We start from the raw sequence: 144,179 nt of genomic DNA, 5'->3' as shown, positions 1-144,179 counted from the left end.
CACTTAATGCATTTATTTTGATTTTTCGTTTTCAAACTACAACAATTGGACATCACATGACCAGGTTTTTTTACAGACATAACGGAGACGCTTTGATGGTTTGGATAAAGTTTTATTATGACTGTCTTAAGATTTTTACTTATCGGAGCTGGATTTTTAGTAGAATCCTCAACTTTAGTGGGTTGGAAAGATATTGATTTTTGCTGAGATGAGAATTTTTTTTTTTTTGAAAAGTGGTTTGTGTTAAGGAAAGAGAAGCTGCTTCCTGTAGGGTTAACTTATTTTCATCAAAATAAGTCTTGAGGTCGTCACTTGTACATAATTTAAATTCCTCAATCAAATATAATTGTCTTAGTTTGTCGAAACTGTTTCCAATATGCATAAATATTACATCATAGATCAAAAGAAATCGCTCACGAGAAAGAGGTTGACACAAGTCTGGCTACGTTGCTTGCAATAACTTCGAAACATTTGACGATAAGGTTCCGGGACTAACTCGTAGATATTGAGTATATCTGCTTTCACCTTATAATAATTGATACAATCTGCTAGCGAAAGAGCAGCATAAGCTTCTTGTGCTTTGTCAGTTAGAACACACTAACATTAATGACCATTGTTTGATGAGCCATGGTTTGGGCAACTCTCAAAATGTTGGAAATATTTATCAACTTCATTTTCATTAAATGGCGGTGCTTTAATATATCGATTGAGTTCAGAGTTGTCATCTAGCCTTGGTCAATCAACGTTGAGTGTAATTTCCATTTCTTTCAGTCTAATTTCTTTCTGGGTTTCGATGTGGGCATGTTGAAGCTCGATTTTTTTAGTTTAATTCAATTCCTAATTATCTTTACCACTGAACTCCGATTGACTAGTGAATTCAGAGTTTCAGGTCTGAAATCAACAGTAAACTAATTTTCTTTATCCGTTCAACACCACGTTATGACATTTGTTTCCTCATAACATTAATCATCCGTTCCATTGAGTCAATGTCATAATCGGTCTCAAAAGGATATTACAGTATCATTCCTTTTAGCATGGATACTACATATTACTGCAATATGTTTCAGGGCAGTATAAACACTTTTTCTATTTTAGAGAACAAAGAAACGAGAAAAAATAATCTTTCAAAGCTGAGTTTCCCATATTACAGTATGGTAATTAAATAATCGAAAATATTTAAAAAATTCTGGATCGTTAAAACATATTTTAGAAAGTCAAAACATTTATATGTATAATAAATATATTATCATAAATGGTTTTGAATTTTTTTAAATCGATTTTGTGCAAATGGTTACGTAAAATCTGTATAAGTTAATATTAATTTGGTAAAAACCTTTAAACGTTCATCTGGTATATCAAAGTATAGATATTTCTTGGAATCATTAAAAAGGAATGCTAGAGACATGATAAAAAGAGCTTGCTATAAAATAGATATTACTAATTATTAAACTTAAAGCAGAGCTGAACGAGATGGAGTCAGTAATAGTACTACGACCAACAGTTTAGGTTAAATTAAATTCTGTTTTATTACGAACACTTAGAAAGCTAGTATTGCAAACTCCTCGTGGCTTATGTCATAATATGAAGTATTTATTAACTCAAAGCCAACTTCCAAAGTTATAGAATGTTGTTCAAAAAAACGCAAATACAGCAATTATTGTAGAATATCTTATGGATAATGCTTGATGACTTAGAAACTAAGAAATGCCACTTTTTTCAACCAGATGACCTTGTGAATGTGGATCAAGTAGTTTATCTTAATCATGTTGATTAAGAGTAGTGTGATGTCATGGAAAAGTGACTGTTTTTGGAAAGAGTATGTAACAGCTCTCTAAAATGCAAAATAATTCGTACACTTGGATTATAAAGATGTATTCATATCGATTATTTAGAATTTCCAAGATGACGATATCCATTCATGCTGCCGTTGCCGACCTCAAACAGCTGAACAATATTATTCCACATAAATACATTCTGGCCAAGTCGCTAGATGCGGTGCCTATGGATTTCTGGGCAATTAAACTGTTGAATGAGTTTTGGAAAATCATATTCCTCGTATGTTGAATGATCTATAGAAAGCATATAGGGAGGAATGATGCGTTTTTAATGTGATAACCTTACAATGGAGTCTTAAAATGGAAAGTACACTGGAAGACAACAGCACAGTTGTCAAATAGAACGTGACCAAACATGGTTACATGGACTAACAATTTGGTAAGGTTCCAAACGCATTTTCATATAATGTACGTCATCTCTCTAGTTAACACTAAGGATAACTTTATATCATTTTAATGTAATAGTTCTGTTCTGGGGTAGTTTGACACTAAGTGTCTATTGGTTTTAAAAAATTACCTTCTATTAATTATTTATGTTTAAATTCTTTGTGTTATTTATCATTCATATAATCATTGAAAGTTAATGTGTTAAGACTTTGTATGACATACTTTAGCTTTTCTTTAATTTCGCGCAAAGTTACACCAGGACTATCTGTGCTAATCATCTAATTTAGCAGTGTAAGACTAGAGGGAAGGCATCTAGTGGTCACCGCCAACTGTTGGGCTACTCTTTTCCCAACGAAAATTAGGATTTATCTTCACTCCATAACACCCCCACTCCTGAAATGGCGTTAATGTATAGTGTGACAGGAATTCGAACCCGCAGATTACGAGTCGAATGCCTTAACCACCTGGCCATGCTGGGCCAGTTTAAGATATATAGTTAGATCTAGACTGTGATTGTGAGTTTAACCATAAAGAGGGTGTAGTGGCAAACTGTAAAGTAAATGAAGTTGTCAGAGTGTATTGTAATAATATAGTAGAGAAGAAATAACTTGTCTTGTTAATTGTGTTCTAAAGTAGTTGAATCAGATTGTGAAATTGACGAAAAGTGTTATTTAAGCTCGTATCCAGATACGACTATGGTAAACAATAGCGTAACAAACATTTGTACATAAATTTGATTTGTTTTAATATATTATTAAAAAAAACAGTTTATTTGAAATTTATCGCCAGCAAACAGTAGACACTTACTGTAAAGAATCCGGCCAATACGTAAGGGATCATTTGAAATAAATGTCTATGATTACAGATTTTCATTGACCTTCTCCTTGGATAGCAAGGAAATTTTGGGATTTCTGATAACTCAAAAGTGATTTTTTTAAAATAACACATTCAAACTATTTCTCGAGAAATTCATGGTCAGTTTACCAGTTTAACTGTTACTTCAATGTTCAGACTATTAGATATTTTTAGTCATAATAACTTCAAGTGGGTAACTTGCATATAATAAACACTTAGAGAATAAAAATGCCCTGTATTAAGGAAAATGAAAATTAAATATGCGTATGTATAAGAACTACTTCATAAAGGAAAGAAATTAAAATATTACGTAGTAGAAAACTAATAAATCTAAGAGTAAATTATATATTTAAAAACGGCTGGTATGGGTAGAGAAAGCACTAATTTTTTTATGGATTGAAATTTAGAGTGTGCAGATTTCATAAACAATAATCTGTGCCAGAATCCTCATGTATAATAGCACTTACATAATTTCAATAAAATATGTAATTACTGATTTGGTTGTAAATGAATAAATGCAGTTTGTTACGGTAAATTTACTGCAAACACAACGAGTGTGGTGATCGAGTTGTGAAATATATTTCCTCCTATATTACACATTTCATAAATGTGAAAAAGACTAAGGAAAATTTTCTTTAAATAGTATCCAATATGACAAAATATGTTTAACACTTCGCACTTTACCACTGTTATATACAGGGCTAAATCTTATGTAAAACTAAATATTATGAAACTTCTGTTGCTAAGTGTAGCGTTATATGTTTATTTTAGTACCTACACTTGTTTTAGTGTAGTTCTCTATTTGGCTATAACGTATATTGTTGGCAGCGTATTGCGAAAGTCCCGCCTGTTCTCGAAATTTGTAAAAGATTCTTGAGAGTAACAAGGAATTTTTTTTATATACGAAAACGCGCTAGAACATTGTTGAAATTTCTACATATAAAAAAGCGACTATTATTACTGGACAGCTACAGTAATTGCGCTAAAGGTTTCGGAAGCTCTAACTATAATTAACCCCTATTAATCGGAAAAAATACAGAATTGGATCAGGAACCTTCATAGATTTTGAACATTACAAATCATTCAACTTCAGTGAATTAACTTTGGGTGTTAGTATTTCTACGAGGACATTGAAAATCTTCATCAGTAAAAGTCAGCTTATAAGCGGCGTTCAGCCAATCAAACCAAGTACCTTAAACAAGGTGCAAAAATGTAAACTCGGAATTAATTTTCTGGTACTGGGCTTCGATCGTCGATAAAATATTCAGTTCTAAACCAGATACAAGATCAGTATTCTCCGTCAGTTTGTAAAATATTGTATATATGAGCAATCACTTTTAATAACTATTAGCAATAACTGTTATTGTAAATTTTATTTTTTGTTTGTACATGTATATTAAATATATATTTATATTAAAGAAAGACTGTGGACATCAATCTTGTTGGCAAATACCATAAATTTGATACAATACATATTAACATTTAATTAACTTCTAAATCCAAATTTCCAGTTATTTGAAATAGTAATACGTTAACATACATTAAATAATAAATCGGAGACTTGTCCAAAATAAATGATACGTAACGTAATAAATTGGTAGCTCGTTTCCGAGACAAAATTCCAAATAAATTCAAATCATAATACGATTTATATTATCAGTGCCGAGAAGATTTGATTATTACGATTATTTTGTAATCTTTAAGCCATACTGTTAAATGTGTATTGCGAAATTCTCGCCTATTCCCTAAATTTATAGAAGATTCTCAGGTGTAAGAATAAAGTTTTACGGAAGCACTAGCATATTTTTGGACACTGCAGCAACGCCATTGTTTCGCGAGTACTATACCTAAACACAAGCATCAGATAAAATGTTCACAACACTTGTTGAGAACATCCAACACTGGTAGTCAGTTGACCTTAGCCCAAAAGGACCAGTTGATTGACTTTGGGGGCCACTCGAAGACTGCCAGTCTACAGAAATTCAAGGCTAAAGTTGAGTGTTGGCGTTGGGGTTCTCAACCACTAGGATCCTCTCTTCCCCTTCACGGGTCGCCATGCACAGTAAATACGCGAGTGGATGTTCAGATCCCAGAGGAGGTAAACTAAAAGTACAGAACCTTCTCTGGGAGGCCCCCCTCACCACATAGAGAAATCCACCTCAAGGAGTTAAATATTGGACCAACATCAGCCAACTTCGAATAATTTAATACTCTTTCACTACTCAAATGATCTATAAAACATTAGCTAAAGTTCATAAAAAATCTAAGTTATTTTAAAACCGTAGGATAAAAGTTGACTGGTACAATGGATTTATCAATTTTTAGGTTTTACAACTTTTTTTTTACAATTTCAGAATTTAAAATGACATCTTTTACATTGATATTTCCCCATACATTAAGTGCTCTGGTTGAGGCATAATACCTGTATCTTCCATTGTAAAAACTGTATATAACAATTTAATAAATTAACCATTTCATAAGCTTTCTAGATCAGCTCTCCTCTATCATTTTTAAGAGATCCAATTCTCATCATAACGTTTTATTTACCCATAATACACCTAAAGAATTCCTTATTTTTATTTGTCCAGTTATACAAAAAAAGTTATTTATTAAACGTATTTTGTTAATTCTATAATATGCAATTATGAAATTGTGTAACTGTTTCGTAGGTCATATCACATATACTCGAAAGAAAGTCCTGTAGTCCACTTCTTTATTGCTTTGTATTTAATATTCAGTTAGTTATGTTCAAAAAGGTTTTAACATTATACACTATATTGTAATATTTGACAAAACAGTATAAAGTATCTATAAATGCTTTTAGTCTATAATAAAACATTAGAACAAAACTATAAGCATTATTGCATTAAAAATAGATGCCATAATATAGTAAGTAAAACCTTGGAATAAAAATTACAACAATAACATACAAATTGGTTTTATCAATTTGTGATAATGTTAATGGTTTAAGCTAAACGAGAAAGGAAAATTAGTATAAACTGCAATTATTCAATATATTAAAAACATTAAAAGTTTAAAGTTTGTACATCAATAACATTCTATATACTTTTTTTCTTAGAAACATAAGATTCTGATCAGCAAAAATGTTAACTGCATTCTGAAGCTTTAATTACTGAATTAGCTTTTAATGAACTTTATCCACCTTTGAAGAGCCTTTGAATTTAAAATTTCTTGTCTGTAGGTTAAAGCGGCTCGATTACTTACAGTCAAGGATGTATTTTTATTTTTACAAAATCTGATTCCTTCTCTGTAATGATGAATAAGTGCAGTTTTACTAGGAAAAAGATATATTTTGAAGCCTGGAAGATGTTTCAAAATGCAGTGAATTCCACCCATTTTAACCGTTTGGGGTCGAAGGATGTACTTCGAACGATCGCAATATGGCCATATCTTACTTTCATGCAACAGTTTGGTCTGGGTTATTAGATTGAGATTACTATTTTTATTTATGTTTATGGAATGATATTCAACACAAAAAAAAGTTTGTCGGAAAACATAACTACCCCACAGGAAGTGTGATTTGTTTGCGAGACGTTTGTCTACATCCTGCACTATTTTTTGCAAAGTTGTTTTATATTTTTTCTGTGGAACAATAAATTCATCCAAATCAACTATAACCAGTAAGTCATAGCTCATATGTCTGTATATGCAGTCTTGAATGGCAACCATTTGTCCCATTGCCCATATTGATCTCAGATCTTCCGGAAGATCCCAGGAATTTAGGGTAATGGAAATACCGTTTTTACGAAGCTGGGTTAGAAAAAAAAGTGTTGCATTTGTTATTCCAGCATTATAGAAAGAGAAATGTGATACTCCAATTGCCTGATAAAACGCTATGAATTCAGCGAGAGTTTGACTGATGTTTAAGTTTCCATATAGAGGTCGCATACATAGTGCTGTCGTATTAGTAAAATATACTTTGGTATCATAGGTGAATTTGCGAATAGGAATCCAAATGTTATTAATAATATTTTTGAATCTTAGAGTTACATAAAGAGAAGGCTTATCAAACAAAGGTTGACAGTAAAAGAGAATACCTGAAGCATATTTGTGATGATGTTCCTTTAATATTTCGAAGGTGGTGTTGGCTGCATACTCTTCTGATTGTGTGTCATTACTAAATACACAATTTATAGATGAAAGATTCTTGCTTTTTCGGACTCCAGCTGCCATCACAACCACGGAAGGTTTCTCAAGCCTATCTCTATCATCCCAGTATGCAGAGTATATATAAACATCTGTTGCAACTCTTTTCCAATTATCCATGTTACTGTGGGCGTCAATGAAAGAATCAATAACGCTAGTTAAAGGATTTGAAACCGGAACAGCATGACCAACTTGGGTCGAGTAACGGGCGTGTTCAGTCAAAGTATGACTAATTTCATTATGTTGAAGAAATATTACAGCTCCACCAGTAAACACAATAGCAAGAAACGATTTCCATCTGACAGAGATTTTATGGCTCATGGATTTGTAGAAAGTCGATTTCTATAAAACATGTGAAACAAAACATTACTATAACTGTATTATTATTACAAATGTTTAATTTTATTTTACATATAATGCGCGCGCACCCACACACACACACATTATATAAATGTATAAAAGGTATCAACATACCACTTATCCTATAAGCTAATAACATTCTCTTTAATACAAAAATAATGGCATAAAACTTTTCTAAACTCGATACATACACAGCATTATTGTAATGATAAAATTAACACAGCAGATTTCGTATATTTATTATCGTTTAAAACTACAAATGTTCTTGTTGTAAAAGGAATGTTAAAAACATCGCTACGTAGTTCTTCCTCCCTCACGAAATGTTACTCTTCCAATCTAATTCTTTGACCTTTACTGCAAATACATCATGGCCACTGTCATGATGCGAGAAATGATCCATAAAAATACCGAAATCACCTCTTCTATCTATTTTCGCCTATTTTACTCGACGCAAATCGAACCTATCAATATATCGCTCACTAACAGCTGAAGATTATACTTAAGTAAATGTATCCACTGTTAGTCAAGTTTCATCCAAATATAAAAATGCCATAATGCCGCTTAATAACACCATTCAAGTTACATAAGGACGAATTTTTATTTAAGTTTATTATAAAAAATATTAAGCTGTTGGATATACAACAGCTTAAGCTTAATGCGAGTGCTAAATTTAATTACTTTTGGAAGCAATAGTTCATCGCAAGTTTGTTTCCGTTACTGTGTACAAATCATAAGGTTTTGAAGTTCAATTGTGATTTGAAGTTTGCGTTATTACGTTATATTTCTAGAACTTTAAGATTTTATGTTGTTTTCATTGAGTATTATTACACCATAATATCTCAAAATGTGTAGAAAGTTATAGGCCTCAGTTAGTCTATAAATAAATGTGCAAGATGTAGTTTAAATGAGATGAAGTTAGTTAGTCAACAATATAAAGCTTTGGGTACAACTGTGGTGCTTAACTGTGTAATATACGTTTGTATACGTTTGACTTGTTTTAATATATTATTTTAAAAACATGTGGATTGTGGACTTTTTCTTTATTGTTGAAATTTATTGTCAGCATCTCAGACAACAATTAGCATTTAAGATATGATTAAAATTGTATATCTATACGAGATTTAAAAGCAAATAGAATAATATTCAACCTCAATTTTATTTAATTCGCTATCTGAGTAGATATTAAGAATTTTTAACTCCACGTTTTTGGAAAAAAAATGCGATTGATTTTACATAATATTTCAACATGCACCCAATAAATTTCAAAATATTTAAAATTTATTATTTTTTTTTATCACGCTTCTCTCCAGTAGCTCAGCGGTAAAAACAGATTTGGATAGTCCATTGTGTAACCGTTTCTTTAATAACAAACATTACCATGCAAGGAATGATAGATTCATAAAAGCAGCAATATTTGATAATTAAACGTACTTGGTAAAAATAACATGTAGTATATGTCAATATGAATAAAGTTAATATTTCTTAATTTACACATAGATTTCATCTACTAGTGAGTCTGAAGTAAGTTTACTGAATTATTACACTCAAAACTGGGGTTCATTTCTTTATGATAAACACGTCTTGGATAATTATTGTGTAGCTTAGCACTAAAACAATAACAACATACAAATTTTGGCATTTATGATCTTTAGGTAACATTAAGTACCAAATAAAATACGAAAAAAGTTTTATTTTTCCTCCAGTTATTTACCAAAAAATTAATGATAACCATTAAAACTCTAACAGTGTCAGTATGTCGTCACCAAAATTATTTGAGAGCTCACGTTTGGCAGCTAAGTCTACATTTTGGTACTTACTTGACACAGTTATGTGTCTCTTTAAAGTCAAGTATCATAAGTATTTTTAAAAGGCATTTAGATGCAAAAAAGTTGATCACTGTAAATAATTTCAAAATTTTAGTCTCGCCAAATTCATTTTTGTATCAAAATTTATTAAAATTATGTTTAATATTCGTTAAACCCAATTATATATACTTTATAGTTAGGTATTCACAAATTTTGACAATTCTATGCGGTCAGGTGTAGGTAACTTGTTGGCGATATATTTCAACAACAAATAGACATTACAAAATCCACTTGTTTTAAAATATATTGATTCTTACATCTAGTCTACAAGTGTAAGAAAAAAACTACAGCAATACAAGTTGTAAAGGACTTTCTGTAGCATAATTGTAATTATCATAACTCGCCAGGAAGACTAACAGGTAAGTTTAAAAACCATCATTAGTCACCTGCAGTTGGTCTATCCAGTCCTGGTTTCAAGTTATTTGAAGTTATGGCCATTTTCAGAAAGTAAAGTAATAAAAGTTTTAAAATACTTGTAGCAAAATTTTAATTATAACTCGCCAGGATGACTAACAGGTAGTTCAAACACCAGCGTTAGTTACCTGAAGTTGGCCTTTTCAGTCCTGGTTTCAAGTTATTTGACGTTACGGCCATTTTCTAATTTCAAGTCGAACTAGATGTACTTTGATTCCTAAAAGGGAATCACGTTAAAAAAGGTCTAATATATACATTAAAAACTTAAATACAATTAAAAAGATTAATGGTCTTTAAAAAAGTAAAAGCATTTCTAAGGTGGACAGCGTTATCATCGCCAATAACACTGTCTAAAGTTACGGATAAACTTTGGGGCACAACATGTTTAAAACGGTGCTGTCGTTGAGAGTCATAACGACAGCAAGACAGTAGAATGTGGCTTATTGTGACCTAAGTGTTACACAGACAGCATATTGGTGCATCAGTCCCAGATAAAAAACAATGAGTTAAAAAAACTGAACAATGGGTAGTCTAGTTAGAACTTTCTTCCTTACAGAAGCAAGGCGGCCAAAGTTCAATACAGAGTTTTATTTGGAAAAGCTTGTTTTCGTACTGCTCACTCCAAGTCGACTGTCAACTGGCACAGAGACGGGCCTTGAATACAGGACCATAGTTCATGTATAGAACAGGCACAGCAGTGAAAGTGCCAGAGCAGACAGATTTAGCTGCAGTGTCAGCGAGCTCGTTCCCACGAATACCAACGCGGCCCGGTATCCAGAAAAACTGGAGAGAAATAGATGTTAAAGATAAATGGCCCAGTCGATTTTGAATATTGGCGAGAATATGGTGTGAACTAAGGAGAAGCATTTCTAGGGCCAGTAGAGAACTGAGCGAGTCAGTATAAATAGTGCAGATTGAGTACTGCTTAGGTTCTATGTGATCCAGGGCAAGAGAAATGGCATACAGTTCAGCAGTAAACACAGAAGCTGGAGAGGAAATTCTGCACACAACCACTCAACCATAACAAAGCCCATACAGTCACCTGATTTCGAACCATCTGTATAAAAAGGAATGGAATGATGAATCGAGAGATGTTCAGCCAATAATAGATAGTATTTCCAATCAGGAGTGTTTGCTTTTCTCAGATGACTTGAAAGATAGATCACATTTGGGGTCTATAAGAAGCCATGGTTGCATGGGCTGACCAGTGGATACAGCAGTGTTATCCAAGGAAAGACCCAATTCATCCAACTGAACCTGGATACGAAGGCCTAAAGGAGCAATGGCAGATAATCTGTTCTGAAAAGTATGGCCCAACAAGGAAGGAAAACACAACACCAGGTGGGATGCTTTGGTAAGGAACGAAGTTTCAAAGCATATAGTAAAGACAGTTGCAAATGGAGGAGGTAAAAAGAAAGTTCATGTACAACTCAACATATCTCATGTTCGGCGACTGACATCAAATGTGAAAGTCGTCGACATAGATCCTGTTTGCAACAGTAAGAGGGAGTTGATCAGTGATGGAATTAATCTTTATACCGAAAAGTGTAATACTCAAAACAAGGGACTCCAAGTTCCTTTAGAAAAGAACAGGAAAGTGTCGAACCCACACGAACTTAGAATTGCCTGCCCACTAAAAAAATTTAATTAAAATGGGCAAATGGACACGTAACCCATACATATGTGTAGATCTTGCAAAATGCAATACCTCAATGTTGTATCATAAGTTTTCTAAATGTCAGAGTATTCATACAAGATGTTGTTGTTTGGGAAAGGCTTCTCTGATTGACGTTTCAAGTCGAATCAGGTGGTCAATGGTGGAGCGTTGTCGTCAGAGCCCTACTTGGTGGGCGATAGGAGGTTGTTTGATACGAGGAACCAAACGTGACGAGCATTAACCATCCTCTCTAAGAACTTACAGAAACAGCTCGTCAAAGTAATTGGATAGTAGTTTGAAGGAATCTTGGGATCCCTCCCAGACCTAGAGAAAAATAGGACAATAACCTGGAGCCAAGCATCAGACAAAACATTTTCCTGCCAGATCCGAAAAACAATCAGAAGAATAGCAAGAGAAACAGAAGATAGGTGATGCAGCATTTCATAGCGTACATCATCAGGTCCGACTGATGTACTGCCACTGATGAAGGGCCAGTTTGAGTTTCACCAGTGTAAAGGGATGATTGTAGCCATAAAGACAATCAGCTCGAAAGAAAAGAGGTGATTGCTCTGCTCGAGTTTTGACAAATAAAAAGGTGGAAAAAGAAGCAAAAGTGCTAGATACCTGGCAAAAGTTTTCACCTAAAGTATTGGCAATGCTCCGGGTATCAGCTATTTCCTGGCCATCAGACAGCAAGATCGAGAGGGGGATAGGATTATACTGCCCAGTGACCTTTCGAATTTTGTCCCATATGACTTTGGAACTCGTGGTAGAAGATATTGCTGGTTGTGAACTTAATCCAAGATTTCTTCTGGATTTGACATCTTACCCACCAAACCTGTGCATGAGCCTGCTGGAAAGCAATGCGGTGCAAGTGTGGGATACCTGTGAAAAGTATCCCAGGCCCGTTTTTGAGTATTCCATGCCATGTGGCAGGCAGAATTCCACTATGGACGAGGATATCGTGAAAAACGTGTCGAGGTTTTAGGAATACATTGAGCAGCTGCTTTTATAAGAGTCAGTTACTGCTGCTACACAGTCGTCTATTGATGGCTTACAAATGATGGCAAGATCAATTACTATGAGAGCAATGAAATAGGGCCGGTTTGCTTGATCCAACCTCCACCAGGACACGCGGGTCGGAAGACAACAAACATGGCCAATCTCTCTCAAAATTATAGGGAAATAATTATTGCCTCGTGGATTATTGTCAACCCTCCATGAAAAGTGGAAGAATAGAAGGAGCAAATTGAGGGATCAATAGCAGTAAAGGACCGACTAGGTGCATGAAAATAAGTAAAAGAACCACTATTGAAAAGAGAAAGGTTGCGATCAAAGAGCATACGCTCTACAGAGGGACCTTTCCCATCAATTTCAGCACTTCCCTAGAGGGGATGATGTCTGTTAACATCCCTCAGAACTAAGAAGGGAGATGGCAACTGTTCAATGAAAGCATCATGGTCTGATTCAACACAGGTCTCTCGAAGTGACAGGTAGAGAGAACAAACAGTGATGGTATGACCCAAGGAAACACGGATGGCTACGGCTTCCAAAGGTGTGTTGAGTGGCAAAGACAGGGTGAGCACATGCTGATAAGCCAACAGCGCCACCCCTCCATGCACTCGTCCATCACACAGCCTATCATTTCTGTACAAAGACCGTCGAAAGGGGACTGCATTGGCAGGTTTCAGAAATGTTTCATGCAAGGAAAGACATACAGAATGATAGGAAGCAACGAGTGTTTTGATGTCATCCAGATTAGAACGTAAACCTCGACAGTTCCATTGTATCAAGGTGGCCACTTTTATTCATGTGTAGACGAATTGGGTGGAGAGCCCTTCTGTTTACGACCTTGTCTTTTTTCTTTACTGTTTTTATACGAGGGAAGTATATCCACCTCCATGGATCCTGCCCTGGGTCAATTGGGCAGGTCTTTGCTGTTGGAAGAGGATTCCAGCGACTGAGGATATGAACGAATGATCGTTTTGAATCTTGAGGTGGGAGATAAAGACGTGCCCGAGGAAATGCCCGTAACCAAAATCAAAGGAAGTGGATCTTGGGATTTGCTGAAATGTATATTAGGGACAGAGATGGGTGTTGAAATTGATTCATCAACTTTTTAAACCATGGGGGTCAAAAACTTCATTTGGATTGAGAATGATTCTTTTGAAGGTACAGAGAAATCTGTCTGCACTCCCACTGTAGTAGTGGTACGAAGTGCAGCAGCATAGTCCGAGATGAAGTGGTGGACAGCAACTACCGAGTCTCAGGGTAAGTAATGTTTTGAATCGTTTTCAAACGCTGCACTTCTTTTTCTTCCAACCATTTATGGCAAGAACGAAAGTACGACGGGTGAAAGCCATTTCAACTGACGCAACGATAGCCCGTTTCACACTCATAAGCGTCGTGGTCCCTGCCACTGCAATGAACACATGACAAGGAACCATGATATGACGTCTTCGAGTGACTAAACCACTGACACTGGAAGCATCCGAGAGTTAAATATTTGGACATAAGTTATGGGATGATCTGATATATAATTGGAATTGAGAAGTTTAATACAAAATCCATTAATGGTCAATCCCAGTTGTTACCCTAAAGTCATAGCAAATACTGTCTGTGTTAACAGCTGTCAAATGTATTTGGGATATCCCAACAAACAAACTCGAAAGGCTGATTTTAAAACTAGCCAGCAACCATGGAAGGTCATTTCACTGTCTGTAGCCAGTTGTAGAAAGTCAGTTTCACAAGTACCCTTAAAAAGTTCTTAAAATTCATAAAGTAGAAATGAAATGAAACCACCCTAGTATTTCTACAATATACTACTCCTAATCTCCATCCATACAAAAGATATGAAATAATTCAAGACAGTAAATAGAATAATATTAAATAGCCCTACGTTAATAACTCACATGTAGTTCATACTTCCAACACACTCTCTTATGATCTGCTATCTTAGTGAGGATGTCATCATCATCATCACTTCGATCAAGCTTTTGAATAATTTGGACGCTATCAGAGGTTTTATAAGTAACAGTACTACAGGGTGTTCGGAAAGTCACTGTGCAGTTTTGTAATCAGTATTCATTCAGTCTATTTCAAGCCAGAAACTGATAGGGGTGTTTAGAAACAAAATAAGAAGGATCCAAGCCTGTATTGATGCCAACGGGGTTCACTTCAACATTGTTTATAATTGTCATTCATATTTACCTCCTGTATTCTATATTAAGACATGTCTGTTAATAAATATACAAGTGAACAGTGACTTTCCGAACACCCTGTATTTCATGGTAATTTGTTTTGTGTGATCCATTTTAATTTTTTATAAATATTGATTATTCTAGATTAATTTCTGCACATAGTTCTGTAGATTTAGTTTCAGTGTTTCAACTCACATTAATGCTCTTTGTCGTAATCAGTTTTTTGTTTTCTTTGTACAGTACTGTGCAAAAATGTTAGGAACAAGACAAAACTTAGACTTCAGGCTACTTTAAAAGAACAATGAAAGGAAAATCATAGGTGAAGCATACAAATTTTATTAATCTCAATATTTAGTACAATAGACACGATGTTGAAGTGCTTGAGTTCAGAAATTAATGTCTTGTGTGCCCCCTTTCGCTTTAATAAGTGGAAACAGCTTTTCAGGAATTATTGCAAATATTTAATCAAAGTGTCCATTATAATTTTACTTCAAATTTCTCTCCCACACAGTTTCCTTACAATAACTTGATTTATCGAGTCTCAGATCTGCTCAACCGAGTTGAAATCGGAGATTTATGGAAACCATTGCATCATTTGAATGACTCCAGCAGCTTCTTTCTTAGCTAAGTAATTTCTGCATAGTTTAGATGAATATGGTGGGTCATAATTCACTAGATATACCATGATGGATAAATATCTGATGGTACTTGTACTGGTCCATTATTCCATCTACTTTTGAAAACGTCTCCTGCCGCCTCAGCAGAAAAACACCCCCAAACTATCACACTGCCTCCCCCCATGCTTCATGGTAATCGCTATGCACTGAGGTAAGTATCTTTCATCTTTATTCTGATAGATGTACAATCTATGCTTTGTACCAAATATTGGCTATCTAACCAATATAAAAGCCAGTGCGAGTCACATCACGCTTGATTTCTCGAAGGAGAAGAAGTCACGAAGGCCAAAATGCATTTATCTAGATAAATTAGTTGATTATTGTCTGCCAATTACGATTTTAGTGACGGGGAAGAAGAGTTTAGTGAAACCATATTACGTGTATCGATACGCATCGATACGTGGCATAGGATCATCTAGCCTGGAGCCGAGTACATAACAGTTATCAGGAAAGTAAAAATATCAATTCAATTTTAAACTTCAGTCGTTTCTCATGCCATGCCATCGAGTTTGTTGACTTGCATTCAAACTTTTACTGAACTACTTTATGAATTTATGCCACTAAGTTTGGTATTAAAATTGAATATTATAAATTAGCTAATTTCTTAATATAATATAACTGACTTTTACCTATAATTATTCTATGAATACACCATGAATTCATTTGATAAATGATCTTAATTTTGATGGCTCAAAAGGAACTTACAGATGTTTGACTGCCTTAACTGCATTTTTCTACCTCTTTGTTGGTGAAGTTCGATTTTGCAGCAGTAATTTATTTCAGTTATTAATTGTGAGGTTATGGTATACTATGGGGTGGGGTGTTATACTTTCTCCATCATTTTTGACGAATTACATGCTAGTTCATAAAACAATTATTGGTAAAAATTAGATTAGTAACTTCCAATACACAAAACGTTTGTGCATGTTTCTAATAATACATTCCAACAATAGATTTTACATTATTACCAACAAAAGTATAACCAAATATTGCTGTCAGTAAATTTGTTATTATGAACAAAAGTACACAAGGCTATCTGTGCTCTGCTTGCCTCAAGTATCAAAAACCCTGTTTCTAGCAGTACAAGTCTGCAAGCATACCACTTTGCCGCTGGGGGCTGTTTAGTTTATGTACTGAAGGTTAAAATGACTAATACAGAAAACGGAGCATGAAATATTTTGATTTCTTAATTTAGTCTTCACTGATTTGTTGTTTGTTTGTTTGGTGTTTACTGGCGAAATATCAGTAAACCATCCTGATCTAAATAATTGTAAAAGCCTTTGAACATTTTATGAGGAGATCCACAAGCTTGCAGTATGGACATACAATATTCATACATCCAAGGTAATGGCAGTTCGGCAAGACACCTTGTCAGAGCAGACGGTAATGTGGTATTCTGTTTAGCACACTTGTCTCTGTATTGTTGACACCAATAACTAATGGAAAATGTAATCAATGAAAATGAGAAAAAGTAGAAATAACTGTTTGTTCAAAAAGTAATACAGTTATAATGGTAACCGTTTCAAAAAGTAGTTAAGAGAATAAATGTTCTTTTAATAAGGTTTTCCAAAGTAAAGTACACAAAAAATAATATTGTAGAAGTAGTTTGTATGTCAAACTGGTTTAAGATAAGATGAAAAGAAGAGATGTGTGGTTGGCTACTTCTTAGATATTGAAGAAAATACACGATATCATGTAGCATTACTACACAATAAACATTAACAGAGAATATAGAGAAAAAATACACTAACAAAGGCAATGTTTAAGAGTAGGGGGCAGGACTAAAAAGGGAGTATCTGAAAATTTAAGCTATTACAGATTTCTGAAAGTTATTTAACATTTATATGATGTTTTGTAGTAATTTCAATTAAATAACACAATAATAACTAGATACAGTAATTTTGGTACACAAGTCTTCACCACGAAAGAGGTAGAGAGAACAAAATGTTGGTGCAACCTAAGGAAACACAGATGGCTACAGCTTCTCAGAATGTATCGAGTGGCACAGACAAGGTAGGCATGTGCTGCTCAACCGACAGTTCCATCTCTTCACGTACTCTTCATCACACAAACATTACTGAAACCTGCCAGTACAGTCATATTTTGGCGGTTTTAAGGAATGTCTTCTAATAATCGATCAAGACCTTAATGTCATCCAGATACAGAGCAGAAATCTCGACCAAAGTGGTAATTTTTTCTTTTACAAAAGTGGAGAATCTTTCGATTTATGACCACATCATTATTCTTTAACAGAAGGAAGTCTATTGACAACCATGGATCCTATCTTGGGTGGAGCAGGCATGCTTCTTTCAGTAACACAATTCCAATGACTGAAAGCATGAATGAATAACTGTTCTACAAATTGAAGCCAAATAAGATGGACTCAAGCAGACACTTGAAGTAAGGCTAAACGAAATTGACCAAAGAAATGATGGGAATAGACAGGAGAAGACAAGAGCTTGTCAACTCATTTACACAGAGAGGGAAAAAGACATTCCAACTACAACACTAACAGTATAGACAACGCGAGCACACAAAAACAAATTATTTGAAAACACCTCGAAAATACTTTGTGTTAATGTCATTTGTTGTTTTTAAAGATACATTTATCTTCCTGGTCGCACCTTGACGGGCGCAATCGGAAGATAAGCACTCAATATAAAACTCAACTACTCAATAAATCATTAAGATAAATACAAGTCACCATTTAAAAGACAAAAACAAGGCCAAGGTTAAGCAATAATACAATACATACTAATAAACAAATAGCACACCACGATTGTACAAGCATCTAATGACAATATTCAATTAATCCCTTAAATCAGACGACATATGAGCTGCTTGCAAGGTAAGGGACATATTAATGTTTCTGAAAGAAGGAAAGACAGCAAACAGATCATAAAGCAATAGACTAATTAGCCTATCCAGCTGTATTGGAAAGCTTCCAAACAGAATCTTCAGTTCCATACTTTTGGCCTATCTTAAATTGACATCACAATTGTCAGAAATACAAAACAGATTTTGACGAAAACAAAAAGACAAATCACAGACCATCTGGTAAGAATTATAGAAACCATAGTAAACAGCTTTAAATGAAACCTATACACTGTTTTTGCTTTTTCGATGTTGAGAAACGTTTCAGCAGAGTATGGCACATATGTCCAAGATGAAACCACTGTGAGAAATTATTCATTAAGTTTACAAATTTCTATGCAACAAAAAGTGAGCACCTTCTCTTTATCCTACATACGTCATGTAACATATGGCCACCTACAAGTAAGCAACCTGACAAACACACACACATATATATATATACGTTAGTTTTATTTTAAAAATTTTTGTTTGTGTAAAAAGTAAGATTATTGATATATATTTTTCAATTAGTACCTATGGACATCATTGTAAAAACAAGACTATATATCCATAATTAATGAGAAAGAGTGAAATACTAGCTAGAAAAAATTAAAACATTCTGTTTCTACATCCATGGAAATTAATTGAAAAGGACCACTCTCATGTGCGATACTATACAAATAATGCACATACAGTGGTTGCATGATGTTAAAACGGATGCTCTTAGCTACTGGACCAAACAATATTGGAATTGGAGCATAATTTTGGGCTATATCTACTACATTCAAGTATAAAATCAATAGCTAAGAAGGAAGGTAGAAGTCCAGGGTGCACCTGATCCTCTCTAACCACATGGCCACACAACAATTGGTTTGGTTTGTTTGAATTTCGCGCAAAGCTACACGAGGACTATATGCGCTAGCCGTCCTTAATTTAGCAGTGTAAGACTAGAGGGAAGGCAGCTAGTCATTACCACCCACTGCCAACTCTTGGGTTATTCTTTTACCAATGAATAGTTGGATTGACCATGACTTTATAAAGCCCTCACGGCATGTGTGGTGTGATGGGGATTCGAACCCGCGACCCTCAGATTACGAGTCGAGTGCATTAACCACCTGGCCATGCCGCACCTACAAAACAACAATCAGAGCCATAGTGTAAACAGAGATTATAGGTTGCTTATTATAATTTATCTCATACAAGCCTCCGATTTTTTATGTTACGTACGTTACATACAATTTCAAATAGTCGGAAATTGTAATTTTAATTTACAAGTTAATTAACCCTTTCGGCGCTGAATAAAAAAAAAATTAATATATATTTTTGATACTTCAACTAATTACAGTATCAGTACTAAAAGCATGATATCTCAGCAATAACTCAACAAAAGTCCCTGAAATGTTCAGTGATTGCACCCAATACTATATATGTTAAATTCAATACATAAGGATAACAGGAATAAAGGAAGGCACCCTGATACACAACGAAGTGCCATGTAAGGCACAATAACTTATTATAAATTGTATACAATTTGTGCAGCAGCCCGTCGATAGTCTTTGTGATTATGATGTATCTCGTGGCATGATAAAAAGCACATGTGGAGATTGCACTGTTTGCAGAAATAATTAGTCTGCTTTCTTTTCCATCAGCTGTGTATCTATCGCTGCAAACAGTACAATCAGGTTTGTGTTTTTTTGTCGTCATATTGTCCAATACTATGTCTTTCCACCAAGCTCTGACTTTTATCAGTCTCTTTTGTCACTCTCTTCATCGTTAAAAATAATATTGATTACTTCTTTAGTGGTATAAGCTTTTCCTTTCAGCATTGTAACAACGTTGCAAGTATCAACAGAATATGCAAGGAAGGAGTCTTCTAAAACAATGAACAGTATGATATACACAGGCTAGAAAACAAAGAAATGACGGTTTAAAGAAATCTCTGGTTTAAATACCTGCTGGGAATCCCAAGTAATAAAGGAATACACGTGGTTCTAGCCTCAAGTGGGTCTACAGGCCTGTGTGACTATGATAATTAGCCACGAGGGTATGTTGTTTACAACTTTTCGACGAAGATCACCTGGTGCGCTGAGCTTTCAAGTCGACTGCGGTCGCCAACCGCGCCAAAAGGGTTAAATGTCGATATGTATTAAATTTACGGAACCTGCCAACGAGACTGATACACAGAATTTTCTTTCTTAAGACAAATATATCTCAGTATACAAACAACAGAACAGTTTCTACCTGGAACTTATTTTATGAATGATCCAGGGTCCACGAGATCGAAATTTACTTTTTTGTTCATACATAAATACATTTCACAAGACGAGAATGCTCTATTCTCAGCTGGCTTCACAACGCTTACAAACTAATTTTTACCGACGTAGAAACAATAACGTCAGAAATTAATTCACTGAAGTTTGTCTGCTAGAAACCGCGTTTCGATATTCATGATGGGCAGAGCACAGATAACCCTTTGTGTTGCTTTGTGCTTAATAACAAACGACAATGAATGGAGTAGTGTTTGCAATCTATAAAAGTTCCTTGTCACATTTTGTAGTTTTCGATTAAGTAGCGTATCACAATTGTAGCTTCCGAGATTTACTGATCATAGCGACCAAAAATATTCTATTTTGTCTCTCGGCGTGTCGGTTTATATACTTTAAGACGAGATTCTCGAATGTTTAACAATATTTGAAATTATTCTAGTGTTTTTCATAAACCATATACTGCCGATTCTCGATCTCGAGAATCTTCTATAAATTTATTGAACAGACGGGACTTGCGGAATACACATACAAGAATACACGTCACATGCAAACAAAAACATAGGTATTAAGATAAATGTATAACAGTAAATCAGTTACGTTACTGTTAGTTTTTTTTTTAGCTACACTGTGCTATTTGTGCTCTGCCCACCACGGGTATCGAAACCCGAATTTTAGCGTTGTAAGTCAGCAGATATACTGCTGAGCCACTGGGGGGCCCGTTACGTTACTGACAGTGTCTTGGACTAAGACTGAAAACAATTTTGTCCTTCAAATTTAAAGGAAAAACAACAATGGATAATTTCAATCTAATTCAAAAGCTCTGCCATCAAGTTTTATGGAATGACAACAGTGTTATTAAATCTACTGTACTCGAAATTTTCTGATTTTTTGTCCTAAGGACTGAGTTCAGTGGTTGAAATATTTCTTTAACAAGTAAAAAAGTATTTATTCCGAGGGTGGACGATTTTGACATGTTTGCAATGTCTAATTCAGCATTACATCCTGAATCTGGAAGAGACAAGTTTCAAACGACTATTCGTATGAGCTTTAATTATAAGCAATAATTATCACTAATGAAATATCACTAATTTTACAAAATAATAAGCAATTAAAATTTTCAAATAAATGGAAAATTGCATAAATTATAAGCCAACATACTTGTATACTGAAAACAAGTTAAAATTTCACCAAATAGTACGAAATGTGTTTAGTTTTAAATCGAATATTAGCAACTAAGCCATTTTCTATTATTAAAATGGCAAAAGTTATAGGTGATATTTATTAAAACTAATGTTTTCCTAATTTTGCTTTTTCATTTTCAAGAATTTTTGAAATTTGTTTGATAAGCTATTGTTACAAACTAAACATTTTGTATTTTAGTAGTACTGGAGACAGTTTAAGGATGTTGTACAATTCATTTTTTAGTGAATGATTTTTATTACAAATTTTGGTCTATTGGGTATATTCCTGTCATGATCAAAATTTAGAACAAAATCAAAATCCATCTTTTCATTAAACGTGGAATCCATGTCCTTTCACTGTTATGGAGTTTAGTGTTAGTATTTAAACAATTTATTTGTAGTTATACTAGAATAGAAAACAAACAAAAACGGCAAAGAAATAATAAAACGTTACTTGTAAAAATAAAACAAGAATACAATAAAAAAAATTCTGAAATGATAAAAAACATGAATGTTCAACTAAAGTAGACGTACACTACTGTGCAAATGAAAAAGTTAGATTTTAAGCTCTTTTAAAGAGTGTTTTCTTATAGCATAGTTACATCGAACTATCTGCTGTTTTCACCGAGGAGAATCGAAATCCTGATTTTAGCGTTATAAATCCGTAGATTTCAAAGCACAGAAGATAAATCACAGATAAAACATCAAAATTTTCTTAATCTTCAGATTTAGCAAAACAAACTCGGTAAAAGTGATTGAGTTCAGCAAACAGTTAATATTCTGCGTGCCTTTTTTGCTTTAACAAATGCAGAGTCTGTCTTTCAGGAATTGTTGAAACATATTTGATCAAGTTCCTTTTAGGATTTTACTCCAAATGTCTAACACATTCTGGTAAAGTTTTTCTAGAAGTAACGTTTGGTTTGTCAAACTTCTTGATTTATAAAATTGCAGATCTTCTTAACTGGGTTGAGATCAGAGCACTCTGAGGACTATTGCATCATTTGAATTACTCCAGAAGCTTATACATAGGTTGGATGAGTGTTTGGAGTTATCTTCTTAGTAGAGTCATTTACCAGTAATACACATACCGCTGAGAGAGAAGTATTTGATGGTACTTGGGCTGTTCCCTTATTCCATTTATTTTGCAAATGTATCCTGTTGCCTCAGCAGATAAACATCCCAAACTACCACACTACCTCTTCCATGCTTCATGGTAGGTGCTATGCATTGAGGTAGGTACCTTTTGCCTTTCTTCCTCTCGACAAACAGCATACACTTAACGAAATATCGCAAACTTGAACTTTTCCGTCCACAACACCCTTTTCCAATAATCAGGACTCCAGTTTTTATAGTTTCCAGCAAAGATCAATCTATTGACAATATTTAGAGATTGGAGTAAAGAAGTTTAACTGCTATACGACAAAATATTATATTCTTGTAGAGTTCTCTTGATACTATAGATTTAAACACCTTTCTGTCCCTTCGTACATGGTCGTTTATCTTGGCTTTTTTTTTTGTGTGTTTTTCTTATAGCAAAGCCACAAAGGGCTATCTGCTCAGCCCCCCCGAGGGGAATCGAACCCCTGATTTTAGAGTTGTAAATCCGGAGACATACCGCTGTACTAGCGGGGGGCGTTTATCTTTGCAGTCTTCTTTCTGTCCCAAAGGCTGCATAGACGGAGAAACTTAGTATTACTGAATTTAGGTGTTATACCACTTTATTTCCTACTTTTAAATTTACTTGTATCAGTCTCATGATCTAGGTTGTACTTGACAGTGCTTGGGGAACATTTCAAATCTGCAGCAATTTGTGGAGAGTCCAATCAACATCACACGAATCTTATGTGCATTCTCTGCTCTACTGACAATTCTTTATGATTTCTTGGACCCTGCCACGGCAATAGAGCTTAATATATAGTGTTAAACACTGTTTGTATGAAGGTGTAATTCTGGCATGCAATTAAATTTATTTCTTCTAGGATATATTGGACCATATGATAGCCCCTTTCTATCTTTTGTTATACATATTTTAAAAACTACATGAAGTACCATGACAGTTATTTAAGACCCTAAATTTGATCAGTATGTTAATTCAAGCAGAGCCCTTATGGCATATCCTTGATACGATATATGGGAATTCTAAAGAATGATAAGTGTTCTCACCCTAGCTCATTCACTTGTACATAGAGATCAGTAAAGCATTACCATAGTGTTGAAATTTATATTCTGTAATGGCAAGGAAGAATCAGCCCTATAAAATGGAAAGAATGACAAAATATTCTCTTGTCCTAACACTTTTGCACAGTACTGTAAGGCAGAGTTTGAAATGTGAAAGATCATGTTTGATGCAAAAATGTTAGGAGACTGCTGACCGATATTGCCATTAATAGTCTTCTGTGTTCCCAAAATATTTCAGTAAATTTGCAGCCTGTCTCACAAACTTGTGAAAAGATTGTAAAAACCACAAATTGTGCAGTTAGAGGACAGACTCAAATGGAGTTAAATCTGTAACTGAACATCAAGCAGATAAAATCTTTTAGAAGTTTTTATCGGTAAATAATTAACATTAGCGACAATTTTAAGGGAAGCAGTCTGTAAGGTTTCAATGTAAATTATACAGTGCAGCAGTAATTTAATATATTTCTGTCGTTAGAAAAATTGCATTCTTTTGAAAAATGCAGATGATTATTTTCCATAGTTTTTAATTTGACAACGTTTTCTAAAAGTTTATTGTAATATTTATTACTCCTTTAGTGTGGTTAGTTTTATTTGCTAATACCAGATACTTCAAAACAAAACAAAATAATCCAAAGCTTTCTTAATTCCACAAAACTGCAAAAAAATAATTTGTAGATGGGTTTTATGCGCACAAATTCCCTACCAAGATACTTTCCTGTACTTGAATCTGTTTTGGGCCTCTTTTGTAAAAAGTTAGCGAGGACATTGCATTTTGCCGAATACATGTTTCTGTTCTGACCACTACTACACCATTTCTTTGCCAACAGCTAACCCTCCAACCCAGCCCCACTAGTTCCACTAATAATTGTTTTGTTACACAGACCTCCAGATTGTAGAAGGAAAGAAACGTAGGTCGATACTGTAGAAACGAGTTTCTAAACAAATGAGCTAATACACGTTCATGTACACCAATCTCTAACTTCCTACTGTGAGAACCAGTGCACACTTATACCACCTCTTTCAGGACTTCATCCGCATACAAGTTCCGTGCCAGTAGCAAAGAGGTATGTCTACGAATTTAACCTAGAAATCAGATTTCGATGCCCGTTGTGGGCAGAGAACAGGTAGCTCTTTAGTAGCTTTGCGCTTAATTTATAAATAAATAAGTTTCGCATTTTCTAGGTTCAATTATAAAATTTCGTAATGAATCTTATTTTACGTCAATAACAGTACACACACAGCCTGCATTTGCATGCATATCTGACTGTCTAGTATCGTAACGTTAATAAAAATATTCAATAAAATTATCTGATTATTACATATTTCAGTCTGCATGACTGAAAACATTTATAATAAAATATAACACTGGGCACAGCATAGATTTGATATTATATTGAAGCTATTTTGTGTAATTTTTATCTATTGTTTTGCCTACTCATAAATAGCCTGATTTGATCCACTCAAAATATCTGGATCTACTCTTACCTAAAAAAACAAATAAAACTTTCTCTTAAATGTATTGCAAGGTTTCTTATTACTCTTATTTCCATGAAATTCCACAAGCTGTCTAGCATTTTACTGTCAAAATTGAAACATTATTTCACTAGTAGTAATGAAAATAGCAGATGCGCTGTACATTTCTATAACATGTGCAAGGTTAGTAATCACAGTTAATTGGTTGTTTAGTGTTCATTGGTGGAAAGCAAATGGGCTATCTGCGCCAAACAACCGGTATAAAGGTAAAATCATTAAATATGTAAAAATGAATCATTATAAAACAAAACGTAGTCCAATTTTTAAAAAAATCTTAGAGTTAAAAAGAACAATGATACTTAAAAATTCAAAAATACAACAGGTATGTTGGATAATGGATAAGTCTCGACCCACATTATGAAGCAATTTATATTAAAAAGTATCAGACCTCGTTTCATTTCTAGAAGTGGGTCAGTGATATCTCTACAAACTAGAATCAACAATTATTTTCCCATGGTGACACACTGCTTATAATGTTAATACTAGTATTGAATTTGTCAACTCGCAATGGCTGAAACATCTGTCATCTGATGTTAGTACAAGCGTAAATAGCACCTTTGTGCTCTCCAGTCTTTGTGTTATGGATTCTGGAGAATCTTTTGCCATAGAACTTTGTGGATTTCTAGCAGTAATCCAGGTTTTAAACTGCAGCTTGGGGATTACTAGCGATGGTACAGCACACTTTCCTGTACTTATACCTGTCACACAACTACCACAGGTTATGAGCATCTCTGTTGTACTCCTCAATCTGAGCTGATAAAGTTTCGTCATGCAATGCGGCAGGAGTGCTTATATTAGATCAGACTCATCGATTTACTTTTCCCAGTGCTCCTGAAGTAGTAAATTAGGCATCCATTTATTTAAAAAAAAATCCCACTGCATGGTCTCGTGTCAGGATATTGCTATGGATTTATTATTATATATTTAACATCGATATTTGTTTCATTTAACCTGTTCAGTACTGTAGACGAGATAACTCATCTGAGCCGATCGGTAACAGTGCCACGGACGAGTTAATTCTTTCTCAATAATACTTAACTTCAATGTCAGCACCATACATGCATTTGACCTACTTACAAATTGTTTCACTTTCGATCCAAAATGACGTCACGAAAAAGTTACAAAATGAAGAAGCATTAGAGTTGTATTGTAGCAGCTGAAATACTTGGCAGTGAACAGGTTAAATATGTATTTAGACACGCATGCAACTGATATTGTTAAATCTGTATAGCGAAATTCCCGCCTAGTTACCAAAATGGTAGAAAATTCTCAAGTATAAGATTCAACAATATACTATGCAAGTACTAGTTACTGCCAGTATTGTTGCCTTTGCTGAAATTTCTAGAAACTTTAATCTGAAGCTTATAAAATTAGCCAATATAACGCGCCAAGAGACCGTACATGTTATCGGTTTGCTACGACAGGTATGCCATAAATCTCAGAAGCAATCTGTGGTGCTACCCACATATCAATACATTGATTGAATTGTATGTAATTCTAGTTACCTAAAAAAACAGCTTCTTTACAGTAACTATACAGTTGAATGGAAAGTGTTAACGGCTGCATTCATCACGATGTAAGAGTCAACAAGAATTAACGCTTATTAATCGGGAAACTACAGATATTTGACCAGGAACGTTTATAGGTTTCAAACATTACAAACCATTTAACTTTAGCAGATAAGCATCGAAGGTTAGTGTTTATATGAAGACATAACTTCAGCGGTGAAAAACTGAAAAACTCGTTTGTAGTCAGCGAAGAGGCCGCTACCTCCCTGATAAATGAGTTGTGCCTATATCAACTCAATTCTAACTCGCTCGTCGTGAACCCTCGATAGGATATCAAGGAAGTTCCAGATCGGTTAGAAGACTCAATATTGTTTGCAAGTTTATAAAACTTTTCTATACAAGTTATTATTTATAATAACCATTATTACAAATTGTTTTATTGTTTGTATATTAAAATATATTTGTATTAAGAAAGAATATTCTGTGCATCACTTTTTTCACAGTAGGTGTCTCTGACTTGTTGGAAATAAATGGACAGCACACAATCCACGCATCTTAACACAATATATTCCAAACAAATCAAATTTATGTACAAAATTCGTTACATTACTGGTTATCATATTTGTATCCAGAGATTTAAATTATTATTTCATGTGTGTTAAAAGTCGACACAGACAGTTTCTATTACTTTAGAACAACTTTGACAAGACAAAGTACTCTCCTGTATCTCTGCCATTACAATATCAGTAGAAACGTACTTTGGATAATATCCATTATGGATAAACTACCAAAACACGCAATCTAACTTCGCTTTCTCTAACTTACTTCAGCTTCCGTACCTGCAGGTATTTATATCACGCGATAGAAAAATATAGAAATATCTAGCCCTCTAGCAACAGTACTAAACAAAACGAGAATAACGTTGCAGCTTCGAGTAAGTTGACGTCAGCAATATTTCAAAAACCTAGCACAAAAATCAAACATACACAATGAACACAGTTACGTAACGAATCTTGGCATAATTATTATTTTAAAGATATAATTAATCTTTACCTCTAGTTATGTAAATTTGATAGAAATGAATAAAAACCGTATAACTCAATGCCCTCAAGAACAGTCCACCTTTCGAAAGTGCTCGGGTTATAGGGTTTTTATTCTATTTATTTCTATTAAGACTTCTTGAACCTACGTGTTTTTCTAACAATGAATATTATGGAAATCAGTCATCATTGAATCACAAATAAACTACACATTAACTCTTAAACTAAAAACTATTGTACATTCAACAAGGGGCAATAGCCACCTGACATATCATACTATTAGTGGAACTTACCAATAAATTGCGTGGCTTAGAAAAATATGCAAAAACGAATAACAGCAGTATTACTGACTGGAATATTTCGTTTTGATGTTGACCTTCAATATCAACTTCAGTAAACTAAATTTGCTAGAAAATCGTAAAAAAGAATTATTTTACTTATCAAAAACAATGTTTGTCTTACTTTCACCGCATCAGTAATATATGCCTTAAGTTTTGTTTTCTCCAGAATATTTAATCACACAACTGAAAACTATAAGAATTTCATTGGATAAAAAAAAAAAACATTCTGTAGAAAAAATCGATATTAATATTTCTCACCGCTGTAATATTATTTACAGTAAAAACTTCTTGAAACGAATATGAAAAACAAGCTCGCCAGAAATATAATTAACTTTTGGCATTTATATTTGAACAATCAATGAAGTCTTCCTAGTTTACAAGTTAGAAATCTTAACAGGTTTTATTCAAAAATAGACTTTTATCATACAAACCTTTACATCGCTACTAGTTTATACTTACTACTTTATTCGATACTAAACGAGGATCAAGATTATACACAAGGAAATACAAATGTATTTTAAAAAGCCAGTAAATAATCTGGGAAAATCATTGAAAACAAAACTATTAATGAAATATTAAAAAAAATTACTTCATGATCACCGTATTAACTAACATTAATAAAATAACAAGACGAAATAATATTCAGAACAATTTTTTTTTTTTTTTTACGTTTCAATAGTCAACGAAGGTAAAATTTTTTTCTCAAGCTGACATTGGTATTAAAACTTTCAAATAAAGAACGGAACAACATTTCGACCTTCTTAAATCATCTTCAAGTTAAGAGTTTGCAATTGTATCTATAAACTAACGTTTCAGCTTATGGTTGTAAAGCGTGTAAAGTTACTGTTAGTTCTAAATAAAGTCTTTAGTTTTTTAACTCTCGTTCATGACAAACAAACGTGCATCGCCTGTATTTTAAGAACAATATGGGAGAACTATGTAAAAATACAATGGTTATCGTGTACCTAAACTGTTAAATATTATCGTATAAAATTAATTATTTTAAAAATATCAAGACTGCATTGATAGAGTTTTATATTTTATATATACGTACTAGAACTGGTGGTTTTGCTCAGTAGTAATTTACGATTAAGCAAATATATTACATTTATTTTATAATGATTACGAACTACATAATCAGAGTGGCATTTTAACATACAGGATGGCCAGTAAGTCCCTACCCATCCATATGTTATTATGTTATATTCAATTACACATGTATTATAAGTTTCTTTTTTTCAGAGAAATATAGCCGATGTAAGCCCATTTACACTTGAAGAGCGTATTGTGACAAGTACGTCGCATAATATTATGCAGCAAGAATGAGGAACAGCACAGATACACTGGATACATAAGATATATGGATGGGTAGGAACTTACGGGCCACCCTGTATATTACCTACACTACTGCACTCCAGCTTCCACTCAGACTCTGATTAGAACTTTGAAGCACCTGAAATATTATATTGAATAATTTAGGTTTCGCAATTTATAAGATTCTAAAAAAAACATTTTCTCGGAGCCAAGTTAAACACAGAAGTTATATGTGCTATATATAGTGACACTCAGAAAAAGTACACGACCTGTGTAGTACATTCTACTTCCATTCTGCCTTCACAGTTTATATTTAATTAAACACTAGTTATAACTTCTAATTTACCATCTGTTCACGTACTTAAACTAGTCTTATATTAAGACTTAAAAAAAATCTGTTTTTCTGAACTTACCTCAAAGTGAATTCCTCTAACAGATATTTCTAGGTGTTTGACTAGTGTTAAAAAAGGAAGAGTCTTTCTCCTTTATTACGTTCAGTCCAGGACAGAAATGATTATGGTTCCTTACAACACAAGAACGACTACACCCAACGATTTTACTCTTCAAAATGAAACACCCGTTCTCGTCAAATCGTTATCAGCGCACTACGAAACACTCAGACAGTCACCAGGTGATAAGTATTGATTGTCATGTACAATCATGTAAACAAAGGTACAGGTTTTTTTTTGCTAAACATTTGCGAACTCTTCACTGTCGTATTTATGCATTTTTGTAAATGCAGCAGTGATGTTACAAATATTAAACAACTGAACACTGTTTTCTCTTAACCAATTTGTGCATTGTTACTTTAATCTGATTAATTTCCGAACATTATGTTAACATTAGGTAACCAACATTTCTACATACTTGTTTAATTTTGTTAGCGCTGTGTCCATTCCCTATTTTCAATGCGTTTTATCTTCCCTTGATATTAAATAAACACGTTTTTCAGATTTTTAGAGCGCATGATGTAAACAGGTATATGTTAATTCATTAATTATTTTTTTATTGAATATGAAATAAGTTGGAGCAAAACTAAGTATAATATCTAAAAAGATTTAATAATGTTAGACATAAGACTAGTGGGGCCTAGCGCGTTAAGGCGTGCGCTTCGTAATCTGAGGGTCGCGGGTTCGCGCCCGAGTCGCGCCAAACATGCTCGCCCTCCCAGCCGTGGGGGCGTATAATGTCACGGTCAATCCCACTATTCGTTGGTAAAGAGTAGCCCAAGAGTTGGCGGTGGGTGGTGATGACTAGCTGCCTTCCCTCTAGCCTTACACTGCTAAATTAGGGACGGCTAGCACATATAGCCCTCGAGTTGCTTTGTGCGAAATTCCAAAACAAACAAAACATAAGACTAGTGGACTTAAGGGTTCGGTGTTTGCGATTAGGATTATCTTGTATTACTTTTAAAGTCCTGTATTTAAAGAAGTACTTTTGCAATAAAGATTCCAGTTCGACTACGAATTTGTGTGGCCCTATTCTAGTATTAAATAAAGTATACATTAATCTTCATAGACATAATTCATCTATTATTATATGTTGTTTTAGATATATTTTTTCCTGTTGCTAATGGTAATAATATTAGCATCAGAGGAATGTACATTTGATTATGCATGATGACATTTTTCAGTCATATAATTGTATTTAATAAATTATATTACTATAGGGTTACTCATCTGGTTAGAAAATATTCCAGTAAATACAGTTGCGAATTTGACTCCAAAAGGGTTCTAGTTTAAATTTAGTTCAACTATTACTACCACGAACCTAAGAGGATGTAGAACCATTGTATTCTTGTAACTATTTCCATTAATTCTGAATTAGTCGGTAAAATATAGATCACAATCTAATCTAATTATTGATAATGAAAGTGTTTTATTTCTACTTAAAGTTTACAAGTTAGGCTTAACTTCACAGCGTATGTATGTTTTCTTACAGCAAAGCCACATCGGACCCACCAAGAGGATTTTAACGTTGTAAATCCGTAGACTTACCGCTGTACTAGTGGGGATAACTTCACAGCAAAAGACAATACAACAATTTCAGTTGTTTATGTACACTTCCTACTTGGAGGTAGGTAATGATGACTAACTGCCTTCCCTATAATCTTACACTGCTAAACGTGTTTGTTCGTTTAACTTCATTTAGATGTAAATTATTTAATTTCTCTAAAATTTATTTTATATATGTGAATGGTCGCTGACTATGTCGCACCTTCCATTGCATTGTTCAAACTTTATGAAGTATAATAACCTTAACTAGACATATCAAGTTTAAACTATAATTTTATCCTAGCAAGCTGGTTGTACTAATTATATTGCTGCTAATGTAATAAAATGTAACAGCTAAAGATGTCTCACATGTCCTGTTCTTTTTTTTTTTTAATAATCATGTTAATGTGTTTTGGTTTATGGCTTGAATATTTTTGATTATAATATATACATATTACTATTTACTCATAAATGTTGAAATTTGAGTTATATTTCTTAAAACATAGAAAGTAAACGAGAAATACATTGAAAAACATTCATTTAATGTCGTATTCGTGTTACAAGACTACACTCATGCATACGTGTTATCCTAAGTCGGGTTTAGACTTTTGGGTAGGGTGTGCAGAGATAATAATTTTTGTAGGCTTCAAACATTAACTTTTGAAGAATAAAAAAAATTCAAATTACCGTATTATTGTTCTCAAGATGCATGTAATTTAGTAGGGTCTCTAAGTAACATATATGTGGGTTGAAAAAATCCCATTTCTATTCAGAGCAACGACTTGTTAGAGTTTTGGCAAAATTCTTTCTTTCGCCTTCAACACACTTACAAACAACCGTCAGAATTACGTAGAGGGAAAAATTCATAGTAGTAGGTGGTACAAGTTGAGAACTTTGAAATGATTGATTTTTAGGGCGGAGCCAATGTAGTAGATGTGCTAAATATATTGATATTTTAGGAAATCATAAGGTGGGAGGTTCTTATTTTATATTTAGTTTGTCTACAGCTCAAATTCCAGATTCTAATTCATTAAATACTTATACATGCTGTGTGGTGGGCGTAATAAAATGGAACCTGAGCAAAATAACAACTGGATGTGTTACGTAACACACAAAAACCGATACTTATCATTTTTTCTTTACATTTTATTTTAAATTAAGAACTTAAAACACATAATTTTAAAACGTAAATCATATACTACATTTTGATGCTAATCTCATTGATGTAAGTACTAAAAATGTTATTTAATAAAAATTTTGAAAATAATGCTTCAAACGTTGTGACACGTGCACTTTAACCTACAATGGCGAAACAATGGCCAAATTTCGGATAAAAGCTTAAATAGAATTAAAAAGGCCAATTACCCTTAAAATTTTCAAACATAAGTAAGGTGGACAGTGTCACAATAGCCAATAACACTGTCCAGCGTTAGGAGTAAACCCATGGTAAAAACATGTCTAAAATGGTGCTTTTGCTCACGGTCGTAACGATAGCACGGTAGTAAAACGTGGGCAGTTGTAACTTGAGTGTTACAAAGGCCATACATTAGCGCATCAATCCCAGATAAAATAAAACGATGAATTAAAACTGTGACTAATGCATATCCTAGCCAGGATACCCTTCTCCTTCTGATCATTACAGAAACAAGTAGGCGAAAGAGCAACAAAGGGTTTAATCTGGAAAAGCTTGTTACCATGTTGCTCACTCTAAATCGACTGTCAGTTGGCGTGAAGCCGAACCTTGAGTAAAGGACCGTAGTCCTAGAGTAGCAGTGATAGTTTGTTTGTTTGTTTTTTGAATTTCGGACAAAGCTACTCGAGGGCTATCTGTGCTAGACGTCCCTAATTTAGCAGTGTAAGACTAGAGGGAAGGCAGCTAGTCATCACCACCCACCGTCAATTCTTGGGCTACTCTTTTACCAACGAATAGTGGGATTGACCGTCACGTTATAACGCCCCCACGGCTGAAAAGGCGAGCATGTTTGGCGCGACGGGGATGCGAGCCCGCGACCCTCAGATTACGAGTCGCACACCTTAACACGCTTGGCCATGCCGGGCCCAGGCAGTGATAATACCAGAGCAGAAAGATTTAGCTGTAGTGTCAGCGAACTCTTTCACGTGAATACCGACGTGGCCAGGTATCCATACAAACTGGATAGAAGTAGATGATAGAGAAAAATGTGTCTGTTGATTTTGAATATCGACGAGAATAGTGTGAAAACTAGGGTGAGAATAAATAGTACTGCATAGCTTCAGGGCAAGAGAAATGGCACACAATACAGCAGTGGACACAAAAACTGTAGAAGGGATCTCGTGTGTAACCATAAAGTCACAATAAACCATGGGAGAGCCCACAGAGTCACCTGATTTTGAACCATGTGTATAAATGGGAATGGATGGATGGTTGAAAAGATGTTCTCCAAATAAAAGACAATACTTCCGATTAGGAATGTTTGTCTTTCTCAGATGACTCAAAGAAAGGTCACATTTGCGGATATTAATAAGTAGGGATGGGCTGATCAGTGGGGACAGCAATGTTATTGAAGGACAAACTCAATTCAGCCAATTGCACATGGACACAAAGGCTAAAAGGAACATTGGCAGACCATCTATTTCGAGAAGGCATAGCCCACTGAGGAAAGAATATAAACTAGGCCAGGTGGGATGTTGTGGGAAGAATTGAAATTTTGAAGTATACCATAAAGAAAGTTGAAGCATTGGAAGTTCATGAGAGTCAGTGTACAAATTCTTGACTGGAGAAGTGCAGAAAGTCCACGTGCAGAGCCCCAGATGGTGAACAGAGTCCAAACTCTTCAAGGCCGAAGTCCTGAAAGAACAATAGACCAGAAACCCATAGATCAGTTTGATCAAATGAGAACACAATAGATCTTTAGCACAAGATATGTAAGAGAGGACACGGAGGATGTTCAGTGCCGTTGTATAGTTGGTTCATAGCTGATTGATATGTGGAATGAACATCAGGTTATAGTCAAAGATAAGACGCAAGAACTTTGCCTCAGGGACCATGGGAAAAATAACACCAGAAAGGCGGAGGTTGTGATCAGGGTGAACTGTTGGTGGCAAAATTGCAAGCAAACGGTTTTAGAGAAAGAAAACGTAAAACCATTTGCTGTGGTCCACCTCAAAAAATGGTTAAGAGCAGTCTGAAGCTGGTATTCAATAAATATCATGTTCAATGACTGACATGAAATGTGGACGTCGTCAACATGGAGCTCATTCACAATGGTAGGAGGAAGCTGTGCAGTGATACCATTAATATTCACATTGAAAAGTGTGGCACTCAAGACATAGCCCTGGGGGACTCCAAGTCCGTGTGTAAAATAACAAGAAAGCATTGAATCCATACGGACTTGGAATCACTGGGCAATTAAAAAGTTTTGTATGAAAGTGACTAAATGGCCACACAATCAATATGAGTGGAATCATCCAAAGTGCCATACCTCCACGTAGTATTATAAGCCTTATCAAGGTCAAGGGATACAGAAACAAGATGGTTTTTATTTGAGAAGGTTTCTCTGATTGAAGTATCAAATCAAATCAGGTGGCCCACAGTGGAGTGATGTCATCAGAACCCACACTGGTTGAGTGAGAAGAGGTTGTTTGATTCGAGGAACCAAAAACATGAGCATTAATCATCTTCTCTAAGATCTTATAAAGATAGCTTGTCAAAGCAATTGGACGATAGTTAGAAGAAATCTTGCGATCCTTCCCAGGATTAGAAAAAGAGAAAACAACAGTTCAGTGTCAAGCATCACGAAATGCATTCTCTTGCCAGATCTGGTTTAAAGCAGCTAGAAGAATACCAAGAGAGAAGGAGAAAAATGGCGCAGCATCTGGTAGTGAATATCATCAGCTCCGACTAATGTACTGCCAGACTGATGAAGAGCAGTTTGAATTCCGCCAATGTAAAGGAGTAATTATAGTCGTAGAGGTGATACGCTCGAGAGGAAAGATGCAATCGCTTTGCCCGAGGCTTTATGGCCAAGAAGGTGGGGGACAGAACAAAAGTGCCTAGTGTATGAGAAAAGGAGAAAAGATTTTACCTAGAGTATCGGCGATGCACTGGGCAACAAAAACTTTCTGGCCATCAGAGAGCAAGATCGAAGAGAGAGAGAAGTAAGAAGTATACTGCTCAGTGACCTTGTTAATCTTGTCCGATATTACTTTGGTGGTAGAAGAGATGCTGGTTGTGAACTTGATTCAAGATTTCTTTTGGCTTTGACGTCTTACTTGCCAAAATGTGCACGGGTCTACTGAAAAGCAATGTGGTTTGAAAGTGTTTCCCAGGACCGTTTTTGAGCTTTCCGTGCCATTTGGTAGGCATAAATCCACCATGTACGAGGATATCATGGGAAACGTATTGAGGTTTCAGGAATAGATTGAGCAGTTGCCTGTACAATACAATCAGTCACTGCAATCGCACAGTCACCTATTGATGGCTTACAGACGACAACAGGATCAAGATCTGAGAGAGTGGTGAAAGAGGGCCAGTTGGTCTGGTCCGTTTTACACCGAGGCACACGGGTCGAGTAGCATGGACCATGGCCAGTTTCTCTCAAAATGATAAGAAAATGATCAACGTATCATGGATCACTGTCATCTCCCCAAGGGAAGTGAGAGAAATGTGAAGTGGAGCAGATACAGAAATCAATAAAAGTAAAGGACTAACTACGTGCATGAAAATAAGTGTAAGAACCAGTATTGAAGAGAGAAAGATTGGGAGCTGAGAGCATATGCTTTATGGAGTGACCCCTCCCATCAATATCAGCACTATTTCAGAGGGAATTATGTCCATTAAAGTTCCTCAGGATAAAAAGGGAGATGGCAACTGTTCAATGAGAGCTTGGTGATTTGATTGATCATAGGTTTGTACAGGAGACAGATAGAGAGAACATTGATGGTACAGTCTAAGGTAACACGGATGGCTACAGCCTCTATGGGTGTATTGAGTGGCAACGACATGGGGCACGTGCTGGTCGACCAGCAGTCCCACCCCGCCATGCACTCGTTCATCACTCAACCTCTGTCATTCCGATACAAAGGAAACTGCTGAAATGTTACTGTATTGGCAGGTTTCAAAAACGTTTTCTGTAAGAAACGACAAACAGGGTGATAAGAATCAATCAGTATTTCGGTCGACCTCCATAGTTCCTGCCCAGGGGTTGAATGGAGAAATATCTGTCAGTGGACGAAGATTCCATCGACTGAGGGCATAAACGAATAACTGTTCTGCATATCGGGGCCAAAGAAGAATAAAATGGACCCGAGGAAACGCCAGACGCTAGCGCTAAAGGAAGTGAATCTGGGGAGCCACTGGAAGGAGTGGTGTGAATAGAGATGGGAGTAGATGTTGATTTGTCAAGTTTTTAACCATGAAGGGCAAAACACTCTTCACATGTTTAGATAACGACTCTGTCAAAGGCACAGAAAAACATTTCTGCATTCCTACTGTAGCAGCAGAATGAAGTGCAGCAGCATATGCCTTAGATAGAATGGGGAAAGTAAATTCCGGACCCTCTGGGTAAGATATATTATTTACTGTTTTCAACTGCTGGACCTCTTTCTCCTCCACACACTTAGGGCAAGAACAAAGGTAAGAAGGGTGGGAACCACTACAGTTAACACATTGGGTTTCCAGTTTACATTCGTAGGCTCATGGTCTTTGCCACCATAAGGAGCATATGTCAAAGAACCACGATAAGACGTTTTAGAATGACTGAACTGCTGAAACTGGAAACATCAGAAAGTTTGGATTGTATAACCGTACCTTATAATTCAAGTAACCTGTCTTGATAGTGGTAGGTGGATGCGGTGGTGTAAATGTCAAAATAAGTGCATTTGTAGGTACCATTATTCTGTTCATATGAGTGGAGATACAGTTCACTACGGAAACGCTTTTGTTGTAGAACCCAGCGAGGATATCCGACTCGGGAACGTTCTTTAAATCCCTCTATTTTGAGGAATTCAAAGTTGTATGTGGAGTAACCTCGATCGGTATATTCCCGATGTTCTTCGAATTCAAGAGGAGTTCGGTGTGTTGTAGTGTTGATGTTTCTCCCAAAATGTCTCCAGAGTGCAATTTCTTTACCGACTTGGGGGAGTCAAGAAGCCTCTGTAATTCCTTTTGAATAGAAAAGGGAAACACCTCCCATAAGAATTTCTCAGATAAGGAATGCTGAATGAGAAATCAAGGTATGGAATCCCATGATGGTGACTGTGCAACAAAGTCTTCCACACGTGGTTGTTTTCCAATTATCCGTTTTCTCCAATTATATTTATTTATTTTTCATAGATAGGAGTATACATAATAAATAGAATAAATTTAAGTGCTCGCTGACTCCATCCACCATGGATCCCTGTGATAGGACTCACTACAATACCAAACAAGGACACTGCAGTAATGCCGGGGTTTCATGAGGACTATACCCAAACACCAGCATCAGACACAATGTTCACAACAGCCATTGAGAATGCCCAACACTAGTAGTCAGTTAACCCTGGGGTCTACCCTAAGACAGCCCATCTACAGGAACGCAAGGCCAAAGTGGCGTGTTGGGGTTGGACCCCTCAACTAACAGGATCCATTCCTCTCCTTCACGGGTCGCCACGGGATCCCAGGGGATGTAAACTGAAGGTACAGAACCTTCTCTGGGAGGTCCCCTCACCACGTACAGGAAGCCATCTCGAGGGCAGAGTGTATTTTGACAAAAGTAGGTACACATTTGGATTCTGACACAACTAGGAATGATTAGTTTTGGAGGGTGAAGATCATACCAAAAATTATCTGAATCCATGAAAATAGACAAACATAAAGACACATTTCCCATTTTTGAAGGAACAATATGATCAATGCTGTGTGGAGGAAGTTTGTTTTTAAATTTTTCACAAAGCTGCACGATGGCTATCTGTGCTAGCTGTCGCTATTTTAGTAGTGTAAGACTAAAGGGAAGGCAGCTAATCATCACCACCTACCACCACTCTTGGAGTACTGTTTTGGCAATGAATAGTAATATTGACCATCACATGGTAATAACCTCATGAATTAATCGTCAATCATGTTTGGTGGAACAGTGAATAGAACCTGCGACTCTCAGATTGATAGTCGAGAACCCTGACTACCTAGCCACTGAAAGAACCTCTAAATGTAATGTATAATGGAAAATTTTCATGACGTGATGTTGCTTGCATAGTATGTAACGACGGGTAATTTCACAAAATGAAGTGACACCAATTACTGACAACAATTGTAGATAATTATATTTGAAAATGTCACACATTGATAATAATTATAGGTTCATACGAACTAATGAAAATTCACATGACATGGTATTTATCCAAGAACTATCTGATTTCCTCTGTAAAAATGATTAAAACACATACGATTGAGCAATTTTATTCTGTACCATTATGACAAATAGAAATAATTATCATGTGATTTGTTTGGTTTCATCACGTGATATACAACTAATGCTGCTGTGATTTGAGAAAATTAACTGTTTTCTTTGTTTTTTAATTTAGCAGTATAAGACTAGAGGGAAGGCAACAAATCACCACCCACTGCCAACTCTTGGGCTACTCTTTCACTGACGAATAGTGGGATTGAACGTCACATTTAAAGCCCCCACGGCTGAAAGAGCGAGCGTGTTTGGTGTGACGCGGATTCCAACCCGCGACCCTCGGATTACGAGTCGAGTGCTTTAACCACCTGGCCATGCCGGGCCGCTTTACAGTATGTAAATCAATGCTCAAAAACCTCAAGACAATAAATATGTATGCTAAGGTAGCTAATTGCTGGCAAACACATCACTTAGCTTATTTTGTATGTAGCATTAATTGTTTTTAAAATTAGTGACGGTGTTTCTAAACTGATCAGTTTCTAAAATGAACTGAAACTCTGCATAAGCAAGAACGCTTAGAGTGATGAATAATGCTTTGCCAAATCATATCTCATAAATCTTTCTATTTCCTCAAATAAAAGTTTGTTTGAATTTTGCGCAAAAGTTATGTGCACAAACCATCCTCAGTTTAGCAGTGAGAGACTGGAGGGAGTACAGCAAGTCATCACCACACACTGGCAAATCTTGGATTAATCTTTTTACCAAATAATATCGAAATTGGCCATCATATTATAATATCTCAATGGCTGAAAGGGGAGCATTTTTTATAAGACAAGAATTCGAACTCGCAACTCTTAGAATGTGAGTTGAGCATTCTAACCCTCTGGCAATGCTGAACTAGTACTATAAATATGAAGTTTTATTTTCACGTACTTTAATATTATTTGCCTGCTATACCTGAAATATCTACTTATTTGTCAGAAAAAATGCTAGATTTTCAATCTGTATTTCGATTAGAAGCTCGATTTATCTTAATGTTCAGTCATACATATTGAGTACAATATTTTGTTAGCACACTGTTGTAACTTAAACATTTTAAACAGTATTAGTGCAACTATCCACCAAACTGTCGTGGGTTTATTATATTTGACACCTAACAGCTGCAATTCAAGTCTAATCACTATTTTTATATTCGTCATATATATTTCATCAATATTTCCAGCTTTTATTGTTTCCTACACAATCTTTTCAAATTTTCGCCCATAAGCCTTAAAATAACAATATTTTGATCTAACCAACAATATATTAAGTCAATTATATAGTACGTCTTGGTAATTTATTTACTCAGAACATGTTTAACAAGATTTTAAATATATGTATTGTTGTTTATTTTTATTGAAAGTAAAACAGAATAATGTTTCTAACTGATATCTTGTTGTATGGCAATATTTTCGTGTATTTATCATTAACTGATTTTTCAATGCCATTAATATTTTTGGCAGCCATTTTTATTATGGACACCAAACGTAATAGTTTTTTTTGTTTTTTTATGGCTTCATTTCTAAGATTATTTCTGGGCTATGATATATAAATGTTCCAAACTTTATGGCCCGGCATGGCCAAGCGTGTTAAGACGTGCGATTAGTAGTAATCTGAGGGTCGCGGGTTCGCATCCCTGTCACGCCAAACATACTCGCCATTTCAGCCGTGGGGGCGTCATAATGTGACGGCCAATTCCACTATTCATTGGTAAAAGAGTAGCCCAAGAGTTGGCGGTGGGTGGTGATGACTAGCTGCCTTCCCTCTAGTCTTACACTTCAAAATTAGGGACAACTAGCACAGATAGCCCTTGAGTAGCTTTGTGCGAAATTCAAAAAACAAACAAAACAAACTTTATGCATGTACATTTATTGTAAAATACTATTATATATTTATTTTAATATCTACGTTTCTGGAAATTATATTAACATTTCTATTTAGAAGTACATGAACATATGCTGTTAAATGTGATTTTCGCCTGTTCACTAAATTTATAGAGGATTCTTGAGAGAGAATTAACAATATATGCTTTTCGAAAGCACAAGCGCATCGTCACGTACTATTGCCAACTGAAACTTCGAGAACCTCACCAAAAGTGTTTAAATCAACGCGTTAAGAAACAGTTTTATATTGTTAGTTTGCTACAGTTGGTTTAGTATAAACCTCAGAAGCTATAATTGTGATTAACGCTCATTAATTTGGAAACTATATATTTTGACCAGAAATACAGTGTTATAAACTTTGAATTTTACAAAACATTCAACTTCTATGAATTCACATTGGACATCAATATTTTTACGAAAACATTGCAAAACTTCAGCAATGAAAAATCATTGTGAAACCAGCGAAAAATACAGCTCCTTCTTATGTGAATTGTGCTAACTCGGAATTGATTCACTCATCGTGTACTATCGATATCAAAAAACTTACAGAACAGAAATAATTTATTGTTTGTAAATTTGTAAACCTTTTGTAATTAAATAATTATTTATATTAATTGGTTGTATATTAAAATATATTTGTATTAAAGACAAAAACTGTGTGTATCAATCTTGTTGGCAAATATCACAAGTTTGACACATCGCGATATTTAATCAGCTTCTAAATTCAAATTACAATGTAACTCAGTTTATTTCAAATTATAATATTTAACATAATATTAAGCTTGTCCGAAATAAATCATAATACGTAAGAACATATATAACCCATAGTTTTTACATATATAACTTTCATTATAATTCTTGAAGATCTGCAAGGAAGTAGATACAGAATGTAGACTTTAAAACCCAATAGGCATAATACTGATGCTTTATGACAATTTATAATTAATTATAATCATGCTTCACTAGCTTGCAAAATTGATTCATACAATAGCAATTGTTGTTATAAAGATATTATAATAAGACTATATGTTTACAGAAACATCTTTCATCTCGGTAAAATGTATGTAAGAATAAACTATGAAGTTGATAAGATTACTATAAAACTTGTTTTACATACCAAGGAAAACTGTCATAAAAATTGGATTATTTATTCTAACATTTTGGATGTTGTTATAAAATTAATGTTACATTGATTTATCTACACAGTCATCATATCAGCATGCCATCTGATGCCATTTCATGGCCCTGATAATATGCCGTCTATTGTGTAGCACCCAAGCTATGGTATTACAATACACTCTCTGGAAGGAGACAATTTTCATTGTCATGCGTCATAGCAGCATAATAAATTCATAAATTCCACCTGTTATAATAGCTTAGCAACACGCCCTCTATATCCATTTCGTCAAAATATGAGTCATTTTCTCTACTACTCCATCTACTGCCTGAGGTCGACACGTGTGTCGACTTCTGGTGGCGTGTTGCTCAACATCCACAATATCTACTGGCTCCTGATCCAACATTCGCATTCTGTTAACAGCAAAGAACTGTCTTATTCTAAAATTTGACGCAGTGGATGCGTTAGAATGGTCAAGATAAAATTTATATATTGTATATTTCTAATCTGAACAAAGAAAAATACATAATATATAAATTTTATCTTTTTCTGAACAAAGAAAGATTGGCAAAGAATTGGAACTGAGTGCAGTTGATATTTACCTGTGCTAAATTCTTTCCGTTAACAGAGACAACTAGTATTTTTTCACTAACAACTGAAAGAAACAAATTAAATAACGCTTCTAAATACTTATTTTTAACATATCAATTATTTTGATCTGACATTTGAGAAGTGCCAATACGAATTGATTAATGATTAAGAAGTTTGCAGTTTTCATACGATTATTTAATTTTGAATCAGCAATAATAAATAATGTAAAACTCAACAGTAAACAATGTTTTAACAGAGAGCTCATATCTCTATATGGAGGTACATTACAAATAACATCATTAAAAGTAAGAGTGACTCCTTGTAAGACAGTGGCATGTTTGTGAAATTATAATGCTAACCACTAAGGTTTGGTTTCCTGCAGTGGATATAAAAGATAGCTCTAAGTAGCTATGCTTTAAAAAACTCACTAAGAGCCACTTTACTGTTTCAATTTAGTAAGTTGTGATTTTAATTAAAATTGTTTCTGCAAACACAAATACTGAAATTGATATTCTAATATAACTGCAGACATTTGAAACGTTACAAAATGAAGCACATTTGAACACACGTATTGTAACTCCAATTAAAACACTGCCTCTTCCCTAAGAAATCTTGTTGCATAAATTCCCATTCCTTTATCGTTGAAATTAAACTATTTCAAAATATACCTATAATAACCTAGACACACAAAATGTTACTGTGTACTTTGGAATTATGAGTGTGAAAAAGTTATCAGGAGAATGCACTTTTGTACACGTAATGTTAACAACGGTTTCTTTGACTGCAATACAATCAGTAAAGGGATTATTTCTAGGCTTCACGATAATCTTCTCATTATAGATATAGTAGATTTTGATCCGAGGAAGTAATTGCAGTTTTTACATTACTGCTTTGTTTACTATCTATTGATTAAGTCTAGTTCATACAAATTTGTTTTAAGATTTATCATTGAATGAGTAATAAAATACCCTATCGTTTTTTTTCAGTTAATCTTATACTGATATGTCATATTTTAATTTGTGGCAACTTAGACTTTTATACTGATATAAAGAGTTGAGCAGTCATTCTTTAACCTTTCCTTCAGTACACAGTTCCCCTGTGTATCCTGGTCCGTGTTAGAACTTAGAGAAACACTTATTCTAAGCAAACGTTCCTGTTGTACGTCTTACACGTCAGTACCGATAGAAGTACCAGGCACATTTTCGTTCCTTTTGGTTGTTACTGCAGAACAGGTCTGGTATTCTGGAACTTTGGTAATTAAAAACTTTCCCACTCGATAATTGGTAAGCTCTGGTTTTATTACAGGGTTAGTAGGGCGCTGCATCCACGCAGTCTGTAATCTATTAACTTCTATGGTGCTTTGCTCATCTGGGTTTTGTCCATCCACATGCAGAACGTATGAATAACTCTTAAAAATAGAAAACAGCTGTGTGATAGAAATCTCAAGAAAATAGACAAAGAACAAATCCTGAACTATAAAGTTACTTGAAGTTAATGGAAAAGGTTGGTTACCACTATTTAGCCTCTCCCCACAAATAAAAGTAAAGTAACATTTTTATTGTAATTCATTTGTGGTTCCGGAGTGTTGTTCATATATTAAACATTTTTGAAAAGAATTTTAATATGAGTGAATAAGTCCAGTGACATTGCTAGGATTGAAGGAAGATTGTAGGTTTTGCTTTCATATCATACATTGAATGCAAACGATAGGAAGGTCAACAAATACAATTACCAAATGCTATGGACACTTCAACCAAACTAAATATTTAGTCTGACTAAAACAGTTGACAGGAAGTTGACCTTTTGTTAAGAAAAGAAGGGACTAATAGAGTTCAGAGTATAGAAATGAATTAGCAGTAAGTGGTTTGCATATGAAACATCAGAAAATCCAAAAATAATGTCATGTAGATTAAATATAGAAGGAAAACTATAATCAGTGTGTTAGATGCGTATTAAATCAATACTGAATAAACAATTGGCTACACTAACTGTCTCGTTCGACTTTTATAAAAACGATTCATTATGCACGGTGCTCATGTTTTTTGAGGATGCATATCAATTAAAGAAGTGAAAACTAAATACCTAATGATATAGCAAAATGTTATATGCGTAAAGTGACACACTGTCAAAGTAGCTAAGCTGAAATTCCATCAACCTTAGCATCACTTATACAATTATCCGAGTAATGACATTCACCTATAGAACCTTAGAAATATCCTCTGCTTAGTGAAAGCTCTTGCTTATAGCTACAGTCTTTCCTGTCGAGCTATAATGTCACTCTTAAGCAGTATTAGACAATGATAACATGATGTTGCGTTTACAATACTGTCACCCCTAAGCAGCATTAGACAATGATAACATGATGTTACGTTTGTAATACTGTTAGCCCTAAGCAACGTTAGATAATGATAACATGATCTTAAGTTTATATATGTTGATATAAATCACCATTTGGTGATTCACTCGTAAAGTATCTGAACGTTAATCATTCTGTCCTCATTCTCTAGCAACATGCCCTCTAATAATGCCTAGAAATTACCCCTTCTGGCGGAAGATAACCTCAGCTGGTCAGATGTCATGACAGCAATGCAACATACCTTACTGAATGTAAACTTATGTTATATTTGCCCTGTCTTCAGGATAATGATTCAGGCACTGGGAAACGTTTTAAGCAAGGGAAATCCATTTATTTCTATCACGTTATTGTGATACACTATTTCAAAAAGATTAGATTACCTTAGCCTAACATATGAATACAGTTATTTACACAAATATTTATCACTTTCTTTAAGAATATGTTTAAATTTTTCAATACTCAGAGACATCATACTCTAGATAATATTTAGCTGTCTTTCGATGACCACAGAAGTCGTAAGTACAGTAGATCACTTTCGACTTTAAAATTCCTGGATTCATAAAATTTAGTAAATCAATGCCAGACGCAATCCTACAATTTCAAAATAAACATTGTTAACACCTCCAAACTCCAAAGTATGGATGGTTTACATAGTTTACCGATTTCCTACCAACTTTTTATGAACCAAGTACAGGAAACTCAATAATGAACATATCATTCATGCCAATACGACACGTGAGTGTCAAAATCATGTTTATCGGGCCTTTAATTTTTTAAACACAAAAGTTTGATTTATTTTGAATTTCGCGCAAAGCTACACGAGGAATATTTGTGCTTGCCGTCCCTAATTTAGTAGTGTAAGACTAGAGGGAAGGAAGCTACTCATCACCACCCACCGCCAACTCTTGGGCTGCAAACACAGAAGTAAAAAGCATTATTCTCTCAATTCACCTATAAAATCTTTCCTTGTACATTATCTGCTACCAGTCATGGTACTGATTTTTGATGTAATAGTGTTCCCAGTTTGTCTGTTTCTTTGTTAAATTCTGCGCAAGATGACCCAAGGCTATCATATTCATTCTTAATTTGGAAGATATAGAGGGAGGGCAGTAGTTAGTCACACCACGCTCCGTCAACTCTTCAACTACTGGTTACTTGATCGTCACATAATGCTACTACTATGTTTGAAAGGGTGAGAATGTTCAATGACGAGATTCGAATCCACAACCTATAGATTGTGGGTCGAGTGCCCTAACCAATAAGCTTTACGTGGCCCAGGTTTAAAATTGTAGTATGTTTGTTTGTTAGTTTTTGAATTTCGCGCAAAACTACACGAGGGCTATTTGCGCTAGACGTCCCTAATTTCGCAGTGTAAGACTAGAGGAAAGGCAGCTAGTCATCAACAACCAATGCCAACTCTTTGGCTACTCTTTTACCAACGAATAATGAGATTGACCGTCACATATTACGCCCCCACGGCTGAAAAGGCGATGCGAACCCGCGCCCTCAGATTAAGAGTCGAGTGCCTTAATTACCTGGCCATACCGGGCATAAAATTGTAGCCCTCGATATATTTCTCTCTGTTATATATACCTTAATAGATTTTCTAAGATCAGCAGCCAGTTTATTTCTCTTTTTAACTACGTTGATTCATTCTTTTAAAATAACAAATGAGTTGTTTTTCTACCAATTATTCAATTATTTCCAAAAAACGTTTAGTTGATAAATATTTTCTACACGTTTATTTATGAATATTTAAATCGTTTCTGTTAAACATGTTTAAGTTTCATATAACGCTAAAGTAATCAAATATTCGTAATTCTTCTATTTTGATTTTTAATAATTGAGAATTAAATAATGACGCATTTAATTATATAAAAATTTTCCAACTTACTAGTTATTAACCACTAACTAAGCCATAACTCATTATTACATCTGTGATAGCTGAAAATATACGTACTTTATACTTGAGCAACTGTATACCAGTCAGAAATGTTTATTCTGTAAGCTATTACATCACAGCTTCATCAAGACCTTCTGAAGACTTAAATTTCGATTTCAATCTGCAACTGAGTGAATGTTATTACAATATATTTGATATATTTATAAATTATCGATCAGAAAGGAGATTATTACCTTTAAGTGCGCGTTTTCATCTGTCTTCTGTGTACTAAACGTCTGATTAAACGGGGTCTGTAGAATGGTTCTTCTTGTTGCTAACGGTTTTGTTAGAAGTGGGCTAATTCGTCTGCTATTGATCGGACTATTTACCATAATAGCCTTTTTCTGCGTGGCTCTTTGTGGGCTGAAGCAATTATTTGGAATCGTTTGTGAAGTATTGTTGCTATCATTAGCATTATTACAATTATTATGGGTTACTGGAGCGTTTTGTTCATTCACTGTGTAGTAAGTTAGCTTAGGAGCAGACACATTTCTTCTCTGGCAGAGCTTGTAAAACTGTGGGCACTGTGTAGAAGTCCAGGCACTGGAATTATCATATATAGTTGATATCGTTTTCTGTTAAAGAGAGACTAATTACTACTAAAATAACTCATACTAGTTCAATATACACGCAATATCAAATCTTATGAGGTACCTATATGTATGGACTACAAGCAGTTGAGACTATAAATAACTGTCATACAAGTGTTTTTCTTTAATCATATCTATATTTGGGTCAATGTATTTTTAAGTTACAACAAAACAAGATATGTGCAAATGATCGCAAATATTTCAGTGATTGAAACAAAACTAACTCGTGTAATATTTTATCAAACAGAAATTATCAGACAAGGTAAACTACCAAAATAACTACTTATGCAAAAATTAAAGTAATTTAATGGTATTCTTTGATGGATTGTTTAGGGAGAGTATTCATGATGAAACTTTGTAGAATGGACGGTAACTGCCTGTTATTGAGACACAAAAGTATAAACGACGACATTTCAAAAGTCTTTTGTCTTCAGGTCAGTGTGTGTGAAACGAAATCTTGGCAGGGGTTTAGTTTAGAGAGAAAGAGAAGCCTGACGAATACTCTCCCCAACAGGGGTGTTCAGGAACGTTGTAGTTCCTCTTCGTCCCCGCCCGTGGAAGTTTATTTATCCGTCTGTGTGTGGGGGTTTTCCTATATTTTTATTTGGTTTGTTTGATGCTATGAAGTGAGGTGGGGCAGTATGAATCTTTCAAGTGAGAGCACCGAGCGAGACGTAGACGGCATAAAGGAAGTAGACAAGACCGGTGTCCGCAGTCCGAAAAGTTAGACGGCAGACGAGACGAAACATAAACCCAAACGGCACGATTCGGGGCCGGGCAAGGATCAATGGATCAAGTTGCCCTAGCTGGAATCTAGAGATTCAATGCCTCGGATTTAGGTGTGGGGGGAAAGGAGAGTACCCCGAGAAAACCCACTTTTACGCCAAGACGCCGAATAATCTACTTAGCCTGTGCCCGGAAGTAGCTAGAAAGGAAATCAAGGTTAATAATACATACAGGAATAAAACGCATAAGACTTAAGGCAAAAATATAGAAGTAGCTGATTGGATGGTAACTTGGAAAACGACTTGCTGTGATCTTATAAAGCAGCGAGGAAATTCAGGTTGAACTTGCGTTTACATCTGATGCCTGGAGGTGATGGAGACGATCGTGAGGGTGGAGGTGAGTCCACTGGATGTTCTTCTTTTATGTATTGTTCTTCAGCGATCTGGGATCATTTGTGTCTTTTTTGCAATATTAGTTTGTGTCTTCTGAGTGTTTTGAGTCCAGCATGTGGTTGTAACACATGGAGTTGAACTTGAGGTCTGGCAGGATCTGTTACATTTCTTCTTCTTTAAATTAGGTAGTAGCTGGAGGTTGAAGAGGTCGCCAGTCTGAGTGTTATTGTGTTTGGTCCTGGTAGTAAGTATTGGGATGCTTCTCGCAGTGGAAGTTAGCGGCATCAATGCAGAGTTGCATGAATAAGTATGTGTGCTTTTCCTGGCTACTTGTTGGTTGAACGGTAAATCAGTGGCTGGCTGTGGGAAGTCTTCAGTTGATTGTCTATGTTATGGTTGTCTGGGAGGTTTAGATATCCATGGCTTGGTGGAGCGACGACGAGGGCGTTCAGCACTGAAGTGGAATATATGATAGTAGCTAGATGTTGAGGCTGGTTGTTGGCTGATCGGTAAATCGGTGGCTGGCTGTTGCGTAAAATGTAGTCGGCACTGTGCTTAGAGGTTGTAACTATCTTGAGGAATTTAGTGGCTTGTTTGGTATGTCTGGTGTGTGTGCAACGAACGAACAAAACCGTGGCAGGGGTTTAGTTTAGAGAGAAAGAGAAGTCTGACGAATACTCTCCTCAACAGGGGTGTTCAGGAACGTTGCAATTCCTCTTTCTCCGCTCGTGGAAGATTATTTATCTGTGCGTGGGGGTTTTCCTATATTTTAATTTAATTGTTTGATGCAATGAAGTAAAGTGGGGCATTGCGAAAATGTCGATTGAGAATGCCGAGCGAGATAAAGGCGGCAAAAAGGAAGAATACAAGGCTGGAGCCTGCAGACTGAAAAGAAGCAAGCCCCATACCAACCCGATTAGGGCCACGGAGTGGCTGGGATCTATAAATTCAAGTGCCTCAGAATTTGTCGTGGGCGGAAACGGGAGTGCCCCTAGAAAACCCACTTTCACAGGATAGGCGCCGAATGTTCTACCTGTCCTGTGCCCAAAGCTGGAAAAAAACCAAAAACACAGAATAAAAAACATAAAAATATAAACATATATACACGTTATTTATAATAATCTGTTTTATTGAGTGGTTTGTGATTGTTGAAATATGACGTATGGTGAGATGTATTTTGTAAGGGCGCTGGCTAATTTGTATAATGACGAAATTGGTTCGTTCCTATGTTCTGCTTTTAAGTAATATTTGTATACTATTTCTGTTAGCTTATTCCTAAGGGCGCGTAGATTACTGATTTTGTATATATAGTTGACAGGTGTGTATGTTGGTAGTCGGTTTGCTGCTCTTAGTATTTTATTTTGTCCGCATGTTTGGTGCGACGGGGACCGAACCACAACAAACCATGGCAGATCCCACACAGTCACCTGATTTCGAAACATCCGTATAAATAAGAATGGAAGGATTGTTCGAAAAATATGCAGCAAATGACAGACAGTGTTTACAATTGGGAGTGTCTGCTTTTCTCAGATGACTAATAGATAGGTCACATCTGAGGACTCTAAGAAGCCATGATAGGATGGTCTGACCAGTGGATACAGCAATGTTATTTAAGGACAGACCCAATTTATCCAACTGCACCTGGATACAAAGGCAATGGAAGATCATCTGTTCTGAAAAGTATGGCCCGCATCTTTAAGGCCGAGGTCCGGACAGTGCCATGGACCAGTGATCCATAGTCGAATTTCGATTGAATAAGATCACGATATATCTTTAGCACATAACATCGATCCACTCCCCAAGTGGAGAAAGAGAGGACACAGAAGACTTCAGTGCTCTTGTACATTTGATCCGTAGCTGCTTGATGTGTGGTATAAAAGCAGCTTATGGTCAAAGCTCAGCCCCGAGAACTTTGTCTTATTGACCACAGGCAGAACAACTTCACCGATGCAGAGTTCAGGATCAGGGTGGATACCCCATTTGCAGCAAAAGTGCATGCAAATGATTTTAGAGTAGTTAAAGCCCTTAGCTGTGATCCACTTCAGTAAACGATTGAGGGCAGTCTGTAGCTGCTGCTCAATACATTTCATGTTCAATGACTGACATGAGATGTGAAAGTCGTTGATATAGAGCCTGTTTACAACAGTAGGAGGGAGTTGTTCAGTGATGGCATTAGTTTTTATACTAAAAAGTATGACACTCAAAACACAGCCCTGAGGGACTCCAAGTTCCCGTAGAAAATAACAGGAAAGTGTAGAACCCACACGGACTTAGAATCGCCTGTCCACTAACTTTTTTTAAATAAAAGTGGGCAAATGGCCACGTAACCCATATGTATGGAGGACCACAATAAGCCTTCTCAATGTCAAAGAATATTGATACAATATGTTGTCATTTGAGAAAGGCTTATTTGATTGATGTTTCAAGTCGAATCAGGGGGTTCCAAGTGGATTCCTCTCGTCGAAACCCACTAGGTGGGCGAGAGGAGGTTGTTTGATTCGAGGAACCAAACAAGATGAGCATAATCCATTCTCTCTAAGGTCTTACAGACTGCTTGTCAAAGCAATTAGACAGTAGTTTGAAGAAATCTCGGAATCTTTCCCAGGCTTAGAGAAAGGTAGGACAATAGCATGGCGCCAGGCATCAGGAGAAATATTCTCCTGCCAGATCTTGTTTAAAACAATCAGAAGAATAGCAAGAAAAGCAGGAGATAGATGGCGCAGCATTACATAGTGTATATCATCAGGTCCGACCGATGTACTGCCACTGATGAAGGGCCAGCTTGAATTCCACCAGTGTAAAGGGACAATTATAGACATAGAGACAATCAGCTCGAAAGGAAAGAGGTCATTGCTCTGCCCGAGTCTTGACGGCTATGAATGTGGATGAAGAAGCATTAGTGCTAGATACCTGGCAAAAGCTTTCACCTAGAGTTTCGGCAATGCTCCAAGTATCAGCTACTTTCTGGTCATCAGAGAGCAAGATCGAGAGGGGGACAGAATTATATTGTTCAGTGACATTTCGAATCTTGCCCCATATGATTTTGGAACTAGTGGTAGAAGATAAGCTGGTTGTGAACTTAATCCAAGATTCCTCCTGGCTTTGAGATCTTACCTGCTGAGCATGTGCACAGGCCTGCTGAAAAGAGATGTGATTTGAGAGTGTAGGATACCTACAAAAGGTATCCCAGGCTCATTTTAGAGCCTTCTGTAATGTGTGACAAGCAGGATTCCAGCACAGATGAGGATATAGTGGAAAAAATGTATAGGTTTAAGGAATATATTGAGCAGCTGCCTGTATACTACAGTCAGTTACTGCTGCCACACAGTCATCTATTGATGGCTTATAAATGATAGCAGGATCAAGTTCTGCGAGAGCAGTGAAAGAGGGCCAGTTGGCTTGATCCAGCTTCCACTGGGGAACACGGGTCGGTTAGCATCGACCACGACCAGTCTCTCTCAAAATTAAAGGAAAATTATCACTGCCTCGTGGGTTATTGCCAACCCTCCATGAAAAGTGGGAAAATAATGAAGGGGAGCAAATTGAGAGATCAATAGCAATAAAGGACTGACTAGGTGCATGAAAATAAGTATAAGAATCACTATTGAAAAGAGAAAGGTTGTGATCAGAGAGCATATGCTCTACGGATCGACCCCACCCATCAGAATTAGCACTTCTCCAAAGGGGATGATGCCCATTAAAGTCCCCAGAACTAAAAAAAAGAGACGGCAACTGTTCAATGATAGCATTAAGGTCTGATTGATCACAGGTCTCTCCAAGTGACAGGTAGAAAGAACAAACAATGATGGTATGACCCAAAGAAACACGGATGGTTACGGCTTCCAAGGGTGTGTCGAGTGACAAAGACAGGGTGAGCACATGCTGATCAACCAACAGTGCCACCCCTCCATGCACTCGTCCATCACACAGCCTGTCATTTCTCTACAAAGAAAACCGCCGAAAGGGGACTGTATCGCCAGGTTTCAGAAATGTTTCATGAAGGGGAGACATATAGCATGGTAGGAAGCAATCAGTGTTTGATGTCATCCAGATTAGAACGTAAACCTTGAGAGTTCCATTGTATCAAGGTGGCCATTTTTATTTATGTGTAGGCCAATTGGATGGAGAACCCTTCTGTTTACGACCACGTCTTTTTTCTTTACTGTCTTTATTCGAGGAAGGTCTATCGATTTCCATGGATTCTGCCTCTGCCCTGGGTCGATTGGGCAGGTCTTTGCTGTTGGAAGAGGATTCCAGAGACTGAGAATGTGAACGAATGATCGTTTTGCATCTTGGAGTGGGAGAAGGAGATGCGCTCGAGGAAATACCCATACCCAGAACCTAAGGAAGTGGATCTTGGAATTTGCTGGAATGTATGTTAGGGAAAGAGATTGTTGCTGAAGTTGATTCAACAGAGGAGGTAAATTGAAAGAATGGAACTATCTCTAGAAGGTTCCTTCACCACTTACAGGAAACCACACCGAGAGATATATGGAATTGAGATGTTCTAAGAAGGCTGGTTAGTTTCGTGACTGTAAGGCCAAACAACGAAGGTTTCGTCGACATAATATCTGTAGAAACTTGGTTTTTAGGTGTGGATGAAAGGGCTTTTTCTTCAAAGTCTTCCGTGAAAATGTCTTATATGATTGGAGAGAGTGGTAATCTCGTGACTAGACCATCTGTTTGTTCGTAGAATTCCTCGTTGTAATGGAAATAGGTTGATCCTAGGCAAATGGTTGTTAGTTCCATAATAGTGTCTATTTTCATATCTGTTCTGTGTGATGGAGAGTTGTCATTTAGCAGTCGTTGACTGGTGATGTAAAGGGTTTCTGAGGTTGAAACATTGGTAAATAGGTCTGTGACGTCAAAAATGACCAGAATATTCTGGGATTTGATGTGTAGCTTTCCGAGTTGTCTATGAAATCTGTCGAGTTTTGAATATGATGCTCAGTGTTTCCTTGTAGTGAAGATAAGATAGGTACTAGGAAGGTAGCCAGTTCATGGCAAGGTGTGTTTTTAGGACTGATGACAGGGCTTAAAGGTATATTAGGTTTGTGTACCTGAGGTAGTCCGTAGAACTAAGGAGGGAAATTTTCAATTCCCTATCCATCAGGACACTATAAATGACTGACAACACCTTACAGGCATACTGACCTGAAGACGAAAGGCGAAAAACTTTCTAATCTTCGTCCTCTACACTTGTGTCTCCACAACAGGCAGTTGCCATCCATTATACAAAGTCTCATCATGAATATTCTGCCTAAATAATCAATCAAAGAACACAAAATATATTTCTGCCGAATACATCCCATTCATGGTTTGATGTCATTATGCAAAAATATCAGATTCTCTTGTTTGTTTCATCTTCTCTTCTGGTTGACACATAAAGTTGAGATATTTATTTGGAATTGCAAAGTCATCTAATAATACAACAATTTTACTCAAAGCTCACTGAGACCAAAGTTTGAACCTGAATATGCAAGTATTTTATAAAGTAAAAATAGCACGAGTAGGATAGTGTTAAGAAAAATAACTGGTTCTGTTATGTAAGTTATATTGTAATTTTCGTTTCACAAGAAGTGGCTTAAGAACATAAAGATAGTACAAGACTCATGAAAATACAAAATTCAGCCATTGCAGAGCACTCCACGTCAACTGGGCACAAAATAAACTGAAAGAAAACTAGAATCATCAACTCAGACAAATTGTGGAAAAAAGAACAAGTGAACAAAACATTAGCAGGGGTTTAGTTTAGAGTAGAGATAAGTCTGAGGAATTCTCTCCCTAACAGGGGGTGTTCAGGAACATTGTAGTTCCTTTTCGACCCCGCTTATGGAAGATTATTTACTTGTACCTGGGGTTTTCCTATATTTTAATTTGGCTTATTTGAAGCAACAAAGTCAGGTGGAGCAGTATGAAAATGTCGAGTGAGAATGCTGAGCGAAACAAAGGTGGCAAAAAGGAAGTGGACAAGTTTGGAGCCCACAGTAAGAAAACAATCCAGCTGCAGACCAACACCGCAGTAATCAGTGGAACGTCCCGTAATCAAGGCCACAGAGTGGCTGGGATCTATAAATCAAGTGCCCCATGAAGACAAGACGCACACGCAAATGCAAACGAACATGGCAGGGTTTTAGTTTATAGAGGAGAAGTTTCAAGAATTCTACTCAAAACTCCAACAGACTCACAGATCACAAACACAACCACTCAGTCACAATCAACACGTACGTACGCAGACGTCACACGTACGAAAACAACACATACATTTAACCCCACGAAATTCACTACAAATTTATTAGCAATGCTAATCGAATTAAGTGAATTCCCTACCTTCGAATCACTCAAGGCTCTTTGCAGCCTTGCAAGACACTACTTTCACCTTCCCCATCTCAAACCACACCATCTTTCACTTAAAATTCATGCAAGGGAAGTAGAACATCACAATGATACAACACATTAAAATTTTACACATCAGCTGCCAAGGAAACCTCAAAAATAAAAGAATAGAAATCTACAACATAAACAAACATATAAATGCCAACATTATCATCGTCTCAGAAACACTTTGCACAGATAAACAAAATACCACAATCCCCGGATTCATCACACACAGCACACCTTACTCAGAAAACAATAGAGGCATAATAGCTTACTTTAATATAGAAATTTCGCATCTAATCTCAATAGAAGGTTCCTTTAGATCAAACATAAATGAAACCATTTTTGTAATATACATTTTAACAACCGGCTAACAATTCCAATTCTAGCCATATATTGTTCACCCACTAAAGATATCGACATTAACTTCCTACAGAAATGTGTTAACCGTAAACCCAAACCAATCATCATTGGGGATTTTAATTCTCCACACACAGAACTAAGGGGAAATAGAAACACACGCAGAGGGTTGTGTATAAAAAATATTCTTTCTAGTAACAAAATGCAACTAATAAACGACCACACACCTACACACTTTTCAGCCGCCAACGGCCCATATGACGTACTTGATTTAATCATAGCACCCAAGGACACAGTAAATAGAATCTCTAACTTCAGAGTACATGATGAAATCACGAGTGACCACTTCCCCATTTCCTGTATAATTCACTCGCGCCACCCTGCCGTGGCGTACGACTCCCTCAGCATACACTTACACCAAAACAGATCGGCTCACTTTCAACGCTTCATTAGACTCATACCTACCCCACCCAATTGCACATGCTAACAACAAAACAGAACTAGACAATTATGTAAATAAAGTTACAGAAGCCATACATAAAGCCATAAAAAACACAATCCCTAAAACAAGGAGAAAGCAATCAGATAATCAATGGACTTTAACACCGGAAATTCATGGACTGATAATCAAACGCAGGCAATTAAGACGAACACACTATATTACACGTGATCCATCTATCAAAACACAGATCAACAGAACAAATGCAAAAATTAAACAAGAAATTAAAATAGCAAAAGAAACTAATTGGCAAAACTTTTGTAAAAACTTAGAAAAAAATCAAAAACAATCCAAAAGAATTTTGGAAAAAATTCAAGAGTATTTCTTCAAACAAAAACACAAATCACATGCTACAACATATCACACACAACAATATAATCGCAAGGACGGACGTAGAGAAAGCCGACCTATTAGCCGACTACTACGAATCCTCCTTCAGCAACCTAAATTCAGTCGACTTTGACACACAACACCAATATCATGTCAACAACTTCATAAATACAAACCAAGCTTCATTCTCACCACAATTCCCTGGCGAGACACTGGAAACATACTCAAGTTCAATCAACAGGAAAATTACCATCACTGAACTAAAAATTAATATTAAAAACTTGAAAAACACTTCCTCGGACATGACCAAATACCAAATATTATTCTGAAAAAAAGCTCTACTCTCCTATTACAACACCTCACAAACATCATGAACATTTCATTAACAACAGGATATTACCCCGACATTTGGAAAAAAGCCATCATAACCACGATCCCAAAGAACACAAACCAACAGGACCAATCCAGATAATTTCCGTCCCATCAGTCTGTTACGCTGCCTTGGCAAACTGATGGAGAGGTTTATCTTCAAACGTCTTCTCCACTTTTGTGAAATAAATAATATCCTTCCAGAATCCCAAAATGCCTCCAGGAAAAACAGGCAAACAATAGCTCACCTCACACGACTCACCGAATCAGTCTACAAAGCTTTTAACAACAACTAAGCAACCATCAAATACAAACTAACTCACCTAAAAATAAACCCTACTATAGTTAAATGGATATCAAACTTCCGAACAGATAGAACAGCACATGTAAAAGTCAATAAAACCATATCTAAATCATTCAATATAACTGCAGGAGTGCCCCAAGGATCAGTCCTATCTCCACTACTATATATTATTTTCGTCAGTGACATACCTTTCCCCAATTTAACATACACCCATAATTCACAATACGCAGACGACATCACCATTTGGAGCACCTCCAGAAACCCAGTAATGGCCATGTCTCGCTTTTAAGAATCACTGAACAACGTCTAGACCTAGAGTAACAAGTGGAGAGTAGTTTTAAATCCAACCAAAACACAAGCAATCACCTTCTACAGGAAATTAAAAAAACACAAAACTAACATGGAAAAAACACGTTAACAACATACACTCATCAATTAGAAAACGTATATCACACTTAATGACTAACCAGCAAAACACTCGAAATGCTCACCAAATACCATTATACAAATATACAAGGCTTACATCCGTCCACTAATACAGTATGGATGTCAAGTCACATATAATATGTCAAATAACACACTCCAGAAAATCCAAGTTCAAGAAAACAAAATACTAAGATCTGCATTCAGTCTACCGTCATACACTCCAGTAAATTATATACATCAAATCAGCAACTTACCAACACTAAGAAATAGACTAACAGAAATATCACACAAATACTATTTAAAAGCAGAACACAGAAACAAACTAACTGCATCACTCTATAAATTAACCAGTGCACCAACCAAATTTATTGCACCATACAACATATTTCAAGAATCACAAATCACACAACAAAACACTTAAAGGGCAAAATTCATGTATTTTCTTTTTCAGGTTTCGGGCACAGGACAGGTAAAACGTTCGGCACCTGTCCTGTGAAAGTAAGTTTTTCTCGGGGCGCTCCCGTTTCCCCCCCACAGCAAAAACTTAGGCATTGGATCTTTAGATCCCAGCCAAGGCAACTTTATTGCCATGCCCTGAATTGGGTCGTTTGTGTTCACATTTACTTTGACAGCTGCCTTTCGGGACGGGATCTAGCCGTTTTCTCAGGTGCTGCCTTTGCCTCGTTCATGGATAATATTAAGTATGGCCAACTTCACTCCTCCACCCAGAAAAAGAGTTTAAAAATTATAATAATAAAAAAAGAGCTAAATTCAATAACCTTCCGCGAAAGGGGACGAAGAGGAACCACAACGTTCCTGAACACCCCAGTTGGAGAGAGAATTCTTCTGATTTCCCTCTCTCTAAACTAAACTCCTGCCACGTTAGTTTGCACACACACACACACACATACTCGTTGATATCTGCTTGTCGGGTTTTGGCTTGGCTCACTTCTCCAGTGCTGCCTTTGCTTCGCTCACCCCTTTCTAACCCGTTAATTTTATAATGCTCTATCGCACTTCATCACCTTAAACAAGTAAAAAGTAAAAACAGGCAAAATTCCAAGCACAGTTAAAAAATCTTTCATGTGAGGGGACAAAGAGGAACCACAACATGTCTGATAACCCCTGTTGGGGAGAGAATTCTTGAGACTTCTTTCTCTAAACTGAACCCCTGCCAAGTTCGTTTGAGTTTGCACACACACTCATGCATTCCTCAGCCTATTAATGAAATAAGATCATACTTCCCAGGTATCTACTTTAAGAATATCAGATGTTTTCCCAATGGAAGAGTTCTGATAAAATGCACACAATCACACGACTTTGCTCACATTTTAACCCACTGGCTCAAGGATGTCTTTGGAGTCAATGCCACTATCCAGACACCCAAAAACAATATCACACAAGCAACTGTAGTTATCAGAAGTGTCAATTTTGATATCGAAGATAACGAAATTACGGAAAAACTTAAAATGCAAGGCTACAACATAACAAAATCTGAACGAATAATCTCATTTAAAACAAAACAAAAAACTCCTCTTGTCAAGGTAACCGTAAACACGAAAGAAGAACAAAACAAACTACTAAACTATGGTTGCTTCCTCTTCTTTAAAAAACACACGATCAAACCAGAGAAACCACATCTAAAACCAATCTTGCAATGTTACAAATGCCAAAGGTTCAGACACACTAAAATCAATTGTATGACCAAAGACAGATGTGTGAGATGTAGTGGACCTCACGAGGTCACTCAGTGCCCCAATAAACGCAACAAAGTCACATGCGCAAATTGTCAGGGCCCTTATGCAGCCAGTTACAAAGGGTGCCCAAAATACACACAGATCAAAAACAGAATTCTATTTAAAACCATGAACACCAACACACAGCCCCTCAACACTTACACAACAACTCCCGCCACAAAACAACTATTACTAGAAACTCCAACAATCTCACAGACCACAAACACAGCCACCCAGCCTCAAACAACGCACACACGCACAAAGACAACTCACACCATGCTAATTGAATTGAGTGAATTCTCTACGTTCGAATCAAGACACGAGTCCCTCAAGACTCTCTGTAGCCTGGCCAAACACTATCTCCACCTTCCCAATCTCAAAATACACAATTTATCACTTAAAATTTATGCAAGGGAAGTAGTACAACACAATGTTCAAACACATTAAAATTCTACATCTCAACTGCCAAGGAAACCTCAAAGACAAAATAATAGAAATATACAATATAAACAAACATATAAACGCCAACATCGTCATAGTTTCTGAAACAATTTGCACAGGAAAATAAAACACTACAATCCCCGGATTCATCATATACAGTATAACTTACTCTGAAAATAGCAGAGGAATACCGTGTTTACTCGCTTATAAGACGGGGAATTTTCCTCGAGATTTCGGGCTCAAATTGGGGGGGGCCCGTCTTATAGGCGAGGTCTACAGACATAGAAAATAAATTTAGTTCACTCAGAACTGTGCAGATATTTCAGACAGTGAAAATAGGGAAGTGAGCTATCTTGTTATTATTAGATCTGTGATTGTGAGTCAGCGCATCGTTCGTTGAAGGGCGCGCGGGACTTCGTTTTTCCCTATAACGTCATACCGGTAAGCACAATGCATCCACAGTGCTAACGAAGAAGAATCAATAAAGACACATCTTTTAGCATCTTGTCGGTTTCTTCCCGAACACTTGGCTGCTTCTCGGTACTAGCTTGCTGTTGGTAAGTACCTTGTTGTCAACACCTACTGGTATTCAATAAACAGCAAAAATTTACCGTTACTATCATGTCACAGAAGAGAAAGAGAAACTCATATGATGTATCATTTAAGCTGAAAGATAGTGACAACGAATAATTTGAAGGCTTTTGAATTTCATAACTTGCATACTGATTTGCTGTGTTCCATTAAAGTGCAGTTTGCGTAAACTCTTTTAATACTTTGAAGAAATGTGGTTTAAAAGTTAGCATAAACGTACTTTGATACTGAAATATGTTGTGATAAGTTTTGTGCGTTAGATTGTTCTTTGTTATGTGTTTTAAATATGAATATTTATCATACAGTAAATAAAATAGTTGATGAAATTCCATTAAACGCTTGAACACCGAGTTTGGATTTATTCATTTATTTTCACTTTTCTATCTCTTCTATTTTTCTCCTTCTAATCTGAAATCGAAATATCGTATACGAAACCCAAAATTAGGTTTCTATTAATTTCCATTTTTTTCACTTTTCTCTCGTTACCAGCTTTCCTTCCTTCGTCTTATAAACGAGTCTAAACAGAATATCGACAATCTCTCAGGTGAAGTTGGGACCCGTTTTATAAGCGAATCGTCTTATAAACGAATAAAAACGGTATTCGTTTACTTTAGCACAGAAATATCACATCTCATCTCGATAGAAGATACTTTCAAATCAAACATAAACGAAACAGTCTTTTGCAACATACACCTTAATAACCGATTAACAATCCCTATATTGACATTATCTTTTGACAAAAATGTGCGGATCGTAATCCGAAACCAATTATTGTAGGGGACTTTAATTTCCCACACACAGAAAGAACTAAAAGGACACAGAAACACGCTTAGAGGGTCAATTGTAGGAAATTTTCTTTCCATAAATAACATGTATCTAATAAATGACCGTACACCCACACACTTTTCTGTAGCCAAAGGTTCCTATGATGTACTCGATTTCATCATAGATCCTATGGCAACAGTAAACAGAATCTCTTACTTCGGTGTTCATGACAAAATCATCAGCGACCACTTCCCCATTTCCTGCATGATTTAACCACGCTGCCCCACCAGCGCAGCACGTGACTCCCTCAGTATACGTGTACACTGAAAGTGACTGGCTCACGTTTAACGCTACACTCGACTCCCATCTACCACAGTTAGAGGAATATGTCAAAAAATAAAGCGGAATTAGACAATTACGTAAAGCAAGTTACTGAAGCCATGCACAAAGCCATTAAAAACACAATTCCACAAACAAGAAAAACACTCCCACAATCAATGGACTTTGACACCAGAAATTCACGCTCTAATAATTAAACGCAGACAGCTAAGACGAAATCACTATCCAGCAAGCGACCCAATCGTCAAAACACAGATCAAGAGAACACGCAAAAATTAAACAATAAGTTAAAATAGGAAAAGAAATAAGTTGACTTAACTTTTGTTAAAACTTAGAAAAAACTAAGAATAATCCAATTGAATTTTGGAAAAAATTAAGAGCATTTCTTCGGACAGAAACACAAATTACTTACTCACATCACACACAACAACACAATCGCGAGGACGAATTCAGAGAAAATCGACCTACTAGCCGACTATTATGAATTCTCCTTTAGCAACCTAAACTCTGCTGAATTTGACACACAACAACGTGTTAACAATTACAATCTTCCTTCACACCACAATTCTCCGGTAACATTCTAAACAGCCATTCCAGTTCAATTAATAGAAAAATCAATACCACTGAACTCAAAATTAACATTACAAACTTGTCTGTCTGCCTTTTTAGTTAGTAACATACCATTTCCTAGTCTGGTTTGAAGAAAATAATATCAAATCATCTCTTTCATTTTGATGAAACAAACAACAATTTCGCGCAAACGAATAGTGGGATTAACCGTAACATTATAACGCTCCCACGGGTCGCGCAAAGCAACATGAAGGGTCTGGTTTGTTTGAGCATGTCTGGCGTGGTGGGGATGCGTACCCGCGACCCTCGGATTACGAATCACACGCCTTAACCCACCTGGCTATGCCGGGTCTTCCTTAGTCTAAATTATACTTACAATTCACAATATGCAGACGACATTGCTATCTGGAGCATTTCTAGAAACGCCATGTTTCGCGTTTAGAAGTCACTAAATACTATCGTGAGCTACAGTAACAAGTGGAGAGTGGTTTTAAACCCCACAAAAACACAATCAATCATATTTTACAGAAAATTAAAGAGGCACAGAAAAACGCTAGAACAAGTAAACATCTCGCTCGGCAACACGCCTATTAACATGAGCAAGCACATCACATTCGACACCAGATTAACATGGAAAAGAAACACGTTAACAACACGCATTTATCGGTCAAAAACATTTCACATTTGTTGACTATAACTCGCAAGCATTCTAGCTGCTCACCTGAAGCCATCATTAAAACATACAAAGCTTACATCCGTCCGTTAATAGAATATGGGTGTCAAGTCACATGCAACATGTTTAACAACATACTACAACCCACTCTTAGGAACAGGCTAACAGAAATAGCATAGAAATATAACTTAAAAGCAGAACATAGAAATGAACTAACTGCACAAATTAGCCAGCGCTCTACAAAATACATCTCACCATACAATATATTTCATAACTCACTAAATAAAACACTATATAAGTAAGGTATATATATATATATATGTGCGTTTTTCTTCTTCCAGCTCTGGGCACAGGACAGGAAGAATATTCGACTCCTGTCTTGTGAAAGTGGGTTTTCTCGAAACACTCCTATTTCCCCCATAACAGATTTTGAGGCAGCTGGGATTTATAGATCCCAGCCACTCCGTGGCCTTGATCATGGGACGTTCCTCTGATTATTGTGGGATTGGTCTGCAGCTTGATTCTTTTCTCACTTTAGGCTCCGGACTTGTCCACTTCCTTTTTGTCACCTTAGTCTCGCTCAGCGTTCTCCCTCGACACTTTCATACTGCCCCACCTGACTTCATTGCCTCAAACAAACCAAATTAAAATATAGGAAAACTCCCACGTACAAAGAAATAAACTTCCACAAACGGGGACGAAGAGGAACTACAACGTTCCTGAACACCCCTGTTGGGGAGAGAATTCCTCAGACTTCTCTCTCTCTCTCTAAACTAAACCCCTGCCAAGGTTTCGTTACACACACACACTGACGTGAAGACTTTCGAAATGTCTTCAACACTTGTGCCTCCAGAAGAGGTCGCTGCCGTCCATTCTATAAAGTTTCATGAATTTAATTGTACTTTATACTTTATATTTTTTTCCAATAATATAAATATCAAGTTAAATCGAACTTTACTTCAAATGATAAATATTTTGTATAGTACATAGCTATTGCAACGCTAAAACATACGTATATATATAATATTTTCACCACAACATGTGCTAACACAATCACTATCTGTTCTAACATCAGTGTCGAGTTAGGAAATGTAAAGGAGGAATCGTTATCAGTCTGAAGTTCTGTATTTTCCATTTTATCGAACTTTGAAATTAGTCATTTCTCACAGATTCATATCCCCCCTCCTGCTGGAAAAGTCTGGATTCAATACTGTCTAAGACTAACCTGTATAAATGTTCTATTCTTTAGAACAGTTGTGTTTTGATCTGCTGAAATAACAATCGTATAGCCGTAAGGAAGAGTTGGAATGCCACGTGTACATTTTTTGTTTACTGTTATAACTACCAGTCGGTGAAATGTTTCATCTGTTTCAGGTAATTCCGTATTTCTTGCAAAGGGTTGAACTTTCAGCACTTTCCTTAAACCCTACAAATAATCATGAAAAACCTTCGTATAAGTATTAATATCGAAATCACCGCTGTGTAGGCAGTTATTTCGTTCAAGATATTGGAACTGTGATTGAATATTCTAGTAATGAAATAAAACTACCAATTTAAAGAAAAAAACATGTTTACAAAGTCAATGAAACTAATAAGGTAATAGTTATGTCACATTATCAGTATATGTTTAATAATTGAAGCATCTTATTCAAAAACGGTTAACAAACTGTCATAAAAATACAAATATTGAATAACACCTAGCCGAATAACTATCAGTTTATTTTCCACTAGAATACTGTCGATAATTATACACAACCAATTTGCCTATGACAATGAAATGCCGGTAATACGATATTAGAAACGATATGATATTTGTGAACGACGAGTGGAACACTATTGATCTAGCCAGTCGTTCTTCGCTGGGCATAAATCCACAATTCAATGATATAACAAACTTTAACCACTGACAAAACATTTTGCTACTAAACTATCAATTTTAAACACTGCTCCCACGTAAAATCCAAACATACTTATAATGTACCATAACAAACTTCGAAAAGGGATAAAATATTGAACATTACCAAGTACTTTGGATGTTTATACGTTTTAAACAAAAGTTCTGGATCTGTTGACCTCAGCCGCCGTTTTGCACCTTTGCAAGTGGTAATGTAACGTGACATGTTTGTGTTGTTTTTGAATTTCGCACAAAGCTACTCTAGGGCTATCTGTGCTAGCCGTCCCTAATTTAGCAGTGTAAGACTAAAGGGAAGGCAGCTAGTCATCATCATCCACCGCCAACTCTTGGGCTACACTTTTACCAACGAATAGTGAGATTAACCGTAACATTATAACGATCCCGCGGCTGAAAGGGCGAGGATGTTTGGCGCGACGGGGATGCGAACCCGCGCCCCTCGGATTACGAGTCGCATGCCTTAACACGCTTGGCCATGCCGGGCCCTGACGTGACACGAAAAACTTCAACTGTGCTTAAAACATTAACGATTTATGTGGAATTGCATTCTGTAATAACTTGTAGGTTCTGACTGTATTCAAGTGAAGCTGCGTTTTCTTTCAGTTTACACATAACATTATGCTACCCTCACCTCCTTGTGTTTTAGACAGAAAATATTTTCAAAGAAGTAGTAATTTGAAACAGTTGTAAAATGTTATTGAATTTTTGTACCTACCTTTGATTTTTTAATTTTTGAGTCTTTGAAGATCCTAAACAATTGATGGATGATAAACAGTGGAATTGGCGATAAGACAATGGCAAATAAAATCCAACCGATGAAAGATCCCAGATGCTTCTGGCGTATAACAGTGCTTGGCTTGAAGTTATATATTGTATAAAACAGTATGGCCTAGTGATGAGACAAGAAAACAAAAACAAGATCTGTAGGCACAGTTTAACTACAATATCAATAAGTATTTTAAAAAATGCATGAAAAAAGACAATAATATAAAGTAGACAGAATAGAATAAAACTGAAAAACTAAAAATGAATTATGTCTCTGTTATCATTTTGTTGTTGATCTCCAGTCATAAAGGATAATGTCTATGGCTATGGCACTCAAATGCGTTTGTATTTTGCCGGATACATGGATTTCTCCAACGCCGATGTAAAACTTGCTAACAACTAAATACAGGGTGTTCGGAAAGTCACTGTGAAGTTTTGTAATCATATACATATATAAGTGCACAGTGACTTTCCGAACACCCTGTAGAATCAGTATAAGTGCTTGAACCCACAACGTCTCAATTCCAAATGCCTTTCGCTGTCTACAGCTACTTGGGAGAGAGTAGTTACCCTTAATATTTAGAAATAGCTTTAACATAGAGTTAAAACAACGCTAGAGAGCATTAGTTACTTGGTTTAAGTAGGTAACTGCCACTTTTAGAATAGTTCAATATAACGTGGCGGAAAGACCAAGTTTGAGTAGCTGGCCTTGTCTCATTTCACCATGTTTATACTTGAACGATAAAGGTCTTTTACGGTGATTAACATAATTTATATCAAATAAAAGGGTTAGGTAGGAAATTTTACTTTGTGTTTTTTTTTATCGGGCTGTTTGACTCCTATATTAAAGTTATTTCTAAAAATCAAGGGTAACTGCTTTACCACGTCTGGATGCACACAGCAAAATATCAGCTGGAGTTGAAACGTTGTGGGTTTAAGCACTTAACTCTTAACCCTTAAATGATTCTCCTTAGTTGTTGGTAAGTTTTATAGTTTTACTATATTATTTTTGGATTATATATATATACACACACACACATACACACATATATTAAGTAATGCATACCAAGACTGAGAAGGGTGTCAAACACGACCACGTAAAAAGCCAAAACTTTGACAACCGTTTATTCAGAGTATTAGTAACATCGCTACAAAATCTTTGTCCTCCTGCAAAAATGATCAAGGTTCACCTTATTAAGATCTAATACAAGTAATCTAATATAAGTAAGTTTCTCTTAACAATATTATTCATTATACGTATATACCACACGTTTTATCTACATTCCATTACATTGTTACTGTTCAAATCTGTTCTTTCTAAACTTCCGATTTAATACAAAAACTCACTCAGTGCTAATGTTGGTTTTTGTAATTCGAATATTATGAACTTTTTTCACATATAAACACTATTTTTGAAATTTAAGGAAATTCCGAAACGTCGGTATTGAAGAATGTTTCTTGGCATTATCACGTTTTCACTATTTATTATAAAATTTCTGTTGCTTAATTAACAATTTTTGTGTATTTCGTTTTGTTTAGACAAAATCACTTGCAAATTTTAAAATCAAGTGTAGCCGACAGAATAAAAATATCTGGATTTTGATCTGCTGTTAAACAATAAAATATCGTTAGTTTCTGTTCGATTAAAAGTATTGTGGCCCAACAAAAATATTTTGTTGACTGAACCAAGCTCATCATACAACAACATTTTGTTGACTGAACCAAGCTCATCATACAACAACAATATTTTGTTGACTGAACCAAGCTCATCTTACAACAACATCTTGTTGATTGAAACAAGCTCATCTTACAACAACAATATTTTCTTGACTGAACCTAGCTCATCATAGAACAACAATATTTTGTTGACGGAACCAAGCTCATCATACAACAACAATATTTTGTTGACTGAACAAGCTCATCATAGAACAACAATATTTTCTTGACTGAACAAGCTCATCATAAAACAACAATATTTTCTTGACTGAAGCTAGCTCATCATAGAACAACAATATTTTGTTGACGGAACCAAGCTCATCATACAACAACAATATTTTGTTGACTGAACAAGCTCATCATAAAACAACAATATTTTCTTGACTGAACCTAGCTCATCATAGAACAACAATATTTTGTTGACGGAACCAAGCTCATCATACAACAACAATATTTTGTTGACTGAACAAGCTCATCATAAAACAACAATATTTTCTTGACTGAACCTAGCTCATCATAGAACAACAATATTTTGTTGACGGAACCAAGCTCATCATACAACAACAATATTTTGTTGACTGAACAAGCTCATCATAAAACAACAATATTTTCTTGACTGAACCTAGCTCATCATAGAACAACAATATTTTGTTGACGGAACCAAGCTCATCATACAACAACAATATTTTGTTGACTGAACAAGCTCATCATAAAACAACAATATTTTCTTGACTGAACCTAGCTCATCATACAACAACAATATTTTGTTGACTGAACAAGCTCATCATAAAACAACAATATTTTCTTGACTGAACCTAGCTCATCATAGAACAACAATATTTTGTTGACGGAACCAAGCTCATCATACAACAACAATATTTTGTTGACTGAACAAGCTCATCATAAAACAACAATATTTTCTTGACTGAACCAAGCTCATCATAGAACAACAATATTTTGTTGACGGAACCAAGCTCATCATACAACAACAATATTTTGTTGACTGAACAAGCTCATCATAAAACAACAATATTTTCTTGACTGAACCTAGCTCATCATAGAACAACAATATTTTGTTGACGGAACCAAGCTCATCATACAACAACAATATTTTGTTGACTGAACAAGCTCATCATAAAACAACAATATTTTGTTGACGGAACCAAGCTCATCATACAACAACAATATTTTGTTGACTGAACAAGCTCATCATAAAACAACAATATTTTCTTGACTGAACCTAGCTCATCATAGAACAACAATATTTTGTTGACGGAACCAAGCTCATCATACAACAACAATATTTTGTTGACTGAACAAACTCATCATAAAACAACAATATTTTCTTGACTGAACCTAGCTCATCATAGAACAACAATATTTTGTTGACGGAACCAAGCTCATCATACAACAACAATATTTTGTTGACTGAACAAGCTCATCATAAAACAACAATATTTTCTTGACTGAACCAAGCTCATCATAGAACAACAATATTTTGTTGACGGAACCAAGCTCATCATACAACAACAATATTTTGTTGACTGAACAAGCTCATCATAAAACAACAATATTTTCTTGACTGAACCTAGCTCATCATAGAACAACAATATTTTGTTGACGGAACCAAGCTCATCATACAACAACAATATTTTGTTGACTGAACAAGCTCATCATAAAACAACAATATTTTCTTGACTGAACCTAGCTCATCATAGAACAACAATATTTTGTTAACTGAACCAAGCTCATCATAGAACAACAATATTTTGTTGACGGAACCAAGCTCATCATACAACAACAATATTTTGTTGACTGAACAAGCTCATCATAAAACAACAATATTTTCTTGACTGAACCTAGCTCATCATAGAACAACAATATTTTGTTGACGGAACCAAGCTCACCATACAACAACAATATTTTGTTAACTGAACCAAGCTCATCATAGAACAACAATATTTTGTTAACTGAACCAAGCTCATCATAGAACAACAATATTTTGTTGACGGAACCAAGCTCATCATACAACAACAATATTTTGTTAACTGAACCAAGCTCATCATAGAACAACAATATTTTATTAACTGAATCAAGCTCATCATAGAACAACAATATTTTGTTGACGGAACCAAGCTCATCATAAAACAACAATATTTTCTTGACTGAACCTAGCTCATCATACAACAACAACTATTTTCTTGACTGAACCTAGATCATCATAAAACAACAATATTTTATTGACTGAACCAAGCTTACCATACAACAGCATCAAGCCCCAGCATTCCAGTAGTCCTATCACCAGGTTTGTCCATCCAATAGCGTATGTGTCCACAATTGTCAAAAGCAACGTACCTTCCTAATAGTACAGAAAACAGTACATTTATTACTCTAAGAAATAGCATTATTACACTAAAAGCAGAAAACAATACGGCTGTTTTGTGCAAGTATCACTAAGATGAGTTGAAAACAGAAAATGAGCCTTCTTTGTGTAAATAATTTCGGTCAGGTGAATTTGTCAAAATTAATAATGAATTTCTTTTGGCGTAAAACTATTAATTTCAATAATGATTACTGCTGAATTAATTTAAACCAATATATTCTAAATTTTATTGTAAATACATTACTTGGAGATCACCGTTTTGTGATGGTGAAATACAAAGCTATTGCTATAAAGAATATTTTTTTGATATTGCACTGGAAGTTTTGCCAAGTATCAAATATTTACTAATTGTCTTCAGTCTTGTGGACACGAAATGTCACAAAACAATGCTCGAAACGCTAATAAATAAATAAATGTATTATGAATTTTTAAAAGTACGTAAAACCTAACACTCTATAACTGCCTACAGATTAAAGCAGATTGCAAACTGTACGTTTTCATTTGTTCTAAGCAGAACGGTATTTTTACTTCTTCAAGTATTTGCGAAGCGTTAATTAGTTCAAAACAGATTACAATATTATACATATATTAAATATTTTTTTTATTTCTGTCTAGTATTTACCTACACTAACAGATGACGCATTTCATTCTAGAATACTGGGTAACGACTTAAATATTTTCATCACTGCTAAACTCACGACGTAGCTCATTGAAACTGTATTTCAAAGTAATATAATAATAAAGTCAGAAAACTTAGCAATCATGTTGATAATACAAATGCCGGGCATGGCCAGGTGGTTGGAGGCGTTCGACTCGTAATCTTAGGGTCGCGGTTTCGAATACCCGTCATACCAAACATGTTCGCCCTTTCAGCCATGGAGACGTTATAATGTGACGGTCAATCCCACTATTCATTGGTAAAAGAGAAGCCCAAGAGTTGGCGGTGGGTGATGATGACTAGCTGCCTTCCCTCTAGTTTAACACTACAAATTTAGGGACGGCTAGCGCAGATACTCCTCGTGTAGCTTTGCGCAAAATTAAATAAAACAATGATATTACCAAAGATAATGAATAAACTTTCACTACAGACCTCTTAACGGTTTAAGTAAGGGCTACATGAGCTTTTAAATACTCAAAAAAGAAAAAGAATTCTACAGATAACGATTAATAAAACGTGTGGTAAAAATTTGCATCGTTAATTTCAACCGAACAACAGTATACTTATTGTACATTTTTATTTAAACTATTTTTTTGTTTTGATTTTCGTGCAAAGCTACACGAGGGCTATCTGCGCTAGCCCTTTCTAATTTAGCAGTTAAAAGCTGGAAGGAAGGCAGCTAATCATCACTACCCACCGTCAACTGTTGGGCTACTCTTTTACCAACGAATAGTGGGATTGACCGTCACATTATAACGTCCCTACGGCTGGGAGGGTGAGCATGTTTGGTGCGACTAGGATTCGAACCCGCGCTCCTCGGATTAGGAGTCGAACGCCTTAACCCACGTGGCCATGCTGGGGCTGTAGTTAAATGTTAGGTTATTACTTAGTATAGGTATAAAGGTGTTCCTTTATATAAGTTTAATTTTGGTTTGACTTGTTGCATGAATAGGGTTTTGCGTTTGTTTATATTTATTTCCTTACTGTATCTGGGTGTTTTCTATGGTTGTGTTGTGTTTAATTAAAATAAAGTATCTGCAAATCAAATAAAGTTTTAATACCCAAACCATATTTCAAGTGGGTTTCTCATCAAGAATATCGTTTCATTTACAACCTTTTATACTATTTTAAATTATAAAGGCATGGATTGTTTCTTTGTTAATCTAATGCATTACCAATTTGCTTACGTTTAACGAGTTTATGAATTTAAAATCACAGGTAGATGGATTTAACCGATAATTTTGGTATTCAGTACTTTCGATGATTCAGCAACAATATGTCAATGATCTTGAAATTTTTCACCTGATAAATTTCGGTTTCTTAAACTTTTTTTAAAAGTAAGTATTGTGATTTCGCCCTTGAGGAACAGCTCTTCATGGGCCTGGAAAGCTTGAGGGTTAATAAAATTGTATATTTTAGCATTTGTACTTCAGCCTGTGTTTCTTTTTACACTATTACATACAGGTTTACATTACGTTAAAACAATATTTATCGATATATGATGAGCTGAAGTTGGCGACATCAAAATTGCACGAAAAGCAAACATCCAATACTGACAATACAGTCAACATATTCAGGCTCGTACTCAGAATGGAAGCAATCTTACACGAAATTTAGCAGAACAATTCCATGGCTATTCACATAAAATCTCTAAGCATTCAGTGAAACGTTAGCAAATTATCATTTTTATGTAACGCTAACTGCATGGGGAGCTAGAGTGAAATTAGCATAAATATATTTTATTATAGTAAAGTAATATATTATATACATGAAGAGTATATATAGTTAGTAAATACTAATTTAAACAACTTTGTAAAACAATAGTACATTAACTATTTCAGTCATTGGCTATCATATACGTACATGTATGCACTACAAAAACATGTTAGCAAGCTTCATTTTTCCGGGGGTTACTTTTTGATATTGTGAGTGCGTAGTTTAGAATTATTTCATTATTATTATTTGTTTTTGTTTCATAAGCTTACAGCGAAATCGATTGGGTATTTTGCACCTAAAACCCAGGCACACATATTGTTGAAATACTTCGAATGTCTATGACCTATTTAAAAGGTAATTATTTTTCAATGAAAGTCAATTTATGTAGCTATAGATACATAAAATATGTGATATTCTTGTAGACAGTTTAGTTTATAGTCAAGGCTTGTTAAACATATGTTTTCATGAAACCTCAAGTACGAAATCACTATTTACTGAAGTGTGTGTGTGTTATGATTCAATATCCTGCTAACTTGTGTCCACATTTGTTTGCTAGGTTATTTAAATATTACTGTGTAAAGTTAATTTTTCTGAGCATCTTATAAGAATAATATTATTATTTTTCGAAGATTATCAAACGCAAGCTTATTTAAAAGTACTTCCGAGACACTAGATTACAAGCAAATCTTTCTTCTTCGAAAGCCTAAATACTACTTTTTAGACGTACGTAATGCGAGCAGCAGCAGCAGAAGTACTATGGACCTATAAGAATGCTTTCTTATTTCATACAGCTAAAGTTGTTTCTATAGAATTTTATTCTTAAATTTGCATTTACAGTGACGTTAAATGTATAAATACCAATGACATTTCTGCTGTACTAGTTCATTAGTAAATAATTGGTGACTTAAGACTCCAGTTTCAGAAAGGCTAGATTACTGTACACACCTTCAGCAATAGCTATGATCCTAACTTTACCCCTAGAAATTTAATGTTATTCACTTTTAAGGAAAAAAAAAAACATTCTAGTTAAAAAAAAAAAGAATTTAATACTTACCAGAGAAGTAAACAGTATTCCACCGCAGAATAAGACAAGACAGATAATAAATAAGTAGATGGAACGGTGATTCTGGGTTTGTTTGTAAGGAAGATGTTCTAGAGCAGCAGCTGCTAGTGTAAGAATCATAGTATTCTGTATCTTCAAGCTTAAGCTTATGACGAACGAAAACAGCACAAAAGACCATAGAACTGACCATGAAAGGAACGTCAGTCCTGCCGACATCGTGACAAACCATACTCCAAGGCCTAATTGGATGAAAAACAAAAAATGCTTTCATGGCAGTGATGAAGTTTGTCTGAAATCTTATTGACACAAACACACACACAGATAAAATAAATCAGACTTTTAGAGATAAAAAATCACCTTTAAAACCTATGGTAATAATTTATTAACTCTTTATAGAATAAATTCAAATTTCATTTAACAACTAAAGAAGTAAGTGATTTTTCCAGACAAGCGTGCAGGAAAGACGAAGAAGTTTATCGCTCTAATGGTTTTACAGAAGTCTTCTGTCTATGGTCTCAATGATTCGTTTCCTGTACCAAAATGGACACAGATGTATGTATATGTATATATTCTAATTTGGGCATATAGATAGCTTTGAGGGTAGGTTGACGGAAATTCTAATGAACAATGAAATCGATTCAGGTATATGTACGCCCCACGCTTAGTTTTGCTGGTGCAAAAACATATAGCTGATAAAAAGGAAACAAACAAGTATAATTTTACTTTATTTTATAAACACAAGTATGGATCGAAAGATGCGCAACTCAGCTGGTTATAGTAACATTATATACTAACATAGAAAGGTTTAATGCTACAAAACGAGAAAGTTAAAATTATAAAACTGAATTAATTAAAATTTAAATAAAATTCTCTACTTTGGCTCAGACTAACATAATTGCAGTTAATTTATGCAATATCAGGAAATGATCTTCTAATAAGTCATGTTCACATAAGAACGGTGGTTATTATGCTTAAACTGTGTAAAGGTATTTGTCAGCATTATCTTTCAGTTTCCTCTTAGCTGTGTATCCGACTTAAGCCTGACTTAATTAACTGCTAACTCCTTAGCTAATATTTTTACCAACGAACAGTGGGATTGACAGTCACATTAAAACATTCCAATCCCACGGCTATTAGGGCGAGCCTGTTTAATGTGACGGGGGATTCGAACCCGTGACATTTATATTGGGAGTCAAAGGCTTATTCACCTGAACACCTATGGATAAAATATGAATAAATACTTCTGTCTTTTAAATTTGTATATTATTTACAAACAAGTGAACAACAAAAATATTAACCTACCTCCTTCAAAGGAATATATTCAGTTTTTACTTTAAGCCTTTATATGAAAGATGTCCGAGTTAAGTTTGTCAGTCTCATTCACAACACGTGTTAAATATTTGTTTATACAAATAAAAAACCTAACGCACCTAAAGTAAAAGTTTTTGTAATTTTGTGAATCTTAATAATTTATTGCTGAAATTTATATAGCTTATCGTATTTTTTGTTTTTATTTTCCTTTTCAGAATTAAACTTAAAACAAGCAAAAATTGTTTAAATGTCACTAAAATGACAATACCAGTAAACTAAATGGAATAATTAACAGCTTGGTCTTTCTTTTAGGATATTTTTATAGTTATAATTTGTATGATGCGTCTTTTCTCTAAATTACTTCCTGAACCAGCTTTGTAGATTTTAATGCAAACTGTTTTTACTGATTGATTTTACTCAGAGTGACTGGATTTTTGTTGGGACTTCTGTTGTATAAATTGTAAATTAACACTATAACAATAACTATATTACAGTTTTTCAATGTGAGATCAAAATTCGTATCATAACTGTTATTTAAAAGTTATGCTTGTTAAAAACAAGTCTACACTGTAAATCCAAAATCTGAATCATTTTAGGTTTTAATCCTGTATTATCCATAATTTCAACTCACCGTTGTTTAATACATGGACATTTGAAACTTCGATGACCGACGCCAAATGGCCAAGACAAGCAAACACCACCAATCCACTGAAGATGGACATAACGATATAGATTATCCCCACTACAAGGATGTCTACTGTCAACAAGACTGGCAGATTACTACTTTTACCAATGACCTTCCATATACCAGTTCCTAGACCCAGACTAAGAACAACTTGGGTCGCAGCATCTTGCCATATCTGATAAAAGTTAAGATATGTGATTAAAATTGTCAGTAACACTAACATTTTAAATTTATTTTTGGTAAAATATCCCAGTTGTATGATAACATTCGTGCAGAGAGGTATTCACGAGCTATAATAATGATAAAAAAATTAGTGAACAGACCTTATTTTTCCACCACAAGTGGTCACCTGCGCGATGGCCCTGGTTATGGACTGTTGATACTCAGTACAGTATCTACGGCTGAAAGGTTTTGCACAATATACCGAGTTCAGTGCTATCTTCTGACTTTTTAAATGCTGTGAATCATATGCAGGTGAAGTTTTTACGAAAGCATATTTGTTAAACACAGAAGTATATTTCTGAATCTATAGCATTAAAAACGGCATTATCTGACGTACTCGAATGTGACGAAATAGAATCATAACTTATAATTATACAACTTTTACATATTGTGACTCCTCATAATATGCAACAGCAATGTCACATCAACCTTATAGTGTGTTCACCTTGGCATTTTGCTAGTTTCTATATGTTTAACCTACCATAATAGCTGTAACCTGGAATCACCATAATTTTTTTGGAAAACCTTCTCGCGACATATCGTACCATTTTTTAAATGTCACATCATTGACTTTTGTATACTTTTAAGAAGACAAATGACATGTGATGGGCTCGTGAACGCAGTTTTTGTTTCACTATTTTGAGTCTTGATTCGGAGTGAATTATCTTACACAATTTATGAACTGGTGTGAAACACGCTGGTTGACTTTTTTTTTTTACTATATTCAGTAGGGAGATTGGTAGTTAGTTGTAGAGCATGTGTATTTTTTTTGTCAAAAATCACGCTTTCCCTTGTTTTACTAATGTTATTTAACGATACAACTCCTTTTCTTAGAAGCACTATAATATCATGCCTTGCATACTTTTCTGTCCCCCAGTAGCTCAGCGGTATGTCTGCGGACTTACAACGCTAAAAACCGGGTTTCAATACCAGTGGTGGGCAGAGCACAGATAGCCCATTGTGTAGCTTTGTGCTTAATTCAAAACAACAACAACAGCATACTTTTCTAATCGTCGCATAGGAAAAACTTGTATTAGAACATCTAGTAGTACAACGGTTTAAGTAGGGACTACTTTTAGGAACGGTATGCACTTGCAATTTACCATATTTCAATTGATTTGCAACAAGAGAGTCAGGGCTCTTAACTTGTGTAACTGAACGCCATGGGGAGGGCGTGGATCAAACTGTAACTATAGATCGTCAATATCCCTATAACTTCACTTGTGCAATAAGAATGTCTATATCTACTTAAGTTTACATTTTACGAATCAAATATTATATTTTATTAAGTACTTATAGTTTGTTTTCCATATTGTTGAAATATTTACTGTAGTTTATTACAAGTAAAATGGTTTTATTACAAGTAACATAAGAAACTTGTATACAGTGCAAAAGTGGCTCGAAACGAAGATGCAAGCTTGGTAAGTTGCAGAATCACGGCAAATACACTTGAAAGCAGAAATCTCTTGCGTATTAATAACTTAGAAAAGATAGCAAATGGTGAAGAAAATTATATATTGTGTATTGTTACAAAATGTACTTTACTGAAATACAGAAATCTAGGTATTATTTAGAAAACAGTACGTTTCAGTTGTAAATAACACATAAATTACATATTTCGTGTTGTATGTGAAACACACTCTAATTATGCATTAGAGAGAGCCCTTTGAAACTTTATATAACATACACCCTACCAAACAAATAATTGTGTGAAGGTAATAAGTCTTACCATTCCATTAACGAGATCTTTCCACTCAAACTCCAGGTAGGTTGACAACCCATTTCTGACACCTTGATCGTCACTAACAGTGCCCAAAATCGTCACAAGAATAAGGACGATGCACAAACTCGGAATAATTGAAGCCTAAAATAGTAAACATGATGACTATTAACCGTATTCACATTAATGAAGTAATATTTCAATGATCTTAAATATCATTTTCTAAGATAGTACGAAATTTTCGCCAATGGTTTAAATACTCCTGAATTTTAATTACACAAACAAATGGTGATATCGTTTACACTGTTAGGTTTACAAAAGTCAATTTTGTTTGCCTATATCATTTTTATTAATCATTCTCAATTAACAGAACTGATTCTATGAAGTTAAGTTATATGCAAAAACATATCTATGTTAAAGTGAAGGTCGTTAGTAGAAGTGACATACCATAAATTTTCATCCTGAAATTAAACATTAATTTCAATCGTGTATCCCGAAGCGAAGAGTAATTGAACAAGGTAAGGATACAAACCCACAAACTTCTAGTTTAATATTTTAACTTAAGCGATTTTATGATTAGATTTTACCCCTTCCCTTCAGAATGTGTAATGAAAAAGTCTTTAATATGTTGATTGATGTAATATATAGTGTAGGTAAGCTTACAAATAAGAAAACTTTCAAATATGTCTTATAAAGTTGTACAGCCACATCACATAAATATCTAATCATTGTAGTTTGTTTTAAATGCGACAGGTAACGAAAACAACAACAATAATCATTAAGCACTCTTGAATGGTCTTCCTGCAAAGTTTTGTGGTGGAATATTTTAAAAACTTAATGATTCCAGTCTTAATAGGAAGGATAGCTGTAATGTATAAAAGAATTGTGTTACTTATTTCTGGATCACAGTAGATGGAACGACAATTTTATGTGGTAGAATATTAATTAATGTCTTTCAATGTAGAAAATATTTACTATAAAATGCAGTAACCGGTTAAACGGTTGATAGTTCTAATAATTGCATGCTTCAAAATGGACTTCACTTAAACGTCTAGATTCCCCTTCTCTGATAGTTCTAGTATTACTAAACACAAATCATGTTACTAGGCTTATCAAAGGGCGTGATTGTATAATGAGTGAATCACCAGAAAATGATGAAAATGAACGTGTCTCAAACGGTTTTGTTTTTGAATTTCGCACAAAGCTGCACGAGAGCTATCTGTGCTAGCCGTCCCTAATTTAGCAGTGTAAGGCTAGAGGGAAGGCAGCTAGTCATCACCACCCACCGCCAACTCTTGGGCTACTCTTTTACCAACGAATAGTGGGATTGACCGTCACATTATAACGCCCCCCACGGCTGGGAGGGTGAGCATGTTTGGCGCGACGCGGATGCGAATCCGCGACCCTTAGATTACAAGTCGCACGCCTTAACGCGCTTGGCCATGCCGGGCCAAGTCTCAAACGGTATAACAGCAATCAGTCTTCAAATTAATAATTTAATCTAATTTGCATAACACAGTATTTTCAATTATCAGTGTTGAAAAAGTTTTTGCATTACAGTTATAGTTTTGCTTTACAAGTAAAACATTAAATATGTTTTACAAAAGCAGATATTGTTACTAAGAATAATGTTTGTATGGGCGGATGTTGTTACCAGATGAGCTCGTTGTAGAGTGTCTCAATATGTTCTTAACGACTATATTTTCTATGGATTATATTTATACGAAATAATTTAAACTCTTAAAAAACAAGCATTTTTCTCTAAAACTACAAATCCCTATTCTTAACTTTAGGTCTACAGTATTTATCAATTTTAATGGAGTCAAAATAGGGGTTTGTAGTTCCTGAAAATAATCTAGATACTATTTATAGTTTAGTTTGTTTACGTCCCCGGTCGTGGGCTTGAAAATGCATTTTGATTCAGTTTGTTTCTACACTTTTTAATGATCTGTACTTCTCTTTATACATTAACAATTTGTAATTATCGTAAGTAGTTTATGGGGATTAAATTTCAAGTTATACATATGTGTTCAGATGAATACTACATGTGTTTACAAAGTTTGCCGCTGTTTCTTTTTTGTATAAATATGTGTTCAACAAGCGAAGCATGAATATCAATAAAATAAATCGACACTCATAATAGAAAAAAAAATCTGTCGTCTATTGTTAAAAACTTCACTGAAATAGTCGCAGAAAAGCACATAGAGACAGAATACAATAGGAAACTCGAGAAATAACGAATCCTCAATGCGGCAGCTGATAATTAAGTTACACAACTTATTTTCTAACTAGTGCATTGGATATTTTCAATGACGGAAAATAAAGGACAAAGAGAATTTCTTTGGGGAGAAAAGAGAAAGGTGCTTGAATTAATATTAAATCTGCCCTATGGCAGGATCAATACTGCATTCAGTACTATTGTCATATATTTCAGTAAAATATTTGTAGCTGTTTATATTCTTTAGCGGCTCTAAAGAGTGTAATCAATAATAAGGCTGGAGATAAATATATATTCTGTTTACTCTAATAAAACGAAGCTTTCCAATTAGTATAAAATGGAGTATTTCCGATTTATAAAGGTACTTAAATGGCTTCTACATTTCTGTGATGCTTGAATGGCTTCGAAGAGCTTATGATTGTAATGAAGAATAACTTAGAAAAGTTTAGAGGGTGGAAATCTTGAATTTTAAGAACCAACTTAAAATAGTTCTACAACCTTCGCAAAAGTTTGTTTAGTTGTTAATCATTGATATTGGCGCAGTATACCTAGTCCTTTTTGTTGCAGCATTTAGTGCTTGAAGAGCTTCGAAGAGAAACGTGGCCAGTAGCTAAGAAAAGAAAAAAACTGGTAAAATCTCTCCTACTGTTTCAAGAATCAACAAACAACCAAGTCCTCTCTTAAAACTTGTACAATATAGTCAATAACATTGAACATAAATGTTTTGTAACACACACACACTAATTTGTAATGAAATGTACGAAGGCATAAGAAGGTATCGAAAATAAAGATTTTTACAGTTTGTTCCGTTTACTTTGTTTTTTTGTTCTCGAACAAATAACTTCAGCTATGTACCATGAACAATTCTATGTTCAATTTAGCCAAAGAATTGTATTAAATAAAATGTTTCTTCATACTTATGAATCAGATAATTATCAGATCAAAATAAGGACATAAACTCCAGTAAATACATTTTTTGGTTTATTTTTGACGTTTCCTACCTACTTGTCCTTTACATAAACTTATTTTCGATTATAGGGTGTGGTTAAAGTTTACGAATGTCTAACATCGAAATAACCAACAAACTTCAGAAGTGTATTACTAGATTTCATTCATATTTCAGATATTTTAAAGAGGTTTATTTGTGAATAGTAAATTACAGTGGTATCTCGAATACCTGACCGTTGTCAAAGTCATAATTTAGTTCCGTTCATTTCTTTTTACATTTATTACTTCAGAAAACTTACTTTATTATGGATCAAAACAAAAGTCAAGGTCCCGATGTTTGTCTGCACTTTAAAGAAGTATAAATTCTGAGAAGGCTTAAAGAAAAACAAGACAATAAAGTAGAAGTCCTGGAGCTGGTTTTACGTAGTAAAATTGCAAAATTTCAAATATAAGAATAAGTTCGTTTTTTTGTTAAGCGCAATAGTCCATCTGTGGTGTGCCGAACACAAGCATTGAAACTCGGATCCGTTTTAATAAGTCTGCAGCTTTACCCACTGAGCAACTGTGGGAACTGAAAATAAGCAAAATAAACTCTATCCCATTAAATTTGAATAACGATTGGCTACGACGGTTTGTATAAGGATGATATCAAAGTAAAGATATGCAGAGTAGTTTTAATTAAGATGTGTAACCCAATTCAGCACTATGACTAAATTATAAATCTCTAAAATAATAGTAAATATTCGGAGTTTTGCAAGTAAATTATTTTAAATGTCGAAAAAATCGAAATATTTAAACTTTTAGTTGAAGCAACAATTTTGTTTTTATTGTTAGGTACCAGGCTGAAATGTTCCATTAACCAGTTTAAATTGTTTAATTTGACACATACATCATGCATGTTTTGTTGTTCTTCAATAGAAGGGCTTATCTTTAGATTAAAGTCACAGTAAGTTACCTGGTGTGTTCAATATGGGGAAATGTATGCCGGAGTTTAGCTTTTTATGTCTGTAAACTCAGTGCTGACCCACCAAAGGACCCCAATGAAAGGGATTAATCCCATACTTTAAATATTATGGCGAAATTTTATAATGCGATATCTCAGGGAAAGAAACAGGCTAGGTATTTTGGTCATTAGTCTTTCGTTAAATGTATTTTCTATTATTTTCATCTTCTATGATGATTGTTAATTGTTTGAGCAATACTAAAAAAAATGGTTTGATTTTTTCTAACCATATCACTTAAACCTTCTAAACATACCTTATGTTGTCGAAGTTTACCATTTTTAGTGCTGAAGAAGATAATAATCCAACCACAAAATAGACACAGTATTAGTTGCCAAGAGAAAGACTGAAAAGATTCTGCTGAGCTGCCGAAACTCTTGCTGAAAGCAAGTTTAACAAATGAGAAAACGCTTTGAAAAAACCAAAAACAATATCAAAAGCTACACAATCAAAATCAATTTTGCAATACTGCACACGAAAGTTACAAGATTTCTTTATGGACTAGCCACAGATATTACTACGTATTAAATAATAAAAAAGTAGGCTTAGATATTCTATACAAATACTATTGAAATGCTGTACACGTTTGTATTTCACTTATGCCCATGTTCTCTCAAAATGGTTAAGATGCAATCGTTAACTAAAAATAAACCAATATTTAAAATCCTTTTAACACATTAATTATTTGTAAATAAGATAGTTGTTTTGTAGCTTATCAATTTAAGACACTAATGCTTATCTTATTATTAAGAATTGTTACATATAATTATGTAAATAGCTTTTGTAGTAAATTTGGAATTAATTATGTTACGTGGTTGGAATATTAGTTATTTTTAGTATTTATGTAATACAAGTTTTGAATAAATTTAGGCGCTATTATGTTTAAGACAGACTTTATATGGAGGTTTTTTTTTAATTATTATTCATAAAGCAGTTTGGTTGCTGAAAATCTCGACCTCTTTAGGTCTCTGTGGTAAGTGTCTTCCATATAGCATATAATCGATTTATTGTGGATCCTGTGAGAAACCGAAACATCGTTACTAAGATTCATGGGCATGATCATGAACTTGACAAAACTCCTGCTAATATGTAGTATAAGAATGTAGGAGTTGTTACCAATGAATGCTGATACGATACCAACTGTCGATGCTGAGTTGCTACCAGTGAATGTTAGTAAGATACAAACTGTCGATGTTGAGTTGTTACCAATGAACGTTAAGAAGATAAACTGTAGATACTGGGCTGTTACCAGTGAATTTTACTGTACATAATTACTGTTGAAAAACTAAGTTAATATCTAAATTCAAGGCTTGTCTCTTATGACGAGTGAAATTTTCTCCAGTTGTGTAGACTTGATCCTAATAACTGGACTGAAGATCAGATACTGGATGATCACAGATACTGGTTGAAATATGGAAATGAACAAGTTTGTAAACCAGAAAAAAAATACCTTAATCATATTCTGTAAGTAATACCAGTAAAATTTAGAACTGCTTGAACTGAAATGCTTGTCAGAAGACAACAAGTTTAGAAGCAAGCGTCCTCTTTTGTTAGTTTCTGGTTTCATCCAGGAAGACAAATAAAGGGGTAGTTTTTGTCACTATTTTCTTTCCTTTCATATTACACTTTTTTCTTTCCCACTTGCGTGAGAGGGAGAGAATCTTATACTATGAAACAGGTAATAAACAATTAATGACGTAAACTTTCAAATTAAGAAAGAGTTAATGGGATTTTACAGGAAACTTGACAAGTTTACTGTAACATTGACTCTATACAGTTGGTAGAAGTAAAGTTCCAATAAAGAGTCTTATGACTCTAGAATAAGGTTGGAATTTAGAAAGAATGTCATTCCCAGAATGATATTTCTCGTAAAAGCTTAAGTTAATCTGTAACATATCTTACTAAATACGTTTTAACATCTATTATTTTGTGGAGAACAAAACACGAACGTTTGAAAGTATCTGGGAAAAAAAAATTACAAACCACATAAACCCAAAATTATTCTTGTCATACTGCAATAGAATGTATTATTTCTATTTGATCAGCATCTGAGTAATTGGCGTTACCCTTACATTCATGTTTTAATTAAAATTAAAACAATAATTAATATATTTTCATTAAAGGTAACTCATATAACACTACACTCATTTACATGTCACAGAAATTATGGTATTTTTATATTTTTTTCCAGATTATAAATATTTGACTATCAATAAAAAAATATCTATCGCTGAGTAATGAAAATGAGCACAAACGGTGTAAAACAATGATTCGCTTAGGGTTAAACAACAATAAAACTGCTGCTTCGATAAAACAACAGAAACATTAAACTTACTTGAAATAATAATCACTTGGTAGCCATACTAATTTATCAGATTTGCTTTCATTGTACCTATTTCTAACATATGATTTGATGTTTGTTGAACAAGACTCGTTATTTGGAGTAAGCTGACAGCCTGAAATACAATAGCAAGGCTATATTAAAAAAATTTCGGTAACTTCATCTAAAACTGTTTATGTATGTAAACATCGTTTATAATACTACCAATCCTAATTGTCTTGAAAACCTTAATTTGTTACATATGATATATTACAAACTAACAAAATACAAACATTCCTTCAAGATAGTCATTACATAATAACAAAATTGTATTCTTCTTTTATCACACATCTGTTATTTTTCCATACATGTCACGTAACAACGTGGAAGAAGGGTGTTAATTTTTCATTTTGTTTCTGAAGAAAAACATTGTTAATCGTAAAATGTTTATTTTATACACGCAACTGTGTTACACTAAATATATCTATAGTTTAAACTGCTGAAGTTTTATATTGTATTTTCGAAACACTAATTGCAAATAGGATTTGTTTGTTTCTGAATTTCGCGCAAAGCTACACAAGGGCTGTCTGCGCTAGCCATCCCTAATTTAGTAGTGTAAGACTAGAGGGAAGGCAGCTAGTCATCACTACCCTCCGCCAACTTTTGGGCTATTCTTCTACCAACGAATAGTGGAATTGGCCGTACCTTTATAATGTCCCCACGGTTGTAAGAGCGAGCATGTTTGGTGTGACGGGGATTCTTGCAAATGTTGTTTCTTGTTTGTTTCGGTTGCGCTGAAGTGTCAATATGCATCGGATAGATGTTAAGTGAAATAAATAATCTAATTGTGAACTTGTAGCACACTGCCTCCACCATTAACCAAAATTTAAATTAAAGTAAGGCACTACAAGTTAGGAAGATGGAGTAGGATATTAAATATATTTATTTTGTTTTGGAAATTATTGATAAAAATATATTACAACATACAGCCTTTCTTCTTTTTCATATGTTTATAATACCTCTTCGTATGGCTGGACATCGGATTACTGTCAGATGATTGGTGTAACCATATGACAACATTTTAAATATCAAATAGATAAAGAGATTACTGTAGCATACATGTCAGAACTGAAATAATTGATAGTCATCGCTACATTTCAACACGGAAAAAACAACGTGGAATAACGTTATAATGTGTTAAAATTCAGTAGTAGCACATACATTTAGGGAGAAGTAATGTATGTATGGACCCTAATAAGACAGGGAAAATGTCACATGCCACTCCACTTTAAATGTTTTATCGTCTCGCTTCGTTCGCCAGTTCCTTCTCATCCTTTCTATCCCTGTACATTTTATACAAAGTTAGGCGCCCATGAATAAACACAAAACCACCTACAATGCAGAAGTTCAATTATTAGCAATCACATTATTAGATTCTAAAAAAGTACAAGTTTTTTATTTCAACCTTATGATCTAACAGTTACTACCAAATGACTAGAGACAGTGTTATCGAATAAAGACAAATTTTAGTGATTATAAACTAAATCAATTTAATTTCTGAGCGTCCACATAGGTTTAGATGAGCTCACCAAGACCGGTTGTGTTTTCTGTACAAACAGTCCACGGGAGGGGTTTTGATATTGAAGTAAACAGGTAAAAGAAAGTCCAGGTGATCAAAGTCATGTGATACAAGGAAGTCACTACCTGCAGCAGTATGGCACTGTAGCTCACACCTATAGATTAACACCAATGTATAAAACAAACATACATGGAAGATATTACAGTTAAGGATCTTCTACCGATTAGTTACAAATGACAAACCTTACATCCAATTTTCTAATAACATTAATTTCTGACTGGTAGCTTTTACTACTGGGTGGTAAATGAAAGAACAAATAAATATAATCCAGATATAACCAACATTAAACTCAAAAAAGGTAAAAAATGTTGGGAAAAAAAGAAATGAAAACAAGTAAAAACAATTCTAAATATAACATGTTTAGTAAAGGTACCTAACACGTTCAGCAGACATCGTGAATTACAACAATGCTTGATAGGGAGAATTTCCAATTAAGAAAGATTAATTGAAAGTTTCCGTAAAGTAATTTTATATTGAAACTAGAAACGCTTTAATTCAAAGAACAAGTATTTGTTTCTCGTATATGAGAAACATTAGACAAGACTTGCAAAATTTAAACTGATTAATAATCGCTAATTTTACTTTAGTTATACAGATGGGAGTTTAGAAATTTCGGAGTTATTCATATTTACTAAATGTTCACTAGGTACACACTTAAATATCTATGCTAAAACTGTTGACATCAGACATTATATGTTGAATATTTCACAGTTTAGAAAGTGAAAATAACATTTACCAAGCGATAGGTAGTTACTTTTTATCCAGTCTTGCTTAATGCATATCTTTCTATAAAAACATTGCACGTTTAATCAAATACTAATTACTACTATAATACATTTTTAATTATTATAAATCTTACCCTGAATCGTTTATTGAATATTTAGTAATGAAAAACCGTACTGTAGATCGTCTATGTAATTAGTAACTACAATAATATCAAAATATTCTACTGATAAATTAATAATGACAAATATTAATACTAGTTTTTCACCAAATATTTATTAATGACAACCGTAACTGCGAATCTTTTACTGAGTATTAATAAGTTATAATGTGACGGTCAAACCCACTATTCGTTGGTAAAAAGAGTAGCCCAAGAGTTGGTGGTCGGTGGTGATGACTAGTTGCCTTCCCTCTAGTCTTACACTGCTAAATTAGGGACGGCTAGCACAGATAGCCCTCGAATAGCTTTGCGCGAAATTCAGAAACACAAAAAACAAACATAATGCGATTCTTTCAATGAATAATTAGTGATGTCACACGTTGCTGCGAATCCTATACCAAATAGTTAGTATTGACAAACCTTGCTATAATTTGTGTTGAAATCTTTGCATATCTTTTCTGAACAGTTAGTAAATGGCAAACCTAACTGCGAATATTTTACTGAATATTTAATAACAACAAATCATAATGTGATTCTTTCAGTGAATAGTTAGTAATGTCACACCTTACTGTGAAAATTATACTAAATTGATAGTAATGGCAATCCTTTTTGCGAATTTTGTATCAAATAGGTTGGAAATATAAACATTACTACGAATCTTTTACCGCATATTTAGTAATGACAAGCCTTAATGCGGATAGTGTACTACGTATTTAGTAATTACAAATTTTACTTCAAATCTACTACTGAGTAATTCGTAATAACAAACATTATTGCAAATCGAATTCTCTACTCAATATTTATTAATGGCAAACCTTACTGGCAATATTTTACTAAGTAATTAATAAAACAGAACCTTACTACGAATATTTTACTGAATAGTTTGTCAGTAATGACAAACGTTATTTTAAATACTTCTGAACGTGAATATTGTTCAAAATACACTCAGTAACAAAGTCTTCTGCTCTTGTGTGGGGATAATAGAGTCTATTAATGCATTGTTTATGCAATATTAATTTTCGATTTATGTTCTACCATAGCGAGAGAGAATTGAGCTCTCGAAAATGTTATAGGTAATGGGCAAGGTTCATTAAAATTATTAGTAGTTTTAAAAATGGTTTGAAGTTATATCTGGTTTGTTAATAATTATCTGTAAATTAACAGCAGATCACGCGGAATAAGTTCATAATTATTGTTCGTTTGTATTTCGCGCAAAGCTACACGAGGGCTATCTTCGCTAGCCGTCCCTAATTTAGCAGTGTAAGACTACGGAAGGCAGCTAGTCATCACCACCCACCGCCAACTATTTTACCAACGAATAGTGGGACTGACCGCAACATTATAACGCTCCCACGGCTGAGAGGGCAAGAATATTTGGTGTGACGGAGATTCAAACCTGCGACCCTCAAATAACGAGTCGAGAGTTTTAACCATCTGGCCATGCCGGCCAGTTCATGATTATATAACTTGTATAAACAATCAATTTAGACGAAACGTTTTTTACTGTTTGCAACAAACATTCTCTCTTTATATCCAATAATTATTTTTATGAATCTATTTATCACACTTACATGATAAAATATTTGGAAGCTTTATTACTGATTACACTCCAATATTATTTTATTAGTAGTAATATTTCATTTATATACTAAAGGATTAGTTTCACTTCACTAAGATACTTCACCTTTAAGAACTGGGATTGTTAGAGCCAGACTGTGACCGGTATGTTTAGCAGCTCTGTACAGTTGACCAACAGTTACTTCCAAGTAGGCTAAAGGGATTCCTACTATAAGGTAGATCAGTACCAGAGGAACGAGAATTATTCCTAAATGAACAAAATAGAATAAACTTCCATTCCTATCGTTGTGAAATAATGACATTCTAAAAGTAAAATAAACTTGTAATTATAGTTTAAACTGTTACTAAAAGATTAGTAGATGAGAGGTTTAACTACCAATCCTTGGATTAGAATTTAAATTATCACGTTAAGATAGTGTATTAAAATAAGTTACCATTTACATGTCTAACTTTAACTCAATAATTACCATGTTGTCCGTGTCCTATCTGATTTTCAGCACATTTTTATAAATAAGTTGCAAAACTAGTTGGTTTGGGTTCATGACTTTGTTATTTAGGAGGATAGTCACACAGAGAGACCTAAACAAACACGCCGACAATACTGAAAGTAGTCCCATTAGCTGTGTATTTATACGCAAAAGGAATGTTTCACCCATTTGTATTGGTCACTTCTTTACAATGAATGGTGTGATAGGCACAGAATAAAGTATTCAATACAGTGCAGTATGAAGATCAAATCAGTAGTAAATGCTATATAAGTTAGTCAGTAATCTGAAGCTGGTGTGATCAAAACTATTCAGTGTATACCTAAATACATTTTGAAGATCATTCGCATTTAAGCATTTTTTATTGTAAAACCGTTTAATTTGTAGCTTCAGTATACGGCTTTATAACGCAGATAAAATAATCAAATTTAATTTTCACATCTAATAAGTACGTTACAAGATAGGATACTCGTACTATAAATCTCACTCGGCTGAGTAACCACTCTAGCTCTGAATAAATAACAATTTCCATAGCAACAAAACAAAAGACCTCCATATCGTAAACACTAAAAGCACACATTTCGAAGTTACAAAAAATAAAAAAGACGACAAATCTGTTAAAATTTAATACTTATTACTCTTCACGGATCAAAGTCAGAAGCAGCTCTAGTCCAAACGTATTTTTAATTTCAACTTAAACATTAATTTTTGATAAGCCTTACAAATATTGTTTATTTGTTTTATAATGACAACCTTTTTTTCTGAAAACATTTAAATATCCATTAGGTTTGTGTCAAACAGTTGTTGATAATTTACTTGTCAACAACATCTTGAGAGTGACCACCTACGACCCCATGTCTTACAAGGACAAAGTAAAATTCCTTTACGTTACGTTTAAGATAAATTATAGATATACTATTATGAAACAACAATTTATATGGATGCAATTTTGGACACTTTCAGATGCCTTCTTCAGGCAAACTTTCATTTGTGAAACGCGCGCGCACACACACACAGCTTTTTTGGAAGATGCAAGTTGTTTCAGGGCATATGACGTCATAAAAGGATTCATATTAAATCCACCTTCAGAATTTATCATCCTTTAGACATTAAACGCTCCACAACTGTTCTTTTCACATAAATTCTATTTCCATGTATTATTTTGGCTAATTTCCAGTTCAAGATCGAAATTCCTCATGTGTTTTATTATTTTTAACCTCCTTATTTATGTTCTGTAAGTCCGGTGTCAAACTTTATGCCAATTTTTCCAACCTAATAATTTGGGCAGGCTCGGAAGGAAACTACAGACAGCCTGTTCGATATCTCGAGGTACAAACTTGTAAGAGAGAAAGACATATTTAAAATGTGCTGGGATATTTATAAGCAAGTTTGAATGTATTTCCAAACATTTTTCTTAACCATTGTCTAAAACGAAAATTCTGCTTCTTTTGCCTGTCCATCGTTTATTTCTCTTATGAAATATTTTGTTTTTGAGTTTCGAGCTAAACTATTCTAGGGCAATCTGCATTCGCTGCCCCTAATTTAACAGTTATAAAATAGATAGAAAGCAGCTAGTCAATACCACTCACTTCCAACAATTTGGTCAGTCTTATCAACGAATAGTGGAACTGACCGTATACTATAACGCTCTCAAGTCAGAAAGGGCAAGAATGTTCGGTTAGAGAGAGTTGAATGAACCCCGACATGCACATTGCGTGTCTAGCGCTCTAACGATCAAACCACCTTTGTGGAAGCCAATGCTGAGGATAATGTATTCACGTGCATGGGACAACATTACACACAAAACACATGAACAGTCTTTGTCCTCAAATGGAGTGTTATTAAAGGACGTCCTAAAGTAAAATTGATATGTTTACAAAAAAATTTCTATTGGTGAAATAGCAGAAATAATTTAAGCTCTTTTTAAGATGACCAGCAAACTTCGCACACAGTTATGCTTAAAGTTGAATAGGCAACCAATAAATCACTATCTCCCATTTCTAAGATGTTCTCATAACTGCCACAAAAACAGGATCAAGAAACCCTTTAAGCTACGTTCACTTATTCTCCTGTTACCAAAAATGGATAAGCCATCAAATATAATGTTAATGTTTTGAATAAAACCCACAAAATAAGTTACCACAAGATCCCCAATGGAGAAATAAAAAAAAAAAACATTTATAGAATGTTTGAATGGTTCTAGTATCCTTTATATTTTATGAAAAGTGCTCATTAAAACACAAGGAAGACATTCTTTTAGGAATAGATTTTTGGTTTGGCTTTGAATTTCATGCAAAGCTGATAATCTTTGCTTTAAACCATTTGTGTTTCTAGAGTCTGCTTTGTTGTGTTTTAAATTGTATTTATTAACTTGTTCTTATTCAAGTAACTAGTTCTGTGTGTGTGTTTCATGTAGTGCACAGAAATTATGTTTATAGACTGAAAATCCTATAAGCTTGTTTAACCAAACATGTGTTTATACACGAGCTCTATTCCCAATATGCATTATTTTCAATATTCGTTCACAACACACGTCATGCCATACGGTGACACTTCACACAAAAAAGTAACCATCATATTTTATCTCACTGAAGTTCTGTGACCACTAACCATGTGCATCAATTCATTTTCATGCCTTATTCTTTATGCTAGGGATTTCCCAGATATCGTTATCAGATAATGTCATAAAGGTAGCTGTTGAACTACTGTTAGTCAATATGTTTCAACACTGTTAGTTAATGAAGCAGTTGAATTGTGGACTGGTTAAGTAAACCATGCACTCCTTATTTCAGTTGGAATAGATAGATTATTCTAATTTTAGAATATTGTCTCCATAGTTTATGGAATATATTACTAATATTATTTCTGCCTTCCCTTATTTTTAGCAGTTACATTTCTTGTAATCCTTTGAAAGTAGTTTCCACTTCCTAAAAGCATTTATCTACAGTTATCGGTAATATATCCCTTTGAGTTGTAACTGATAGATCTCCTGAGGTTTACTTCTGCCATTCTTATTAAACAGTTGCCTGATTAATCATTTAATATTTTATAGAACTGTATTAGAGGAAGTTGATGTCTACACAATTCGATCTGATAATCTTATAATTACTAGTAGTGATTTCAGTTGTTTATCTCCAACTTTAATTGATATAGCTTCTGTCGTCAACCAAACGACTTCCTTTATAGATGTAAACCTACTTTGATTTTGCCCAATTTAAATATCTCTTACCACTAATAACGTCAATAAATAATTCGTGTGTCAAGAGATCCATCATTAACACAGAGTTTCTAGATAAGATATATGGTTAAGTCTTCCCACATTTTTTAAAGTTCGCCTAAGGTCTCATATTCCCTTCTTCCTTTGCTCTACGAATTCCTTGGAAATAATATTCCAAGTATACTTAACAAGTCAGCCATTAATGTCCACTAGTTGTTAAAGCTCTCAGTTGAAAGATTACTTAATGCTATTAAATGTTCCTTTTAAACTTGCAGCAAGATGGACAGCTTGATGCTCACTACTTCATATATTCTCACAAGTTATTTCAAACTGTGTTTGATACTCTTCCCAACATACCTTGCCATCATAATCTACTTCTTTCTCGAATGTGTTATTTTGCTGAAGTAACCAGTAAATTCTATAGCTTAATAGTGTGGGATAGTTTAAGTAATCATAACTGACAGAGTAATGATGGATGTACACTTATTTCATAGTTACAGCGGTAAAAGTCGGAATTCTTGAGTACATACAGAAGGAGGAGTGTATTTGATGTGTTCGTTGTGTTTGCCAATTTAATTTCTATCTTAAAATTAATGTTCATTAGTATCATTTCATAATATTTTCTTATATTTTCTAGGACTTTTCAAGCTTAATTTATACACTTACTAACTTTTCAACCCATCAATTTAATTTAAATTTATAAATCTTCTGTAAATTCTATAGTTTCTTTTTTTGTAATTCTTCTGTTACATTTCTCTTTTTTGATATTTTAATAATACTTTCTTTCTAACCTTCTTATCATCTAAAATGATCCATGGATAACTAATAATTTAATATAGCCAAATCGTATTTCATACTACTTAAAATAATTTCAAAAGTTTGAAAAAGGTTCTACTCATCTATCACATTACATAAAACTTCTTTATGGCTAAACAATACTACTACTTTTATAAATTTACCACCCAGTAGTAAAAGCTACTAGTCAGAAATTAATATTATTAGAAAATTCGATGTAAGGTTTGTCGTTACTAACTAATCGGTAGAAGATCCTTAACTGTAATATCTTCCATGTATGTTTGTTTTTTACATTGGTGTTAATCTATAGGTGTGAGCTACAGTGCCATACTGCTGCAGGTAGTGACTTCCTTGTATCACATGACTTTGATCACCTGGACTTTCTTTTACCTGTTTACTTCAATATCAAAACCCCTCCCGTGGACTGTTTGTACAGAAAACACAACCGGTCTTGGTGAGCTCATCTGAACCTATGTGGTCGCTCAGAAATTAAATTGATTTAGTTTATAATCACTAAAATTTGTCTTTATTCGATAACACTGTCTCTAGTCATTTGGTAGTAACTGTTAGATCATAAGGTTGAAATAAAAAACTTGTACTTTTTTAGAATCTAATAATGTGATTGCTAATAATTGAACTTCTGCATTGTAGGTGGTTTTGTGTTTATTCATGGGCGCCTAACTTTGTATAAAATGTACGAGAATAGAAAGGATGAGGAGGAACTGGCGAACGAAGCGAGACGATAAAACATTTAAAGTGGAGTGGCATGTGACATTTTCCCTGTCTTATTAGGGTCCATACATACATTACTTCTCGCTAAATATATGTGCTAACACTGAATTTTAACACATTATAACATTATTCCACGTTGTTTTTTCCGTGTTAAAATGTAGCGATGACTATCAATTATTTCAGTTCTGACATGTATGCTACAGTAATCTCTTTATCTATTTGATATTTAAAATGTTGTCATATGGTTACACCAATCATCTGACAGTAATCCGATGTCCAGCCATACGAAAGAGGTATTATCAACATATGAAAAAGAAGAAAGCTGTATGTTGTAATATATTTTTATCAATAATTTCCAAAACAAAATAAAATATATTTAATATACTACTCCATCTTCCTAACTTGTAGTGCCTTACTTTAATTTAAATTTCGGTTAATGGTGGAGGCAGTGTGCCACAAATTCACAATTAGATTATTTATTTCACTTAACATCTATCCGATGCATATTGACACTTCAGCGCAACCGAAACAAACAGGAAGCAACGTTCGCAAGAATTCCCGTCACACCAAACATGCTCGCCCTTTCAGCCGTTGGGACATTATAAAGCTTCGGTCAATCCCACTATTCGTTGGTAGAAGAGTAGCCCAAAAGTTGGCGAAAGGTAGTGATTACCAGCTGCCTTCCCTCTAGTACTACACTACTAAATTAAGGACGGCTAGCGCAGATAGTCCTCGTGTAGCTTTGCGCAAAATTCAAACCAAACCAAACTATAGTATTGGGTTGAGGAATAATTCGTGGCGTTTTTCAAGTTAACAAAATATATTCATAAATGAAACGCTTTCGCAAAATATTTCATGTCATTTGGTAGATAATTTTTTGCTCTAATAGATGGTGTGTTTGATTTTCATATTCTTTAATTTTTGCTTTCATTTTCAGCTCATTAAATGGAATGTCAAGTGGACAAAATCGAGCATTTTCGACACCATCTGCTTTTCGCATTTAATTTCTTGCAATTTCGTTTCAAACAATGCATACTATATACCTAGGTATTACATGAAATAAAGTATCATAATAAATGTTTTGGGTGTAATGTGTTCATGCATTGAGGTATTGTATAGTCTTGCATGTAATGCTTGAATGAAATTATTTAAAAACGCTCACGAATTATTCCTCAACCTAATACAATGCTATTACACAAATAAAATAAAGATGTATCCCTAAACAATTAATAGATAATATATATGACTTCTCACAATGAAGGTCATATCTGGCATCATAATGGCTAGATGTTGAAGTAGCAAACAACCTATGACAGAAATGTGAATGTTAGAGATTCTCCCAAATGGCGCTTTTTTGTTACATAATCTCATGAACCAAGAATTTATATAAAATTATGGCATATAAGTATCACGTGAAGAATTTTAAATGCATAAAGGTAAATCAGTTATATAACGTATGGAAAATAGATACACACATATACATATATATATAGAGAGAATAATTATGAAATTTTAACTTTTTTATTCATAGGACGGAAATGTGAATATTTAATAATTTGTACTGAGTAACATAGTAAGTAAGTATATTATTGAAGCATGTTTACTTATAAAAAACACGTTGAGATATACTTTCACAAATTCTATTAAATAACTGAGTGAATGTATGAAATGTTAAAAGATGCAACAGATTAGTTGGTTGTTTAACACCAGATGCCCAGTAAAAAGCTGCAAATAAAACATAAAGTGTAAAATGAAAAGTAAAAAACGAAACAATGTCTATAAAACAATTAACAGGTTCAAATACATTTAAAAAGACCAATGACTCATAAAAAGCTAAAAATACAATCAAGTAGGACTATGTTCCCAACGCCAACCATACCATCCAATATCAGGAATAAACCATTATAAAAGATAGTCTAAAATAGTGCAACATCAAAAGCCTATGAAAGTGAAAGCAACTTCTGTGCAGTTGTAATCTGAGTGTCACAAAGGCCACATATCAGCGGACCAATCGCCTACAAAAAATGTTAAGTAAAAACTAACAAATGCAGAGCCTACATACGACAACTTTCTTCCTTTAATCATTATGACAACTAGATGGCCAAAGAATAACTACAACTTATTTCTCGAAAAGTTTGTTATGAACTCGATAACCCCACATCTACTGCCAACTGGCAAAAAGCCATATTCTGATTATAAGACCATATTTCACACATAGGACAAGCATGGCGATGATAATGCAAATATAAAACACGATCAGATATCTAAAAATCACGTACAAACAGAAGGTAGTGAAAGTGATCCATTCCTTTCTAAATACTGATGAGAATATTGTAAGAAGACTTACATCAAGCGATTTCAGAGCCAATAGAGAGCTAAGAGAGTTGTTGTAAATGGTGCAGTTAGTGCACGTGCTGGCAAGGAAAACAGCTTATAATCCGGCAGTAAATAAATTGTAAAGGCGATCCTTTTAACAACTGCTAAGCCACAATGACCCATGGGAGAACACACATGATCAACTGATTTCAAACCATCTGAATAGTTCAAAAGATGTTTGGCAAAGACAAAACATTAATGTAATCGGGAGTACCTGCCTTCCTCAAGGAAAGATAAGTGAGGATAGCAATAAACCATGGCAGGATGGGCCGATCATTGGACTGAGCAACATCATCAACAAGAGATCCAATTCGGCCATCTAAGCGTGGATACACAGGCGAAAAGGATTAGTAGTAAACCATTTATTCCAAAAGAGCACAGCCAACTAAGAAAGGAAGACATCCCCACATGGAATGTCATGGTAAGGATTAAAGCTTGATAGCATATTGCAAATGGCAGAAGGTTCACAAGACTTAGTATACAGATTCTGGACTGGGGAAGTGTGAAAACCCCCTCTTTCATGTACAACTAAAGCCCCATATTGTGTACAGAGTCCAACATATTCAAGGCACAGGGCCTAGAAGAACAACATACCTCTAGTACAGCTTCATATATATGATGGTACAATACATCTTCAACATAGAACAATCCTCTCTCAAGAAGTAGAAAAGAAAATATTTAGTGCCCTTGAACACTTCATACAAAGCTTATTAGAGTGAGAAATAAGCTTATGGTCAAAGATAAGCCACGAACATTGCCTCAGAAAATACTGGAAGAGCAATACTACCATCACAGAGCTCATGATCGGGATGTAAACCCGTTTGGTTGCAAAAATGAATGCAAGTGGTTTTATAGGAAAAGAAGGTAAAACCTTCTGCTGTGGTCCACTTTAACAAGTGAGTAGAGTCGTCCAAAACTGTCATTCCATAAACTTCGTCTTCATGTAAAAGTCGTCTACATAGAGGCCATTTGCAACAGTGGAGGGAAGTTCAATGATATAGCAGTCATTAGTACTGAAAAGCAAGACACTCAAGACAAAGCCTTAAGGAACTCAAATTCCTGTGTGGGGGATGGGAAAAGGGTTGAACCCACACAGACTTGGAATTGCCTGTCTAGTAAAAAGTTACAAATACAACTCATATTATTGGAGGTCCCACAAAATTCGAAAACTTCAAGTAGTGTCGTAAGCTTTCTCGAGATAAAAGACAGAAACAAGATGTTCTGTTTTGAGGAAGGCTTCCTTGATCAAGTTTAAGATGAATCATCTTGTCCATGGTGGGGTACTTTCGACAAAATCTATATTGAGTATGCAAAAGGAATTGTTTGATTCAAGAAACAAAATAAAATTAAACATGTTTTCCATAATTAAAGCAAACTGCCAATATTAGAAGGAATCTTGGGATTTTTTCAGACTTTGAAATATGAAGAACAGTTAAAAACAAATAGAAGTAGAGCAAGAGATGCAGGAAAAATGTCGCTCAGTATCTAATAGTGAACGTCATCTCGTCCAGTTGAGGTACTTCCAGACAAATTAATAGCAAGCTTGAGTTCCACCAGTGTAAGTAGCTAACTATAATCATAAGGATGATCTGCCCAAAAAAGTAGGAACAGTCTTTCAATCCGAGAGTTGGTGGTCAAGAAGGCAATACTATGTACACCAGCAACTTTTTGACCATTTGGGAACAAGATGGAAAGATGAGAAGTATGCTTTCCATTAACCTCCCAAATCTTATTCGAAACAGCTTTAGTAGTTTAAGAAATGATGATGGTAAACTTAATCCGATCATTAACACTAATCTGCTGGAAGACAACAAAGCTAGAGAGATATCCCAGGTCTGTTTCTGAGTCTTCTGTTCCTACCTACAAGTAAGAGACAAACACGAACGAGAATGTTATAGGAAACGTGTCAGGTTTTGAGGAAAAATCGAATAGCTAATTTAATAATCCAACCAGTTACTTCTTCCATGCAATCATTAAAAGATAAAAGAATAATGATGGGAGTAACTTTCTGAGAGGGAAGTAAAGGAAAGCCAGTCGGCCTGCTCCAAGTTCCACCATGACATGTGAGTCGGATGACATCGACCTCGAAATGATGTGAAAATGATCATTATCCTGCAAGTCACTGTCCACTCTCCAAAAGAAAAGAACCAGTTCTGAAAAGAGAAAAGTTGTGATCTGAGAGGATATGCTCCTTAAAATGCTCTAATCAATATCAATACCACCCGAAAGAGGTTTGTCGACCTCTGTGGAACATGCCTAGGAATAATTGGACAAATATTCATTAGAAAATGGCGACTTTAGTCGCTGATGGAGTGACTAAATACTGGTTCTGTACTTCGGAACTGAAGTAGATGGACACAAGCAGTCACTGGAAGAGATGGTGGGAACAGAGGGTAAGACAAATGTATACTTCTCAACTCTTGCACCAACAGAGTTAGAAACTTTACATAGTGTGAAAAGAACTCGTACAGTCATAAAAAGATCTGTCTGCACCACCACTGTAATAATGGAGGAGAGAGCAGCTGAATATTTGCAAGATGGAACAAGAGACAATTTCTGAGCCTGAAGGTAGAATATTTTTATAGTATTATAAAGTATTATATATATATATATATTATATTATAAAGTATTATAAACTATATATATAATATATAGTATTATTATTACATTATAAAGTATAGTTATACTTTATAACTCTTTTTTTCATCCACCCACTTGGGACAATATTGAAACGAAGTGAATGGGAAATTACCACAGTTTACGCTCGTATACATTATGGTCTTTGTCACTTCAATAAGATACTTTTAAATGTTGGAACCACTGACACTGGAAACACCAGAGAGAGTTAGGAATATAAAACGATATCTTAAACAGTTCAGGTAGCCTGCCTTGACAGTGCCAGACAAATGCAGTAATGTAAACCTCAATACAAGAAAATTGGTATATAGTATAGTTCCGTCTTTACAATTAAGGATACATCATACGGCAGAAACTCCTTGGCTTAAGAAAATAGCAAAGATCTCCGACTTGGAAGGGTTTTTTAAATCCCTCTCAACTGCTACTTTGAATTATTCATGAGGAGTAGCCTCAATAGGTATATACCTAATGGTCTTTGATTGCAGGAGGAGTGTGTCTTGTTTTAATATAAATGTTTCCACAAGTATTCCCCCAAAGCATAGCTTCTTAACTGACGTCAAAGAGCTAAAAAGCTTTTTAGGTATCTTCTGAATGAAAATGAGACATTTGCCATAAAGGTTTGTCAGATAAAGAATGCAGAATGGAGAAACGAGGTATAGTTGCAGATTAGGGTAGTGAGAGAGAGTCAGAGTCTTCCAAACCTGGCTGCTTTAAGTTTGTTTATTAATTTGAAGGGGGGTTGCTGGGTGAAGAATCCATAAAAATGGAGAAACTTCAGTGCTCACTGAATGCACCCACCATGGAGTCCTACAAGGAAATGAACTACAGTGCTAAAATACTGTAGATACGGCAGTTTTATGTACACTATACCCAAACACCAGCATCACACCAATATCCACAACGCCCATTAAGAATGTCTGACACTGCTACATAATTAACCCTAGTCTAAGCAAACCAACTTAATAACCGTAAGACCACCTATTTACATTAATTCATGGCAAAAGTTATGCGTTAAAGTCCCACTGACATAAACTGACCTATAAACGACATCCCTCTACCTCCAGGATCTTCTCCCTTTCATGGGATACCATGTGCTACAAATATGAGTGAATGTTTGGATCACAGATGAGGTAAACTTAAGATACAAAACCATCCCTGGAAGGTTTCTCTCAACGAGATCAAATGTTATCACATAAAAATGCCAGCTAATGATTTTTTTTTGTATTTTATTGATTATCACAACTTTGAAGAATTTAACTTTTGCTCACTGACAGACCTAACTGCACGATTGTTTCACATGCATGCTAATTTTTCGTGTACACATGGCATTTGTTATATTGATTCCAGTTGAATTTAAATGAATATTCCCACAAGTAAACTGGCTGATATTAACAGACAAAATCTTATCTTAGCCAATAGCTTCTTCTTTGATCAGAACATCGTACAAGTTATTGTTCTGTAGCATTCTCAAAAATTAATGATGTTGTAAACTATATTTTCAATACTTTAATTTAAATGACAAAGACCATGAAAGTTAAGAATCAAGAAGAGATCTGGACTCTGTGGAAACAACAGTACGATATAACTATAAACAATCATTGAATTAGTTCACTATCATAAAAATTTTTCAGTGTTAAAAATCATCATATTCATTCTATTATTTAATTAGCCATGAGTTACGTTTGTATATCAGTTAGAATTATGAAGACATTTCATAGTTTAGTTGTAGATTTTGAGGTTCATATAAAAAGTTATACCAGAAACTTGGCCTACATTTTCTTTCAGTTCGTGGTGGAGTATTTATGAAATTAGATCTAGACGGCTGCAATAAACATTAATGAAGAAATAAATTAATGCATTAACACTGTAGTGAGTAAACTTAGCATAATTTTTACCAAATACTCCAAAAGAATCCCAGTAGAAAATGTTGCAACAATAATTCACTCTAGCAGCGTTCAGGTTTATTGTACACAATGGAAGCAATTGCTCTCAACACAATTTGATTTATTTACCATTTCTATAAAATGTGTCCAATAGAAGTCTTACTTATGATCTTGTTCATTACTCATTTCATTTGTTCATTTGCAGTCATTTTGATTTGTAGCTTTATGCTTATGAGGGAACTTGCCCACATAATGGATAATACATTAACATTACTGTCCCTTAGAGATAATGCAAAATTTAATTGTAACAAGTAAATTCACAACAGTAGATTCAGCTACGTAATGATATATACAGAAATATATTTTTAAGAAAATAAATGTTAATAAATGTTAAAGAGGATATCAAACAATGCTCTAGTAATCATCATATTAGACACTTGACTTCAAAAGAAAGGCCCGGAATGGCCATGTGGTTAAGACCTTCGACTCGTAATTTGACGGTCGCGGGTTTGAATCCCGCTCACACTAAACATGCTCGCCCTTTCAGCCGTTGGGGGGTTATAATGTGACGGTCAATCCCACTATTCGTTGGTAAAAGAATAACCCAAGAGTTGACGGTGGGTGGTGATGACTGACTGCCTTCCCTCTGGTGTTACACTACAAAATTAGGCAGATAGCCCTCTTGTAGCTTTGCGCGAAATTCAAAAGAAAATTTCTCATTTACGTGCCCTCAACTAATATTGCTTTATTTAAAAAAAGGCATGTAATTATGTTTTATCTATCTTATTATTTCTTTTGAGTGTGTCTTCTAAACACTTCCAAAATATGCAAGTGCAAATTAACTGTCATTTTAACCAGCCGTTCAGCTTTCTTTCTTTGATATTAATTTGTTTATTTCTAGCATTTTTGCCATGTGTGAGAGGGATAAGCTAGAGGAAAGGCAGCTAGTAAACAGCACCCACTACTAACTTTTAGGCTAGTCTTTACCAAAATAGTGGTATTGACCATCACATTATAATACCCAGGGCTGAAAGAGCAATCATTTACGAGAATAGACTCTAGCCTGCGATCCTCAGATCAAGTGCCATAATCACTTTCTCTCTCACACCCATTCTGTTATGTCCCTAGTTTTCTAACACAGACCACAAGTGACTATCTGGTTGTTCAATATACATTCCATTTCTGTTACATGCAAACATACCATACATTTTCTAATTGCTGAAGTAATACAATTCTGAAGTTTTCAGTTATTTTCATGCAGTAAAGGCAGAAACATACGCCCTTAATTAAAATTAGCTTGTTCTAGTTACTCCATTTTTTGTTCTTGGACAATATTAAAAATACATATGTATAAGACACAGGTCTGAATGGAAAAATATATCATGACCATAAGGTGGTTCTGTTAATGAGATAAAGAAACTGAATGTACCTGCTTAATTTTGGTTACTCTTTTATTCAGTTATATTCAGAAGTTACAGAGTAAAGACTTATTTCTAAGAGTATTGTGTTTAGATAAATGAAACTAACCCAAGAGAAAGACAGTTTTGGTACTAAGCACCAAATAGTAGAAGCAATTCTCTTTTGACTGTGCAAGTAGTACTCATTTTTTACCACATTTGTCCAATCTTATTTTGCATATACTATGAATATTTTGATTTATTGTCATTTTGTCTGTAATTTACTGGCAACTTAAGTTGCTGAGGTGTTTTAAGAGAAAAGTGATTGGTGTAAATCGACAATACTTTGGCCTTGGTACAGTTTCGAATTTGCATTTGAGAACGTTAAAATAGTATTCCAGCACATACAAAAGGCAGGCTTGAAACTGAAACCAAGAAAGTGTTTGCTGGTAGAAACAGAGGTGATGTTTTTTGATCACAACATGAGTGATATGGAGTTTCAGCTAAGACTGAAAGATTAACCTCGATCCGAGATAAAACAAAGTCTATGATATGGAGTTACAGCTGAGACTGAAAGATTAGCCTCGACTTGCGATGAAACAAAATCTGCAGTTTCATTACGTTCAGGTGATATTACTGACGATTTGTGACCAGCTTCTCGAAGATAACAGAACCGTTGTCTGCCCTCAAAAAAATTGGAAGTACACTTTTGATAAGAAGTAAAATGTGATTAAGCATTGCAATACATAAAACTTACGTTTATGGAAGTTCCATTGCTGGTCTAGCCCTATTATAACTGCAAGTCTATCTTGAACATTATATTAGTAGCAATGAAGTAAAAGCTGTGTTGTCACTGCTACAAGATGAAGTTACACATGTAATTACGTGTGCTAGTGACTTATCACTTCTGAACACAGTTACTGTACATTAAAGAAAACTTCTTGCTGAGATTGTCTTCGTAGAACACTATCACCACAATTTGAATGATAGAAATTTCACCATCTACATGGGCTTTGATCCAGAGAGATGGCTAGTAAACTTCAATAATTCCAGAAGGAATGATAGCACATTTATAACAACGTTAATATAATGTGACTTTACCAAATTTCATTGCTCGGAACTGCAACATAGGAATACACATGAACTATATTATTACACGGGAAAACATTGTTCATTAGTGGAATGTTCCAGGTGCGAATACCATGAGGCAATTGAAACCATGATCAAGTCAAATATAGTGAAGCTTAACAAAGTAGATGACTGCAAGAAAGAACAGATAGTGAAGTAAATATAATTCAGGGTGTTCTAAGATAAGCAACAGGAGGACTTTTGTCCAGCATGGATGTTTTTTGCTGTCCAGCAAGATCAAGTTTAACCATCACTAGTAAAGGTGGTAGTATGAATTTGCATAATAGACCAGCAGTTACAGGTGCAAAAAAGATGTGCTGTACTAAAGTGATGCATAACGCCTACAAAGTGATGCACTCTAAAGGTGTTGCAGCTAATAGATCACAAGACAAATTCTAGACATAGCAAAACGAAGACTAGATCATAAAGGTGTAATCTGCACTTGTTTTAACATACAAATGTGATTGTTTTAACCAAGAGTGAATAAAATGTTCATTGTTTGTGTGAAAGCGGTACAGTACATACATAAGTTTAGCTGATAAAAATGAAAATCTTCAGGAGAAAATTCTTTAGTCTCCTCAGTAGAAAATAGGCAAATATCGTGGACCACTCCTAGAGATTGCAAGAGGTCATCACTGTATATTAATTTTAACCCGTTGGCTACCACATGACCCACCGGTGGGTCGTGATAGTCTTCCAGTAAGATCCACGTGTGAGTCGTGTGCTATATTCTTTTTAAAGGGCCACTTATTGGCTGAGACACAACGGCTATACATACACTCTTCCTAAAATGAAGAATTGTAAAATGACTAGTGGGACCCTGGAGAGTATCGGCAAAATAGGCTTGGGAGCCAACGTGTTAATTGACATTTACGAAAAAGGCTACAGTTTCATCCAAAACACCAGCATAAATCCTCATGGATGTGTTAGTTGAGAACTAGATAACAGTTCAGAGTATCACAAGTAATTCTCACAGAGCTAACTTCTTAAGCTAACTATCTGCCGAGTTGTAGAAAGTATTAGGTGTACAGAAGATGTCTAATGGTATGGTAGAGTAAGTTAATACAGACTAGCAAGCTGGTGTTTGAAAAGTGTCAGTACTGATCAACCTCTCTCTCGATCTTTATACGTGTGTGAATAAAATAAACGTAGTAAGCAATGCGAACCTAGCTAAATATAGAAGAACCTATACTATATCAACTCAGGTCTCGTGGAAGAGAACTAGTTCTGACAGTTTAGTGATGGTTTTAGAAGTTTAGCGTTATCTAAGATTTTCCAGTTTTAGTTTTTATACCTTGTACATTGGGGTTCTGTAGCCCTTCATAAGTTCTTAATTTTTAGATCTAACTTCATTCTTTCTGCAATTTTAGTTTACTTAAAGCATTATTGGCAATTTTGTTTCCTACTTTATAGATTCTAGATTATTTATATTCTAAGAAACAGAGACATGCACTATCTAGCCAAATAAATTATAAAATCTCATCGAAAAAAGTGTTGGAGTATCGTAGGATTTAATCATGTGTTGAATCAACACCAGCACAGGCTCTGTTATTTTCTACACTACGCCAAGTTCAGTTTTCACCTCAAGCAATGTTGTCTCTAAATCCTTCAGCGTTGAAGGTAAAGGATTAGATGATGTGAAACATATTTCAACTGGTTACCAAATATTCATTTCATACATTTGTTTCTGCATTATTCAAGTTGAACTTGATGGTCCTTGTCCATACTTATTTGTTAATGTTGTTACCCTTAAACACCTATTGGTTTATACACATTATGTCCATAGTTATTTGTTAATGTTGTTACCCTTAAACACCTATTGGTTTATACACATTATGTCCATAGTTATTTGTTAATGTTGTTACCCTTAAACACCTATTGGTTTATAAGCATCATGTCCAAAGATATTTGTTAATGTTGTTACCCTTAAACACCTATTGGTTTATACACATTATGTACATAGTTATTTGTTAATGTTGTTACCCTTAAACACCTATTGATTTATACGCATTATGTCCATAGTTATTTGTTAATGTTGTTACCCTTAAACACCTATTGGTTTATACGCATTATGTCCATAGTTATTTGTTAATGTTGTTACCCTTAAACACCTATTGGTTTATACGCATTATGTCCATAGTTATTTGTTAATGTTGTTACCCTTAAACACCTATTGGTTTATACGCATTATGTCCATAATTATTTGTTAATGTTGTTACCCTTAAACACCTATTGGTTTATACACATTATGTCCATAGTTATTTGTTAATGTTGTTACCCTTAAACACCTATTGGTTTATAAGCATCATGTCCAAAGTTATTTGTTAATGTTGTTACCTATCACCTATTGGTTTATACACATCATGTCCATAGTTATTTATTAATGTTGTTACCCTTAAACACCTATTGGTTTATACGCATTATGTCCATAGTTATTTGTTAATGTTGTTACCCTTAAACACCTATTGGTTTATAAGCATCATGTCCAAAGTTATTTGTTAATGTTGTTACCTAACACCTATTGGTTTATACACATTATGTCCATAGTTATTTGTTAATGTTGTTACTCTTAAACACCTATTGGTTTATACGCATTATGTCCATAGTTATTTGTTAATGTTGTTACCCTTAAACACCTATTGGTTTATACACATTATGTCCATAGTTATTTGTTAATGTTGTTACCCTTAAACACCTATTGGTTTATAAGCATCATGTCCAAAGTTATTTGTTAATGTTGTTACCCTTAAACACCTATTGGTTTATACACATTATGTCCATAGTTATTTGTTAATGTTGTTACCCTTAAACACCTATTGGTTTATACACATTATGTCCATAGTTATTTGTTAATGTTGTTACCCTTAAACACCTATTGGTTTATACACATTATGTCCATAGTTATTTGTTAATGTTGTTACCCTTAAACACCTATTGGTTTATACACATTATGTCCATAGTTATTTGTTAATGTTGTTACCCTTAAACACCTATTGGTTTATACACATTATGTCCATAGTTATTTGTTAATGTTGTTACCCTTAAACACCTATTGGTTTATACACATTATGTCCATAGTTATTTGTTAATGTTGTTACCCTTAAACACCTATTGGTTTATAAGCATCATGTCCAAAGTTATTTGTTAATATTGTTACCCTTAAACACCTATTGGTTTATACACATTATGTCCATAGTTATTTGTTAATGTTGTTACCCTTAAACACCTATTGGTTTATACACATTATGTCCATAGTTATTTGTTAATGTTGTTACCCTTAAACACCTATTGGTTTATACACATTATGTCCATAGTTATTTGTTAATGTTGTTACCCTTAAACACCTATTGGTTTATAAGCATCATGTCCAAAGTTATTTGTTAATGTTGTTACCCTTAAACACCTATTGGTTTATACACATTATGTCCATAGTTATTTGTTAATGTTGTTACCCTTAAACACCTATTGGTTTATAAGCATCATGTCCATAGTTATTTGTTAATGTTGTTACCCTTAAACACCTATTGGTTTATACACATTATGTCCATAGTTATTTGTTAATGTTGTTACCCTTAAACACCTATTGGTTTATACGCATTATGTCCATAGTTATTTGTTAATGTTGTTACCCTTAAACACCTATTGGTTTATACGCATTATGTCCATAGTTATTTGTTAATGTTGTTACCCTTAAACACCTATTGGTTTATACACATTATGTCCATAGTTATTTGTTAATGTTGTTACCCTTAAACACCTATTGGTTTATAAGCATCATGTCCAAAGTTATTTGTTAATGTTGTTACCCTTAAACACCTATTGGTTTATACACATTATGTCCATAGTTATTTGTTAATGTTGTTACCCTTAAACACCTATTGGTTTATACGCATTATGTCCATAGTTATTTGTTAATGTTGTTACCCTTAAACACCTATTGGTTTATACACATTATGTCCATAGTTATTTGTTAATGTTGTTACCCTTAAACACCTATTGGTTTATACGCATTATGTCCATAGTTATTTGTTAATGTTGTTACCCTTAAACACCTATTGGTTTATACGCATTATGTCCATAGTTATTTGTTAATGTTGTTACCCTTAAACACCTATTGGTTTATACGCATTATGTCCATAGTTATTTGTTAATGTTGTTACCCTTAAACACCTATTGGTTTATACGCATTATGTCCATAGTTATTTGTTAATGTTGTTACCCTTAAACACCTATTGGTTTATACGCATTATGTCCATAGTTATTTGTTAATGTTGTTACCCTTAAACACCTATTGGTTTATACGCATTATGTCCATAGTTATTTGTTAATGTTGTTACCCTTAAACACCTATTGGTTTATACACATTATGTCCATAGTTATTTGTTAATGTTGTTACCCTTAAACACCTATTGGTTTATACGCATTATGTCCATAGTTATTTGTTAATGTTGTTACCCTTAAACACCTATTGGTTTATACACATTATGTCCATAGTTATTTGTTAATGTTGTTACCCTTAAACACCTATTGGTTTATAAGCATTATGTTAATGTTGTTAATGTTGTTACCCTTAAACACCTATTGGTTTATACACATTATGTCCATAGTTATTTGTTAATGTTGTTACCCTTAAACACCTATTGGTTTATAAGCATTATGTCCATAGTTATTTGTTAATGTTGTTACCCTTAAACACCTATTGGTTTATACGCATTATGTCCATAGTTATTTGTTAATGTTGTTACCCTTAAACACCTATTGGTTTATACGCATTATGTCCATAGTTATTTGTTAATGTTGTTACCCTTAAACACCTATTGGTTTATACGCATTATGTCCATAGTTATTTGTTAATGTTGTTACCCTTAAACACCTATTGGTTTATACACATTATGTCCATAGTTATTTGTTAATGTTGTTACCCTTAACACCATGTCCATAGTTATTTGTTAATGTTGTTATAAACACCTATTGGTTTATACACATTATGTCCATAGTTATTTGTTAATGTTGTTACCCTTAAACACCTATTGGTTTATACACATTATGTCCATAGTTATTTGTTAATGTTGTTACCCTTAAACACCTATTGGTTTATAAGCATTATGTCCATAGTTATTTGTTAATGTTGTTACCCTTAAACACCTATTGGTTTATACACATTATGTCCATAGTTATTTGTTAATGTTGTTACCCTTAAACACCTATTGGTTTATACGCATTATGTCCATAGTTATTTGTTAATGTTGTTACCCTTAAACACCTATTGGTTTATACACATTATGTCCATAGTTATTTGTTAATGTTGTTACCCTTAAACACCTATTGGTTTATACACATTATGTCCATAGTTATTTGTTAATGTTGTTACCCTTAAACACCTATTGGTTTATACACATTATGTCCATAGTTATTTGTTAATGTTGTTACCCTTAAACACCTATTGGTTTATAAGCATTATGTCCATAGTTATTTGTTAATGTTGTTACCCTTAAACACCTATTGGTTTATACACATTATGTCCATAGTTATTTGTTAATGTTGTTACCCTTAAACACCTATTGGTTTATACACATTATGTCCATAGTTATTTGTTAATGTTGTTACCCTTAAACACCTATTGGTTTATAAGCATCATGTCCAAAGTTATTTGTTAATGTTGTTACCCTTAAACACCTATTGGTTTATACACATTATGTCCATAGTTATTTGTTAATGTTGTTACCCTTAAACACCTATTGGTTTATAAACACCTATTGGTTTACATTATGTCCATAGTTATTTGTTAATGTTGTTACCCTTAAACACCTATTGGTTTATAAGCATTATGTCCATAGTTATTTGTTAATGTTGTTACCCTTAAACACCTATTGGTTTATACACATTATGTCCATAGTTATTTGTTAATGTTGTTACCCTTAAACACCTATTGGTTTATATGTTGTTACCCTTAAACACCTATTGGTTTATAAGCATCATGTCCAAAGTTATTTGTTAATGTTGTTACCCTTAAACACCTATTGGTTTATACACATTATGTCCATAGTTATTTGTTAATGTTGTTACCCTTAAACACCTATTGGTTTATACGCATTATGTCCATAGTTATTTGTTAATGTTGTTACCCTTAAACACCTATTGGTTTATACACATTATGTCCATAGTTATTTGTTAATGTTGTTACCCTTAAACACCTATTGGTTTATAAGCATTATGTCCATAGTTATTTGTTAATGTTGTTACCCTTAAACACCTATTGGTTTATACACATTATGTCCATAGTTATTTGTTAATGTTGTTACCCTTAAACACCTATTGGTTTATAAGCATTATGTCCATAGTTATTTGTTAATATTGTTACCCTTAAACACCTATTGGTTTATACTTAAACATTATGTCCATAGTTATTTGTTAATGTTGTTACCCTTAAACACCTATTGGTTTATACACATTATGTCCATAGTTATTTGTTAATGTTGTTACCCTTAAACACCTATTGGTTTATAAGCATTATGTCCATAGTTATTTGTTAATGTTGTTACCCTTAAACACCTATTGGTTTATAAGCATTATGTCCATAGTTATTTGTTAATGTTGTTACCCTTAAACACCTATTGGTTTATACACATTATGTCCATAGTTATTTGTTAATGTTGTTACCCTTAAACACCTATTGGTTTATACATGTCCATTATGTCCATATGTTAGTTATTTGTTAATGTTGTTACCCTTAAACACCTATTGGTTTATACACATTATGTCCATAGTTATTTGTTAATGTTGTTACCCTTAAACACCTATTGGTTTATACACATTATGTCCATAGTTATTTGTTAATGTTGTTACCCTTAAACACCTATTGGTTTATAAGCATCATGTCCAGTTATTTGTTAAGTTATTTGTTAATAGTTATTTGTTACCCTTAAACACCTATTGGTTTATACACATTATGTCCATAGTTATTTGTTAATGTTGTTACCCTTAAACACCTATTGGTTTATAAGCATTATGTCCATAGTTATTTGTTAATGTTGTTACCCTTAAACACCTATTGGTTTATACGCATTATGTCCATAGTTATTTGTTAATGTTGTTACCCTTAAACACCTATTGGTTTATACGCATTATGTCCATAGTTATTTGTTAATGTTGTTACCCTTAAACACCTATTGGTTTATACACATTATGTCCATAGTTATTTGTTAATGTTGTTACCCTTAAACACCTATTGGTTTATAAGCATCATGTCCAAAGTTATTTGTTAATGTTGTTACCCTTAAACACCTATTGGTTTATACACATTATGTCCATAGTTATTTGTTAATGTTGTTACCCTTAAACACCTATTGGTTTATACGCATTATGTCCATAGTTATTTGTTAATGTTGTTACCCTTAAACACCTATTGGTTTATACACATTATGTCCATAGTTATTTGTTAATGTTGTTACCCTTAAACACCTATTGGTTTATAAGCATCATGTCCATAGTTATTTGTTAATGTTGTTACCCTTAAACACCTATTGGTTTATACACATTATGTCCATAGTTATTTGTTAATGTTGTTACCCTTAAACACCTATTGGTTTATAAGCATTATGTCCATAGTTATTTGTTAATGTTGTTACCCTTAAACACCTATTGGTTTATACACATTATGTCCATAGTTATTTGTTAATGTTGTTACCCTTAAACACCTATTGGTTTATACGCATTATGTCCATAGTTATTTGTTAATGTTGTTACCCTTAAACACCTATTGGTTTATACGCATTATGTCCATAGTTATTTGTTAATGTTGTTACCCTTAAACACCTATTGGTTTATACGCATTATGTCCATAGTTATTTGTTAATGTTGTTACCCTTAAACACCTATTGGTTTATACACATTATGTCCATAGTTATTTGTTAATGTTGTTACCCTTAAACACCTATTGGTTTATAAGCATTATGTCCATAGTTATTTGTTAATGTTGTTACCCTTAAACACCTATTGGTTTATACACATTATGTCCATAGTTATTTGTTAATGTTGTTACCCTTAAACACCTATTGGTTTATACACATTATGTCCATAGTTATTTGTTAATGTTGTTACCCTTAAACACCTATTGGTTTATACACATTATGTCCATAGTTATTTGTTAATGTTGTTACCCTTAAACACCTATTGGTTTATAAGCATCATGTCCAAAGTTATTTGTTAATGTTGTTACCCTTAAACACCTATTGGTTTATACACATTATGTCCATAGTTATTTGTTAATGTTGTTACCCTTAAACACCTATTGGTTTATACGCATTATGTCCATAGTTATTTGTTAATGTTGTTACCCTTAAACACCTATTGGTTTATACACATTATGTCCATAGTTATTTGTTAATGTTGTTACCCTTAAACACCTATTGGTTTATACGCATTATGTCCATAGTTATTTGTTAATGTTGTTACCCTTAAACACCTATTGGTTTATATGCATTATGTCCATAGTTATTTGTTAATGTTGTTACCCTTAAACACCTATTGGTTTATACACATTATGTCCATAGTTATTTGTTAATGTTGTTACCCTTAAACACCTATTGGTTTATATTATGTCCATTATGTCCATAGTTATTTGTTAATGTTGTTACCCTTAAACACCTATTGGTTTATACACATTATGTCCATAGTTATTTGTTAATGTTGTTACCCTTAAACACCTATTGGTTTATAAGCATTATGTCCATAGTTATTTGTTAATGTTGTTACCCTTAAACACCTATTGGTTTATACACATTATGTCCATAGTTATTTGTTAATGTTGTTACCCTTAAACACCTATTGGTTTATAAGCATTATGTCCATAGTTATTTGTTAATGTTGTTACCCTTAAACACCTATTGGTTTATACACATTATGTCCATAGTTATTTGTTAATGTTGTTACCCTTAAACACCTATTGGTTTATACGCATTATGTCCATAGTTATTTGTTAATGTTGTTACCCTTAAACACCTATTGGTTTATAAGCATCATGTCCATAGTTATTTGTTAATGTTGTTACCCTTAAACACCTATTGGTTTATACGCATTATGTCCATAGTTATTTGTTAATGTTGTTACCCTTAAACACCTATTGGTTTATACGCATTATGTCCATAGTTATTTGTTAATGTTGTTACCCTTAAACACCTATTGGTTTATACGCATTATGTCCATAGTTATTTGTTAATGTTGTTACCCTTAAACACCTATTGGTTTATACGCATTATGTCCATAGTTATTTGTTAATGTTGTTACCCTTAAACACCTATTGGTTTATACGCATTATGTCCATAGTTATTTGTTAATGTTGTTACCCTTAAACACCTATTGGTTTATACACATTATGTCCATACTTATTTGTTAATGTTGTTACCCTTAAACACCTATTGGTTTATAAGCATTATGTCCATAGTTATTTGTTAATGTTGTTACCCTTAAACACCTATTGGTTTATACACATTATGTCCATAGTTATTTGTTAATGTTGTTACCCTTAAACACCTATTGGTTTATACGCATTATGTCCATAGTTATTTGTTAATGTTGTTACCCTTAAACACCTATTGGTTTATACGCATTATGTCCATAGTTATTTGTTAATGTTGTTACCCTTAAACACCTATTGGTTTATACGCATTATGTCCATAGTTATTTGTTAATGTTGTTACCCTTAAACACCTATTGGTTTATACGCATTATGTCCATAGTTATTTGTTAATGTTGTTACCCTTAAACACCTATTGGTTTATATTGGCATTATGTCCATAGTTATTTGTTAATGTTGTTACCCTTAAACACCTATTGGTTTATAAGCATTATGTCCATAGTTATTTGTTAATGTTGTTACCCTTAAACACCTATTGGTTTATACGCATTATGTCCATAGTTATTTGTTAATGTTGTTACCCTTAAACACCTATTGGTTTATACACATTATGTCCATAGTTATTTGTTAATGTTGTTACCCTTAAACACCTATTGGTTTATAAGCATTATGTCCATAGTTATTTGTTAATGTTGTTACCCTTAAACACCTATTGGTTTACACATTATGTCCATAGTTATTTGTTAATGTTGTTACCCTTAAACACCTATTGGTTTATAAGCATTATGTCCATAGTTATTTGTTAATGTTGTTACCCTTAAACACCTATTGGTTTATACACATTATGTCCATAGTTATTTGTTAATGTTGTTACCCTTAAACACCTATTGGTTTATACTATTGCATTATGTCCATAGTTATTTGTTAATGTTGTTACCCTTAAACACCTATTGGTTTATAAGCATTATGTCCATAGTTATTTGTTAATGTTGTTACCCTTAAACACCTATTGGTTTATATTATGTCCATTAATGTCCACCTAGTTATTTGTTAATGTTGTTACCCTTAAACACCTATTGGTTTATACACATTATGTCCATAGTTATTTGTTAATGTTGTTACCCTTAAACACCTATTGGTTTATACGCATTATGTCCATAGTTATTTGTTAATGTTGTTACCCTTAAACACCTATTGGTTTATAAGCATTATGTCCATAGTTATTTGTTAATGTTGTTACCCTTAAACACCTATTGGTTTATACGCATTATGTCCATAGTTATTTGTTAATGTTGTTACCCTTAAACACCTATTGGTTTATACACATTATGTCCATAGTTATTTGTTAATGTTGTTACCCTTAAACACCTATTGGTTTATACACATTATGTCCATAGTTATTTGTTAATGTTGTTACCCTTAAACACCTATTGGTTTATAAGCATTATGTCCATAGTTATTTGTTAATGTTGTTACCCTTAAACACCTATTGGTTTATACACATTATGTCCATAGTTATTTGTTAATGTTGTTACCCTTAAACACCTATTGGTTTATAAGCATTATGTCCATAGTTATTTGTTAATGTTGTTACCCTTAAACACCTATTGGTTTATACACATTATGTCCATAGTTATTTGTTAATGTTGTTACCCTTAAACACCTATTGGTTTATAATACACATTATGTCCATAGTTATTTGTTAATGTTGTTACCCTTAAACACCTATTGGTTTATACACATTATGTCCATAGTTATTTGTTAATGTTGTTACCCTTAAACACCTATTGGTTTATAAGCATTATGTCCATAGTTATTTGTTAATGTTGTTACCCTTAAACACCTATTGGTTTATACACATTATGTCCATAGTTATTTGTTAATGTTGTTACCCTTAAACACCTATTGGTTTATACGCATTATGTCCATAGTTATTTGTTAATGTTGTTACCCTTAAACACCTATTGGTTTATACACATTATGTCCATAGTTATTTGTTAATGTTGTTACCCTTAAACACCTATTGGTTTATACGCATTATGTCCATAGTTATTTGTTAATGTTGTTACCCTTAAACACCTATTGGTTTATACACATTATGTCCATAGTTATTTGTTAATGTTGTTACCCTTAAACACCTATTGGTTTATACGCATTATGTCCATAGTTATTTGTTAATGTTGTTACCCTTAAACACCTATTGGTTTATAAGCATTATGTCCATAGTTATTTGTTAATGTTGTTACCCTTAAACACCTATTGGTTTATACGCATTATGTCCATAGTTATTTGTTAATGTTGTTACCCTTAAACACCTATTGGTTTATAAGCATTATGTCCATAGTTATTTGTTAATGTTGTTACCCTTAAACACCTATTGGTTTATAAGCATTATGTCCATAGTTATTTGTTAATGTTGTTACCCTTAAACACCTATTGGTTTATACGCATTATGTCCATAGTTATTTGTTAATGTTGTTACCCTTAAACACCTATTGGTTTATACGCATTATGTCCATAGTTATTTGTTAATGTTGTTACCCTTAAACACCTATTGGTTTATACGCATTATGTCCATAGTTATTTGTTAATGTTGTTACCCTTAAACACCTATTGGTTTATACGCATTATGTCCATAGTTATTTGTTAATGTTGTTACCCTTAAACACCTATTGGTTTATACGCATTATGTCCATAGTTATTTGTTAATGTTGTTACCCTTAAACACCTATTGGTTTATACGCATTATGTCCATAGTTATTTGTTAATGTTGTTACCCTTAAACACCTATTGGTTTATAAGCATTATGTCCATAGTTATTTGTTAATGTTGTTACCCTTAAACACCTATTGGTTTATACACATTATGTCCATAGTTATTTGTTAATGTTGTTACCCTTAAACACCTATTGGTTTATACGCATTATGTCCATAGTTATTTGTTAATGTTGTTACCCTTAAACACCTATTGGTTTATACGCATTATGTCCATAGTTATTTGTTAATGTTGTTACCCTTAAACACCTATTGGTTTATACGCATTATGTCCATAGTTATTTGTTAATGTTGTTACCCTTAAACACCTATTGGTTTATACGCATTATGTCCATAGTTATTTGTTAATGTTGTTACCCTTAAACACCTATTGGTTTATACATAGTTATTTGTTAATGTTGCATTATGTCCATAGTTATTTGTTAATGTTGTTACCCTTAAACACCTATTGGTTTATACGCATTATGTCCATAGTTATTTGTTAATGTTGTTACCCTTAAACACCTATTGGTTTATACGCATTATGTCCATAGTTATTTGTTAATGTTGTTACCCTTAAACACCTATTGGTTTATACACATTATGTCCATAGTTATTTGTTAATGTTGTTACCCTTAAACACCTATTGGTTTATAAGCATTATGTCCATAGTTATTTGTTAATGTTGTTACCCTTAAACACCTATTGGTTTATACACATTATGTCCATAGTTATTTGTTAATGTTGTTACCCTTAAACACCTATTGGTTTATACGCATTATGTCCATAGTTATTTGTTAATGTTGTTACCCTTAAACACCTATTGGTTTATACACATTATGTCCATAGTTATTTGTTAATGTTGTTACCCTTAAACACCTATTGGTTTATAAGCATTATGTCCATAGTTATTTGTTAATGTTGTTACCCTTAAACACCTATTGGTTTATACACATTATGTCCATAGTTATTTGTTAATGTTGTTACCCTTAAACACCTATTGGTTTATAAGCATTATGTCCATAGTTATTTGTTAATGTTGTTACCCTTAAACACCTATTGGTTTATACACATTATGTCCATAGTTATTTGTTAATGTTGTTACCCTTAAACACCTATTGGTTTATAAGCATTATGTCCATAGTTATTTGTTAATGTTGTTACCCTTAAACACCTATTGGTTTATACACATTATGTCCATAGTTATTTGTTAATGTTGTTACCCTTAAACACCTATTGGTTTATACTATTGGCATTATGTCCATAGTTATTTGTTAATGTTGTTACCCTTAAACACCTATTGGTTTATAAGCATTATGTCCATAGTTATTTGTTAATGTTGTTACCCTAAACACCTATTGGTTTAAACACCTATTGGTTTATACACATTATGTCCATAGTTATTTGTTAATGTTGTTACCCTTAAACACCTATTGGTTTATACGCATTATGTCCATAGTTATTTGTTAATGTTGTTACCCTTAAACACCTATTGGTTTATACACATTATGTCCATAGTTATTTGTTAATGTTGTTACCCTTAAACACCTATTGGTTTATACGCATTATGTCCATAGTTATTTGTTAATGTTGTTACCCTTAAACACCTATTGGTTTATACACATTATGTCCATAGTTATTTGTTAATGTTGTTACCCTTAAACACCTATTGGTTTATACGCATTATGTCCATAGTTATTTGTTAATGTTGTTACCCTTAAACACCTATTGGTTTATACGCATTATGTCCATAGTTATTTGTTAATGTTGTTACCCTTAAACACCTATTGGTTTATACGCATTATGTCCATAGTTATTTGTTAATGTTGTTACCCTTAAACACCTATTGGTTTATACACATTATGTCCATAGTTATTTGTTAATGTTGTTACCCTTAAACACCTATTGGTTTATAAGCATTATGTCCATAGTTATTTGTTAATGTTGTTACCCTTAAACACCTATTGGTTTATACACATTATGTCCATAGTTATTTGTTAATGTTGTTACCCTTAAACACCTATTGGTTTATACGCATTATGTCCATAGTTATTTGTTAATGTTGTTACCCTTAAACACCTATTGGTTTATACGCATTATGTCCATAGTTATTTGTTAATGTTGTTACCCTTAAACACCTATTGGTTTATACGCATTATGTCCATAGTTATTTGTTAATGTTGTTACCCTTAAACACCTATTGGTTTATACATTACATTATGTCCATAGTTATTTGTTAATGTTGTTACCCTTAAACACCTATTGGTTTATACGCATTATGTCCATAGTTATTTGTTAATGTTGTTACCCTTAAACACCTATTGGTTTATACGCATTATGTCCATAGTTATTTGTTAATGTTGTTACCCTTAAACACCTATTGGTTTATACACATTATGTCCATAGTTATTTGTTAATGTTGTTACCCTTAAACACCTATTGGTTTATAAGCATTATGTCCATAGTTATTTGTTAATGTTGTTACCCTTAAACACCTATTGGTTTATACACATTATGTCCATAGTTATTTGTTAATGTTGTTACCCTTAAACACCTATTGGTTTATACGCATTATGTCCATAGTTATTTGTTAATGTTGTTACCCTTAAACACCTATTGGTTTATACACATTATGTCCATAGTTATTTGTTAATGTTGTTACCCTTAAACACCTATTGGTTTATAAGCATTATGTCCATAGTTATTTGTTAATGTTGTTACCCTTAAACACCTATTGGTTTATACGCATTATGTCCATAGTTATTTGTTAATGTTGTTACCCTTAAACACCTATTGGTTTATACGCATTATGTCCATAGTTATTTGTTAATGTTGTTACCCTTAAACACCTATTGGTTTATACACATTATGTCCATAGTTATTTGTTAATGTTGTTACCCTTAAACACCTATTGGTTTATACACATTATGTCCATAGTTATTTGTTAATGTTGTTACCCTTAAACACCTATTGGTTTATACGCATTATGTCCATAGTTATTTGTTAATGTTGTTACCCTTAAACACCTATTGGTTTATACACATTATGTCCATAGTTATTTGTTAATGTTGTTACCCTTAAACACCTATTGGTTTATACGCATTATGTCCATAGTTATTTGTTAATGTTGTTACCCTTAAACACCTATTGGTTTATACGCATTATGTCCATAGTTATTTGTTAATGTTGTTACCCTTAAACACCTATTGGTTTATACGCATTATGTCCATAGTTATTTGTTAATGTTGTTACCCTTAAACACCTATTGGTTTATACGCATTATGTCCATAGTTATTTGTTAATGTTGTTACCCTTAAACACCTATTGGTTTATACGCATTATGTCCATAGTTATTTGTTAATGTTGTTACCCTTAAACACCTATTGGTTTATACACATTATGTCCATAGTTATTTGTTAATGTTGTTACCCTTAAACACCTATTGGTTTATACCTATTGGCATTATGTCCATAGTTATTTGTTAATGTTGTTACCCTTAAACACCTATTGGTTTATACGCATTATGTCCATAGTTATTTGTTAATGTTGTTACCCTTAAACACCTATTGGTTTATACGCATTATGTCCATAGTTATTTGTTAATGTTGTTACCCTTAAACACCTATTGGTTTATACGCATTATGTCCATAGTTATTTGTTAATGTTGTTACCCTTAAACACCTATTGGTTTATACGCATTATGTCCATAGTTATTTGTTAATGTTGTTACCCTTAAACACCTATTGGTTTATACGCATTATGTCCATAGTTATTTGTTAATGTTGTTACCCTTAAACACCTATTGGTTTATACGCATTATGTCCATAGTTATTTGTTAATGTTGTTACCCTTAAACACCTATTGGTTTATACGCATTATGTCCATAGTTATTTGTTAATGTTGTTACCCTTAAACACCTATTGGTTTATACATTATGTCCATTATGTCCATAGTTATTTGTTAATGTTGTTACCCTTAAACACCTATTGGTTTATACGCATTATGTCCATAGTTATTTGTTAATGTTGTTACCCTTAAACACCTATTGGTTTATACACATTATGTCCATAGTTATTTGTTAATGTTGTTACCCTTAAACACCTATTGGTTTATAAGCATTATGTCCATAGTTATTTGTTAATGTTGTTACCCTTAAACACCTATTGGTTTATTGTCCATAGTTATTTGTTATGTTGTTACCCTTAAACACCTATTGGTTTATACACATTATGTCCATAGTTATTTGTTACCCTTAAACACCTATTGGTTTATACGCATTATGTCCATAGTTATTTGTTAATGTTGTTACCCTTAAACACCTATTGGTTTATACGCATTATGTCCATAGTTATTTGTTAATGTTGTTACCCTTAAACACCTATTGGTTTATACGCATTATGTCCATAGTTATTTGTTAATGTTGTTACCCTTAAACACCTATTGGTTTATACGCATTATGTCCATAGTTATTTGTTAATGTTGTTACCCTTAAACACCTATTGGTTTATACGCATTATGTCCATAGTTATTTGTTAATGTTGTTACCCTTAAACACCTATTGGTTTATACGCATTATGTCCATAGTTATTTGTTAATGTTGTTACCCTTAAACACCTATTGGTTTATACGCATTATGTCCATAGTTATTTGTTAATGTTGTTACCCTTAAACACCTATTGGTTTATACGCATTATGTCCATAGTTATTTGTTAATGTTGTTACCCTTAAACACCTATTGGTTTATACGCATTATGTCCATAGTTATTTGTTAATGTTGTTACCCTTAAACACCTATTGGTTTATACGCATTATGTCCATAGTTATTTGTTAATGTTGTTACCCTTAAACACCTATTGGTTTATACGCATTATGTCCATAGTTATTTGTTAATGTTGTTACCCTTAAACACCTATTGGTTTATACGCATTATGTCCATAGTTATTTGTTAATGTTGTTACCCTTAAACACCTATTGGTTTATACGCATTATGTCCATAGTTATTTGTTAATGTTGTTACCCTTAAACACCTATTGGTTTATACGCATTATGTCCATAGTTATTTGTTAATGTTGTTACCCTTAAACACCTATTGGTTTATACGCATTATGTCCATAGTTATTTGTTAATGTTGTTACCCTTAAACACCTATTGGTTTATACTATTGGCATTATGTCCATAGTTATTTGTTAATGTTGTTACCCTTAAACACCTATTGGTTTATACGCATTATGTCCATAGTTATTTGTTAATGTTGTTACCCTTAAACACCTATTGGTTTATACATTATGTCCATGTTACCCTTAAACACCTATTGGTTTATAAGCATTATGTCCATAGTTATTTGTTAATGTTGTTACCCTTAAACACCTATTGGTTTATACGCATTATGTCCATAGTTATTTGTTAATGTTGTTACCCTTAAACACCTATTGGTTTATATACACATTATGTCCATAGTTATTTGTTAATGTTGTTACCCTTAAACACCTATTGGTTTATACGCATTATGTCCATAGTTATTTGTTAATGTTGTTACCCTTAAACACCTATTGGTTTATACGCATTATGTCCATAGTTATTTGTTAATGTTGTTACCCTTAAACACCTATTGGTTTATACGCATTATGTCCATAGTTATTTGTTAATGTTGTTACCCTTAAACACCTATTGGTTTATACACATTATGTCCATAGTTATTTGTTAATGTTGTTACCCTTAAACACCTATTGGTTTATACGCATTATGTCCATAGTTATTTGTTAATGTTGTTACCCTTAAACACCTATTGGTTTATACGCATTATGTCCATAGTTATTTGTTAATGTTGTTACCCTTAAACACCTATTGGTTTATACGCATTATGTCCATAGTTATTTGTTAATGTTGTTACCCTTAAACACCTATTGGTTTATACGCATTATGTCCATAGTTATTTGTTAATGTTGTTACCCTTAAACACCTATTGGTTTATACGCATTATGTCCATAGTTATTTGTTAATGTTGTTACCCTTAAACACCTATTGGTTTATACGCATTATGTCCATAGTTATTTGTTAATGTTGTTACCCTTAAACACCTATTGGTTTATACGCATTATGTCCATAGTTATTTGTTAATGTTGTTACCCTTAAACACCTATTGGTTTATACGCATTATGTCCATAGTTATTTGTTAATGTTGTTACCCTTAAACACCTATTGGTTTATACGCATTATGTCCATAGTTATTTGTTAATGTTGTTACCCTTAAACACCTATTGGTTTATACGCATTATGTCCATAGTTATTTGTTAATGTTGTTATGTCCATAGTTATTTGTTAATGTTGTTACCTTAAACACCTATTGGTTTATACGCATTATGTCCATAGTTATTTGTTAATGTTGTTACCCTTAAACACCTATTGGTTTATACGCATTATGTCCATGTAGTTATTTGTTAATGTTGTTACCCTTAAACACCTATTGGTTTATACGCATTATGTCCATAGTTATTTGTTAATGTTGTTACCCTTAAACACCTATTGGTTTATACACATTATGTCCATAGTTATTTGTTAATGTTGTTACCCTTAAACACCTATTGGTTTATACGCATTATGTCCATAGTTATTTGTTAATGTTGTTACCCTTAAACACCTATTGGTTTATACGCATTATGTCCATAGTTATTTGTTAATGTTGTTACCCTTAAACACCTATTGGTTTATACGCATTATGTCCATAGTTATTTGTTAATGTTGTTACCCTTAAACACCTATTGGTTTATACGCATTATGTCCATAGTTATTTGTTAATGTTGTTACCCTTAAACACCTATTGGTTTATACGCATTATGTCCATAGTTATTTGTTAATGTTGTTACCCTTAAACACCTATTGGTTTATATGCATTATGTCCATAGTTATTTGTTAATGTTGTTACCCTTAAACACCTATTGGTTTATACGCATTATGTCCATAGTTATTTGTTAATGTTGTTACCCTTAAACACCTATTGGTTTATACGCATTATGTCCATAGTTATTTGTTAATGTTGTTACCCTTAAACACCTATTGGTTTATACGCATTATGTCCATAGTTATTTGTTAATGTTGTTACCCTTAAACACCTATTGGTTTATACATAGTTATTTGTTAATGTTGCATTATGTCCATAGTTATTTGTTAATGTTGTTACCCTTAAACACCTATTGGTTTATACGCATTATGTCCATAGTTATTTGTTAATGTTGTTACCCTTAAACACCTATTGGTTTATACGCATTATGTCCATAGTTATTTGTTAATGTTGTTACCCTTAAACACCTATTGGTTTATACGCATTATGTCCATAGTTATTTGTTAATGTTGTTACCCTTAAACACCTATTGGTTTATACGCATTATGTCCATAGTTATTTGTTAATGTTGTTACCCTTAAACACCTATTGGTTTATACGCATTATGTCCATAGTTATTTGTTAATGTTGTTACCCTTAAACACCTATTGGTTTATACGCATTATGTCCATAGTTATTTGTTAATGTTGTTACCCTTAAACACCTATTGGTTTATACGCATTATGTCCATAGTTATTTGTTAATGTTGTTACCCTTAAACACCTATTGGTTTATACGCATTATGTCCATAGTTATTTGTTAATGTTGTTACCCTTAAACACCTATTGGTTTATACACATTATGTCCATAGTTATTTGTTAATGTTGTTACCCTTAAACACCTATTGGTTTATACGCATTATGTCCATAGTTATTTGTTAATGTTGTTACCCTTAAACACCTATTGGTTTATACGCATTATGTCCATAGTTATTTGTTAATGTTGTTACCCTTAAACACCTATTGGTTTATACGCATTATGTCCATAGTTATTTGTTAATGTTGTTACCCTTAAACACCTATTGGTTTATACACATTATGTCCATAGTTATTTGTTAATGTTGTTACCCTTAAACACCTATTGGTTTATACGCATTATGTCCATAGTTATTTGTTAATGTTGTTACCCTTAAACACCTATTGGTTTATACGCATTATGTCCATAGTTATTTGTTAATGTTGTTACCCTTAAACACCTATTGGTTTATACGCATTATGTCCATAGTTATTTGTTAATGTTGTTACCCTTAAACACCTATTGGTTTATACGCATTATGTCCATAGTTATTTGTTAATGTTGTTACCCTTAAACACCTATTGGTTTATACATTATGCATTATGTCCATAGTTATTTGTTAATGTTGTTACCCTTAAACACCTATTGGTTTATACGCATTATGTCCATAGTTATTTGTTAATGTTGTTACCCTTAAACACCTATTGGTTTATACGCATTATGTCCATAGTTATTTGTTAATGTTGTTACCCTTAAACACCTATTGGTTTATACGCATTATGTCCATAGTTATTTGTTAATGTTGTTACCCTTAAACACCTATTGGTTTATACGCATTATGTCCATAGTTATTTGTTAATGTTGTTACCCTTAAACACCTATTGGTTTATACGCATTATGTCCATAGTTATTTGTTAATGTTGTTACCCTTAAACACCTATTGGTTTATACGCATTATGTCCATAGTTATTTGTTAATGTTGTTACCCTTAAACACCTATTGGTTTATACGCATTATGTCCATAGTTATTTGTTAATGTTGTTACCCTTAAACACCTATTGGTTTATACGCATTATGTCCATAGTTATTTGTTAATGTTGTTACCCTTAAACACCTATTGGTTTATACGCATTATGTCCATAGTTATTTGTTAATGTTGTTACCCTTAAACACCTATTGGTTTATACGCATTATGTCCATAGTTATTTGTTAATGTTGTTACCCTTAAACACCTATTGGTTTATACGCATTATGTCCATAGTTATTTGTTAATGTTGTTACCCTTAAACACCTATTGGTTTATAAACACCTATTGGCATTATGTCCATAGTTATTTGTTAATGTTGTTACCCTTAAACACCTATTGGTTTATACGCATTATGTCCATAGTTATTTGTTAATGTTGTTACCCTTAAACACCTATTGGTTTATACGCATTATGTCCATAGTTATTTGTTAATGTTGTTACCCTTAAACACCTATTGGTTTATACGCATTATGTCCATAGTTATTTGTTAATGTTGTTACCCTTAAACACCTATTGGTTTATACGCATTATGTCCATAGTTATTTGTTAATGTTGTTACCCTTAAACACCTATTGGTTTATACGCATTATGTCCATAGTTATTTGTTAATGTTGTTACCCTTAAACACCTATTGGTTTATACGCATTATGTCCATAGTTATTTGTTAATGTTGTTACCCTTAAACACCTATTGGTTTATACGCATTATGTCCATAGTTATTTGTTAATGTTGTTACCCTTAAACACCTATTGGTTTATACGCATTATGTCCATAGTTATTTGTTAATGTTGTTACCCTTAAACACCTATTGGTTTATACGCATTATGTCCATAGTTATTTGTTAATGTTGTTACCCTTAAACACCTATTGGTTTATACGCATTATGTCCATAGTTATTTGTTAATGTTGTTACCCTTAAACACCTATTGGTTTATACGCATTATGTCCATAGTTATTTGTTAATGTTGTTACCCTTAAACACCTATTGGTTTATACGCATTATGTCCATAGTTATTTGTTAATGTTGTTACCCTTAAACACCTATTGGTTTATAAGCATTATGTCCATAGTTATTTGTTAATGTTGTTACCCTTAAACACCTATTGGTTTATACGCATTATGTCCATAGTTATTTGTTAATGTTGTTACCCTTAAACACCTATTGGTTTATACGCATTATGTCCATAGTTATTTGTTAATGTTGTTACCCTTAAACACCTATTGGTTTATACACATTATGTCCATAGTTATTTGTTAATGTTGTTACCCTTAAACACCTATTGGTTTATACGCATTATGTCCATAGTTATTTGTTAATGTTGTTACCCTTAAACACCTATTGGTTTATACACATTATGTCCATAGTTATTTGTTAATGTTGTTACCCTTAAACACCTATTGGTTTATACGCATTATGTCCATAGTTATTTGTTAATGTTGTTACCCTTAAACACCTATTGGTTTATACACATTATGTCCATAGTTATTTGTTAATGTTGTTACCCTTAAACACCTATTGGTTTATACGCATTATGTCCATAGTTATTTGTTAATGTTGTTACCCTTAAACACCTATTGGTTTATACACATTATGTCCATAGTTATTTGTTAATGTTGTTACCCTTAAACACCTATTGGTTTATAAGCATTATGTCCATAGTTATTTGTTAATGTTGTTACCCTTAAACACCTATTGGTTTATAACATGTCCATAGTTATTTGTTAATGTTGTTACCCTTAAACACCTATTGGTTTATACGCATTATGTCCATAGTTATTTGTTAATGTTGTTACCCTTAAACACCTATTGGTTTATACGCATTATGTCCATAGTTATTTGTTAATGTTGTTACCCTTAAACACCTATTGGTTTATACGCATTATGTCCATAGTTATTTGTTAATGTTGTTACCCTTAAACACCTATTGGTTTATACGCATTATGTCCATAGTTATTTGTTAATGTTGTTACCCTTAAACACCTATTGGTTTATACACATTATGTCCATAGTTATTTGTTAATGTTGTTACCCTTAAACACCTATTGGTTTATACGCATTATGTCCATAGTTATTTGTTAATGTTGTTACCCTTAAACACCTATTGGTTTATACACATTATGTCCATAGTTATTTGTTAATGTTGTTACCCTTAAACACCTATTGGTTTATACATGTCCATTAATGTCCATAGTTATTTGTTAATGTTGTTACCCTTAAACACCTATTGGTTTATACGCATTATGTCCATAGTTATTTGTTAATGTTGTTACCCTTAAACACCTATTGGTTTATACGCATTATGTCCATAGTTATTTGTTAATGTTGTTACCCTTAAACACCTATTGGTTTATACGCATTATGTCCATAGTTATTTGTTAATGTTGTTACCCTTAAACACCTATTGGTTTATACGCATTATGTCCATAGTTATTTGTTAATGTTGTTACCCTTAAACACCTATTGGTTTATACGCATTATGTCCATAGTTATTTGTTAATGTTGTTACCCTTAAACACCTATTGGTTTATACGCATTATGTCCATAGTTATTTGTTAATGTTGTTACCCTTAAACACCTATTGGTTTATACGCATTATGTCCATAGTTATTTGTTAATGTTGTTACCCTTAAACACCTATTGGTTTATACGCATTATGTCCATAGTTATTTGTTAATGTTGTTACCCTTAAACACCTATTGGTTTATACGCATTATGTCCATAGTTATTTGTTAATGTTGTTACCCTTAAACACCTATTGGTTTATACGCATTATGTCCATAGTTATTTGTTAATGTTGTTACCCTTAAACACCTATTGGTTTATACGCATTATGTCCATAGTTATTTGTTAATGTTGTTACCCTTAAACACCTATTGGTTTATACACATTATGTCCATAGTTATTTGTTAATGTTGTTACCCTTAAACACCTATTGGTTTATACACATTATGTCCATAGTTATTTGTTAATGTTGTTACCCTTAAACACCTATTGGTTTATACGCATTATGTCCATAGTTATTTGTTAATGTTGTTACCCTTAAACACCTATTGGTTTATACGCATTATGTCCATAGTTATTTGTTAATGTTGTTACCCTTAAACACCTATTGGTTTATACGCATTATGTCCATAGTTATTTGTTAATGTTGTTACCCTTAAACACCTATTGGTTTATACACATTATGTCCATAGTTATTTGTTAATGTTGTTACCCTTAAACACCTATTGGTTTATAAGCATTATGTCCATAGTTATTTGTTAATGTTGTTACCCTTAAACACCTATTGGTTTATACACATTATGTCCATAGTTATTTGTTAATGTTGTTACCCTTAAACACCTATTGGTTTATACGCATTATGTCCATAGTTATTTGTTAATGTTGTTACCCTTAAACACCTATTGGTTTATAAGCATTATGTCCATAGTTATTTGTTAATGTTGTTACCCTTAAACACCTATTGGTTTATACACATTATGTCCATAGTTATTTGTTAATGTTGTTACCCTTAAACACCTATTGGTTTATACACATTATGTCCATAGTTATTTGTTAATGTTGTTACCCTTAAACACCTATTGGTTTATACGCATTATGTCCATAGTTATTTGTTAATGTTGTTACCCTTAAACACCTATTGGTTAATACACATTATGTCCATAGTTATTTGTTAATGTTGTTACCCTTAAACACCTATTGGTTTATAATGCATTAATGTCCATGTCCAAGTTATTTGTTAATGTTGTTACCCTTAAACACCTATTGGTTTATACACATTATGTCCATAGTTATTTGTTAATGTTGTTACCCTTAAACACCTATTGGTTTATACGCATTATGTCCATAGTTATTTGTTAATGTTGTTACCCTTAAACACCTATTGGTTTATAAGCATTATGTCCATAGTTATTTGTTAATGTTGTTACCCTTAAACACCTATTGGTTTATACGCATTATGTCCATAGTTATTTGTTAATGTTGTTACCCTTAAACACCTATTGGTTTATACGCATTATGTCCATAGTTATTTGTTAATGTTGTTACCCTTAAACACCTATTGGTTTATACGCATTATGTCCATAGTTATTTGTTAATGTTGTTACCCTTAAACACCTATTGGTTTATACGCATTATGTCCATAGTTATTTGTTAATGTTGTTACCCTTAAACACCTATTGGTTTATACGCATTATGTCCATAGTTATTTGTTAATGTTGTTACCCTTAAACACCTATTGGTTTATACGCATTATGTCCATAGTTATTTGTTAATGTTGTTACCCTTAAACACCTATTGGTTTATACGCATTATGTCCATAGTTATTTGTTAATGTTGTTACCCTTAAACACCTATTGGTTTATACGCATTATGTCCATAGTTATTTGTTAATGTTGTTACCCTTAAACACCTATTGGTTTATACGCATTATGTCCATAGTTATTTGTTAATGTTGTTACCCTTAAACACCTATTGGTTTATACACATTATGTCCATAGTTATTTGTTAATGTTGTTACCCTTAAACACCTATTGGTTTATACGCATTATGTCCATAGTTATTTGTTAATGTTGTTACCCTTAAACACCTATTGGTTTATACGCATTATGTCCATAGTTATTTGTTAATGTTGTTACCCTTAAACACCTATTGGTTTATACACATTATGTCCATAGTTATTTGTTAATGTTGTTACCCTTAAACACCTATTGGTTTATAAGCATCATGTCCAAAGTTATTTGTTAATATTGTTACCCTTAAACACCTATTGGTTTATACGCATTATGTCCATAGTTATTTGTTAATGTTGTTACCCTTAAACACCTATTGGTTTATACGCATTATGTCCATAGTTATTTGTTAATGTTGTTACCCTTAAACACCTATTGGTTTATACGCATTATGTCCATAGTTATTTGTTAATGTTGTTACCCTTAAACACCTATTGGTTTATACGCATTATGTCCATAGTTATTTGTTAATGTTGTTACCCTTAAACACCTATTGGTTTATACGCATTATGTCCATAGTTATTTGTTAATGTTGTTACCCTTAAACACCTATTGGTTTATACGCATTATGTCCATAGTTATTTGTTAATGTTGTTACCCTTAAACACCTATTGGTTTATACACATTATGTCCATAGTTATTTGTTAATGTTGTTACCCTTAAACACCTATTGGTTTATAAGCATCATGTCCAAAGTTATTTGTTAATGTTGTTACCTAACACCTATTGGTTTATACACATTATGTCCATAGTTATTTGTTAATGTTGTTACCCTTAAACACCTATTGGTTTATACGCATTATGTCCATAGTTATTTGTTAATGTTGTTACCCTTAAACACCTATTGGTTTATACACATTATGTCCATAGTTATTTGTTAATGTTGTTACCCTTAAACACCTATTGGTTTATAAGCATTATGTCCATAGTTATTTGTTAATGTTGTTACCCTTAAACACCTATTGGTTTATACACATTATGTCCATAGTTATTTGTTAATGTTGTTATTCTTAAACACCTATTGGTTTATACGCATTATGTCCATAGTTATTTGTTAATGTTGTTACCCTTAAACACCTATTGGTTTATACGCATTATGTCCATAGTTATTTGTTAATGTTGTTACCCTTAAACACCTATTGGTTTATACGCATTATGTCCATAGTTATTTGTTAATGTTGTTACCCTTAAACACCTATTGGTTTATACGCATTATGTCCATAGTTATTTGTTAATGTTGTTACCCTTAAACACCTATTGGTTTATACGCATTATGTCCATAGTTATTTGTTAATGTTGTTACCCTTAAACACCTATTGGTTTATACGCATTATGTCCATAGTTATTTGTTAATGTTGTTACCCTTAAACACCTATTGGTTTATACACATTATGTCCATAGTTATTTGTTAATGTTGTTACCCTTAAACACCTATTGGTTTATACACATTATGTCCATAGTTATTTGTTAATGTTGTTACCCTTAAACACCTATTGGTTTATACGCATTATGTCCATAGTTATTTGTTAATGTTGTTATTCTTAAACACCTATTGGTTTATACACATTATGTCCATAGTTATTTGTTAATGTTGTTACCCTTAAACACCTATTGGTTTATACGCATTATGTCCATAGTTATTTGTTAATGTTGTTACCCTTAAACACCTATTGGTTTATACGCATTATGTCCATAGTTATTTGTTAATGTTGTTACCCTTAAACACCTATTGGTTTATACGCATTATGTCCATAGTTATTTGTTAATGTTGTTACCCTTAAACACCTATTGGTTTATACACATTATGTCCATAGTTATTTGTTAATGTTGTTACCCTTAAACACCTATTGGTTTATACGCATTATGTCCATAGTTATTTGTTAATGTTGTTACCTAACACCTATTGGTTTATACACATTATGTCCATAGTTATTTGTTAATGTTGTTACTCTTAAACACCTATTGGTTTATACGCATTATGTCCATAGTTATTTGTTAATGTTGTTACCCTTAAACACCTATTGGTTTATACACATTATTTCCATAGTTATTTGTTAATGTTGTTACTCTTAAACACCTATTGGTTTTTAAGCATCATGTCCAAAGTTATTTGTTAATTTTGTTACCCTTAAACACCTATTGGTTTATACACATTATGTCCAAAGTTATTTGTTAATGTTGTTACCTAACACCTATTGGTTTATACACATTATGTCCATAGTTATTTGTTAATGTTGTTACTCTTAAACACCTATTGGTTTATACGCATTATGTCCATAGTTATTTGTTAATGTTGTTACCCTTAAACACCTATTGGTTTATACACATTATGTCCATAGTTATTTTTTAATGTTGTTACCCTTAAACACCTATTGGTTTATAAGCATCATGTCCAAAGTTATTTGTTAATGTTGTTACCCTTAAACACCTATTGGTTTATACACATTATGTCCATAGTTATTTGTTAATTTTGTTACCCTTAAACACCTATTGGTTTATAAGCATCATGTCCAAAGTTAGTTGTTAATATTGTTACCCTTAAACACCTATTTGTTTATACTTATTAAGTCCATAGTTATTTGTTAATGTTGTTACCCTTAAACACCTATTGGTTTATACGCATTATGTCCATAGTTATTTGTTAATGTTGTTACCCTTAAACACCTATTGGTTTATACGCATTATGTCCATAGTTATTTGTTAATGTTGTTACCCTTAAACACCTATTGGTTTATACGCATTATGTCCATAGTTATTTGTTAATGTTGTTACCCTTAAACACCTATTGGTTTATACACATTATGTCCATAGTTATTTGTTAATGTTGTTACCCTTAAACACCTATTGATTTATGCGCATTATGTCCATAGTTATTTGTTAATGTTGTTACCCTTAAACACCTATTAGTTTATACACATTATGTCCATAGTTATTTGTTAATGTTGTTATTCTTAAACACCTATTGGTTTATACGCATTATGTCCATAGTTATTTGTTAATGTTGTTACCCTTAAACACCTATTGGTTTATACGCATTATGTCCATAGTTATTTGTTAATGTTGTTACCCTTAAACACCTATTGGTTTATACGCATTATGTCCATAGTTATTTGTTAATGTTGTTACCCTTAAACTCCTATTGGTTTATACACATTATGCCCATAGTTATTTGTTAATGTTTCTAAATATTTGTGTTAAATAGGTTACACTTAAAGAAACATTTTTTTGTTCAGAGTTAAAATGCGAATAAAATTTACGCTTAAGAAAATTTAATTTTTGTGTGTAATTAAGCTATACAATTCGTTAATTTTAGGAACATTTTGACATTATAATCAGGAAGTGCGAGTTGCTTGTATTTGTTTATATCCATTTCAGATTTTGATGTTGCTCTAAAGAACCAAAGTTTTATCGTCAAAGAAACAGAGACTGGTTACCATTAAGCAAAGGAACATAAGAAAGATCAGAAACAATAAACCTATGAACTATTATTGATTTTCTGTGAATTTGATTTGTACGGTTCTTCATTATACACGGTTTTACTTGGCGGATCACCTGATTAATACAAAACACACGGTATACTATTCTATCTTTCTCCTATGTTTCCTTAACGTAACTTGCCGTTAAACTGCCGCACAGATCCGGATTTTAATACTTTCTCAGCCGCAAACAATATTTGTTAGAGTAAGCTGAAAACAATTTGACGTCTTTATAATTTTTTAAACTATGTGAACTTTTGCAGGGTTAGTTTTATCTGTGGTTTTAAAAAGATTTTGATTATTTGGAATATAGCGCAAAGCTACACAATGACCTATCTGTGCTCTGCCCACTACGGGTATCCAAACCTGGGTTGTAGCAATGCAAGTCCGCAGACATATCGCTGAGCCAGTGGGGCATTTAAAACGACCCTCATATTTAGCAACTGTGTGAAAATATTATTGTCATTTAAACTGTTTCAGAGCTGTTACAATGTGACTCAGTGTGGTAAAAAAAATGTATCAGTTTTTCATCATGAAAATCGTATAACCTTAATCCTAACAGTCATATCTACAAACTCAGATTGAGTAAGATCTTGTTACACTTATCGACCTGAATCTTTTGGCACAAACTATGAAAATATTGTTGTAACGTTATTTCGCTGGTAAATTTTTCCAAATTATCTGGTGGTCGATTCAATGCAACGATAACAAATCAGTTTATTTCCATCTTAACGTTTTTTCACAGGCCTATCCACTTAACTTGCAGGTTGTGGTACTATACAACTTTATAGATAACACTCAATGGACAATAGCCCGATTAACAACAACAATAACAGAAAAATAAAAATACTGGTACAACTACCTGGCTGATCGACCAAGTAACGGAAAACAAAATGCTGAATGATTACCTGTATCTATGTTTCACTGATATACTCTGCAAGCTAACTTAACTTATACACCGATTCGCCTATATTTATGGCTAATCTTTGTTCTAGATTTATTGACTGATTCGCTTGTGTTTATAACTAATCTTTGTTCCAGATATTTTGCAAGAACACTAGGTTTTCCTGACGTAAATTTGAAACATTCTAGGCCTATTCCCACAATTAACATTAAAATTATGTATCCTCTAGATAACAAACAAAACATTAAAAATATAGCTTCTAATACATCTGTCACACGTAGTAGGGAGTTGAAAGATTCAGTCGCTAGTAAGGAAGTCGAAGATAATTATAAATCTTCTGTGGTTTGTTAGACGGCATTCCAACACTGCCACTTTTTCTTCACTTGTTAATAGCAACCGTTTGGCATTTTTTAAATACTAAACACTCGTGAATGTCAGAAAATTTTATTTTTCTGGTTTGTATAACATTAATTACTTGTTTGTTTTACAGCAAAGCGACACAGCAGGGAATGAAATCCTGGATTGAGCATTGTAAGTCTGCAAGACTCTCGCTGACTCATTAAAATTGGCCAATTACGTACACTAAAAGTTGTATTAACAGACACAACCAAAACATTACCTGTGGTAGCTAATGCTGGAGCGAACGGTTATGGTGAAGCATAGAGGAGTAACATTTAGTGGCTGTATTGTATGTGATGAATGTTTGTTGTACAATATGTGAAAAACATTTTATAATATAACTAGTATAAAAAATGTCCACTAACCCCAATAACTTATTATATATAAGGAACAATCCATTCAGCTATATTATGTGAATACTGATTGTTAATCAGATTTGTACGATGACTGTTTAAAATGTGTTTAAATTACTTGTTCATGCGCAAAGATACACAAAGGAGTATCTACTCCATTCACCGTAAAGAACAGAACCCTAATTTTAGTGTTAGAAGTCAGTTTACCACTGTTCCACCAGGGGGCGTTCCCTTCAGTCAGCTGTAGTTTTTTTAATAGCCGACAACAGGCCATGCAAGTTTACAGTATGAAGTTATACTGAGAATTACACATAGCATTATGCATATATAAACATCGTGCTGATGTAAATATACAATTATTTGTTTTAAACATACACTTGAATGAGTATTTTAATTTCAAAGTTTATATTTTCAATTTTATCTGTGATATATAGGCCTGATACATACAGCGAATCAAAAAATATAATATATTAAGATATTTTAATTTTTTTACCTTTACAGAAAAGATAGGAAGTCTAATATCATTATCAAGTAGATTGTTCAGTACATAAAAAAAAACTCATTTCTAAATTTGGCACTATATCAGTAAAGTTATTAATATGCCTAAAGTAATTTAGATGACGCCATTATTAAATTATTCAAAGTACTTTCGAAGGTTCGAATCTTTGTTCGATAATGTGTTCTGAACCTTCTAAAGATAAAAATCAACCATTGTTTATAGCCCTAGTGACGTTTGTGGTGATTCAAGACTTTTTTCGTTATATTATTTAGGTAACTTACTGCTCACATTAAAAGTAAAATCTGTTTTAATAATGAATTATTGAAAAAATAATAATATTTGTGCTAAAACTGTGTTTCACTTTTGAAACGATCTGATTAACAAACTTCATGCTTTTGAAGTAATAAATACCTTATTGGGAAACTTAATGGTCATTTCTTAACGGGAATTCTTTAAACGCACTTACTTCTACAACCTATAGATAATTCGAAATATGACAGTTTTAGTCTAGTTTAAACACATTTAACAACGTCTCCTGCTGGTACAGCGATAAGTTTACGGATTTTCAACGCTAAAATCAGGCATTCGATTCCCCTCGGTGGACTGAGCAAATAGCCCCGATGTGGCTTTGTTATAAGAAAACACACATCTAACAAACAAAATCAGTTTTATCGATTTGGTTTGTTTTGAATTTCGCGCAAAGCTACACGAAGGCTATCTGCGTTAGCCGGCCTTAATTTAGCAGTGCAAAATTAGACGGGAGGCAGCTAGTCATCACCGCCAACTCTTTTACCAACGAATAGTTGGATTGACCGTCACATTATAACGACAACACAGCTGAAGGAGCGAATATATTTGGTGTGACAGAGATTCGAACCCGAGACCTTCGGATTACGAGTCGAGTGCCTAAACCACTTTCCCATGTCGGGCATGAAAGTTATGTTAGCGATTTCGTTTTGAGCTAGATTAGAGAAACTAAGTAACCGATCTCGTAACCACAAAAAAGATCAAAATAAAAAGTTAGTTTATCCTAATTAGCACAAAGTTCATTCTGTATACATCTATTTAAAATTATATTTCGTTGTTTTAGTGTCCCTTGAATCGTGACTAACTGCTATCCGTGTGCTAATAAGTTTCAAATCACATGGGGAACGTTCATCTCACGTTACGCTATTGAATTACAATATTCACGATTCGTACAACTTGCAAGGAGCGCGTGTGCATGCCTCGTAAAACATTTTTATTTTATTATTATTTATTTTACGTAATCTAATATTAAACCTAAAAATATCCTTATTTTTGCATTTTAGTTTATTTTATAATTATACATAAAGAATAAACATTAAAAACAAGAAATAAAATACATATAAAATCTTTTCTTGCTCTCGGTTGTCAAAGAGAGTTAACCCTAATTTTTATACTACTCAAAGTATTGCATTTAATTTATGTAATTAAATAATGCTTCAAACAGTATAGACTAATATTATATATGGTAATAACATGCATAAGTAGAGAAATTACCTTACCTCTGTGTTTTCTTTTAGCAAAGCCACAAAGGCTATCTGCTCAGCCCACCGAGGGGAATCGAACCGCTGATTTTAGCGTTGTAAATCCGGAGACATACCGCTGTACTAGCGGGGGGCTACCTTACCTCTCACAAAATTTCTGGCATTCTAACTCTGTGAAAACAGTCGTTACAAATTCATCCAAGCTAATTGTTAATATCTTCTTAAACGTACAAATGAACTATAAACGAATTATGAAGAAGGATGTGACAGATGTGATTGTGTATGTGTGGCAGGAGGGATATGATTTTATATTCGATAGCTCTGTAGCCCCACAAAGTTAATGACTAATAAAGGTGGTTTATCTGAGAAATGACGATTGTGTAAAATAATTTACGTTTACCTTCATACCCTTTCAAGAAGTGGTAGAAAAAATAGGAATGATAACATGCTAAGAGGAAATGTGTCAGGTGTCACACTAGGGGAAATTCGGGGTTTAAAAAATGTTGCCTTGTATAATTAATAACTTAAAACTTATATACTATTAAAGTATGGATTATTAGCCAATATTTTGAGCTATTCTAATTGGTGTAACAAACAAAATATAGTTTAATAAAAATGTGAATGTAAGACATTGTGTCATGCGCAGTAAATATACCCGGGTGGATGGGGTTCACAAGTTATTCAATGTAGTCATACACAAGACAGAAAAAACTTCATTATTATTTGTCTAAAACAAGTGATAAATAGTGACGTTAACTTCTATCTCACCTCCGTGTTTGTAGACTATATAAGGGTATCTCCAAACGGTCAATATACTTGTAGAAGCAGATATGGTAGTGAAAAGAAAACTGAAGCGACTGGAATACAAACCAGATTTAGTTTCCTTAATGTTACCATCGTGCGAGTCTAAAGACAGTGAATTTAAGATGCTGGCTCTTGTTCCTCCGCATACACTGGATATTCCTCCTGCAGTAAACTGATGTAAACAATATTATACAGTTGTTGTTTATAAAATATGTTTGGCTTTTATAGAAAAAAAAGCAAAACAAAAAGTAGCCATGTTATTCACGAAAATGTTACATAAAACAAAATATGCAGTATTCTAAATAACAATAGTTCAAACTGTACCCTTATAGAAAATAGTGCATATATACAGAATATTTGAAATTCAGGTTTTCAGTTATGGTTGTTAACGTCGTTAAAATGAAATTAATGTAACGCAACCAGTACGTGATGTTAGACATATATCTGTTCTATATTGAACAATATTTATTGCTTATGAGGATAATAAGAAATTTGTTGCCCGAAATCACCCATTCATAATGGTCTTACTTTCCACTCCTTCCATTTTAGTAACCTGAAGTTTGATTAGTTAATGATGTCAAACAATTTCTTTAGCCTAAATACCCAAAACTATATACAAATCTCATTTTAAGGATCAGAAAAGGTTTAGAAACTGATTAATATTCAAAATATAAAAGCATATTATCATAACAATAAAAGAATAACGTATACACCTACCTACCTACCTACTTTCAGTACGAAATGTGTCTAGAATACTTTCAACAAGTAAATAATATTGCAAATTAATGTACCCACCTCTAAGATGAACTATTTGCCGTGAATGATCAAGAGCTCATTATATGGAATGGAATATTTGTCACTGTTGACTTGAAAGTAGTAGGACATTAATCTATGGTTAAAGATCGAGAAGAATTTTTCAGATATACATTTTGCAACCCGTGGAAACAAACCGATTTATTTAATCCTAATTACATGATATATCTCATGCAAAAGGACAGCGTTGGCAAGAAGCAGCGGACAGTTGCTGACGCGGTGAAGCTCCTGGCTAATGTATTGATTACACACTGGGAACATTACAATGTTTACACCCTCTAAATATATTAATAAACTTTACACCGACTTCAAGAAGAATGTTCAATACAGAAAAATGAGACAGAGTGATATATGGAAGTCCAACAATGAAGACATGATGAAACTATTTGAAATTTTGCGAGAATGAGAGGAAAAGGACCAAACTTGGACAACATGGTGTTAAGACGAGTCAGATGGAATGGGACTTTATGCAGGAAATTAGAGGGCCGATAAAAATGTTCCTTGAAGAGCTTGTGGATCGCTAATGGTAAAGATCCAGAGAATGCAAAATGCAACTTGAACGTATGATGAGATTGAAAACTGGCAAGATAAAAGGGAGAAGAGATGTAGACAAAAGTTAAATAGGATGAAGTTTGTTTGTTTCTTTTTGAATTTCGCACAAAGCTACTCCAGGGCTACCTGTGCTAGCCGTCCCTAATTTAGCAGTGTAAGACTAGAGGGAAGGCAGCTAGTCATCACCACCGACCGCCAACTCTTGGGCTACTCTTTTACCAACGAATAGTTGGATTGACCGTCACATTATAACGCCCCCACGGCTGAAAGGGCGAGCATGTTTGGCGCGAACGGGATGCAAACCCGCGACCCTCAGATCTAGGATGAAGTAGACTCAAGTTCATATAGCAGCAATATTCAATATAGTGAGGAAGATGATGAATATGAGCTACAGATTGAAGTAGATAAAGAGACAGAAGGAACACAAATAATTGTTGTTTATCTGTTACTGAACAGTCTTCTTTTAGTTCTACAGATAATATACTATAAGAATTCCAGCATATCCGAGAAAGTGGGCGGAAAATAAAGTTTAGGTTCTATATGGTGGTTGACAAAATTAAAAGCATGTTCTGATGTTCCAACACTTAAGTAGCTATAGCGGTAATTGAAGTTTCCAATGGACTATTTGGAAGGAGCTGAAAATACCATGACCAAAATGAGCAATGAGGATATAGTCATTACATATCACAGTGATAGATTAAAAAAACAGGAAGCTGGTGGATACTCTAAGGTGTTACCATTGATGGCAAGTTCAGGCCCTATTCCAACATTACCTATAGCTAACGAGAGCTGCTCCAGTTTACAAAACTTAAGTTAACTGACCTGAACATTATTGCAACACGTGATAACGTTGAAGCAGATATTTTTGAAAAATTACTTTGCAGGAAACAAATGCAATAGCTTATAACTTATGGTCATGAAGAACTAGCTCTAAAACTTGGAACTGATCATATCCCAATGCACTTACTTTGTCATACACGCTCTGCACTTGTGTTTAACAGAAAAGTGGTGAAATTCTACAGCAAGGTGGAAAAAGTGATAGGCCCAGATAAATATATAACTCTTGTTTTGTTAATGCAATAAGATCTTATGACTCTGAAGTAGTTCATTGACTACTTCATTCGGCTGATTTCTCGTGACTTTAATCATAAAGTCTGGAAAAAAGCAACAGAATTCGATATACACATTGCTCCAAAGAAAAATCTAAGTGTATCTTTAAAAAGAGAAAGGTTCAACCAGTTTGTGGCGTTACTTTATTTTTAGCAGGAAGCAGATGTCAGGATCTTTCTTGACAAGATGATACAATTACTAATACAATTGCCTGTATTGTGAGGACTTTCCAAGATCTAAATTCCTAACTCTGTTTCTTGTTTGTTCTGCAATATTTGGAATCTGTTTAGATGAGCCCTACCTTTCCATCACGCACTTTGATCCTGTAATTTATAAACAGCTAGTTTCAACAACGCAGAAGTTGTATCAATCATGTGAAAGAAGGCTCTGCTGATTTCTTAGATTTGGCCACACCAGCTTTAAAGTTTGTCATCCAGGAAAGATTCGGAATGTGCAAATGGGACAGCAATATACTTGCTTCTTTTTCTATATATTAGTTGTTAATAACTTAAGTGAAAATGTATGTTACTGTAACAGTTTCAAAATCTACTTTGAAATAGTAGATATGCTAGTTTTTTCAAACCAGTAACTATAATATTACACAATTAGTCTCTATTGAAATATTTATTTCTTTATATAGTGAAGCATGTGTGGTACGATGTTTCACGTTTAATTCCGCTTGTTTTCATATATTTGACAGTTTAATTACGTATTTCGAATGCATGTTTTGTAATTTAAAAAACTTTGAAAAATTCATTATGTTTTTATTCATGGTGACTGATAACGTGTCTGAAGAAATTTTGAACAAATATATACCATATATATCATTACATTGGACTAAGTATTTTATAAACTTGGATGATTTAATAAATGGCACATTAGTATATCATGAAGTTTTGCTAACAAGTGTTTCAATAAGTGTGAAACTTAAGTCCGAGAATTTATTTATATATACTGAAGACAGTATATTAGCCTTTGATTAGAGGTAAATTTTGTATACGAATTACAGAACAATGATTTCAAACAGATAAAAGTGTAAATGAAAGGCAAACCATGTGAGGAAACAGGAGTAAATATTGAGAAAATAATCACTATTTATAACGAAGTGCCCCTCCCTCCGATTATTAATGGGAACTATTTAGTATTTTTTATTTTTTAAAAAGGTTTGATGCTTTGTTAAATTAATAACTTAAGTAGTAATGGTGTGCATAAAGTTACGTTTTTGCATCAATTTTAGGTAAAAAAGTAATACATGTTACCGTGACATTGTTTTCAAACTTTCTCAGTCAAAAAAATAACAGCTCCATTTTCGGAGTCTGAAGCGTCGCTGAATGAATATAACATGCGATTGGAACCTTAATATTTAAATACAAATTACTGTTGCAGACTGAATTTGTAAAAAGCTTATCAACACTAAATGGAAACAGTTAACTTATCACTCAAGCGCATAATTTGTTGTATACGCAATGAACTGGTTTGTTTTGAATTTCGCGCAAAGCTACACAAGGGCTATTTGCGCTAGCCGTCTCTAATTTAGCAATGTAAGACTAGAGGGAAGGCAGCTAGTCATTACCACCCAGCGCAAACTCTTGGGCTACTCTTTTACCAACAAATAGTGAGATTGACCATTACATTATAACGCCCTCACGGCTGAAAGAACGAATTTGTTTGATGTGACAGGGATTCGAATTCGTGATCCTCAGGTTACGAGTCGAGCGCCCTAACCACCTGGCCATACCGGGCCATGGACGTAATGAAATCATACATTTGATACTTTAAAAATATCATTGTTTAACTAAACCTCACACATTTACCATGCATATAAGTATCATATATTATGTCTGGATAGTTCTTATAGTTTTAAAAATTCTGTCCAGTCTTACACAGTCTAAGTATTTGAGTATTTGCTATACATCGGGCACAGCGTATGTTTTATGCTGCTGAATTGTACCGTCAAATATTGAAAAACAGAATACTGTAAATACAGTGTTAGAACTTTGTTTTTAACACTGTAATGTGAAATAACATTTCCCGGCTTAAATTTTAGTGAGATACAAAAAATCTAATTAAAGTAATGTGAACACTACATTTATGTGAAAAGTATCATGTATAGTTTAAACTACTTATTTTCAATATTAAGTATGATATAAAATACACTGTGACAGTATACAAGTCACTTATTTTAATAAAAGTTTTCTGCCTCTTCTTTCTAGCCACTGATGTGTTGAGATAATGAGGTCATCATCCTTTATTTAGAGAAACACTGTATGAATGTGATCACGTGAGGATATTTGCATTTTCTAACAGTCAAAGTTCAGTTAATTTCTCAGAGTCCACACAAAACACATAATTAAATCTTAAGTGAAGTATTTTATTAACTTATTGTGACCAGCAAATAGCCCGTAAAAATGACAGTATACTCTAACCTCACATTTGATAGCAAGCAGAAATAATGTTTTTAAAATCAAGCTTAACCAATAAGGAGAGAAAAAGTGCAGTTGGAGCAGTCAAACATCGGCAAGTTCCTTTTTAAGCCAATCAAAATTAAAATAATTAAAAATGAATTCGTAGTATATTCGTAGAATAATTATGGCTAAAATTAAAGTAGATTAATAACTATTACACAGAAAAGCCAGTGGATTTTATCAACACATCACATTTTCACAGTGGCTTTTACGTCATGTTGCTTAAGAACAAAATTATACCTTAATATTTTTGTTAATCTATGCACCGAAGGTTTAAAAATGACAGGTACAAGCAAATCTTTGCAAACTATTGCTGATTTCTTAATTTAGTCTGCATTGATTGAATATATTTGTTTTTATTAAAAACCTTTAATGATACGACAGAAAATCGTTTAATTCAGAAGTGACTCAAGTTTAAAATTGAATTGATATTTTATTTTAAATTTCGTTTTGGAATTTCGCACAAAGCTACTCGAGGGCTATCTGTGCTAGCCGTCCCTAATTTAGCAGTGTAAGACTAGAGGGAAGGCAGCTAGTCATCACCACCCACCGCCAACTCTTGGGCTACTCTTTTACTAACGAATAGTGGGATTGACCGTAGCATTATACACCCCCACGGCTGGGAGGGCGAGCATGTTTAGCGCGACGCGGGTGCGAACCCGCGACCCTCGGATTACGAGTCGCACGCCTTACGCGCTTGGCTATGCCAGGCCAATTTCGTGATAAATTTTACGCAGTTGGCTGTAGATAAGGTGCTTTTACACAAGTCTTTATTTTAGGCTTAATTTACCAACACTCATTACATTTTACTTTTTCACGGCACTATCTCTTCCCTCTCGGCCCCTTGTCCCCTTCCGTCAATAAGATCTTAAGAGATAGAATAATCACACTATTCAAGTTGGATAAGTGAATTTCAGTTGTTATGACTAGTTCTATTTCGAAAAGAAACAGCATGAAGTGATCTGACAATTGGCTTTTATATAGGTTAAAAGTGAGACGCTTCGTTTTATGGGCAATTTTATCACGAAGACCTTCTACGGATTTAGAAGATGTACGAGACTGACATTACTCTTGTAATGAGAACATTTTCGCTCGAAACGTGTTGCCCTCCGCTCAGATAACGGCACGTCCATGGATTTACAACGTTAAAATAAGAGGTTCGATTCCTTTCGATGGGCACAGCAGATAGCCTGATGTGGTTTTGCAATTAAAAACACACACAAACACAACGCGACGTCCAGAATATTAGGCTATTAGGTGTCTGTCACTGCATGACAAAGTTTTTAACTGCAATATGTTATAAAATCTTCTCAAACTTAGTTCACTTTCTTTTACATCTTTATTAAGAATCTTTGCTGCGCCGAGATTTACAAATTATTACTTTTTATGTAGATAACTGCATCAAAAATTAGTGTTATTGCAATGTGATTTTTCCTTATTGTTATTCTAGTGTACACATGCGCAACATACAAACCTCAAAGTTAATATTAAGAAGTAGCAACGTGGTTACGAGTTAAAGATTATTAATTTTCTTGTTAACAGTTCGACAGGAACTGTTTTTCGTTTTAACGACCTTTTTTCATTAACTGTAAAACAAACGAAAGACTAGAAAATAGAGTCATACGATATCATTAGATCAAAGTAAATGTGTGAAAGCCACCTAATGTGAAAGCCTTTTGTCTTATCTTTAACAATTTGTTTTCATTACGTCTTCAAGATACGTTTTTGATTTTTAACAAGAACAGGCATTTGTTAGTTAACACACAGAACAAATGTACTTGCGATCCAGTTAATGATGGAGTATTTTCATATTATAGATTATTTAATTTATAAATCTACTCTAACCAAACAATGGTTACTCAGTTAATCGAAAAGGAAAGAGATAATGCATTTTTTTAGTAATAATATATGCTTTTCAGCCTAACAGACAAAATCCTAATGTAACTGGATAAAATAAACCAGGTATATTGCAACATTTTTACTAAGAATAAAATAATATGATAACTTACAACCGTAGATATTTGTTTTCATATATACATGATAAATTCAGTTTATTGTTTATGGTATAGATAGTCTCTGTTACACAGAAACTTCACATCTAACATTATCTACTAAAACTAAAGTCCCAACCAGATGATGAAGTTCTCCAATTACTTCTAAGGAGAGTAATTAATTAAAAATAGAATATATACTTTTATAAGATATTAGAGTCAAAATTCAGTAACCCAACACTCACTTCTTTAGAAGAAATTTTCACAGATTCGGCTTCAGGAATGGCACTTTGTTGATTCTGTAAACTTATACCCGATATCATGTTTTCGAAGTTACTTTAAAGTAACTGGAAATGTACAGAGCTCGTCTTACGGAAGGCAAAGATAAAGATTATTAATCACGAAACTATTAAACTTCTGTTCTAAAGTATATTTGATGAGCAAAATGTAGTTATGTTTCTTCACTTACACGCTTATTGTAACAAAACAGACGAAACAATTAATAAGACAGAAAATTTGGAGTTGGAACTCTAAAATCAAATAAAGATAACGAAAAAGGTTAACGAATTAACGATTACACGGAAAGAAAGTAGAACAATATTTGTTCCAAATCCCAGTTTCCATGTCCTCATTAAATCTAAAGGCTCTTTCCGAATCATTTAACAACTGTAGATGACGAAATAGTGATAACTTAAGGACTTTATTGTAAACACGCGTTTTTTGAAAAAAAATCGGTCACGAGAAACTCATCAAAATAATAGGAACACAATATTTATGTAAAGATCTCTATTAAACCCGAATTAATACAACACTTAAAAATACATAACTTAAAATTTGGTAAAAGTACTATACCTTAGTAGAATACCTACGAGTTCCAATAACTAACATACTCACTTTCACCAAAAACGAAAACACTGATATTTATTTCTTCCTATTTTGCATAAGACAAACATTGACCAATTATGCGATGAATGTAGTGCTATTATCTTTAATCTCTTTTCATAAAATAGGCCCGACATTGACAGGTGGTTAACACACTCGACTCATAATCCGAGGGGCGCGGGTTCGAATCCCCATAACACCAAACATACTCGCCCTTTCAGCCATGGGTGGCGTTATAATGTGACGGTCAGTCCCACTATTTGCTTGCAAAAGGATAGCCCAAGAGATGGCGGTGGGTAGTGATGACTAGCTGCCTTCCCTCTAGTCTTACACTGTTATATTAGGGGCAACTGCAGATAGTTCTCGTGTACTTTTGCGCGAAATTTAAAACAAACAAACAAACCTTTTATAAAAAATGCCCACAGAAAAGATGGCGCTAAGCACCTGCTCATAATGCTGATGCGTCGGATGCATTTTGTTGCACCCCGAACCTTTTTACGCAAACTATAATATACAACCATATATCAATTACTTTCAGTAATAGCTATTTTCAGTTGCTAGAGCCCCTCTCCCCGACACCTCCACGGCCAACAAATGTAATATCTTTCCTTCCTCATGATTGTTTGTTGTTCAATAGACTTTAATATATTTAATAACGAATAAACGAACGCTATAATTGCAAGTTTGGAAAAGCTACAGAAACAGTGATAAATGATGAAGATGTTTTAAAATATTGTTTGTTTGTTTGTTTTTTAATTTCGCATAAAGCTACTCGAGGGTTATCTGTGCTGGCAGTCCCTAATTTAGCAGTGTAAGACTAGAGGGAAGGCAGCTAGTCATCACCACCCACCGCCAACTCTTGGGCTACTCTTTTACCAACGAATAGTGGGATTGACCATAACATTATAACGCCCCCACGGCTGAAAGGGCGAGCATGTTTGGCGCAACGGGGATACGAACTCGCGACCCTCAGTTTACGAGTCGCACGCCTTAACACGCTTGGCCAAGCCGGGCCTATGAAAATGGATGTGTCTCAGGAGTACATTAGGCATATAATGCTTTATGAATTTAAAAAAGGCAATAGTACAGCAGAAACTACAATATTGAAGTTTCTTTGGTGCGGAATCTCTTAGTGAAAGAAAATTTCGAAGGTGGTTTCAGAAGTTCATTTCAAGTGACTACAGCGTAAGTGATGCACCACGTTTAGGTTGTCCTGTTGAGTTTTATGATAACTTGCTGCTGGCTGCACTTGATGAAAATTGTGCTGTCGCAGCTGCAGAACAAGCACAGAAGCTTAATTCAACCAATTCAACAGTTCACTGTCATCTTCAACAGCTTGGAAAGGTGTGAAAATTTAGAAAATGGGTCCCCCATG

At 33.8% G+C, this 144,179-nt stretch overlaps 2 protein-coding genes across 5 annotated transcripts; both read right to left on the bottom strand.

The window, feature by feature from the left end:
• Nucleotides 1–5,772: 5,772 nt before the first annotated feature.
• LOC143244292 (beta-1,4-galactosyltransferase galt-1-like) lies at nucleotides 5,773–30,356 on the bottom strand. 3 transcript variants are annotated; one of them, XM_076488681.1, is made up of 4 exons: nucleotides 30,046–30,356; nucleotides 28,271–28,384; nucleotides 10,012–10,100; nucleotides 5,773–7,586 (listed from the first exon to the last, which is right to left on the bottom strand). In XM_076488681.1, exon 4 carries the CDS (start codon nucleotides 7,563–7,565, stop codon nucleotides 6,216–6,218), a length of 1,350 nt encoding a protein of 449 aa, XP_076344796.1. In that variant the 5' UTR covers nucleotides 7,566–7,586; nucleotides 10,012–10,100; nucleotides 28,271–28,384; nucleotides 30,046–30,356; the 3' UTR covers nucleotides 5,773–6,215. The 3 variants fall into 3 exon arrangements, with proteins under 3 accessions (XP_076344796.1, XP_076344797.1, XP_076344795.1); XM_076488682.1 differs by lacking the exon at nucleotides 10,012–10,100 and adding an exon at nucleotides 29,718–29,771 and having other exon boundaries at nucleotides 30,046–30,352; XM_076488680.1 differs by lacking the exon at nucleotides 10,012–10,100 and having other exon boundaries at nucleotides 30,046–30,345.
• A 10,701-nt stretch (nucleotides 30,357–41,057) lies between these two features.
• Nucleotides 41,058–142,443, bottom strand: LOC143244291 (sodium-dependent noradrenaline transporter-like). 2 transcript variants are annotated; one of them, XM_076488678.1, is made up of 15 exons: nucleotides 142,168–142,443; nucleotides 134,956–135,163; nucleotides 87,246–87,386; nucleotides 84,629–84,772; nucleotides 83,055–83,175; nucleotides 80,976–81,099; nucleotides 76,562–76,696; nucleotides 74,557–74,785; nucleotides 72,606–72,853; nucleotides 69,054–69,153; nucleotides 66,145–66,245; nucleotides 65,029–65,202; nucleotides 63,627–63,827; nucleotides 47,107–47,487; nucleotides 41,062–44,022 (listed from the first exon to the last, which is right to left on the bottom strand). In XM_076488678.1, the coding sequence occupies exons 1-15, from the start codon at nucleotides 142,243–142,245 to the stop codon at nucleotides 43,780–43,782; spliced, it is 2,628 nt and encodes an 875-aa protein (XP_076344793.1). In that variant the 5' UTR covers nucleotides 142,246–142,443; the 3' UTR covers nucleotides 41,062–43,779. The 2 variants fall into 2 exon arrangements, with proteins under 2 accessions (XP_076344794.1, XP_076344793.1); XM_076488679.1 differs by lacking the exons at nucleotides 134,956–135,163; nucleotides 142,168–142,443 and adding an exon at nucleotides 134,206–134,426 and having other exon boundaries at nucleotides 41,058–44,022.
• Nucleotides 142,444–144,179: the final 1,736 nt, after the last annotated feature.

Source organism: Tachypleus tridentatus, chromosome 2 (genome assembly GCF_004210375.1).
Source record: "Tachypleus tridentatus isolate NWPU-2018 chromosome 2, ASM421037v1, whole genome shotgun sequence".
Lineage (NCBI taxonomy): Eukaryota > Metazoa > Arthropoda > Merostomata > Xiphosura > Limulidae > Tachypleus > Tachypleus tridentatus.
Note: the sequence above shows the minus strand (reverse complement) of the source record. Positions and strands in the feature narration are given on the sequence as shown.

Bases quoted from the DNA above. Each gene is read 5' to 3' on its own strand.
- LOC143244291 (XM_076488678.1), bottom strand. From the start codon at position 142,245: ATGATATCGGGTATAAGTTTACAGAATCAACAAAGTGCCATTCCTGAA. The intron at 87,387-134,955 runs GTGAGATAGAAG...TTGTTCATTTAG, and splicing joins TATAGTCTACAAACACGGAG to GAATAATTCTCGTTCCTCTG. The intron at 66,246-69,053 runs GTAAGCTTGGTT...TCATTTTTGCAG, and splicing joins GGGCTTGATGCTGTTGTATG to GAGGACAAAGATTTTGTAGC.
- LOC143244292 (XM_076488681.1), bottom strand. From the start codon at position 7,565: ATGAGCCATAAAATCTCTGTCAGATGGAAATCGTTTCTTGCTATTGTG.